We start from the raw sequence: 144,179 nt of genomic DNA, 5'->3' as shown, positions 1-144,179 counted from the left end.
CTGCCATGTTTCCATGCATAACTTCAAAAGGACCTTGGCTGTGAAGCACTTTAGGACGTTTTGAGGAAATGAAAGACTCTATAACAATGCACATTCTTTCTTTCTTATAAGTTTCTGTGATTTGATGGTACAAAAATTACAAGAAAATAATAAGAAAAATAACTGAGCTGACATCATTATTGCTAGAAAGTATTTTGCTTCCAAAGTTTTCGTAACTCTCTGGTGCAACAATGTATCGATATACAAAAGGAATGCCCTTGCTAATGAAAAGGGTCATTTTTCATAATCATACACCTAAGGTGTACTTATTAATGATTACATTTTAATGACTGATAAAGTATCCATAAATGTACTTACGAATTGATTAACATGTTTTTGATTAGGCATTAGTGGGTTGAATGTCCTTGAAACTTTTATACCACAGTTTAAAAAATTTGATTTTTCAGCTTATTGAGGATTTAACCTGGATTTCCAGAGAGCTTCATAGAATCATAAAATCATGGAAATTTACGACATAGAAGGAGGTCATTTGGTCCATTGTGTCTGTGCCGACCAAAAAACAGCTATCTAGCCTTATCCCATTTCCCCACATTGTTCACATGCCAGACACACGACTCCCAAAGCAAGCGCTCCTACACGGCAAGCGAGTCCCAGGTGAGCAGAGGAAACGTTTCAAGGACACCCTCAAAGCCTCCTTGATAAAGTGCAACATCCCCACCGGCACCTGGGAATCCCTGACCAAAGACCGCCCTAAGTGGAGGAAGAGCATCCGGGAGGGCACTGAGCACCTCAAGTCTCGTCGCCGAGAGCGTGCAGAAAACAAGCGCAGGCAGCGGAAGGAGCATGCGGCAAACCAGTCCTACCCGCTCTTTCCTTCAACCATTGTCTGTCCCACCTGTGACAGAGACTGTAATCCCTGTATTGGAATGTACAGTCACCTGAGACTCACTTTTGGAGTGGAAGCAAGTCTTCCTCGATTTCGAGGGATTGCCTATGATGATGATGACTTTCCAGTTCTTGGTCCATAGCCTTGTCGGTTACACCACTTCAGTGCATATCCAAGTACTTTTTAAATGTGGTGAGGGTTTCTAAGGCAGTGAGTTCCAGATTCCCAACCCCCTCTGGGAGAAAAAGTTCTCCTCAACTCCCCTCTCATCCTTCTACCAATTGCTTTAAATCTATGCCCCCTGGTTATTGACCTCTGTGCTTTGGGAAATAGGTCCTTCCTATCCACTTTGTCTAGACCCCTCATAATTTTATATACCTCAATCAGGTCTCCCCTCAGTCTCCTCTGTTCCAAAGAAAACAACCCAAGCTTATCCAATCTTGGCTCATAGCTAAAATTCTCCAGTCCTGGCAACATCCTCGTGAATCTCCTCTGTACCCTCTTGAGGGTAGGCTGCGGACTAACCAGTATTTTATACAGTTCAAGCATAATCTCCCTGCTCTTATATGCTATGCCTTGGCTAATAAAGGCAAGTATTCCATATGCCTTCTTAACCACCTTGACTACCTAACTTGCTACCTTCATGGATTGATTAATTTAATTGAAATCTTTGAGGGAATTACCAAACATGTGGTCTACTTTGACTGAATTGGCATAGAAGGGGCATCAATATTTGCTGATGACACTAAACTAGGGGGCAGGGTAAACTGTGAGAAATAATACAGGAGAATGGAGGAGGACAAAACACTTTATTAGGCATTCTGAGTTAGAAGTCACGTAAGTGACAACGGCAGGACAATCTAGATAAATGTAAAGTATTATGTTTAGAGGAAAGGAACAGATAATAGAAATATTCTATTAATGGTAAAATTCTCAATGGAATAGAGGAACAGAAGGGTTTTGGATACACAGGTATTTAAAACTAAGGTTATAGGCGGAAAAAGCCAAACTGAGAGGAAATATGATTCTGAATTTTATATATATTGAGGCATTGAACACAAATAAAGGAAGTGATACATCTATCCAAAACAGTAGCTAGGTCACAGTTGGAATAACATGTTGAGCACTCCATTATAGAAAAGGAATTGGAGCCATAGCTAAGATACAATTTAGATCTAGTCGGCTAGCACCAGAGATGAGACGATACAATTATGATAAGAGACATCAACAAACTTCAGCTGTATCCATAAGGTTCAACATTTTGCAAAGGGCTTGAGAAGATGCATCGAGAAAGATTATTTCCGCTGGTTAGTGACCCTTTAAGAATGAAGAATTAATTGAGTACTACAAGTAAAAAAGAGGCAGGTTGGAAGTATTTCTATCACAGAAAGGGTGACTGTTGCCATGAATATTGATGCCACGGGGTAATTTTAAACAACTTCAGTGCAGTACTGAGGGAGTGCTGCACTGTCGGAGGTGCCCTCTTTCAGATGAGACGTTAAACCGAAGTCCCGCCTGCAAGTGGACGTAAAAGATCCCATGGCACTATTTCGAAGAAGAGTAGGGAAGTTATCTCCGGTGTCCTGGCCAATATTTACCCCTCAATCAACATAACAACAGATCATCTGGTCATTATCACATTGCTGCTTGTGGGAGCTTGCTGTGCGCAAATTGGCTGCTGCGTTTCTTACATTACAACAGTGACTACACTCCAAAAGTACTTAATTGGCTGTAAAGCGCTTTGAGACGTCCGGTAGTTGTGAAAGGCGCTATATAAATGTAAGTCCTTCTTTTTTCTTTCCAACAGAAGGAGATATGTTACCAGCCTCCAAGGCTAAAGCGCACAGATGTTTCATGCAGATAAAACATGCACTGTTGGTCCAAGCAGCAATTTCCTTACTTTTACTATGGATAGTACATACATGTTACATATAGTGAGCATCACATAGTATTTAGAGCACAGGAACAACAGGTCCATTGCTTGGGCACCAAGGCTGTCTGTTGCAGACCTAGCCCATGACCTTCTGGTACAACCAGGGACTAGACCTGAACAGAAACACAGTAAGGTGAACACAGCTACCATAGTCTTGGTCTAGTGATAACAGGAGCATTTCAGGGATAGTACACCACATGATGATAGCACAGGAGATTGCGTGCAGGACCTAAAGAAGTTATCTCAACCTTGAAGAACTGAAGGTTTTTGTCACCAGTGGAGTAGACTAAATCTGATTCACTGGTTCACTCACCTGAATATTGATGCCACAGGGTAATTTTAAGCAACTCCAATGCAGTACTGAGAGAGTGCTGCACTGTCAGAGGTGCCCTCTTTCGGATGAGATGTTAAACCTGTAGTGTATGAAATGATACAATGAACTCTGTACTGTGAGCCAGTGACTAGGTGTAACCTGGTCAGTCTTTAATGGCTTCCAGAAGTGAAGGTACAAAGGTGAAGTTCAGGTTATATACCGGGCCCAGCACGAGTGTACCTATGACCCAAGGACCTCCGACGGTGGTACCCCCCTGGTGGTGGGCAGACCTTATGTACATACATTACATCATCCCCCCCCCACCCCAAGTTCTTGGCACAAGTCCATATTACAAGTTCAGACAGTCCGGAGCCATTCGCTCCCTGGTTGACCATCTCAGTACAATCCCAGTGCTTTCTGAGTCTCTCACGACTTGGTGCTGGGCGTTGACCACAGTGGGTTTTTCTGATGGCTGGACGTGAGTTGGTTGGTCGTCTAAGCTCACGGTGTCTTCTTCCAACTGTTCCGGTTCGTCAGTGTGTCTTAGCTTGATTTGATCAATGTGTTTCCTGCACATCTACCCATTCTTGAGCTTAACCATATACACCCGGTTACCCTCCTTATCCGTAACATTGCCCGGGAGCCACTTGGGCCCTTGACCATAGTTAAGTACATACACTGGGTCATTTAGAGATATGTCGCGTGACACTGCGGCGCTGTCGTGATACCACTGCTGGCGTTGACGTCGGGTTTCGACATGATCGTTAAGGTCAGGATGGACTAGAGAGCGCCTGGTTTTGAGGCCTCTCTTCATCAATAGTTCCGCAGGTGGGACGCCGGTGAGCGTGTGTGGCCTTGTCCTGTAACTGAGCAGTATGCGTGTCTGTAAGGAACCGTGAATTATGCGTTTCAGGCTCTGCTTGATGGTTTGAACTGCCCGCTCCGCTTGACCATTGGACGCGGGTTTGAACGGGGCTGACCTCACGTGTTTTATGCCGTTGCATTTCATGAACTCTTGAAACTCCAGGCTCGTGAAACACGGACTGTTGCCGCTGACAACGGTGTCTGGCAGACCATGTGTGGCAAACATGGCTCTCAGGTTCTCAATGCTGGCAGTGGAAGTGCTGGATGACATGATCACACATTCTATCCATTTGGAGTATGCATCCACCACCACAAAAAACATTTTACTGAGGAAGGGGCCCGCAAAGTCGATGTGGATTCTAGACCACGGTTTGGATGGCCATGACCACAGACTGAGCGGAGCTTCCTTTGGTGCATTGCTTAACTGCATGCAAGTGCTGCACTGATGCACGCATGACTCTAAGTCTGAGTCAATGCCAGGCCACCAAACATGGGACCTGGCGATGGCCTTCATCATGACAATACCGGGATGCGTACTATGTAACTCCCATACAAATCTCCCCCTGCGTTTCTTGGGCATTACAACACGATTACCCCACAGTAAACAGTCAGACTAGATGGAAAGCTCATCTTTGCGATGGCTGTATGGTTTGGTTTCATCACCCATTTCCTTGGGGATGGTCGACCAATCCCCGTTAAGAACACAACGTTTTACAACCGACAGGGTCAGATCTTGGTTGGTCCAGGTCTTAACTTGTTGAGCAGTGACAGGCAACCCTTCACTCTCAAAGGCATCCATGACCATAAGTAGCTCTGCGGGCATTGGCGTTTCCACCTCCGATATCTGTGCTGATGCATTGAGCCGGTTACCGTGGGCAACGGTAACCGGCTCAATGCATCAGCGCAGATATCGGTGCCTGGTCTATGGCGCATGACATAATCATAGGCAGATAATGTCAGCGCCCACCTCTGGATGCGGGACGACACGTTGGTATTGATACCCTTATGTTCCGAGAACAACGATATAAACGGCTTGTGATCAGTTTCCAGCTCAAAGCGAAGCCCAAACAGCTAAAGTGTCGTTCTCAACCATGCCGTAGGCTCTTTCTGCCTTAGACAGGCTTCGAGACATGTATGCAACTGGTTGTAGTTTGCCTGACTTATTGGCTTGCTGGAGTACGCAGCCGACCCCATAGGACGACGCATCACAGGTCAAAACTAGACGCTTGCATGGGTCATACAGTACCAGTAGCTTGTGGGAACACAACAGATTTCTAGCCGTCTCAAAGGCTCTGTCTTGAAGTTCACCCCACACCCAGTCGTCTCCTTTCCTGAGCAGCTTGTGCAAAAGCTTTAATACTGTGCTCAATTTGGGTAAGAAGTTATTGAAGTAATTGAGAAGACCCAGGAATGAACGCAGCTCCGTCACATTCTGGGGCCTGAGCGCATTTTTGATGGCCTCTGTTTTCCTGTATGTAGGCCTGATTCCGTCTGCAGCAATCTTTCGTCCAAGGAATTCGACCTCTGGTGACATGAAAACGCACTTCGAATGTTTCAGCCTGAGCCCCACTTTGTCCAGACAACGCAGAACCTCTTCCAGATTGTGCAGGTGCTCGGCGGTGTCATGACCTGTAACTAGGATGTCGTCATGGAATACCACGGTCCTGGGGACGGATTTCAAAAGGCTCTCCATGTTTCTCTGACATATGGCTGCCGCCAAACAAATGCCAAAAGGGCACCAGTTGTAAATAAACAGTCCTTTGTGTGTGCTGATGCACTTAAGTTTCTTTGATGATTAAACCAGTTCCTGTGTCATGTAGGCCAACGTTAGATCTAATTGGGTGAATGATTTTTCCCCGGCTAGCATTGCAAACAGATCATCAGCTTTTGGTAGCGGGTACTGATCTTGTTTCGAGACTCGGTTGATCGTGACCTTGTAGTCTCCACAAATTCTGACCGTGCCATCGCTCTTTAACACCGGAACAATGGGACTGGCCCATTCATTAAATTCGACTAGTGCGATGACCCCCTCGCGTTGTAGCCTGTCCAATTTGAGCTCGACCTTTTCTCTCATCATGTGCGGGACCACCCTGGCTTTGCGTCTGGGCCTAGGTGAATCTGCACCTTGTCTCCCTTGAAGCTGTCAATTCCTGGTTCAAACAATGAGGGAAATTTCCTCAGCATTTGAACACACAAATCATCATCCACTGATGACAAAGCTTTGATATCGTACCTATTGTGTATGTAGGAACCCTTGTTAATGATTCCACGAGGCAGGGTATGGCACTTAAACTGTGAAGACTGTAGTCCTTTATTTGCAGCTCCTCAAGTGAGGACACCAAGCTGTGAGCTCCCTTTTATACTGGGTTACCTGCAGTGTGCAAGTAACCCTTAAGTCTCCAGCAGCAGCACCCTCTGGTGTACAGGTAAGGTGTGTACAGGGTGAAGGTACATTCAGTGTTACAGACATCATACAACAATACAAGCATGCAACCATAACAACACTCCCCTACTAAGCATTTTTCAAGTCCTTATTGCCATGACCTGGGGAGGTGATCAGTAGTGGGCTGTGGGAGGTGTGGTGAGGGTTGTGTGGGTGCCAGGTGTGATCCCTGTACTTGAGGCTGGCCTCATACATTTCCCCCCCCCCCCCTCACACACAGACCATGTGGGTGTCACTGTTGTGGGATCCTTCAGTGGGGTAGCCAGAGCAGGGTACATACTCTGTGGTGTGGGTAAAGTGTGTGGTGGTGGGCAGAGCCACAGGACTGTGTAGGCACCTTGTCCTCCATTTGGGATGAGAGTCTGGTCATCCCAGGGTTTGCCAGGAAAGCTGGAGGGTACTGGCCTCTCACCCCTGGTGTTGGCCCTGGTGGCCAGGGGATGTAGGGCTGGTCTGGGGTAGGTTGCCAGTGTTGGTGGCTGTGCTGCCCATTGACCGCTGTCCCTGTAGTGGGTCTGCTCCCACTGGGTGTGTGTGAGCCCTTCCTGGGGCATCACATTTGTTCCAGAAGTCTAGGCTACGTATTTAGGTAGCCTGCTGGACCTGGGGGTCTCCCACAGGGGGATTTCTCTAGCATTTACATTGTCCCTGTAGAACTCAGTGTCCTTTAACAATCTCCTACCTGTTTACATGACACATTGGCTCCGATCATACATAGTTGAGTCTACATTATTAACTACCTTCACATTGTTAATTACAGCATTTACATCACGACCTTGTATCATAGTCTATCCATACATGGTTACATTAGTCATTTTGAACTTTCTATCATAATCATCAGACATTACAAACTTGTTCTTACACTTACTTACACAAGTATTCATTTCATTTTTCTCATCAATTACTCCGGCATCACAACTCCACATTACATTACCATACTTGCATTTGCTAACTGCATCTTTAACTTTAAAATCCTTGTCATCTTTAAGTTGAAACTGTCCCTTTAAATCCTTTAAGGGGGCCGTCCAATTCGGTTCGCCGCTCGGTGCCACGTGTCGCTCCTACAACGCTGCCCCTTGTGGCCTGGTCGCGGCCATTTTGTTTGCAGGTTCTTCTTCTCGTGGTGCGGTCACCATCTTCGCGCTCTCCTCCAGGTAGGCTGTGGTGGTCTTTTCCTCCTCAGGTTCGGCCATGGACGTCGGGGATCCACTTTTCTCGACGGTCTTCGCCTCTTGGAGTCCTGCCCCGGCCTGGAAAGTGGAGTTTGGATTTTCGCTCCTGGAGATCTCGACACGGTGTAGTGAAGTCAAATCGCCGCGCAGTCGCGCTGGACGGTGGAATCTCTAGGTGCAGCGATGGATCCATGTTCGGGGCTGCATTTGATATTGATTTCTGGAGCCCGGAGGCCGTCGTCTCTTCAATCGACTTGGACCGGCTTCATCCAATTTCTTCCCAGCAACGTTGGACTATCGTCGGCAACGATCCACAGGAGGAGTTTGTTCATCACGCCACCCTGGGAGACCTGCACGTCCACGCTGCCAATGACTGGGAGTTTACTTTTGGTTTGGTGAGCAGCTTTGCTTGGACAGGAGACAGTTTTGGTCAGTTGGCGGGATTTATCCAAAGTTTTTCAAAGGTCATCTGGCTCATCAAAGACTGGCTCGCCCCTGTGTCGATCTCCATCCAAACTGGAACTCCGTCGATGTCTACTTCCACCTTCCCACAGAGAACTTTCGGTGGAGCAGGTATAAATTCCGTACTCTTCTTCCAGGGTTTGAGCAGCTTCATCTTCATCTGTGTCAGAGCCCCGGTGATCAGCCAACTCTTCAGAGACGGTGAGTAAAGCTTTTTCTGCACATTCTCTGAAGGTGCCCTTTCTCTTTGCAGCCTTTGCAGGTATAGTCTTTGTAGCAGCACTGGTGGGCCTTGTGGTTTCCTCCACAGCTCCAGCATGGGGCCAGCCGGTTTGCCCCATGTGGCAGACTCAGGGTTGCGGGACTCAGGGCAGCATTTCTGCCTTTAGAAGTAGCCATTCGGTGCACTGCGTTCGGTTTAGAGTCCTGGGTCAATAGTCGCTTGGAAGTTGCCGACCAAAATCATGTCGGCCTGGCTCACTTTAATTGCCTTCTGCAGGGTGACTGTGATGTCTGCAGAGAGCAATTTGTGGAGGAGGCTCTCGTGGCCGATTCCGATAACAAATATGTCCCTTAGTGTTTCGTTAAGGTGGTCGCCAAAAATCACATGGTGCAGCCAATCTTCTTAAATGTGCAGCATACTTGGCCTTCAGGTCGCCGGTGAGTGTAAAACCGGTGCCTGGCTGTGAGGATGCTTTCTTTTGGTTTTAGTTGTTCCTATATTAGTGTTATGAGTTCCTCATAGCTTTTGGTTATTGTCTTCTCCGGGGCTAGCACAAAAGCATCCCAATCTTCCCCATCGGTGAATTGCTGAAAGTTGCTGAGATTCGACATGTTGTGCATGTAGTTCGTGACCTTGTCGCCAGTTATTGTGTATGTAGGCACCTTGTTAATGACTCCACAAGGCAGGGTATGGTACTTAAACTGTGAAGACTGTGGTCCTTTATTTGCAGCTCCTTGAGTGAGGACTCCAAGCTGTGAGCTTCCTTTTATACTGGGTTACCTGCAGTGTGCAGGTAATCCTTAGGTCTCCAGCAGCAGCACCCTCTGGTGTTCAGGTAAGTTGTGTACAGGGTGAAGATACATTCAAATGTTACAGACATAATACAACAATACAAGCATGCATACATAACAGTACTATTTCCATTTTATTTTCTCGAGCCAACTCCTGCCAAATAATGATGGGCCGTTGCCCGGGATAATCCATAACGGAGATCATGAACCGCTCACTCGTATGACACTCTTACTGCTGCACTACCGATCACTGGCAACTTCGCATTTATCGGACTCAGCTTGGGTCTCTCTGCCTTGGTCTCCCACAGCTTTTCAAAAGGCCTCTAGCTCATTATCGATTGACTCACACCCATGTCTAATTCCATGGATACTGGCACGCTGTTTAATTTTACCTTCATCATTATCGGTTGGCTGTTAGGAACGCACATACGCCATACACGTGTACCTCGGAGCTCTCAAATGTCTCGGGCTGCATCGCCAGATCCACGCTGAATTGATCATCATCCACGTGGTGTGTCGCAGCTCGCTCGCTCCACTGCGAACGCATCCACTGAAGATGCCCCGTCTTTGCACATCCTCTGCATACATACTGCCTGAAGCGGCACTGATGGGGTCGGTGATTGCCCTCGCAACGCCAACATGTTGAGCTCGGATTTGCACCCGATGGCGGGCTTTGAGCGGCTCCCGTTCTCGCATACGCAGTCAAGTAGGCCCTCGATGGCGAACTTTGAGCGCCTCCCGTTCTCGCATACGCAGTCGAGTAGGCTCTGCCATGTGCAGCTCTGCCAGCTGTCGATACAATTTTGTACACAGTACTTGCCATGGAGTTCCTGTTTTGTCAGCAGCTTACTTAAGATCGCCTCATGGTTGACCCCGATCATGAAAAAGTCACGCAGCATATCTTCCAACGCGGGCCCAAATTTGCAAGCCCCAGCAAGATCTCTCAGGTCGGCAACAAATGCCGGTACGTCCTGACCTACTGGACGAACGTGCGTATAGAAGCGATATCTGGATATGAGGATTCCTTCCGTGAGTTTAAGGTGTTCCCGAACTGGAGTACACAGTTCTTTGTAATCCTTTTCTGTAGGAAGAGTGGGTGAGAGCAGATTCTTGATGAGTGCATAGATCGTGCGGACACAGAGGGTGAGAAGAACTGCCCTGCGCTTCTCTGCATCATTGTCTTTGTTTAGGTCGTTTGCCACGAAATACTGGTCAAGACGATCCGTGAAATCTCCCCAATCCTCTCCCTCATTGAATCTCTCGAGAATTCCAACAGTACTCGACGGTGCTGTGCTCGCCATACTTTTGCGTGGGTTCGTATTTGCCTCGTCGCCAATTGTAGTGTATGAAATGATACAATGAACTCCGTACTGTGAGCCAGTGGCTAGGTGTAACCTGGTCAGTCTTTAATGGCTTCCAGAAGTGAAGATACAAAGGTGAAGTTCAGGTTATATACCGGGCCCAGCACGAGTGTACCTATGACCCAAGGACCTCCGACGGTAGTGCCCCCTGGTGGTGGACAGACTTTATGTACATACATTACAAAACCGAGGTCCCGCCTACGCTCTGAAGGGGACATAAAAGATCCTATGGCACTATTTCGAAGAAGAGCAGGGGAGTTTTTCCCGGTGTCCTGGCCAATATTTACCCCTCAATCAACATAACGAAAACATATTACGTGGTCATTATCAATACATCTTACATCCCCATCTCACAGAATGTCCAATAATCTAACTTGGGGAAAACAAAGTTGGTAACATGCAGGACATCTAAATTACTCACCGAATAAAGAAACAGCTTTAGTAATAATAGCTTCTGCTGCCCTGAGCTGAACTGAACCACTCTGGCCTTGTTGGGTCAGCTAAATGACCATATCTGCTTTGGAGCAAGAAATTGTCAGTTCAATAATGCACATTGCAGAACGGGAAAAAGGTTATTAAGCAAAGAAACAGTTGATAGTCATGTGTAAGGTCAGTCGTTCCTCCTTAATGGAAAAAACATGTTAGAGCTTCTTGGGCAAAAGAATAATGCAAGGTAACTAGTTGGAACTGAAGTGGATGGCATATATGACATGAATCAGCAGGAAAACGGGAGACATAGGTATCTGTCACACCTGTTCATTTGCCTCAGCAGAGCACGATGGGACTTACCCAGAAGTTTCCAGCAAGGCTTTATGTCCAATATGCACATTTCTCCATTTCTCTGCGAAAGAATGTCAACAGATGTTGGGTTTCTCTTCTATTGGCAACTGCTGCTTTCACCCAAGTGGCCATTCTTGACGAGCTTTTACCGCGAATGCAAGTGGGCTGTTGAACACAGCGGCGATCACAGCACAGACTCATCCTGTCCTTATCCAATATCCACCTATACAGACTTCCATCAGAGTCCATTGGATAATGGACGGGAGAGGGAACCTTGGCTTTGTTCCTTTCTTAGGCTGGTAAATGTTGGAATTATTTGCATTACCGTGGATGAAATCAGCTGACACACAAATGTAGACACAATTATTTTACAGACATACACAGCAACCGTTTTGTGAGCAGCAAAGTCCCACAAACAACAATGAGATGAATGAGAGTTAATCTCTTCTGGTGCTGGCTCTTGAGAGATGAATGTTGGGTAGAACATGAGGAGAATCCCTATTCCTCTTTGATAAAGTTTCCCTGAACATTCTAACCTCGGCAGTGGCTGAACAGTTAAATGTTATGTCCAGCAGTGAAATAGTTAAGTTATCTTCTAATGCACATGTGACGATCCTATTTTGTGGTTTTGATAAGACTGTTTTTAGCCTGATTTGCGAATATATTTATGATCGCGTTATCAGTCATAAGACTAAACTTTAATGCTACAAAACTTAGTTTTATGATAATCCAAATTAGCTACCACTTAAGTTGAAGAGTTTCCTTAATAAAAGTGATTGTGTTTGTGATAAACTAATCCTGAGTACATTAATATTTACTTCTCATATTGAATGATCATATCTGAGGCCTCGTGACAATGGAACGGTTTGGTCTCCGCGAGTATAAATGTTGCTGCGCAGACCGCAAACTTTAGGTTCCGAAGAGGTCTGAACCCATTCAACTGACAAGATGAAGTGGCTCCTCATCACACTCGCTTGCATTCAGCTCTCTGATTGTTTAGTCAGGTAGGAAATCATTACCTGAGGGTCAGAGATGCAAAGAACAATTTGTCACCAAGGAACTGTAAATGTTCATAATATTTCGAACTTCTTGTCTTTACAGAGTGCCCTTGATTAAGGGTAAATCTGCCCGTGATGTTCTTCAGGAGAAGGGCTTGCTGGAGGACTTCCTGAAGAATCATCCATATGATCCCTGTTCAAAATTTGAAGGATCCCTGGGGTCAACAGAACCAATGATTAACTACCTGGATGTAAGTAATCTGTGAGTTCTATACACTAAAGAGGGAAATACAAACACATTTATATCTCATTTGCGATTATTGCAGCGTTTGTCTCTAATTTATATTCTTCTCAGAGTTAGTTGTTCCTCAAAGGTAATAATTCAATAGCAGACAGAATGTGGTAGTAGACCATGTGCTGTAGATCTTAGACCTGCTCTAACTTACACAGCAAGGGTTAATGGCTGCGACTCAGCTGTGCTAGCTTGTGCTGTTGACAGGTGCGAAAGGCCTGGTGCCCACAGCATTGAATCCTTTTGCTCCGGAGGTGGGACTCCTGGGTCAATGTGAGAAGTTACTGGTGATTTCTGGTCGACCCACTGACCAGCAGCCCCTGGCCGAACCATTGCTGATGGTTACTGGGTCACTGTTTCTAGGGACCATTAACTAGTATGACTTGTGCTGTTGGGTGGGCTTGCTGCCAGTATTGTCGAGATGACATCTGAAATCAAACAAGCTAATGGTCAAAAGGCTAAACATCATCCCAACCATGAAAGATATTATTCTGTATAATACATCGAAACAGAGTGATCTCTTATTCTTACTCATGATCGCACTTGCATTTAAATGGACTGCAGACTTCTGCATCTGGATTTGAAAAGGTGTTTTGGGGAGTTTTACATTTTCTGATGGTATAGAGGAATTTGAATCTAAGAAAACATGTTGCACTGGTATTTGTCCACTTGATACATTGTGGTCTCTCTGTTTTTGCTGACAGTTGTCATACTATGGAGCAATCAGCATCGGGAATCCACCACAGAGCTTCACCGTCATCTTTGACACTGGCTCCTCCAATCTTTGGGTTCCATCGATTTACTGTTCCCAACAACCATGCAGTGAGTGAATATTACCCTGCTCTTAAACACGCTTCCGCTCTTGACCTTTCTCATTGAGGGCCAGCTCTGCAACTGGGATTGGAAGAGAATAATATTTCTACCATAGTCACAGCGAGACAGTGTGCGTAGATTGGATGATACTCTGCACTTTCACTTGGTTATCTCTGGGCTCGGAGAGAAATTTAACAGAGCTTTGATTTCCTGGCGGTTTTAGCTGTGGTTCGTTGTCTCCCTCTGGAGGTGGGCGAATCCTCGGGTGGGTTTACAGTGCAAATGTAGCATTGGTGTAGAACAATTTCCACTTCACACCAATGCTAAACATGCAGTGTCGATCTGTAGGTACGGCCCAATCTAACTCTGGAGTGACATACCCTGGAGTTGGGAGCCTCACATCGCTTTGATTGACATCACATGGTGTGTAGGTACAGTGCAGTGTCAAACCTCAGTATGATGTTGGAGCTCCTTTTCAACCTCTATGACTCCAATTTAAATACCTAATGAGCAGGGATTCTGCCCTGTCCATTCTCTAATTTAAATGTCTAACTGGATAAAAGAATGCTGTGCAGTTGTATATTGAGAAATGCACAGACTTCACTCCTGGATAGGATTGGCACATTCCTAAATAAGAAGAATTAGATTATTTTTGGGCACAAATGTTTGATCCAGCAATGGACTAATTTCTGATTTTAAAAATTTATTTGATGAACTAAATGGATGTTTCTTTGCAGTGGCCGAATATTGACACACACGCACACACACGTACACCTCCACACAGAGCCCTGCGCACCTACATACACACATATACACACACACCATAATCTGCCGCACACTCGCACATATATACAGCTCTACGCACACTAGCCTCACCTAAACATTTTCCAACCATGAAAGTTCCTGACCCTCCTTATGTTCCCACGAACTCCCTCCAAGCAAAAGCCAACCAGTAATACACAAATGAGGCTGAAGAAAATCGAGTGGGATGCTTGGTAACAAAAGTAAACTTTTTCTTAAATGTGAAGAATGAGATTATTTTTTGGCCGAATTGTTTGACCCAGCCCTGGACTAAATGCTGACACATTCCAATGAATTTGATGAAATCGATGTTTCTTTGCAGTGACTCATCACAGATTCAACCCAAGCACATCCTCAACATATCATTCAAATGGCCAGTCCGTATCCATCCAGTATGGCACAGGCAGCATGACTGGGCGACTGGGATATGACACTGTCAGAGTAAGTAGACTGTAACCTTAATCAAATATATCAAATCCCAAAGTAGTGATAATTGTGTTCCAAAAGTTATAGGTTCAAATCATAGTTACATTGGCCTCAATTTTGGCCGAGCCCATTTTTCGGCGCACTTACTAAAGTTGCGCCGTTTATCTCTGTTCCGAACTGCGCTGAAAAATTTTGTTGCCACTTTGGCCGTTGTCCGGCCTCTTCACTGCAGTCGCACAGCGTGGCCATTCGAGTCGGGGGTGGAGCCAGCGTTCTGCGCCGAAAACTGTGCTGGGACGTCTGCATGAGCAGTAGCGCTGCGAGACTGCAACAACAGTAGGTCTCTCTCACTTTCAGAGCATGGCGATGGGCTCCTTCAGGTAAAGTTCTCGGCATTTATTCTGCCTCCTTTGTTGGGCTGGGGGAGGGCAAGAGAACTGATAGAAATCACCGGCAGGCAGAAGCACTATCAGTTCTCCTGCCCACCCCTAGCCCTGGCCGAGTGGCCGCCAGGCTTTACTCAAAAAAAACCAAAGAAAACACTTTGAGCATGACTCCTCACTGAGCGTGTGGGACTGCTGAGTTTACCCTATAGTTTTATGACAGAGTATCTTGGTGAATTTGTTTGTGCATTAAGATAAAGGCTGAGGATTGGAATATCTTTTTCCTTTATGGAACTGGTTGCATTTACTACAGTCAGGTTGAGCAAATGTTTTTTGCAGTGTTGAGTTTCTATTTTTACGTAGCCTATCATTCGAAGTTTTGTTTGCAAGGTTTGGTGGTTTATAAGGATTGATGGTTCAGGTGTGGGTCCTCTCCGCTTCCCTCCCCTATCCCGGGCCGAATGGCCTCCGATGTATCTACCTGCCCTGACTTCTTTAACTCTCCGCAAGGGTTTTCTGAAGTGGCCGCGTACGCTGGCTTAAGTAGAAATGGAGTAACTATTAGTTGGCCAAAGTTGCCTAAATGGGCAGAACTGGCATAGGTGGCGGTAACATCCCCTTTTGAGAAAAAAAACGAACCTAAAAAAATCGTAACTAACTCAGTTACACTGGTGCAAATTGATTAGGGAAAATGGGGATTTTTAAGTTATGCCGGAAAAACCAAGTAACTCCAAAAAAAACGGAGCAATTCCTGGCCAAAATTGAGCCCATTGTCCTTGAAATCAAATTTAATAAGTACTGTCAGACAGTTGAGTGGATGTGTAATGATGACATAGCACAGGGTGTCTTCAACTTGAAGCTGATGTTTTGAAATTTATGAAGAGGCAATCATAATATTTGTACCTCGAGTCTGAGCGCCTGTCGGTTAAACAGTTTGTCTACAGTAACATGTCATGGGGACAGTCAACTTGGTTTCAAAAGGAATAAGCAAATCCCCACAAACCCATTAAAAGTTTTGCAGAGGGAACCAAATCAGTCGTTAACTATCCAGTGGATATCATTCACAGGATACCATTCTGCTCCCGTACCCCTGATTCGTCACTTGCTCTTGTTTTTCTAGCTTCGAACATAGCTGTCAACAAACAAGAATTTGGTTTAAGCGAGACTGAAACTGGCGGTTTCTTTTCCTACTGTAAATTCGATGGAATTCTCGGCTTGGGTTATCCATCTCTTGCAGCATCAGGTGCCACCACTGTGTTCGATAACATGATGTCTCAGCACCTGGTGCAGGAGCCTCTCTTTTCCGTCTACCTGACAAGGTAAACATTTCTCACCCATTTGTTGCTGCCTTTTACTTCCAAGAATGAAGCAGAACCTAGACTAAATCCTGTACAATTCATCTAAAGGGCATATGTGCTTGATAGTGTCCTATTGGATGGTATGTGTTTCCTGGAATACTTATGGCAAGGATACTGACATATTGCAATCAATGGCTTTTAGAAACTGGTTTGGAGAAATTATGATTTAGATGCAATAGAGGCACGATACGATAGTGGTTGTGTTACTGGATTAATATTCCATAGACGTGAGTTCAAATCCCACCAATGCAGTTAATTAAATCAATCTGGGATTAAAAAGCTGGTATCAGTAATGGTGACCATGAAACTACCAGATTGTTGTAAACACCCAACTGGTTCACTAATGCCCTTTGGGGAAGGAAACCTGCCGTCCTTACCTGTATGTGACTCCAGACCCACAGCAATGTGGTTGACTCTTAACTGCTCTCTGAAATGGCCAAGCGAGCCATTCAGTTTTACCAAACTGTTGTACCAAACTGTGGGAGTACCTTTACCACAAGGACTGCAGGTTGAAGAGAGCAGCTCACCACCACCTTCTCAATGGCAATTAGGGATGGGCAATAAATGTCAGCTTCACCAGCAACGCCCACATCCCGTGAACAAATTTAAAAATATCCAATCGGCAATGAGACCACCAGCTGCTAAATCTCTAAACCAGAAATATTTCAATGTTACTGAAATTGTTTCTTTGCCTCTGAGCTTTATTTATTCACCTTTGCTTTACAGAGAGACTGGTCAGTCCGGAAGTGAAGTTGTGTTTGGTGGAATTGATTACAACCACTTCACAGGGCAAATTAACTGGGTTCCCGTCACTCGTGACGCGTACTGGCAAATCCTCATTGACAGGTGAGTGATTACCCATCGACAACTGGAATAGTTCTGAAAGTGGCACTCGACAAATCAACCTTGGAATAAGATCAACGTTTATCGAGACAATGTGCTAATTATAAAGCTATTTATAATTTTCAGGAGAAAACATTTGTGGCAGCAAAAAATCTTATTCACTGTCTTTCAAGTCTTGCAATCAATGTTTAGCTCCAATCATATCAACATAAGTAGATATATATTACTGAACGTACTTTGAGTTAATAGTGACCACATGAAAATACTGTTGGTAGTCAAAGGCCAAAGCCCATTTTAATTACATTTAACTCCCGTTCACACAATGAAGGCAAGTGACGTCTGGGGGGCAACCGTAACCTTATACAGTATTGGCATTTTTGTTACCTTGTTGGTTTGGCAGGGACAACTGGGCCTGACATATGTGTCTGAGGTTGCCCTGCGATGTTATGTACAAAGGCATGCAAGTGCACCATCAATTGGAGGAATTATTGGAATCACTACAACCCATGTTTGGTTGGTTCACCGCTGTGCCCGTGAATGAGGTTTCTCATCACACTGCAGGACCTGGGAATTGGGGAACCTGTTCTTGTCATCCTTGGACCAACAGATATTGATGCCAGTGTAATGTGGAACTCAATATTGTCTGCTTCTCGACTGAATCCCAGAAGACGACTTTACCAAACTACGGCGAAAGATAGGAGCTAAAAGAAAATAAAGAAATTACTGAGTCTTTGAACATCTCAGTAGTGTCAGCATTTACTGAAGATATAAGCTGATTAGGAGACCCAATTTGATATTACTTGTTCAATTGGTCTAATACGTCATCGCGCCAACCCTCTTCTCAATCTTCCTCACTGCAATGCTCCACCTCACACTCAATCATATGATGGATACAGAATAGAAGGCGGCCTTTTGGCCCGTCGAGGTCATTCTGGATCTCTGCAAGCGCACTTCAGCTAGTCCCCCCGCCCCCTGCAGCCTCCGTCCCACTGCACTCACTCCCTACCCCCCGCCCTTTACCCGTAGCTCTCAAATATTTTTTTGAGGTACTTATCAAATTCCCTTTTGAAAACCACGATTGTGTCTGCCTCCACCACCATTTCAGGCAGTGCATTCCATATACTCAGCACCCGCTGTGTACAAAGGTTTGTAACGAAGTCTGGCAGTTTTAGATCTTTGACTAACTTTAGCTGCATTTTTGTCCCTCAGAGTGACAATCTATGGTCAGGTTGTGGACTGTGAATATGGTTGTCCTGCCATTGTCAATACCGGCACTTCAAAAGAACATAAGAACATAAGAATTAGGAACAGGAGTAGACCATCTAGCCCCTCGAGCCTGCTCCGCCATTCAATAAGATCATGGCTGATCTTGCCATGGACTCAGCTCCACTTACCCGCCCGCTCCCCGTAACCCTTAATTCCCTTATTGGTTAAAAATCTATCTATCTGTGACTTGAATACATTCAATGAGCTAGCCTCAACTGCTTCTTTGGGCAGAGAATTCCACAGATTCACAACCCTCTGGGAGAAGAAATTCCTTCTCAACTCGGTTTTAAATTGGCTTCCGCGTATTTTGAGGCTGTGCCCCCTAGTTCTAGTCTCCCCGACCATTGGAAACAACCTCTCTGCCTCTATCTTGTCTATCCCTTTCATGATTTTAAATGTTTCTATAAGATCACCCCTCATCCTTCTGAACTCCAACGAGTAAAGACCCAGTCTACTCAATCTATCATCATAAGGTAACCCCCTCATCTCCGGAATCAGCCTAGTGAATCGTCTCTGTACCCCCTCCAAAGCTAGTATATCCTTCCTTAAGTAAGGTGACCAAAACGGCATGCAGTACTCCAGGTGCGGCCTTACCAATACCCTGTACAGTTGCAGCAGGACCTCCCTGCTTTTGTACTCCATCCCTCTCGCAATGAAGGCCAACATTCCATTCGCCTTCCTGATTACCTGCTGCACCTGCAAACTAACTTTTTGGGATTCAGGCACAAGGACCCCCAGGTCCCTTTGCACCGCAGCATTTTGTAATTTCTCCCTATTCAAATAATATTCCCTTTTACTGTTTTTTTTCCCAAGGTGGATGACCTCACACTTTCCGACATTGTATTCCATCTGCCAAACCTTAGCCCATTCGCTTAACCTATCCAAATCTCTTTGCAGCCTCTCTGTGTCCTCTACACAACCCACTTTCCCACTAATCTTTGTGTCATCTGCAAATTTTGTTACACTACAATCTGTCCCCTCTTCCAGGTCATCTATGTATATTGTAAACAGTTGCGGTCCCAGCACCGATCCCTGTGGCACACCACTAACCACCGATTTCCAACCCGAAAAGGACCCATTTATCCCGACACTCTGCTTTCTGTTAGCCAGCCAATTTTTTATCCGTGCTAATACATTTCCTCTGACTCCGCGTACCTCTATCTTCTGCAGTAACCTTTTGTGTGGCACCTTATCGAATGCCTTTTGGAAATCTAAATACACCACATCCATCGGTACACCTCTATCCACCATGCTCGTTATATCCTCAAAGAATTCCAGTAAATTAGTTAAACATGATTTCCCCTTCATGAATCCATGCTGCGTCTGCTTGATTGCACTATTCCTATCTAGATGTCCCGCTATTTCTTCCTCAATGAAAGTTTCAAGCATTTTCCCCACTACAGATGTTAAACTAACCGGCCTATAGTTACCTGCCTTTTGTCTGCCCCCTTTTTTAAACAGAGGTGTTACATTATTCCCTTCTTGTTGGTCCCAGCTCATACATCAGCAACATTCAGCAGGGCATTGGAGCAACTCCAGGTTCCTATGGCCAGGTAGAGATGGCATGTTACATTATCTGGTGTGGTATAGGAGTGCCTAACTCTGCAACAACGATTGTTTCATACTACATCCTGTAGCAGATCTTTTCAGTTATTACCAATAGTTATACTTGTGATAATTTTGCAATTTCTCATATATAATTGGCATTGGGGGTGTTAAATTAAATACCATAGCCATGAGGCAACAATCGCTGTAGTATGGATGTATTGCCCCAGAAATATTTGGAAATGCATCACCATTTGTGCAAGTCCAAGGTAAAGAATCTTTACATTTTTGAATCCACTCATTCAAGGACAAAAAGTAATGCTGAAATAGGCCACAGTATCAGAAGAAGAAATGCACAATCCCAATCTTATTGTTGCTTTAATGTTTCGATAGCACTAATATTTCAAAATATTTTAACATAATATTGCTAAATTGATCTTAAATATATCCTGGGAACAGTCAATGTTTTTTCTATAACCATTTCCTTTTAGCCTGTTTGATAATTCCAATGTCACCACATATTAATCCTTGTAGTGATTCCCAAATAATACCAGTGCACTGTAAATCCCTACACTGACGCAGTCACTGAACACTGTTGCTATTTTCTTGCAGTATACCATAAACTGTAACGATATGAGCAGCATGCCCGATGTGGTCTTCACAATCAATGGAGTTGACTATCCTCTTCCTGCCAGCGCCTACACATTGAAGGTATGTTAGTGGACAGCAATAGGCTGCTAGAGTAAGCTTAACATTTCAAGAGGTGTAATGAAATAATTTGTCAGGGATTAATCAAACAGTTCATAGGATTACATCGGATAAAAGGCTCAGAAACAGGCCATTCGGCCCAACCAGTCCATGTTGGCGTTTATGCTCCACTTGAGCCTCCTCCCGTCTTTCATCATCTAACTCTATCAGCATAACCCTCTATTCCCTTCTCCCTCATATGCTTGTCCAGCCTCCCCTTAAATGCATCGATACCATTTGCTTTAATCACTTCCTGTGGCAGCGAGTTCCACATTCTCAGTACTCTCTGGGTAAAGAATTTTCTGCTGAATTCCTGATTGGATTTCTTGGTGACTATCTTATATTGATGGCCTCTAGTTATGCTCTCCCCCACAAGTGGAAACACTCTCTCTGTATCCACTCCATCAAAACCTTTCATAATTTTAAAGAGCTCTATTCGGTCGCCACGCAGCCATCTTTTTTCAAGAGTAAAGAGACCCAGCCTGTTCATCCTGTTCCGATATGTATACCCTCGCGTTTCTGGTATCATCCTTGTAAATCTTCTCTGCACTCTCTCCTTTGCTTCTATATCCTTTTTATAATATGGCGACCAGAACTATACGCAGTACTCTAAGTGTGGTCCAACCAAGGTTCGATACAGGTTTAGCTTAACTTCCCTACTTTCAATTCTATACCTTTAGATATAAACCCTGGTGCTTGGTTTGCTTTTTTAATGGCCTTGCTAACCTGTGTTGCAACTTTCAGCGATTTGTGTATTTGTACTCCAAGATCCCTTTGTTCCTCTACCCCACCTAGACTCGTGCCCGCCAAGTAATAAGTGACCTCCCTATTCTTCCTACCAAAATGTAATACCTCACATTTATCTATGTTGAACTTCTTGTGCCAATTATATGCCCATGCTGCAAGTTTATTAATGTCCTCCTATAATTTGTTGCAGTCCTCCTCAGTATTGACTATAGCCCCTAATTTGGTATCATCCGCAAACTTAGAAATTGTGTTTTTGATTCCAAAGTCTAAATTGTTAATATCAATTGTGAACAACATCAGTCCCAGCACTAATCCTTGTGAAACACCACCACCCACCTTCTGCCACTGTGAAGAGCCACCTTTTACTCCTACTCTCTGATTTCTGTCTTGAAGCCAGCTAGCTATCCATTCTGCTACTTGTCCCCTGATTCCACATTCTCTGACCTTGTTCATCAATTTATTATGAGGTATCTTATCGAAGGCCTTTTGAAAATCTAGATAAATTACATCTACTGCATTACCATTGTCTACTCTCTCTGGTATCTCTTCAAAAAATTAAATGAGGATGGTCAAGCAAGACTTTCCCTTTTGAAATCCATGCTGACTATTTGTTATTATATTTTTGCTGTCTAGATGTTCTTTTATTTTCTCCTTTAGTAGGGATTCCATTATTTTTCCTACCACCAATGTTAAGCTGACTGGTCTATAATTCCCTGGACATCTTTTAATATAGATATTATGTTAGCTATCTGCAAGTCCTCTGGCACTACATCTTTTTCTAACAAATGATTAAATATATATAGTAAGGCCTCTGCTATCTCTTCCCTAGCTTTTTTAAAAATGCATGGATACAATCCATCCAGACCAGGGGTTTTATCATCTTTGAGTTTGATCAGTTTATCCCCTCTTTTTATTTTAAGTGTACTTAATCTCATCATCCAATATCACGTCCACCTATTCTATCTCTCTGGTAAATACTGAAGCAAAATAATATATAATATTTCTGCCATCTCTTTATCGTTACCTGTGGTATTATTCTGTCTATCCCTTATTGGCCCTATGCACATACGATCATTCCTCTTTTTATTGATGTGCCTGTAATTTAATTTACTATTTTGTTTTATGTTCCTTGATAATTTAACTTCTTAGTTCCTCTTTGACTTCTCTCCTAATCTTTTCATATTCTCCCTTATCATACTGTCCCCTGCTGACTATGTACATAATGTGTGCCTCTTTCCTTACCCTTAATTGTTCCCTTTTGGCTTTATTCATCCATGGAGTCTCATTAGTGTTCTTTCCTTTTTGCGGAAATATATTTTTCCTGCACTCTGTTGAACACCATTCTAAATGTTCTTCATTGCTGCTCTACATCGTTTTTTGCCATTTTGTTTTTCTAAGTTCTATTCCCAGCCCTTCAAGATCAGCTTTTCTCCAATCTATGCTGCAGCAATCACTAAAGGAGACGGACATATGACGCAGTGTTAATTGTCTTTCTTTTTCTTATAGAGCTCTTACTACAACCAAGTTAGCTGCTCCAGTGGATTCGGCAACACTGGTGGAAACCTCTGGATTCTGGGAGATGTGTTCATTGGAGAATATTACTCCATTTTCGACAGAGGGAACAACCGTGTGGGTTTGGCTCGTGCTGCCTAATTTAGTCAGCTATGTTCTCATTGAAAGCACACCCTGATTCACATTTTGAGGTGGATTTAAGCCATCCCATGATCCCCCAGTGCAGCATTTGTCTCCTGGCTGCAGAGTGTAAGAGATCAAGTCATCATATCTTGGATGACTATAATCAGAGATACACCATTGACAGCTTGGCTGTGGCTTTGTGCTTTGCACTAAGTTACAACTGAAAGAAAATGAAAATCGAAATACAACTTAAATAAATGCCTTGTCAGGGTGGGCTTTTAAAGGAATAGTCTTAGAACACTGGTACGGCATTGGAAATGAGAATGTTGAAATAGTCTCATTATATCTCTTCTCTGATTGTGTAGCACTTTCTCTCAGTACTTTCTTGGCTCTGACATTCAGCTGTGATATATTATTGGTGCAGTGATTCGCTCCAGAGCCATTCACATTTCTGCTGAAGGTGGATGACTGTGCAGGGAAACCTCATTCGATGTAAATGTGACCCGAACATCACACAGCAGCTTTTTCTATCCTTTGGAATCTCTTCATCGCAACTGTTCCTAAAATTGTTCAATAAAATATAACCATGAAACGCATACTCCCAGCTCTCCCGTCTCTTGTTCCTTTTATGTCTGTGTGGGCCGGGGACTCAATTCAGTCACATTTACACTGAATTATGGTGTGGTTCACTCATTGAAACAGTTACAAAGGACAGGCAGGCATTTGCAGATCACATGAGAAGTGATTGTTCAATGATGTTCTCAGATATTTGGACAGGAGCGGGGGGACGGATGGAGTCTGGTTTTGACTATAATTGAGATATCAGAATAATTCAAATACAAGCACCCATTGATTCAAGATGGTGGATCTCATTTCCATTTTGGACTGAACTTTTGTGGGCCCTGGCCTAGAACTTCTAAATGGCCAGCGATGTTTCCAAGTTTCTGAGAGACAAAGTGTGATTACATTAAACGCATTATAAAGTATTTGAAATATACAGTAGGCCAGCATATGAAGGATAAGTTAATGTTTCAGATTACTTCTTTGAAGTGTAGAATCATAAAGTAATTGTAGCACAGTAGGCCAGGCAATGAGCATTTCCAACAAGCGAGAGTCTAACCACCTCCCCTTGATATTCAATGGCATTAACACTGCTGAATCCCCCCACCATCAACATATTGATCAGAAACTTAACTGGACCAGCCACATAAATACTGTGGCAACAAGAGCAGGTCAGAGGCTGGGTATTCTGCAGCGAGTGTCTCACCTCCTGACTTCCCAAAGCCTTTCCACCATCTACAAGGTACAAGTCAGGAGAGTGATGGAATACTCTACCCCTGTCTAGATGAGTGCAGCTCCAACAACACTCAAGAAGCTTGACACCATCTAGGTGCAAAGTAGCCCGCTTGATTAGCACCCCATCCACCACCTTCAACATTCACTCCCTCCACCACCAGCGCACCGTGGCTGCAGTGTGTACCATCTACAAGTCTTCATTGGCAGCACCTCCCAAACCCGCGGCCTCTACCACCCAGAAGGACAGGGGCAGCAGGCGCATGGGAACACCATCACCTGCAAGTTCCTCTCCGAGTCACACACCATCCTGACTTGGAAATATAGCACCGTTCCTTTATCGTCGCTGGGTCAAAATCCTGGAACTCCCTCCCTAACAGCACTGTGGGAGCACCTTCACCACACGGACTACAGTGGTTCAGGAAGGCAGCTCACCACCATCTTCTCACAGGCATTAAGGGATGGGCAATAAATGCAGGCTTTGCCAATGATACCCACATCTCGGAATGAAAAGAAAAGGAGGCCATTTGGCCCATCGAACCCGTGCCAGCTCTCTACAAGAGCACTTCAGCTAGTTCCAAACTCCCACCATTTCTCCATTGCCCTGCAACTTTTTCTTTCAGGTACTTATCAAATTCCCTTTTGAAAGCCATGATTGAATCTGCTTCCACCACCCTTTCAGCCATTCCAAATCAGAACCACTCGCTGTGTAAAAAAGTTTTTTCTCATGTCATCTTTGAGGAGAAGTGAATCTTAATGGTTGAACAATCTTCCACCAATGTTGAAAGACTCTTCAATAGCTGAACCTTTCCCAGTCCATCATATTCGACCTCAGTTGATGTTGCCCTGCTTAGTATGTCAACTTTCTTCCACCAAAACCTAGTACAGCGATTGGGCCTTTTAACAAAATCTTTAAGATTCAGATTTCAATGCAATAAAATCACATGACTGTATTTTTAAAATTGCTTTACTCTGTCACAGCGTACTGTCAGAATTGTAGTTTGGGGAATTGTGCTCTACTTAAACAACTGCAGGTCTCCTGATGCACAGTTCCACACATCCACAAGGGACGGTGAACACAACGGGGTGGATTTGGACTTTTTGCCAGCTGACGGAATGCCTGAAGAGGGGTCCTCGATTTTTGAATTTGACAGGCAAGTCGCGGACACCAAATTGTCAACCCAAAGCAGTTCGCCACTCTTCGGCCTCAGAGATGTCAGCCAGCTGGGATGCCAAGAGGCCCTGCCGGTATCTCCAGTATTCACTGGAGTTGTCTACGGTACAATATCCCCCAACTCAATAATCAAATGATACTGATGGACTCCAACATTAGTGAGATGGAAGCACTAGACAGGCTTAAATTGCTCATAACACCAACTCCCACGATACGAAGGGGACCAAGCGATGAGGTTTATGAAGTGCTGACTGTCATCATGAAAGAGTTATAGGCAGATCCCATTGTGCTGGAAACCAGGCAGAATAGTACCCATATTCAGTAACAGTGAAAGTTTAACTTGGGAACCTTCAGAATGTTTGAATCAATAACATTTAAAACAACACAATCAGATATGAGGAACAAACTTGAGAATGACCTGTAGGACAACCTAGTAAATAATAGTCAGCACAATGTCTGTGAGGGACAATGCTGTCAGAGCAACCTCACTCTCCTTTCTTATGATGTGACCAATCTGGACTCCCAGAAAACTTTTGACTGGTCTCTCATGATAGGCTGCTATGTGCCTGAGGAAGTCTGAGTGGAGGGTCCCAGAGATTGGTGCTGGGTCTCCGACTGTCACTAATTTACATCAACCTGGAGCTGCTCAGTGTAAGTCAATTGACCAACTTTACAGACGATAGCGAGCTAGCGGAGGCAGCTGAGATGTCTATTTACATTTTAAATCTCTGTGAAGAAGCCCTACATCCCATGAGTCATTTTGATCCATTTTTCAACCTCGGAGTCAGCTTTTAATAACTTCTGACTAACTTACGAATAAGTATCTGGACCCCTACACCTATTTGTTCTTTAACACTTCCCCAGTACTTTCTCATTTAGATTACATTCCCATCAAATATTCTTTGTGTCCAAATCCTTCCACTTTGATACGTTAAACGGCATCTGCCTACACACTCAATTCAACTAGCTGGGTTCTTTTACAATGTTTTGCTCTCCTCATAATGTAATAGACCTCTCCATCTGTAAACTTGGATACACTCTCTTCCATCACCAAAAACAAGTCATTTATATACCGTGTCAAAAGCTGGGGGAACAGCAATGACTGCTGAGCCTGCCCCTTGTCAATGGCCATTTGAGAAATAAATCTTCGCATTTGAAATTTCACATTGTTTTATTTTGTTGCACTGTTTCTGGAGTGATGGGGGCAGTTAAATCTCTTTCATTCATGCCATTCATTCATTCACTCATTTCATTCATTCAAGCGCAAGTTGGCTGCCGCGTTTCCCACATTACAACAGTGACTACACTCCAAAGGTACTTCATTGGCTGTAAAGGGCTTGGAGACGTCCGGTAGTCATGAAAGGCACTATATAAATGCAAGTCTTTCTTTCTTTTTATGTCTACCTGCCGGAAAACACTAAAAGCATGAACAACAACAGGGAATGGGCTTTCTTCGGCAGCACCCTCCGAAACCTGCCACCTCCAGAACCCAGAAGGAGAAGGGCAGCAAGTGCCTGTGAACACCATCACCTCTCAGTGCCCCTCCAGGCCGCTCACCGCCTTGACTGAAAAGGAAACGTCGGCCATTTTCTGAGCGGCCTCCAACGTTTCCTTTCAGGCTGCTCAAAGCCGGCGAGTGGACGGGGTGTGCACGGTGCCAACTCCACCCATTTCTACCTCAAAATAACCTCGCCTTTCCTGGCCCAAAGCTTAAAATGTGAAGCAAATTTATTAAAGGAGCAGGCACATAGTCTAAATGTGATATAATATAATTCTATATTCACAGTGGGAAGTCTGACTTCTCCAGTGAACAAAATGTAAAACGTTTGCCAGTCTGAGAAATAAGTTAACCCCTTTGAATAAAACATTTCCAGATATACGCTGGTTTTTTTCCTTTGGAGTGTTTCTGACCAATTCCTCTCTTGGAGATTTTCAAACTGACCCTCCTCGATTCAAACTGAATCATCCCTTTTATATCCAATTAAAGGTACTGCTTGGATTTTTATTATCAGACTGCTCAAACATAAATGGAAATTATTAATCATATGCAAAATGAGCCATTGCTATGAATTCTTAAGCAAAGAACCCATGAAGCAAATACATTACAGTAATGAAGTGGAACATTAAATTACAGACATTGTATTTTCACTTCATAAGGATAATTGAAACAAGTGGAGAACAGGTTGTGAGTTCTGAGGTGAAACAGACAGACAAATGTTGCATTAATTTCAGGGTTTTTGAGGAAATATGTAATACAACATCTTTATGAATGAAACTGTTTCTTAGTTTTATAACTTGGTACTGAATAATATTCATCTGACGTTAAAGAATGTGACTTATGTTCGACCAATTAACTTTCAAGGATATGAATGGTAAGGATTTGAGAATCTTAAACAAGTTAATTTGCTAAATTATTCACAATAATATTTCATATAAGTGACATATATTGGATGATGTTAAATTATATCTTCAACAAAATATTTTAGAGGGATTTAAACATATACAAACCTAATGAGACATGTCTAAGGGTACTGGATGTACATCGCTAATGTTTAGATTCAGTACATGAATAATGGTCTCACCATCTAGTGGAGAAGATAGAACAATATTTCGATGAAATTTCTATCTGTTTAAAAGACCTTTCAATTTCATAGAACATCGTTCCATCTTCAACTGTTGCCTTAATGTGTAAAATACTTTAATCCCATCAAAGCTGTAACATTCCGGTGTGTAGAAAGGGTCTCTGAAAATTTGAACTGCATGATCCTGCACTAGATATCCTTTCAAGTGGAATTATTACACAATCTGTATCAGACAGCAGTCACAGGGGCCAATGAGGACTTGGAAGTGATGAGAGGGAGAATGTCTTTCTCCACAGAGAGTGGCGACTGGTCCAGACCTGCTACTTCAAGATATCAATGCAGTGTTTGCTAATCATCCTAATCATCCTAATCATCATGCTAATCATAATTTTCCAACATTCTATAGACTCTGGATCAGTTCCTATGGACTGGAGGGTAGCTAATGTAAACCCACTTTTAAGAAAGGAGGGAAAGAGAAAACAGGGAATTATAGACCGGTCAGCCTGACATCGGTGGTGGGGAAAATGGTGGAATCAATTATTAAAGATGTAATAGCAGCGCATTTGGAAAGCAGTGACAGGATCGGTCCAAGTCAGCATGGATTTATGAAATGGAAATCATGCTTGACGAATCTTTCAGAATTTTGTAAGGATGTAACTAGTAGAGTGGACAAGGGAGAACCAGTGGATGTGGTGTATTTGGACTTTCAAAAGGTCCAACACAAGAGATTAGTGTGCAAAATTAAAGCACATGGTATTGGGGGTAATGTACTGACGTGGATAGAGAACTGGTTGGCAGACAGGAAGCAGAGAGCAGGAATAAATGGGTCCTTTACAGAATGGCAGGCAGTGACTAGTAGGACCCCAGCTATTTACAATATACATTAATGATTAAGACGAAGGAATTTAATGTAATATCTCCAAGTTTGCAGATGACACTAAGCTGGGTGGCAGTGTGAGCTTTGAGGAGGACGCTAAGAGGCTGCAGGGTGACTTGGACAGGTTAGGTGAGTGGGCAAATACATGGCAGATGTGGTATAATGTGGATAAATGTGAGGTTATCCACTTTGGTCGTAAAAACGGGAGGGCTGATTATTACCTGAATGGTGACAGATTAGTAAAGGGGGAGGTGTAACGAAACCTGGGTGTCATGGGACATCAGTCATTGAAAGTTGGCATACAGGTGCAGCAGGCGGTGAAGAAGTCAAATGGCATGTTGACCTTCATAGTGAGAGGATTTGAGTATAGGAGCAGGGAGGTCTTACTATAGTTGTACAGGGCCTTGGTAAGGCCACATCTGGAATATCGTGTTTAGTTTTGGTCTCTTAACCTGAGGAAGGACATTTTTGCTATTGAGGGAGTGCAGCGAAGGTTCACCAGACTGATTCCTGGGATGGCAGGACTGACATATGAAGAAAGACTGGATCGACAAGGCTTGTATTCACTGGAATTTAGAAGAATGAGAGGGGATCTCATAGAAATATATAAAATTCTGATGGGATTGGACAGGTTAGATGCAGGAAGAATGTTCCCGATGTTGGGGAGGTCCAGAACACGGGTCACAGTCTAAGGATAAGGAGTAAGCCATTTAGGACTGAGATGAGGAGAAACTTCTTCACTCAGAGAGTTGTGGGCATGTGGAATTTTCTATCACAGAAAGTTGTTGGGCCAGTTTGTAGGATATATTCAAAAGGGAGTTACATGTGGCCCTCATGGCTAAAGGGATCCGTAGGTATGGAGAGAAAGCAGGAATGGTTTTTGAAATTCATGATCAGCCATGAACATATTGAATGGTGATGCAGGCTCGATGGGCCGAATGGCCTACTCCTGCACCTATTTTCTATGTTTCTATGATTCTATACCCACTGTAGCAAGAGTTTCACTGTACCTGTACAACGCTTCTGTCCACAGTAGGCACATGGGGGGATTTGGGAGCAGAGTGTGGCAATGGTCTCCCTGGAAACACTAATCTACACTTCATCGCACTTCAAATAAAAGTGTCACTGACGCCTGCATTAAAAGGCATGAGATATGAATGCACAGGTGGCTCTGGCAGCTAGTGCAGTACCACATGCAATGCGAGAGCTTTCGGGCAAGCCTTCATCTGCATATTGTGTTCTGGTGATCACATGCTATCTAGACATTGAGAGAATAGAATGTTGTTTGGTACATGTAGTGACAGAGCTGTGTCACCTCCTTAAGAGGCACAAATGGTGACACGGGTGCATTCAATAGCCTCCTCAACTCTAGGAACACCAGCAGACCAGTAGAATTCTCTTTCCCTTTCATGTTGCTCTGGTGGGTCAATGGAGAAATTGATGAAATCATTGACTCTGCTGAATAATGTATCAAGGAGGTCACAGATCCAACTGTGGACAGCAAACTGGTAAACACTATCGGTGTCTGCAGTGCTAGCCTGGAACGAAGCCAATGCTTAAAAACATTCACAGTCACTTGCAGTGCCACGCTGATATGCCGTGCTGCCTGGTGGTGATGCTGAAATAGATGGCACAGCTCCATCGTTGCTTCCTTGCTCATCACGGGGCTTTCAATGTCCTCATTGAATTGTTTTCATTTTGTGTTTTCAGTGGTTCATCCTTTGCACCTGAATATCTTACAATGTCCAAAATGAAGCGATGGCTAAATAAATAAAGCAGAGTAAAATGCACTCGCCAGTTATTGCAATCAAAAATTGTCCAATAACAACATTTTCCAGAATTCAAAAATCTCCAGAGGAAATGGTAATAATTGCATTGTTAAATCCATTGGGATAACTTAGTTAAGTGTTACAACTCTTCTGTGAGAGATAAGAAAGGAAAAGAATTTATACAATTTTCCACATTTATTTTCTTTTGTGAACCCTTCACCATGTTCAGTTAATCAACGAAAAATGAGCGGTGATCCCAGGTGTCAGTGGGGAGTGTGCTATATAAGTGACCCCTATCAAATGATGTCATAAACTGCTAGAGACGTTGAAGAGCTTTCGAACATAATTCTCCAATATCCTGACTGGTCTAGAGTAGGTGTGTCCAAGCTTTGTGGACCATGTATGTGCCTGCCATGGGGCTTTGGGAGCGACATGTAAACAGGATACACAGCCAGGTCAGTGGAGTAGATACCCGCTCTTCAGATTCCAGCAAAATGGGGATTGTGTTCACTCATAGCCTGCTCCTTCATTGGAATACACTCTCCATGCCTGGAAAATGTGCATAGGGAGTCAGGCCTAGAAGTAGTTTGGCTGCAAGTCATAAAATTGCGTGGCCCAGGAGCTCGTAAAGGGCTGCTGCTACGCCCTTAAAGGGGAGTTTTCTGAAATTGTTCAGCTGCCGAGAGCAACCAATTTGAAAGCATCATGTGTGCAATCAAAGAGGACTGCCTTCAATAACAAATCCTTGGAAATGAAAATTGACAGCAAATGGAATGTGATAGCTTGAGAAATTCTGCTAGCAATTTTACCATGCATATGCACAATTTGATCCAGTTAAAATCTCTTTTCACAAAGGTCCATGATCTTTTGACATAGCCAGGGACTAGACCCGAACAGAAATACAATGAAGTGCACACAACTACCAAAATCTTGGTCTACAGATAACAGGAGCTTTTCAGGGATAATACACCACATGGTAATTGCACAGGAGATTGCGTGCAGGACTTAAAGAAGTTATCGCAACCTTGAAGAACTGAAGGTTTTTGTGTCACTGGTGGAGTAGACGGAATCTGATCCACTGGTTCGCTCACCTGTTGTCTGACTACATCTTACATCACCATATCACGTAATCTAACTTGGGGAAAACAATCTCATCGGGTCTCCTGGCATGCGCTGATCTGAACCACTTCTCTGCCATTGTTTGGTCAGTGTACGTACCAGATACGCACTGGAGCAAGAACTAGTAAGTTAAATAATACAGATTGAAGAACGGACAATGCGTTTTCAAGCAAAGCAACGTTGCAAAGAAAGGCAGGGAGGCTACACACAGTCGGTGGTCCGGGGCTCCATACCATGGCCCAGGATCCATGGGGACCACAAGGCCTTCCACGACTACTGAAAGTCTTAAGGCCATATCGGCCATCCTTGGCTTGCCAGACCTTGGGGTCAGCGACAATAGTCCGGAGCGGGCAGCCCAAATCATAAAGCCAAGCACCACACATGTCACGGTAAACTCCCTACAGATCCGGCTATCCCGGGTGCTATGCAGTCACCAGACAGAATCACTCAGAACCGAGCTTTCCGGATGCTGTCAGCAGAGAATGTACCATAATCGCATGGCTCCTCCACGCGACATCAGAATAAACGATGTAGACCATGTTCATGGCCCCAGATGGGCCACTAGCACTGTATCAGCCAAAGAGGGGAATGGACCGTTTGTGATGAAAATGGAGTGTTTGATTGTGAAACAATGTAATGGGAAAATGCACGGAGCATTTGGACCAGATCAAACTACGAACTACAGATAACCAGGAACCACTGTGAAAGGACCTGGCCCCCAGTGACCCACTAACACAATCGACCTCACCGTCAACCACAAGGATGAAACCACCACGTCAGGACTTCAACTCAGGCGATCGACCCGGGGACACAGGGCCCTGATCGCCTCAACTTGCAAATAACTTGTACACAAGACTTTGTGGGGGAGTGATGTTATGTATGTATGTAAACCTCACCAATATGTAAGACTTGTCACTCGGGGGCACACCTGTGGGAGACCTAAGGGTCACCTGTGCACCCTGGGGCAAGCAGGTATAAAACGTGATTCACCATGCTGCTACCGCACTCTGGAGTCTGAATAAAGAGACCAAGGTCACAACAGTTTAAGCTTAAAGTACAGTCTTGAGGATTCATTCTGAACACTATATTGTCCTTATCCAACCTCCATAGGGCCAACATTCCAACAAAGGCCATTGGATAATCAACAGGAGAGGGAACCCTGGCCTTTTCCAGTACTTGGGCTGGAAAATGTTGGAATCAATTACATTACCGTGGTTGAAATGAGCTAACACACAAGTGTAGACACAATTGTTTTGCACGCATATGTATCAGTCAGTTTGCACAAAGTAAAGTCCCACAAACAACAATGAGATGAAGGAGAGTTAATCTGTTCTGGTGGTGGCGCTTCAGGGATGAATGTTGGGTGCAACATGAGGAGAATCTCCACTCTTCTTTGATAAAGTTTCCCTGAGCAGGCAGAAGGTCACACAGTTAAATATGGCATCTAAAAGACAACACCTCTAAGGATGCAGCATTCCCTCAATGCTGCACTGAACTGTGAGCTGAGATTATGTGCTCAGGTCCTGGACTGGGGCTTAAAGTCACAACACTGAGGCTCAAAGGTGAAATTTCTAACATTAAGCCCTGCTCTACACTTGACATAAGAGCACATTTCAAATGCACAGATCACCCCCTTGTTGGTAAATGATTTTTCTAAATGAGCAGATCATTGCTCTTGCAACTGATGTTGTCAATTGAAGCCCCTCAATTAAAGTATAATCAGGTCGCACACTCCTGGGAATTCAGCATTGGATTTATTCTAACCTCGGCAGTGGCTGAACAGCTAAATGTTATATCCAGCAGTGAAAGAGTTAAGTCATCTTCTAATGCACATGTGACGATCCTATTTTGTGGTTTTGATAAGACTGTTTTTAGCCTGATTTGCAAATATATTTATGGTTGCGTTATCAGTCATAAGGTGAAACTTTAATAGTACAACACTTAGTTTTATGATAACCCAAATTAGTTAGCACTTAAGTTCGCCCAAACATCCAGCAAAATCGCAAGGTCCCGCAAGGTGTTTTAGGTCGGCGACATAACTCGCCACGTCCTGGCGATGGTGCATATAGAAACGATACCTGGCCATTAACTTACTCTCCTTCGGCTTGAGGTATTCCCGAACCAACGTACACAACTCTGCATATGTCTTTCCATTAGTTTCGTTGGTGCTAACAGATGCATTGATGAGGCCGTATGTTGTAGACCCACAAACAGTGAGGAGAATAGCCCTGCGTTTGATCGCTTTATCGTCCGCATCCAGCAACGAAGTATTGATTGAGACGTTCAACGAAAGTTTCCCAATCATCACCCTCTACAAATCGCTCGAGAATACCAACGGCAGTCATAACCGCGTGAAAGTTCGTGATCTCTTACCCGCCGCCAATTGTTATGTTCAGAATAACTCTACAAGACTGAGTACTGTGAGCTTAAACTGATGTGACCTTAGTCTCTTTAATAAAACTCCAGAGTGCCAAAGCAGCATGGCAGACAAGCTTTTATACTCGCTTGCACGAGGTGTGCAGGTGACCCTTGGGTCTCCAACAGGTGCAAACTCTGGTGGCAAGTCTGACACAGTTACAATGCTTACATACATAACATTTATGATGCAGCATTCCCTCAATGCTGCTCTGAACTGTGAGCTGAGATTATAGAAACATAGAAACATAGAAAATAGGTGCAGGAGCAGGCAATTCAGCCCTTCTAGCCTGCACCGCCATTCAATGAGTTCATGGCTGAACATGAAACTTCAGTACCCCCTTTCTGCTTTCTCGCCATAACCCTTGATCCCCCGAGTAGTAAGGACTTCATCTAACTCCCTTTTGAATATATTTAGTGAATTGGCCTCAACTACTTTCTGTGGTAGAGAATTCCACAGGTTCACCACTCTCTGGGTGAAGAAGTTTCTCCTCATCTCGGTCCTAAATGGCTTACCCCTTATCCTCAGACTGTGACCCCTGGTTCTGGACTTCCCCAACATTGGGAACATTCTTTCTGCATCTAACCTGTCTAAACCCGTCAGAATTTTAAACGTTTCTATGAGGTCCCCTCTCATTCTTCTGAACTCCAGTGAATACAAGCCCAGTTGATCCAATCTTTCTTGATAGGTCAGTCCCGCCATCCCGGGAATCAGTCTGGTGAACCTTCGCTGCACTCCCTCAATAGCAAGAATGTCCTTCCTCAAGTTAGGAGACCAAAACTGTACACAATACTCCAGGTGTGGCCTCACCAAGGCCCTGTACAACTGTAGCAACACCTCCCTGCCCCTGTATTCAAATCCCCTCGCTATGAAGGCCAACATGCCATTTGCTTTCTTAACCGCCTGCTGTACCTGCATGCCAACCTTCAATGACTGATGTACCATGACACCCAGGTCTCGTTGCATCTTCCCTTTTCCTAATCTGTCACCATTCAGATAATAGTCTGTCTCTCTGTTTTTACCACCAAAGTGGATAACCTCACATTTATCCACATTATACTTCATCTGCCATGCATTTGCCCACTCACCTAACCTATCCAAGTCACTCTGCAGCCTAATAGCATCCTCCTCGCAGCTCACACTGCCACCCAACTTAGTGTCATCCGCAAATTTGGAGATACTGCATTTAATCCCCTCGTCTAAATCATTAATGTACAATGTAAACAGCTGGGGCCCCAGCACAGAACCTTGCGGCACTCCACTAGTCACTGCCTGCCATTCTGAAAAGTACCCGTTTACTCCTACTCTTTGCTTCCTGTCTGACAACCAGTTCTCAATCCACGTCAGCACACTACCCCCAATCCCATGTGCTTTAACTTTGCACATTAATCTCTTGTGTGGGACCTTGTCGAAAGCCTTCTGAAAGTCCAAATATACCACATCAACTGGTTCTCCTTTGTCCACTTTACTGGAAACATCCTCAACAAATTCCAGAAGATTTGTCAAGCATGATTTCCCTTTCACAAATCCATGCTGACTTGGACCTATCATGTCACCATTTTCCAGATGCACTGCTATGACATCCTTAATAATTGATTCCATCATTTTACCCACTACTGAGGTCAGGCTGACCGGTCTATAATTCCCTGTTTTCTCTCTCCCTCCTTTTTTAAAAAGTGGGGTTACATTGGCTACCCTCCACTCCATAGGAACTGATCCAGAGTCAATGGAATGTTGGAAAATGACTGTCAATGCATCCGCTATTTCCAAGGCCACCTCCTTAAGTACTCTAGGATGCAGTCCATCAGGCCCTGGGGATTTATCGGCCTTCAATCCCATCAATTTCCCCAACACAATTTCCCGACTAATAAAGATTTCCCTCAGTTCCCCCTCCTTACTAGACCCTCTGACCCCTTTTATATCCGGAAGGTTGTTTGTATCCTCCTTAGTGAATACCGAACCAAAGTACTTGTTCAATTGGTCCGCCATTTCTTTGTTCCCCGTTATGACTTCCCCTGATTCTGACTGCAGGGGACCTACGTTTGTCTTCACCAACCTTTTTCTCTTTACATACCTATAGAAACTTTTGCAATCCGCCTTAATGTTCCCTGCAAGCTTCTTCTCGTACTCCATTTTCCCTGTCCTAATCAAACCCTTTGTCCTCCTCTGCTGAGTTCTAAATTTCTCCCAGTCCCCAGGTTCGCTGCTATTTCTGGCCAATTTGTATGCCACTTCCTTGGCTTTAATACTATCCCTGATTTCCCTAGATAGCCACGGTTGAGCCACCTTCCCCTTTTTATTTTTACGCCAGACAGGAATGTACAATTGTTGTACTTCATCCATGCGGTCTCTAAATGTCTGCCATTGCCCATCCACAGTCAACCCCCTAAGTATCATTCGCCAATCTATCCTAGCCAATTCACGCCTCATACCTTCAAAGTTACCCTTCTTTAAGTTCTGGACCATGGTCTCTGAAATTACTGTTTCATTCTCCATCCTAATGCAGAATTCCACCATATTATGGTCACTCTTCCCCAAGGGGCCTCGCACAATGAGATTGCTAATTAATCCTCTCTCATTACACAACACCCAGTCTAAGATGGCCTCCCCCCTAGTTGGTTCCTCAACATATTGGTCTAGAAAACCATCCCTTATGCACTCCAGGAAATCCTCCTCCACCGTATTGCTTCCAGTTTGGCTAGCCCAATCTATGTGCATATTAAAGTCACCCATTATAACTGCTACACCTTTATTGCATGCACCCCTAATTTCCTGTTTGATGCCCTCCCCAACATCCCTATTACTGTTTGGAGGTCTGTACACAACTCCTACTAACGTTTTTTGCCCTTTGGTGTTCTGCAGCTCTACCCATATAGATTCCACATCATCCAAGCTAATGTCTTTCCTAACTATTGCATTAATCTCCTCTTTAACCAGCAATGCTACCCCACCTCCTTTTCCTTTTATTCTATCCTTCCTGAATGTTGAATACCCCTGAATGTTGAGTTCCCAGCCCTGATCATCCTGGAGCCACGTCTCCGTAATCCCAATCACATCATATTTGTTAACATCTATTTGCACAATTAATTCATCCACCTTATTGCGGATACTCCTTGCATTAAGACACAAAGCCTTCAGGCTTGTTTTATTAACACCCTTTGTCCTTTTAGAATTTTGCTGTACAGTGGCCCTTTTTGTTTTTTGCCTTGGGTTTCTCTGCCCTCCACTTTTCCTCATCTCCTTTCTGTCTTTTGCTATGTGCTCAGGTCCTGGACTGGGGCTTAAAGTCACAACACTAAGACTCAAAGGTGAAATTTTTACCACCATGACGCGCTCGACACTTGACATAAGAGCACATTTCAAATGCACAGATCATCCCCTTGTTGGTAAATGACTTTTCTAAATGAGCCGATCATTGCTCTTGCAACTGATGTTGTCAATTGAAGCCCCTCAATTAAAGTATAATCAGGTAGCACACTCCTGGGAATTCAGCATTGGATTTATTCTAACCTCGGCAGTGGCTGAAACTCTTTTAGGAGTAAACAAAAAACATTAAACCGATCTGGGGGAAACACCAACATTTACAATGCCCTTTTTCTTTTTGTTTTTTTTTTGGGCACAGAATCGAATTTTTTCTCCAAGTGCCCCCTATAGAAGGGGAGGGGGACACTAAAAGCACCGGCAATTAAAACAAATTAACTTAAAAACATAAAATCAACTTAAAATTTGGTTGCCGGGCGTGATGATGCACTCCAGTCCCTCCGGTGCCCACCTCTCGCGGAAGGCCGCGAGCGTACCGGTGGACACCGCGTGCTCCATCTCCAAGGACACCCTGGACCGGATGTATGCGCGGAAGAGAGGCAGGCAGTCTGGCTGAACTACCCCCTCGACCGCCCGCTGCCTGGACCGCCTGATGGCACCCTTGGCTGTGCCCAGGAGCAGTCCCACGAGGAAGCCCTCGGACCTACCCGCTCCCCTCCGCACAGGGTGCCCGAAGATCAGGAGTGTGGGACTAAAGTGCAGCCAGAATTTCAGGAGCAGCCCCTTTAGATAACAAAACAGGGGCTGCAACCGCGTGCACTCAATAAAAACATGGAACACGGACTCTTCCAGACCGCAGAAATTGCAGGCGGCCTGGGAGCCCGTGAACCGGCTTAAAAATTTATTGCTCGGCACTGCTCCATGCACCACCATCCAGGCCAAGTCCCCGACAAATAGTGGGAGGACCCCTGCGTAGAGTGCCCTCCATCGGGGACCCCCGCCTCCTCAGGACGGCAAGATGGTACGCCATGGCGTGTCCGGACGGCAGGCGAGGATGGCAAAGCTGAGAGTGTGCAGGAGCAGCCCATACAGGAAAACCCTCCGCGCGGAACTGAAAGGCACGGAGGGGATTTCCCCAAGGCGGCTCAAGTTGTGAGGCGCCGGCCCCCGAGGGAGGTTCCGGGTTTTGGCGCCGATGAGGAATTCCGTCCGGACGGGGGTCAGTTCGGACGGGATCTCCCCACGTGCTTGAGCCTCCTCGATGCACCTAACGGAGTCGGGGTCCAGAGCTCTTTTTAGCAACTCGATGGCATCGGCCTCGTGGCGGACGTTGGCAGAATTTAGGTGCCGCGCCAGCGTGTCTGGCGCCATCCAGCCCACTCCTCCGCCATTGAGCAGGTCCCTGACCCTGGTCACCTCACCAGCCACAGCCCTCTCGTCCGACCGCCACAAAAAACCTCGGTCGTGGAGGTACGGATTCCTGAGCAGCGGCTCCTGCAGGACGGCCCCCACTCCAGCCGGCGGAGAGCTGCGCTTGGTGGAGACTTTGTTCAAGACCCCGATGAGTTCCTTGTAAATGACAGGCAGCTCCCGGAGGGCGGTCCTGACACCCCCCAAGTTCACAAACAGGAGCTGCGTGTCGTAGTTGAGGCCGTGCTGCTGGCAGAAGAAATACATCGCCAGAGCACGCCACCTAGGAGGGGGCTCGACGTAAAGGTATCTCTGCAGGGCGGCAGTGGCTGAACAGCTAAATGTTATATCCAGCAGTGAAATAGTTAAGTCATCTTCTAATGCACATGTGACGATCCTATTTTGTGGTTTTGATAAGACTGTTTTTAGCCTGATTTGCAAATATATTTATGGTTGCGTTATCAGTCATAAGACTAAATTTTAATGCCACAAAACTTAGTTTTATGATAACCCAAATTAGTTAGCACTTAAGTTGAAGAGTTTCCTTAATAAAAGTGATTGTGTTTGTGATAAACTAATCCTGAGTACATTAATATTTACTTCCCATATTGAATGATCATATCTGAGGCCTCGTGACAATGGAACGGTTTGGTCTCCGCGAGTATAAATGTTGCTGCGCAGACCGCAAACTTTAGGTTCCAAAGAGGTCTGAACCCATTCAACTGACAAGATGAAGTGGCTCCTCATCACACTCGCTTGCATTCAGCTCTCTGATTGTTTAATCAGGTGGGAAATCATTACCTGAGGGTCAGAGATGCAAAGAATACTTTGTCACCAACGAACCGTAAACATTGATGATATTTCAAACTTCTTGTCTTTACAGAGTGCCTTTGATTAAGGGTAAATCTGCCCGTGATGTTCTTCAGGAGAAGGGCTTGCTGGAGGACTTCCTGAAGAATCATCCATATGATCCATGTTCAAAATTTGAAGGATCCCTGGCGTCAACAGAACCAATGATTAACTACCTGGATGTAAGTAATCTGTGAGTTCTGTACACTAAAGAGGGAAATACAAACACATTTATATCACATTTGCGATTATTGCAGCTTTTGTCTCTAATTTATATTCTTCTCAGAGTTAGTTGTTCCTCAAAGGTAATAATTCAATAGCAGACAGAATGTGATAGTAGACCATGTGCTGTAGATCTTAGACCTGCTCTAACTTATACAGCAAGGGTTAATGGCTGCGACTCAGCTGTGCTAGCTTGTGCTGTTGACAGGTGCGAAAGGCCTGGTGCCCACAGCATTGAATCCTTTTGCTCTGGAGGTGGGACTCCTGGGTCAATGTGAGAAGTTACTGGTGATTTCTGGTCGACCCACTGACCAGCAGCCCCTGGCCGAACCATTGCTGATGGTTACTGGGTCACTGTTTCTGGGGACCATTAACTAGTATGACTTGTGCCGTTGGGTGGGCTTAGGGCAATGCTGGCATTCATCATCATAAGAACATAAGAACATAAGAATTAGGAACAGGAGCAGGCCATCTAGCCCCTCGAGCCGGCTCCGCCATTCAAAAAGATCATGGCTGATCTGGCCGTGGACTCAGCTCCACTTACCCACCCGCTCCCCATAACCCTTAATTCCCTTATTGGTTAAAAATCTATCTATCTGTGATTTGAATACATTCAATGAGCTAGCCTCAACTGCTTCCTTGGGCAGAGAATTCCACAGATTCACAACCCTCTGGGAGAAGAAATTCCTTCTCAACTCGGTTTTAAATTGGCTCCCCAGTATTTTGAAGCTGTGCCCCCTAGTTCTAGTCTCCCTGACCGGTGGAAACAACCTCTCTGCCTCTATCTTGTCTATCCCTTTCATTATTTTAAATGTTTCTATAAGATCACCCCTCATCCTTCTGAACTCCAACGAGTAAAGACCCAGTCCACTCAATCTATCATCATAAGGTAACCCCCTCATCTCCGGAATCAGCCTAGTGAATCATCTCTGTACCCTCTCCAAAGCTAGTATATCCTTCCTTAAGTAAGGTGACCAAAACGGCACGCAGTACTCCAGGTGCAGCCTCACCAATACCCTGTACAGTTGCAGCAGGACCTCCCTGCTTTTGTACTCCATCCCTCTCGCAATGAAGGCCAACATTCCATTCACCTTCCAGATTACCTGCTGCACCTGCAAACTAACTTTTTGGGATTCAGGCACAAGGACCCCCAGGTCCCTCTGCACCGCAGCATGTTGTAATTTCTCCCCATTCAAATAATATTCCCTTTCACTGTTTTTTTTCCCGAGGAGGATGACCTCACATTTTCCAACATTGTATTCCGTCTGCCAAACCTTAGCCCATTCATTTAACCTATCTAAATCTCTTTGCAGCCTCTCTGTGTCCTCTACACAACCCTCTTTCCCACTAATCTTTAAGTCATCTGCAAATTTTGTTGCACTACATTCTGTCCACTCTTCCAGGGGTCATCTATGTATATTGTAAACAGTTGTGGTCCCAGCACCGATCCCTGTGGCACACCACTAACCACCGATTTCCAACCCGAAAAGGACCCATTTATCCCGACTCTCTGCTTTCAGTTAGCCAGCCAATTCTCTATCCATGCTAATACATTTCCTCTGACTCCGCGTACCTTTATCTTCTGCAGTAACCTTTTGTGTGGCACCTTATCGAATGCCTTTTGGAAATCTAAATACACCACATCCATCGGTACACCTCTATCCACCATGCTCGTTATATCCTCAAAGAATTCCAGTAAATTAGTTCAACATGATTTCCCCTTCATGAATCTATGCTGCGTCTGCTTGATTGCACTATTCCTATCTAGATGTCCTGCTATTTCTTCCTTAATGATAGCTTCAAGCATTTTCCCCACTGCAGATGTTAAACTAACCGGCCTATAGTTACCTGCCTTTTGTCTGCCCCCTTTTTTAAACAGAGGCGTTACATTAGCTGCTTTCCAATCCACTGGTACCTCCATAGAGTCCAGAGAATTTTGGTAGATTATAACGAAAGCATCTGCTATAACTTCCGCCATCTCTTTTAATACCCTGGGATGCATTTCATCAGGACCAGGGGACTTATCGACCTTGAGTCCCATTAGCCTGTCCAGCACTACCTCCCTAGTGATAGTGATTGTCTCAAGGTCCTCCCTTCCCACATTCCCGTGACCAGCAATTTTTGGCATGGTTTTTGTTTCTTCCACTGTGAAGACCGAAGTAAAATAATTGGTTAAGGTCTCAGCCATTTCCACATTTCCCATTATTAAATCCCCCTTCTCATCTTCTAAGGGACCAACATTTACTTTAGTCACTTTCTTCCGTTTTATATATCGGTAAAAGCTTTTACTATCTATTTTTATGTTTTGCACAAGTTTACTTTCGTAATCTATCTTTCCTTTCTTTATTGCTTTCTTAGTCATTCTTTGTTGTCGTTTAAATTTTCCCAATCTTCTAGTTTCCCACTAACCTTGGCCACCTTATACGCATTGGTTTTTAATTTGATACTCTCCTTTATTTTCTTGATTATCCACGGCTGGTTATCCCTTCTCTTACCGCCCTTCTTTTTCAATGGAATATATTTTTGTTGAGCACTATGAAAGAGCTCCTTAAAAGTCCTCCACTGTTCTTCAATTGTGCCACCAATTGAAGAACAGTGTTCCCAGTCTACTTTAGTCAACTCTGCCCTCATCCCACTGTAGTCCCCTTTGTTTAAGCATAGTACGCTCGTTTGAGACACTACTTCCTCACCCTCAATCTGTATTACAAATTCAACCATACTGTGATCACTCATTCCGAGAGGATCTTTTACTACGAGATCGTTTATTATTCATGACTCATTACACAGGACCAGATCTAAGATAGCTTGCTCCCTTGTAGGTTCTGTAACATACTGTTCTAAGAAAGAATTCATATGCATTCTATGAATTCCTCCTCCAGGCTACCCCGTGCGATTTGATTTGACCAATCGATAGGTAGGTTAAAATCCCCCATGATTACTGCCGTTCCTTTTTCACATGCCTCCATTGTTCCCTTGCTTATTGTCCGCCCCACCGTGAAGTTATTATTTGGGGGCCTATAAACTACGACCACCAGTGACTTTTTCCCCTTACTATCTCTAATCTCCACCCACAATGATTCAACATTTTGTTCGTTAGAGCCAATATCATCTCTCACAACTGCCCTGATATCATCCTTTATTAACAGAGCTACCCCATCTCCTTTCCCTTCTTGTCTATCCTTCCGAATTGTCAGATACCCCTGTATGTTTAATTCCCAGTCTTGGCCACCCTGCAACCACGTTTCTGTAATGGCCACCAAATCATACCCATTTGTAATGATTTGTGATGTCAACTCATTTACTTTATTTCGAATGCTGCGTGCGTTTAGGTAGAGTGTTTTAATACTAGTTTTTAGACCATGATTTTTAGTTTTCACCCCTCCTGCAGCTCCCTTATATTCATACATATTGTCCCTTCCTATCACCTTGTGGTTTACACTTACCCCAGTGCTACTCTGCTCTGTTGCCTCCTGCCTTTTGCATTCTTTCTTGGGGTCCTGTTCATCTGAGATCTCACCCACTCTAACTAGCTCAGAGCCCTCTCCTGGGTTCCGAATACTCCTCGCATTGAGGCACAGAGCTTTCAGGCTTGCTTTTTTATTACACTTTGACCCTTTAGAATTTTGCTGTACAGTGGCCCTTTTTGTTTTTTGCCTTGGGTTTCTCTGCCCTCCACTTTTACTCATCTCCTTTCTATCTTTTGCTTACGTCTCCATTTTGTTTCCCTCTGTCTCCCTGCATTGGTTCCCATCCCCCTGCCACATTAGTTTAACTCCTCCCCAACAGCATGAGCAAACACCCCTCTCGGAATAGAGGAAGTCTTGCTTCCAACCTTAGAATGAGTCCTTAGGTGGCTGAACAGTCCAATACGAGAGCCGCAGTCCCTGTCACAGGTGGGACAGATAGTCGTTGAGGGTAAGGGAGGGTGGGACAGGTTTGCCGCGCGTTCCTTCCGCTGGCAGTATTGTCGAGATGACATTTGAAATCAAAAGGGCTAATGGTCGAAAGACTCAACATCATCCCAACCATGAAAGATATTATCCTGTATAATACATCGAAACAGAGTAAGCACACTTGCATTTAAATGGACTGCAGACTTCTGCACCTGGATTTGAAAAGGTGTGTTGGGGAGTTTTACATTTTCTGATGGTATAGAGGAATTTGAATCTAAGAAAACATGTTGCACTGGTATTTGTCCACTTGATACATTGTGGTCTCTCTGTTTTTGCTGACAGTTGTCATACTATGGAGCAATCAGCATCGGGAATCCACCACAGAGCTTCACCGTCATCTTTGACACTGGCTCCTCCAATCTTTGGGTTCCATCGATTTACTGTTCCCAACAACCATGCAGTGAGTGAATATTACCCTGCTCTTAAACACGCTTCCGCTCTTGACCTTTCTCATTGAGGGCCAGCTCTGCAACTGGGATTGGAAGAGAATAATATTTCTACCATAGTCACAGCGAGACAGTGTGCGTAGATTGGATGATACTCTGCAGTTTCACTTGGTTATCTCTGGGCTCGGAGAGAAATTTAACAGAGTTTTGATTTCCTGGCGGGTTTAGCTGTGGTTCGTTGTCTCCCTCTGGAGTTGGACGAATCCTCGGGTGGGTTTACACTGCAAATGTAGCATTGGTGTAGAACAATTTCCACTTCACACCAATGCTAAACATGCAGTGTCGATCTGTAGGTACGGCCCAATCTAACTCTGGAGTGACATACCCTGGAGCTGGGAGCCTCACATCGCTTTGATTGACATCACATGGTGTGTAGGTACAGTGCAGTGTCAAACCTCAGTATGATGTTGGAGCTCCTTTTCAACCTATATGGCTCCAATTTAAATACCTAATGAGCAGGGATTCTGCCCCGTCCATTCTCTAATTTAAATGTCTAACTGAAGGGAAAGAATGCGAGAAATGCACAGACTTCACTCCTGGATAGGATTGGCACATTCTGAAATAAGAAGAATTAGATTATTTTTGGGCACAAAAGGGAAGAGTTCACAGGTGTTTCAATGTTCCAGATCCCGAACTTATATTCCAGATCCCGGAAGCGTGGAAGATGCCTGTGCGTGGATTTTATTAACGCACGGTGGCCATTGCACAGAGCTTGACAGAGCTAGGGTCTTGGTCCAGTGGCAAGGATTAACCAAGACGACTGGAGACCTGCTCTGCTGCACGGACCTAGCACGCACACATATTGCAGTGTGGGCTGGCCCGTGATGCCCCAGGGCCCTCGCATACACACTAACTTCGGGTGGCACAAGCACAAATGCTGCAAATGTACTGCAAGCGTTGAAGAGATGTGCAAGTGCAGCAGCCAAGATATTGGCAACCTACATACACACACACACAGATCATAATCTAACACACACACACATAGATACACCTCTACACAGAGCTCCCCGCACCTACATACACACACATACACACACACACAGACCATAATCTGACACACACGCACACATAGATACACCTCACACAGAGCTCCCCCGCACCTACATACACACACATATACACACACACACACCATAATCTGATACACACGCACACATCGATACACCTCCACACAGAGCTCCCCGCACCTACATACACACACATATACACACACACACACCATAATCTGATACACATGCACACATAGATACACCTGCACACAGAGCCCTATGCACCTACATACACACACACATATACACACACACACACCATAATCTGACACACACGCACACATATATACACCTCCACACGGAGCCCCCCGCACCTCCATACACACACGAGCCTCACCTAAACATTTTCCAACCATGAAAGTTCCTGACCCTCCCCATGTTCCCAGGTTCCTGCTCCAAGGAAAATCCAACCAGTTGTACACAAATGAGGCAGAAAAAAATTGAGTAACAAAAGTAAATTATTTCTTAAATGTGAAGAATGAGATTATTTTTCGGCCCATTTGTTTGACCCAGCCCTGGACTAAATGCTGACACATTCCGATGAATTTGATGAAATCGATGTTTCTTTGCAGTGACTCATCACAGATTCAACCCAAGAACATCCTCAACATATTATTCAAATGGCCAGTCCGTATCCATCCAGTATGGCACAGGCAGCATGACTGGGCGACTGGGATATGACACTGTCAGAGTAAGTAGACTGTAACCTTCATCAAATATATCAAATTCCAAAGCAGTGATAATTGTGTTCCAAAAGTTATAGGTTCAAATCAAATTTACAAAGACCTTGGAATCCAACATAATAAGTTCTGTCAGTTCAGAAGCCAGACAGTTGAGTGGATGTGTAATGATGATGTAGCACAGGGTGTCTTCAGCTTGAAGCTGATGTTTTGAAATTTATGAAGAGGCAATCATAATATTTGTATCTCGCGTCTAAGCGCCGATCGGTTAAACAGTTTGCCTACAGTAACATGTCATGGGGACAGTCAACTTGATTTCAAAAGGAATAAGCAAATCCCCACAAACCCATTAAAAGCTTTGCAGAGGGAACCAAATCAGTCGTTAACTATCCAGTGGATATCATTCACAGGATACCATTCTGCTCCAGTACCCCTGATTCGTCACTTGCTCTTGTTTTTCTAGCTTTCGAACATAGCTGTCAACAAACAAGAATTTGGTTTAAGTGAGACTGAACCTGGCGGTTTCTTTTCCTACTGTAAATTCGATGGAATTCTCGGCTTGGGTTATCCATCTCTTGCAGCATCAGGTGCCACCACTGTGTTCGATAACATGATGTCTCAGCACCTGGTGCAGGAGCCTCTCTTTTCCGTCTACCTGACAAGGTAAACATTTCTCACCCATTTGTTGCTGCCTTTTACTTCCCTGAATGCAGCAGAACCCAGACTAAATCCTGTACAATGAATTTAAAGGGCATATATGCTTGATAGTGTCCTATTGGATGGTATGTGTTTCCTGCAATACTTATGGCAAGGATACTGACATATTGCAATCAATGGCTTTTAGAAACTGATTTGGAGAAATGATGATTGAGATACAATGGGGGTACAGTTACAAAGTGGTTATGTTACTGGAGTAGTAATTCAGAGACATTGAGTTCAAGTCCCACCACGACATCTGTGGGATTTCATTGCACTTAATTAAATCAATCTGGGATTAAAAAGCAGGTATCAGTAATGGTGACCATGAAAGTACCAGATTGTTGTAAACACCCAACTGGTTCACTCCTGCCCTTTGGGGAAGGAGACCTGCCATCCTTACCTGTATGTGACTCCAGACCCACAGCAATGTGGTTGACTCTTAACTGCCCTCTGAAATGGCCGAGCGGGACTCTCAGTTTTACCAAACTGTTGCATCAAACTGTGGGTGTACCTTCACCACAAGGACTGCAGGTTGAAGAGGGCAGCTCACCACCACCTTCTCAATGGCAATTAGGGATGGGCAATAAATGCCAGCTTCACCAGCGATGCCCACATCCCATGAACGAATTAAAAAATATCCAATCGGCAATGTGACCTCCAGGTGCTAAATCTCTAAACCAGAAATATTTCAATGTTACTGAAATTGTTTCTTTGCCTCTGAGCTTTATTTATTCACCTTTGCTTTACAGGGAGACTGGTCAGTCCGGGAGTGAAGTTGTGTTTGGTGGAATTGATTACAACCACTTCACAGGGCAAATTAACTGGGTTCCCGTCACTCGTGACGCGTACTGGCAAATCCTCATTGACAGGTGAGTGATTACCCATCGGCAACTGGAATAGTTCTGAAAGTGGCACTCGACAAATCAACCTTGGAATAAGATCAACGTTTATCGAGACAATGTGCTAATTATAAAGCTATTTATAATTTTCAGGAGAAAACATTTGTGGCAGCAAAAAATCTAATTCGCTTCTTTCAGTCTTGCAATCAATGTTTAGCTCCAATCATATCAACATAAGTAGATATATATTACTGAACGTACTTTGAGTTAATAGTGACCACATGAAAATTCTGTTGGTAGTCAAAGGCTAAAGCCCATTTTAATTACACTGAACACCCCTTCACACAATGAAGGCAAGTGGCGTCTGGGGCAACCATAACCTTATACTGTATTGGCGTTTTTGTTGCCTTGTTGGTTTGGCAGGGACAACTGGGCCTGACATATGTGTCTGAGGTTGCCCTGCAATGTTATGTACAAAGGCATGCAAGTGCACCATCAATTGGAGGAATTATTGGAATCACTACAACCCATGTATGGTTGGTTCACCGCTGTGTCCGTGAATGAGTTTCTCATCACACTGCAGGACCTGGGAATTGGGGAACCTGTTCTTGGCATCCTTGCACCAACAGATATTGGTGCCAGTGGAATGTGGAACTCAATATTGTCTGCTTCTCTACTGAATCCTAGAAGTTGGCTTTACCAAACTACGGAGAAAGATATGATTTAAAAGAAAATAAATACATTACTGAGCCAGTGTTGAACTTCTCAGTAGTGTCAGCATTTACTGAAAATATAACAAATGTCTCAGCTGATTAGGCGACCCAGCTTGGCATTACTTGTTCAATTGATCTAATAAGTCATAGAATCATATGATGGATACAGAACAGAAGGCAGCCATTCGGCCCGTTGAGCCCATTTCGGCTCTCTGCCAGAGCACTTCAGCTAGTCCACCCCGTCCCTCGCCCACCCCCCTGCCTCCCCTCCCCCTTCCCCCTGCCCTTTACCCGTAGCTCTGCAAATTTTTTCCTTCAGGTACTTCTCTCTTTCCCTTTTGAAAGCCACAATTGAATCGGCCTCCACCTGCTAGGCAGTGCATTCCAGATCCTAAGCACCCGCTGCATACAAAGGTGTGTCACAAAGTCTGGCAGTTTTAGATCTTTGACTAACCCTTGCTGCATTTTTCTCCCTCAGAGTGACAATCAATGGTCAGGTTGTGGCCTGTGAATATGGTTGTCCTGCTATTGTCGATACCGGCACTTCTCTTCTTGTTGGTCCCAGCTCATACATCAGCAACATTCAGCAGGGCATTGGAGCAACTCGCGGTTCCTATGGCCAGGTAGAGATGGCATCTTATGTTATCTGGTGTGGTATAGGAGTGTCTAAGTCTGCAACAACGATTGTTTCACACTACATCCTGTAGCAGATCATTTCAGTTATTACAAAGTGAAAACTGATTTATTTGTAATAATATTGCAAGTTCTCATATATAATGTGCATTGTAAAAAGTTCTCTCAGCCACTTGGGGTTGTCAAATTAAATTCCATTGACTTGAGGCAATAATCACTGTAGCATGGATGTTCTGCCCCAGAAATATTTGGAAATGCATCACCATTTGTAGCAAGTTCAAGGCAAAGTGCTAAAATTTCACCAACCTAGCAACCAGGTTTTCACCGCGATTTGACCCACCGTGGTGAAAACACGGTGGGCGGGGTCTTCCGGCACTTTCTTACGGCAGTCCTTCCACGTACCGCCGGGTTTTGTGAATGTTTTTTGAATGTTTTTTGCAATTCCCCCCCTGCCTCCCAAGGTCTCTCTTGCAGTGCTGCCGGCCATGGACTAAAGTTGCTGAAACTCGCGGTTTGCGCCGCGAATCCTCATGCAACGCTGACTTTACCGAGATGTAAAGGCCGAAACTTAGGCCTAAAAACGGTAATACAATGAAAACGTTAATTTTGGCGTAAAACTGCCGTTATCGCTGAAAACCGATGATTTAGCCCAAAGAATCTTTACATTTTTGAATCTACGCATTCAGGGACAAAAAGTAATGCTGAAATAGGCCACAGCATCAGTGTTGACGAAATGCACAAACCCCAATCTTAATATTGCTTTAAAGTTTCGATGAGCATTAATATTTCAAAATGTTTTAGCATGATGTTGCTGAATTGATGTCAAATATATCCTGGGAACAGCCGATGTTTTTTCTCTAACCATTTCCTTTTAGCCTGTTTGTTTATTCCAATGTCACCTCCGATTAATCCCTGTTCTGATTCCCGAGAATACCATTGCACTGTAAGTGATGTATTGTAAATCCCTACACTGAAGCAGTCACTGAACACTGTTGCTATTTTCTTGCAGTATACCATAAACTGTAACAAGATGAGCAGCATGCCCGATGTGGTCTTCACAATCAATGGAGTTGACTATCCTCTTCCTGCCAGCGCCTACACATTGAAGGTATGTTAGTGGACAGCAATAGGCTGCTAGAGTAAGCTTAACATTTCAAGAAATGTAATGGAATAATTTTTCAGGAATTTATCAAACAGTTCATAAGATTACATTAGGATATACAGCTCAGAAACAGGCCATTCGGCCCAATCAGTCCCTGGTCCATTCACACCTCCTCCCGTCTTTCCTCATCTAAATCTATCTGCATACCCCTCTATTCCCTTCTCCTTCATATGCTTGTCTAGCCTCCCCTTAAATGCATCTATACTATTCGCTTCAACCACTCTCTGTGGTAGCGAGATCCACATTCTCACCACTCTTTAGGTAAAAATCTTCTTCTGAATTCCTGATTCGATTCCTTGGTGACTATCTTAGATTGATGGCCTCTAGTTATGCTCTTCCCCCATACGAAAGTATGGGCCTTACGCTAAACATCCGTAAGACAAAGGTCCTCCACCAGCCTGTCCTCACCACACAGCACTGCCTCCCAGTCATCAAGATCCACGGTGCAGCCCTCGACAATGTGCACCATTTCCCATACCTCGGGAGCCTCTTATCAACAAAAGCAGACATTGGTGTGGAGATTCAACACTGCCTCCAGTGTGCCAGTGCAGCCTTCGGCTGCCTGAGGAAAAGAATGCTCGAAAATAAGGCCCTCAAATCTACCACCAAGCCCATGATCCACAGGGCTGTAGTAATACCCACCTTCCTGTATAGCTCAGAGGCATGGACAATGTACAGAAGACACCTCAAGTCGCTGGAGATATATCACCAACGATGTCTCCGCAGGAACCTACAAATCCCCTGGGAGGACAGGCGCACCAACATCAGTGTCCTCATCCAGGCTAACATCCCCAGCATTGAAGTACTGACCATACTCGATCAGCTTCGCTGGGCAGGCCACATAGTTTGCATGCCAGACACGAGACTCCAAAAGCAAGTGCTCTATGCGGAGCTCCTTCACGGCAAATGAGTCAAAGGTGGGCAGCGGAAATGTTACAAGGACACCCTCAAAGCCTCCCTGATAAAGTGCGACATCACCACTGAGAGTCCCTGGGCAAAGACTGCGTTAAGTGGAGAAAGTGCATCCGGGAGCACTTCGAGTCTCAACGCTGAGAGCATGCAGAAATCAAGCGCAGGCAGAGGAAAGAACATGCAGCAAACCAGTCCCACCCACCCCTTCCCTCAATGACTATCTGTCCCACCTGTGACAGAGTTTGTGGCTCTCGTATTGGACTGTTCAGCCACCAAAGAATTCACTTCAGGAGTGGAAGCAAGTCTTCTTCGATTCCGAGGGACTACCTATGATGATGGTGGTGATGCTCTCCCCCAAAAATGGAAATATTCTCTCTGTATCCACTCTATCAACAGCTTTCATAATTTTAAAGAACTCTATTAGGTCACCCCTCAGTCTTCTTTTTTCAAAAGAAAAGATACCCAGCCTGTTCATCCTTTCCTGATATGTATACTCTGGCATTTCTCATATCATCCTTGTAAATCTTCTCTGCACTCTCTCCTTTGCTTCTATATCCTTTTTATAATATGGCGACCTGAACTGCACACATTGTTCTGTGGTCCAACCAAGGTTCGATACAGGTTTAGCTTAACTTCCCTCTTTTCAATTCTATACCTTTAGATATAAACCCTAGTGCTTGGTTTGCTTTTTTAATGGCCTTGCTAAGCTGCATCGCAACTTTTAGCGATGTGTGTATTTGTCCTCCGAGATCCCTTTGTTCCTCTACCCCACCTCGACTCTCACTCTCCAAGTAATAAGTGACCTCCCTATTCTTCTTACCAAAATGTAATATCTCACATTTATCTGTGGTGAACTTATTTTGCCAATTATATTCCCATGCTGCAAGTTTATTAATGTCCTCCTGTAATTTGTTCAGTCCTCCTCAGAATTGAATATCCCCCAATTTGGTATCATTCGCAAATTTAGAAATTGTGTTTTGGATTCCAAAGTCTAAATGGTTAATATAAATTGTGAGCAACAGCAGTCCCAGCACTGATCCTAGTGAAACACCACTGCCCACCTTCTGCCTCTGTGAAGAGCCACCTTTTACTTCTACTCTCTGCTTTCTGTCTTGAAGCCAGCGAGCTATCCATTCTGCTACTTGTCCCCTGACTCCGCATTCTCTGACCTTGTTCATCACTCTATTATGGGGAACCTTATCAAAGGCATTTTGGAGATCTAAATGAATTACATCTACTGCATTACCATCACTCTATATCGGTTTTTGCCAATATTGTTGCCCATTTTATTTTCCCAAGATCTGTTCCCAGCCCTTCAAAATCAGCTTTTCTCCAATCTATGCTGCAGCAATCACTAAAGGAGACGGACATATGACACAGTGTTAATTGTCTTTCTTTTTCTTATAGAGCTCTTACTACGACCAAGTTAGCTGCTCCAGTGGATTCGGCAACACTGGTGGAAACCTCTGGATTCTGGGAGATGTGTTCATTGGAGAATATTACTCCATTTTCGACAGAGGGAACAACCGTGTGGGTTTGGCTCGTGCTGCCTAATTTATTCAGCTCTGTTCTCATTGAAAGCACACCCTGATTCACATTTTGAGGTGGATTTAAGCCATCCCATGATCCCCCAGTGCAGCATTTGTCTCCTGGCTGCAGAGTGTAAGAGATCAAGTCATCATATCTTGGATGACTATAATCAGAGATACACCATTGACAGCTTGGCTGTGGCTTTGTGCTTTGCACTAAGTTACAACTGAAAGAAAATGAAAATCGAAATACAACTTAAATAAATGCCTTGTCAGGGTGGGCTTTTAAAGGAATAGTCTTAGAACACTGGTACGGCATTGGAAATGAGAATGTTGAAATAGTCTCATTATATCTCTTCTCTGATTGTGTAGCACTTTCTCTCAGTACTTTCTTGGCTCTGACATTCAGCTGTGATATATTATTGGTGCAGTGATTCGCTCCAGAGCCATTCACATTTCTGCTGAAGGTGGATGACTGTGCAGGGAAACCTCATTCGATGTAAATGTGACCCGAACATCACACAGCAGCTTTTTCTATCCTTTGGAATCTCTTCATCGCAACTGTTCCTAAAATTGTTCAATAAAATATAACCATGAAACGCATACTCCCAGCTCTCCCGTCTCTTGTTCCTTTTATGTCTGTGTGGGCCGGGGACTCAATTCAGTCACATTTACATTGATTTATGATGTGGTTCACTCATTGAAACAGTTACAAAGGACAGGCAGGCATTTGCAGATCACATGAGAAGTGGTTGTTCAATGATGTTCTCAGATATTTGGACAGGAGCGGGGGCAGGGGATGGAGTCTGGTTTTGACTATAATTGAGATATCAGAATAATTCAAAGACAAGCACCCATTGATTCAAGATGGTGGATCTCATTTCCATTTGGGACTGAATTTTAGTGAAGCTCGGCCTAGAACTTCTAAAATGGCCAGCGATGTTTCTGAGAGACAATATTTGATTAACTTAAAAGTATTATAAAGTATTTGAAATATACCGTAGGTCAGCATCTGAAGAATCAGTTAATGTTTCAGATTACTTTGTTGAAGTATAGAATCATAGAATGGTTACAGCACATTAGGAGGCCATTCAGCCCATCGAGCCCGTATTGGCTCTCTGCAAGAGCACTTCAACTAGTCCCCCTCCCCCGCCCTTTCTCCATTGCCCTGCAATTTATTTTGAAGGAGAAGGGCAGCAGGTGCCTGTGAACACCAACGCCTCTCAGTGCCCCTCCAGGCCGCTCACCACCTTGACTGAAAAGGAAACGTCGGCCATTTTCTGAGCGGCCTCCAATGTTTCCTTTCAGGCTGCTCAAAACCGGCGAGTGGACGGGGTGTGCACGGTGCCAACTCCACCCATTTCTACCTCAAAATAACCTCGTCTTTCCTGGCCCAAAGCTTAAAATGTGAAGCAAATTTATTAAAGGAGCAGGCACATAGTCTAAATGTGATATAATATAATTCTATATTCACAGTGGGAAGTCTGACTTCTCCAGTGAACAAAATGTAAAACGTTTGCCAGTCTGAGAAATAAGTTAACACCTTTGAATAAAACATTTCCAGATATATGGTGATTCTTTTTCCTTTGGAGTGTTTCTGACCAATTTCTTCTCTTGGAGATTTTCAAACTGACCCTCCTCGATTCGAACTGAATCATCCCTTTTATATCCAATTAAAGGTACTGCTTGGATTTTCAATATCGGACTGCTCAAACATTAATGGAAATTATTAATCATATACACATTGAGCCAATCACACCACGTTGGTTAAGGTAGAATAATTGCTCTCTCCAGCCTGTAAGTGAAAATAAAACTTTGCAGCCCTGTGTCGAAATGAGCTTGTTGTAAGAATTTGAGCTGCATTTGATGTGGTGTTTAGACTGCTTAAATACAATGACTGGATTTAAAAGACCAGGCACATCTAAATCTGAGCAAAACAACTCCTTTTGCTGCAACCTCCACTCCACTCCCAACATGTAATCAAGTAAAACTAGCCGAATATCTATATAACTGCAGTACGTCATCATTCAACTATAACCAGGTCCCTTCACCAGATGCAGCAAGGTATGGCTGGTAAAGGAAGCAAATAGGAAAGCAAATTGCATGTTGGCCTTTAATAAAAGAGGATTTGAGTATAAGAATAACATCATCTTACTGCAATTACATAGGGCCCTGGTGAGACCACACCTGAAGTATTGTGTACAGTTCTGGTCTCCTTACCTAAAGAAGGATATATTTCCCATAGGAGGATTGCAACAAAGGTTCACTGGACTGGTTCCTGGGATGGGGGGATTGTCCTATGAGGAGAGATTGAGTAGACTTGGTCTATATTCTCTGGAGATAATCTAATTGTAGCTTACAGAGCTCGACAGGGTAGATGCAGGGAGGATATTTCCCCTATCTGGGGAGTCTAGAACCAGGGGTCACAGTCTCAGAATAAGAGGTTGTCCATTTAGGATGAGCTGACGAGAACTTTCTTCACTCAGAGGGTGACGAATGTTTGAAATTCTCTACCCCAGAAGGCTGTGGAGGCTCAGACGTTGAGTATATTCAAGACAGTGATCGATAGATTTTTGATATTAAGGGAATCAAATGATATGGCGACAGTGCAGGCAAGTGGAGTTGAGTTAGAAGATCAGCCATGATCTTATTGAATGTCAGAGCAAGCTCGAGGGGCTGAATGACCGACTCCTGCTCCTCGTTCTTATATTCTTATCTTCTAGATGCCAATGCACAGTTCCAGCAGCACAGATCCTAAGGTAATGAAGTGGAAAATTAAATTACAGACATTGTATTTTCAATTCATAAGGCTAATTGAAACAAGGGGAGAACGGGTTGTGAGTTCTGAGGTGAAATAGACAGACAAGTGTTGCATTCATTTCAGGGTTTTTGAGGAAATAAGTAACACAACATCTTTATGAATGAAACTGTTTCTTAGTTCTATAACTTGGTACTGAATAATATTCATCTACCGTTAAAGAATGTGAAGTATGTTCGACCAATTAACTATGAATGGCAAGGATTTGAGAATCTTAAACAAGTTAATTTAATAATTTTTTCACAATAATATTTCAAATGCGTGACATTTATTGGATGATGTTAAATTATATCTTCAATGAAATATTTGGAGCGATTTACAAACCTAATGAGACACGTCTAAGAGTACTGGATGTATATCACTAATGTTCAATGCATAGTGTTAGAGTAAACTCGTATCTTGTACAATGTGCATCAGCGCAGATTTCATAGATTCAGTAGATGAATAATGGTCTCATCATTTGGTGGAGAAGATAGGTAATAACAATATTTTGATAAAATTCTATCAGTTTAAAAGACCTCTGAATTTTACAGAACATCCTTCCATCTTCAACCCATTGCCTTAATGAGTAAAATACTTTTCCCCATCAAAGTTGTAACATTCACGGTGTGCAGAAAGGGTCTCTGAAAATTTGAATTGCATGATCTCTCACTAGATATCTTTTCAAGTGGAATGGATCAAGTGCCTTATTACAGAATCTGTATCAGACAGCAGTCACAGGGGTCAATGAGGACTTGGAAGTGATGAGAGGGAGAATGTCTTTCTCCACAGAGAGTGGCGACTGGTCCAGGCATGCTACTTCGAGATACCAATGCAGTGTTTGCTAATCATCCCCATTGTAGCAAGAGTTTCACTGTACCTGTACAAGGCTTCTGTCCACAGTAGGCACATGGGGAGCTTTGGGAGCAGAGTGTGGCCATGGTCTCCCTCGAGACACTCATCATCATAGGCAGTCCCTCGGAGTCGAGGAAGACTTGCTTCCACTCTTAACATGAGTTCTTAGGGTGGCTGTACAGTCCAATACGAGAACCACAGTCTCTGTCACAGGTGGGACAAATCATCATTGAGGGAAGGGGTGGATGGGACTGGTTTGCTCCTTCCGCTGCCTGCGCTTGATTTCTGCATGTTGTCGGCGACGAGACTCGAGGAGCTCAGCGCCCTCCCGGATGCTCTTCCTCCACTTAGGGCACTACTCTACGCTTCATCATACTTCAAATAGAAGTGTCACTGACGCCTGCATTAAAAGGCATGAGATATGAATGCACAGGTGGCTCTGGCAGCCAGTGCAGTACCACATGCATTGCGAGAGCTTTCGGGCAAGCCTTCATCTGCATATTGTGTTCTGGTGATCACATGCTAGCTAGACATTGAGAGAATAGAATGTTGTTTGCTACATGTAGTGACAGAGCTGTGTCACCTCCTTAAGAGGCACAAATGGTGACACGGGTGCATTCAATAGCCTCCTCAACTCTAGGAACACCAGCAGACCAGTAGAATTCTCTTTCCCTTTCATGTTGCTCTGGTGGGTCAATGGAGAAATTGATGAAATCATTGATCCTGCTGAATATTGTACCAAGGAGGTCACAGATCCAACTGTGGACGGCAAACTGGTAAACACTATCGGTATCTGCTGTGCTAGCCTGGAACGAAGCCAATGCATAAAAACATTCAGTCACTCTCAGTGCCACGCTGATATGCCGTGCTGCTTGGTGGTGATGCTGAAGTAGATGGCACAGCTCTATCGTAGCTTCATTGTTCAACTGCAGTCACTTTAGACACGTGTCTTCTCTCATTCCCAAATAGCTGTGCCTAATATGCTCGACCTGCTGTGTTACCTTGATGGAACATGATGGGACATCTTACATTCCACCTGACAAAAATGTAACCTTACGTATGCCTCAGAATGAACAATTTACGCCAGTGTTGCTGAGGTGGACAGTGGAAATTGTACAGGTTGCCCCATATACCCCTGACTTGTCTGATCGGTAAAAAAAACACAGTTTTACCAAATTATATATTTCAGGTTAAATCATGAATTGTAATTGAGCTAAGTTATCAATTGGTACAGAATTAAAGAAATATTTAATTCATCACGGGGCTTTCAATGTCATTACTGAATTTCGTTTTCATTTTGTGTTTTCGGTGGTTCATCCTTTGCACCTGAATATCTTGCAATGTCCAAAATGAAGTGATGGCTAAAAAAATAAAGCAGAGTTAAATGCACTCGCCAGTTATTGCAATCAAAAATTGTCCAATAACAACATCTTCCAGAATTTAAAAACCTCCAGAGGAAATGGTGACAGTTGCATTATTAAAACCATTGGGATAACTTACGTAAACGTGAAATAAGAAAGGAAAACATTTCATACAATTTTCCACATTTATTTTCTTTTGTGAACCCTTCACCGTGTTCAGTTAATCAACGAAAATTGAGTGGTGTTCCTTTCTTCCCTTGTCCTATGCCTTGAAGATGTCGCATTAGGAGCAGGCGGCAGCAAGATATCCAACAACTCGTGTGTCAAACTTAACTCAGTAGTAGCACTCTTTCCTCTGAGTCAGAGGGTTGTGGGTTCAAGCCCCACTCCAGAGACTTGAGCATATAATCTCGAACCATGCTCCAGTGCAGTGCTGAGGGAGTGCTGCACTGCTGGAGATACTGGACCTGAAATTGCGGTCGGAGGCCTCCCGCGGGCGACTGCCTCAGAACCGCAAGTATAATCCGTACCTATGATGCCCCCGGACCTGCCAAGACTTGCGCTCCTGCGCCTGCAGGTATAGGCCTGCGTAAAGGCCCATGTATCCCAGGAGTGCAGGTGGTTCTCAAGCGTCTCTGGGATCACATGGGCTGGTCCCAACCAATCAAAAAGGAGATTCCCAGTATGCTTATGGAGATTCCATTTACGTATAGAATTCCCATGAGCATAATAGGAATCATATAATAAATCCATTTTCACACAACCTTACTCAAAATAAATCATCAAATGTTTAAAATTAATTAAAGTACAATATAATTAAACATTTCAAACAGAAATTAAAATTTTTGAAAAATAAATAAACATTTTTAAAGGGGACAAAAATAATCTAACCTAATTTTAAAGCTTTTTGAATGTTCAAATCATTTTTTTTTAAATTATGTTAATATTTATTTAAAACCTTACACTGGTAAAAGAAGACCTTGTGCCTGCTTTAACCAGGTGTAAGAGTTCCGTGCGCTTTCGCTGGGTAGTAGTCGGGCAAATATTCCAACCCTGCGCCAGTGAATGTCCGTTTCCTTTGGACTCGTACGATCTGTGAAGCTGAAAGTTGACAGATCGCAAGTTCTGGGTTTTCATGCACGCACATTGCACGGGAAAACCCGGAACATGCGCGGCATTTACGCTGTGTGTACGCTGTCATAGATCCCGGAAAATCCGGTCCATTGTCTGTTAGGTGAGATGTTAAACAGAGACCTCGCTCTTTGCCTTCTCATATGGATGTAAAAGATCCCATGGCACTAACTGAAGAGCAAAGGAATTCTCCTGGTATCCTGGCCTACATTTATCTATAAACACACAGCACTAAAACAGGTTATTGGGTCAGTTATCTCATAGCTGTTTGTCGGACCTTGCTGCTATGTGTCCCTACTTTAGAACAGTGAGTACACTTTAAAAGTACTTCAGATGCTATGAAGCATTTGCGGGATATCCCGAGGACGTGAAAGCAGCAATATAAATGCAAGCTATTTCTTTCTTTACTCGTACGCAAATCAACAAAACTTTTCACCAGAATTTAGTGCAGGAATATAATTTTTTTTTCAAAATATACTTTATTCATATAAAAATTTGCACAATACATTCGAAAGCAGTTCAGTACATTTGGATGCGGTCAGCAATTCCATACATCACATTTAGATGCTGACCGCAGTTCCATTCAATATATTTCTTTACTTTACATTTCAAGGTACGATTCATACAATCCAGGATACATTGTGGTACGTTCATCAAGTTACATTACATGTGTCACCATACGGTGACTTGCTTAACAAGAAGTGTAACTGTTAAACCAAACGCTCTCACTGATTAAAAGGGGGAGAAAACTTCTGACCATTAATAGTATTTCTAAACGCCATGGGAAAATAAATACTGAGGAGTGTGCTGTGTGAGTGCCACACAATCAAATGATGTCATAAACTGCTAGAGACGTTGAAGAGCTTTCGAACATAATTCTCCAATATCCTGACTGGTCTAGAGTAGGTGTGTCCAAGCTTTGTGGACCATGTATGTGCCTGCCATGGGGCTTTGGGAGCGACATGTAAACAGGACACACAGCCAGGTCAGTGGAGTAGATACCCGCTCTTCAGATTCCAGCAAAATGGGGATTGTCTTCACTCATAGCCTGCTCCTTCATTGGAATACACTCTCCATGCCTGGAAAATGTGCACAGGGAGTCAGGCCTAGAAGTAGTTTGGCTGCAAGTCATAAAATTGCGTGGCCCAGGAGCTCTTAAAGGGCTGCTGCTACGCCCTTAAAGAGGAGTTTTCTGAAATTGTTCAGCTGCCGAGAGCAACCAATTTGAAAGCATCATGTGTGCAATAAGGACTGCATCAAAGAGGTATGCCTTCAATAACAAATCCTTGGAAATGAAAATTGACAGCAAATGGAATGTGATAGCTTGAGAAATTCTGCTAGCAATTTTACCATGCATATGCACAATTTGACCCAGTTAAAATTTCTTTTCACAAAGGTCCATGATCTTTTGACATAGCCAGGGACTAGACCCAAACAGAAATACAATGAAGTGCACACAACTACCAAAATCTTGGTCTACAGATAACAAGAGCTTTTCAGGGATAATACACCACATGGTAATTGCACAGGAGATTGCGTGCAGGACTTAAAGAAGTTATCGCAACCTTGAAAAACTGAAGGTTTTTGTGTCACTGGTGGAGTAGACGGAATCTGATCCACTGGTTCGCTCACCTGTTGTCTGTCTACATCTTACATTGCCAAATCACGTAATCTAACATGGGGAAAACAATCTTATCGGATCTCCTGCCATGTGCTGATCTGAACCACTTCTCTGCCATTGTTAGGTCCAGATACGCACTGGAGCAAGAACTAGTAAGTTAAATAATACAGATTGTAGAACGGGCAATGGGTGTTCAAGCAAAGCAACAGTTGATAGTCATGTGTGAGGGCAGTCATTCCTCCTTAATGGAAAAAACATTCCAGAGTTTCTTGAGCAAAAGATTAATACAAGGAAACTAATTGGAACTAAAGTGGGTAGGATATATGACACAAATCAGCAGAAAACAGAGATTTAAGGCTGTGTCACGTCTGTTAATTTGCCTCAGCAGAGCATGATGGGAGTTACCCAGAGCTCTCCAGTGTGGTTCCCTGTGAATTGAACACAGTTCCTGTCTCCTCTGTTAAAGAATGTCAACAGATTTTGGGTTTGTCTTTTATTGCTGGTTTCACCCAAGTGGCCATTCTTGACTTGAGTTTTTACCGTGAATGCAAGTGGTCTGTTGGACTCAACGGCGATCACAGCAGAGCCTCATCCTGTCTGTTATGTATGTATTTAAACCTCACCAATACGTAAGACTTGCCACTAGGGGGCACACCTGTGGGAGACCTAAGGTTCACCTGTGGACCCTGGGGCAAGCAGGTATAAAAGGTTACCCACCATGCTGCTACCACACTCTGGAGTCTGAATAAAGAGACCAAGGTCACAACAGTTTGAGCTTACAATACAGTCTTGAGGATTTAGTCTGAACACTACAAATTGGCGACGAGAAACGGATCATGAACTTTCATGCGGTAATGGCTGCCGTTGGTATTCTCGAGAGTTTTGTTGAGGGTGATGATTGGGAGGCCTTCATTGAGCAGTACTTCATGGCCAATGAACTGGACAAGACTGAGACAGTGACCAAGCGCAGGGCGATTCTCCTCACCGTTCGTGAGTCTTCAATATATGGCCTCCTCAAAAATCTGCTGGCACCGGTCAAACCAACGGACAAGTCTAACACAGAGTTGTGTACGCTGGTTTAGGAACATCTCAAGCCGAAGGAGAGCATCTTAATGGCCAGGTATTGCTTTTATAGGCACCATCGCTCCGAGGGCCAGAACTTGGCGAGTTTTGTCGTCGACCTAAGACGCCTTACGGGACAGAGTGAATTTGCAGGATCCTTGGGGGAAATATTGCGGGATTTTTTTCGTGCTTGGAATAGGTCATGAGTTCATTGTTCGCAAACCACTGTCTGCCGAATCCCTAGATTTGAGCAAGGCCATCACGATAGCCCAAGCTTTCACATCCACGAGCGATAACACAAAACAGATATCCTCACAGCATCAAAGTTCACTGGCAAGTACTGTGCATAAAATAATGTTTTCAGCAGGCAGAACTGTACAGGGCAAGGCCCACACAACCGCAGAGGCCAGACCTAGGCCTAGAGTGACTCAGAGACTGCCGTGGGGCGTGAATACGTATCAGTTAGCACCATGTTGGAACTGCAGGGGCAGTCATAGAGCTCATCAATGTCGATTCAAGTCCTATGTGTGCAAGAGCTGTGGAACAATGGGGCACCTCCAGCGAATATGCAAACGACCTGTGATTCACCACGTGGCAGAGTCAGGAGAAGATGACCGATCCAGCGAGGATCACGCTGAACGAGCAGGAGAGGCAACTCGACCTGAGGGTGAAGAGGAAGTATATGGGATACACATCTTCACCATCAAAAGCCCTCCGATAATGTTAAATGTTGAACTCAACAGCACGCCAATCTCCGTGGGGGCGAGTCAATCAGTTATGAGCCAGAAGGCATTTGAGAGGCTGTGGGGCGACAGAGCACAACGACCCAAGCTGATCCCAATTCAGGCAAATCTGCGCACCTACACCAAGGAACTGATACCAGTTATTGGTAGTGTTGACATCAGAGTATCCCATGAGGGAGCGGTGCACGATTTACCCCTGTGGATTATTTCACGTGATGGGCCAACGCTGCTTGGCAGGAGGTGGTTGGGGAAGATTTGATGGAACTGGGAAGACCTCTGCCTACCTTCTCCGGCGAACGATGTCTCTCTTGCTCAAAGGCTGAGGAAAGCCCCACCTTCAGCTGAACCAGGCATCGAAGTGCAGATCCATTTGCAGATCCCCGAGGTACAGGCCGCTCATCACATCCACGAGGAGGTGAAGATCAACCGAGCAGTGGTACAAGCGCGGTACCCACCACCCAAAGCTGATGACCCTTTCACAACGATGGAAGAGTCTCCAGGTCGACCATGCGGAGTGGGACTCCGACCGAAATGATCCAACTGCATCTTGCCGATCGCGGCAGTCGGCATCACAGACATGGACGAGAGTGCTTCCAGACCACGGGACGAAAGTGCATTCAGACCACGGGACGAGAGAGCGTCCAGACCACGGGATGTCGCCGCAACGGAATAAAGGCAGGTGTTGCCCAGCAAGGAAGACAACTGGGTTTGGGGAAAAGGTAAAGGAGCGGTCGCTGAGAATGCCAGGAACCCACCACGTTCCAGTAAGTTGTTTGCACTATGTAACCCATGTGACCGTTCTTTTGTGGCCAATGATGTACTATCGTATGGGATCGGGGGTACCTTCAACAAGCCAAAGTAGCGGGCGGACACCGGTCATATATGTATCTGACAAAGTACTTGTAACAAGTGATGTGTTATCACACGGGGTCAGGCATGTTGTGCAGCAAGATAAAGTAGCGGGCGAGCCCCAACCGCTTCTACTTGTATCCAATAAGTTAACCAAGGCAGGAGCCTGGGTTCATGGGACAAAAGAGACGTACCAAAGAGTGTCCCAATATTTGCTCGAATCAGACAAGCTGCCCATCCCACAGTTTTGGGAGAGCAGAAGCACCATTATTGAAGCGTTGTTTCGAGAATGTCTAACACTGTCTGTGCACTGTAACATGATCCGCCACGGGCCAAGCACTGAGAACAGCACTCATGCCTTCAGTAGGCTACCGTTGCCCACCACCGGGGTGGAAATGGCGCAGCCTGCAGACCTACTCGTTGTCATGGAAGTGCTAGAAAGTGAGGGGTCAACCGTAACGGTCCCCCAGTTTAGGACCTGGACCAGCCAGGATCCCACGTTACCGTCTGCCAACGGTGAACTGCTGGACGGGATATTGCAGCTTATCCGTCGCAAAGACGAAAGGCTCATCCCATCAGGTTGCCCCCATGGGACAACCCTGCAACATTGCAAAGAAAGGCAGGGAGGCTACACACAGTCGGTGGCCCGGGACCTCCATACCATGGCCCAGGATCCACGGGGACCACGAGGCTTTCCACCACTACTGAAAGTCTTGAGGCCATATCGGCCATCCTTGGCTTGCCAGACCTTGGGGTCAGCGACAATAGTCCGGAGCGGGCAGCCCAAATCATAAAGCCAAGCACCACACATGTCACGGTAAACTCCCTACAGACCCGGCTATCCCGGGTGCTACGCAGTCACCAGACAGAATCACTCAGAACCGAGCTTTCCGTATGCTGTCAGCAGAGAATGTACCATGATCGCACGGCTCCTCTCGCGATATCAGAATAAACGATGTAGACCATGTTCAGGGCCCCAGATGGGCCACTAGCACTGTATCAGCCAAAGTAGGGAATGGAGCGTTTGTGATGAAAATGGAATGTTTGATTGTGAAACCATGTAATGGGCAAACGCACAGAGTATTTGGACCAGATCAAACTGCGAACTACAGATAACCAGGAACCACTGTGAAAGGACCTGGCCCCCAGCGACCCACTAACACAATCGACCTCGCCGTCAACCACAAGGATGAAACCACCACGTCAGGACTTCAACTCAGGCGATCGACCCGGGGACACAGGGCGCCTGATCGACTCAACTTGCAAATAACTTGTACACAAGACTTTGTGGGGGAGTGATGTTATGTATGTATGTAAACCTCACCAATATGTAAGACTTGCCATTCGGGGGCACACCTGTGGGAGACCTAAGGGTCACCTGTGCACCCTGGGGCAAGCAGGTATAAAAGGTGATTCACCATGCTGCTACCGCACTCTGGAGTCTGAATAAAGAGACCAAGGTCACAACAGTTTAAGCTTACAATACAGTCTTGAGGATTCATTCTGAACACTATATTGTCCTTATCCAACCTCCATAGGGACAACATTCCAACAAAGGCCATTGGATAATCAACAGGAGAGGGAACCCTGGCCTTTTGCAGTATTTGGGCTGGAAAATGTTGGAATCAATTGCATTACCGTGGTTGAAATGAGCTAACACACAAGTGTAGACACAATTGTTTTGCACGCATATATATCAGTCAGTTTGCACAAAGTAAAGTCCCACAAACAACAATGAGATGAAGGAGAGTTAATCTGTTCTGGTGGTGGTGCTTGAGGGATGAATGTTGGGTGAAACATGAGGAGAATCTCCACTCTTCTTTGATAAAGTTTCCCTGAGCAGGCAGAAGGTCACACAGTTAAATATGGCATCTAAAAGACAACACCTCTAACGATGCAGCATTCCCTCAATGCTGCACTGATGTTGTCAATTGAAGCCCCTCAATTAAAGTATAATCAGGTAGCACACTCCTGGGAATTCAGCATTGGATTTTATTCTAACCTCGGCAGTGGTTGAAGAGCAAAATGTTATATCCAGCAGTGAAAGAGTTAAGTCATCTTCTAATGCACATGTGACGATCCTATTTTGTGGTTTTGATAAGACTGTTTTTAGCCTGATTTGCAAATATATTTATGGTTGCGTTATCAGTCATAAGGCGAAAGTTTAATAGTACAACACTTAGTTTTATGATAACCCAAATTAGTTAGCACTTAAGTTCCCCCAAATATCCAGCAAAATCGCAAGGTCCCGCAAGGTGTCTTAGGACGGCGACATAACTCGCCACGTCCTGGCCCTCGGAGCGATGGTGCATATAGAAACGATACCTGGCCATTAAGATGCTTTCCTTCGGCTTGAGGTATTCCCGAACCAACGTACACAACTCTGCATATGTCTTTCCATTAGTTTCGTTGGTGCTAGCAGATGCATTGATGAGGCCGTATGTTGTAGACCCACAAACAGTGAGGAGAATAGCCCTGCGTTTGATCGCTTTATCGTCCGCATCCAGCAACGAAGTATTGATCGAGACGTTCACCGAAAGTTTCCCAATCATCACCCTCTACAAATCGCTCGAGAATACCAACGGCAGTCATAACCGCGTGAAAGTTCGTGATCTCTTACCCGCCGCCAATTGTTATGTTCAGAATAACTCCACAAGACTGAGTACTGTGAGCTTAAACTGATGTGACCTTAGTCTCTTTAATAAAACTCCAGAGTGCCAAAGCAGCATGGCAGACAACCTTTTATACTCGCTTGCATGAGGTGTGCAGGTGACCCTTGGGTCTCCAACAGGTGCAAACTCTGGTGGCAAGTCTTACACAGTTACAATGCTTACATACATAACATTTATGATGCAGCATTCCCTCAATGCTGCTCTGAACTGTGAGCTGAGATTATGTGCTCAGGTCCTGGACTGGGGCTTAAAGTCACAACACTCAGACTCAAAGGTGAAATTTTTACCACTAAGCCGCGCTCGACACTTGACATAAGAGCACATTTCAAATGCACAGATCATCCCCTTGTTGGGAAATGACTTTTCTAAATGAGCAGATCATTGCTCTTGCAACTGATGTTGTCAATTGAAGCCCCTCAATTAAAGTATAATCAGGTAGCACACTCCTGGAAATTCAGCATTGGATTTATTCTAACCTCGGCAGTGGCTGAACAGCTAAATGTTATATCCAGCAGTGAAAGAGTTAAGTCATCTTCTAATGCACATGTGACGATCCTATTTTGTGGTTTTGATAAGACTGTTTTTAGCCTGATTTGCAAATATATTTATAGTTGCGTTATCAATCATAAGACTAAACTTTAATGCTACAAAACTTAGTTTTATGATAACCCAAATTAGTTAGCACTTAAGTTGAAGAGTTTCCTTAATAAAAGTGATTGTGTTTGTGATAAACTAATCCTGAGTACATTAATATTTACTTCCCATATTGAATGATCATATCTGAGGCCTCGTGACAATGGAACGGTTTGGTCTCCGCGAGTATAAATGTTGCTGCGCAGACCGCAAAGTTTAGGTTCCGAAGAGGTCTGAACCCATTCAACTGACAAGATGAAGTGGCTCCTCATCACACTCGCTTGCATTCAGCTCTCTGATTGTTTAATCAGGTGGGAAATCATTACCTGAGGGTCAGAGATGCAAAGAATAATTTGTCACCAACGAACTGTAAATGTTGATAATATTTCGAACTTCTTGTCATTACAGAGTGCCCTTGATTAAGGGTAAATCTGCCCGTGATGTTCTTCAGGAGAAGGGCTTGCTGGAGGACTTCCTGAAGAATCATCCATATGATCCCTGTTCAAAATTTGAAGGATCCCTGGCGTCAACAGAACCAATGATTAACTACCTGGATGTAAGTAATCTGTGAGTTCTGTACACTAAAGAGGGAAATACAAACACATTTATATCTCATTTGCGATTATTGCAGCTTTTGTCTCTAATTTATATTCTTCTCAGAGTTAGTTGTTCGTCAAAGGTAACAATTCAATAGCAGACAGAATGTGGTAATAGACCATGTGCTGTAGATCTTAGACCTGCTCTAACTTACACAGCAAGGGTTAATGGATGCGACTCAGCTGTGCTAGCTTGTGCTGTTGACAGGTGCGAAAGGCCTGGTGACCACAGCATTGAATCCTTTTGCTCCGGAGATGGGACTCCTGGGTCAATGTGAGAAGTTACTGGTGATTTCTGGTCGACCCACTGACCAGCAGCCCCTGGCCGAACCATTGCTGATGGTTACTGGGTCACTGTTTCTAGGGACCATTAACTAGTATGACTTGTGCCGTTGGGTGGGCTTCCGGCAATGCTGGCATTCATCATCATAAGAACATAAGAACATAAGAATTAGGAACAGGTGTAGGCCATCTAGCTACTCGAGCCGGCTCCGCCATTCAAAAAGATCATGGCTGATCTGGCCGTGGACTCAGCTCCACTTACCCACCCGCTCCCCATAACCCTTAATTCCCTTATTGGTTAAAAATCTATCTATCTGTGATTTGAATACATTCAATGAGCTAGCCTCAACTGCTTCCTTGGGCAGAGAATTCCACAGATTCACAACCCTCTGGGAGAAGAAATTCCTTCTCAACTTGGTTTTAAATTGGCTCCCCAGTATTTTGAAGCTGTGCCCCTTAGTTCTAGTCTCCCTGACCGGTGGAAACAATCTCTCTGCCTCTATCTTGTCGATCCCTTTCATTATTTTAAATGTTTCTATAAGATCACCCCTCATCCTTCTGAACTCCAACGAGTAAAGACCCAGTCTACTCAATCTATCATCATAAGGTAGCCCCCTCATCTCCGGAATCAGCCTGTGAATCGTCTCCGTACCCCCTCCAAAGCTAGTATATCCTTCCTTAAGTAAGGTGACCAAAACTGCACGCAGTACTCCAGGTGCGGCCTCACCAATACCCTGTACAGTTGCAGCAGGATTTCCCTGCTTTTGTACTCCATCCCTCTCGCAATGAAGGCCAACATTCCATTCACCTTCCAGATTACCTGCTGCACCTGCAAACTAACTTTTTGGGATTCAGGCACAAGGACCCCCAGGTCCCTCTGCACCGCAGCATGTTGTAATTTCTCCCCATTCAAATAATATTCCCTTTCACTGTTTTTTTTTCCAAGGTGGATGACCTCACATTTTCCGACATTGTATTCCGTCTGCCAAACCTTAGCCCATTCGCTTAACCTATCTAAATCCCTTTGCAGCCTCTCTGTGTCCTTCACACAATCCTCTTTCCCACTAATCTTTGAGTCATCTGCAAATTTTGTTGCACTACACTCTGTCCACTCTTCCAGGGGTCATCTATGTATATTGTAAACAGTTGTGGTCCCAGCACCGATCCCTGTGGCACACCACTAACCACCGATTTCCAACCCGAAAAGGACCCATTTATCCCGACTCTCTGCTTTCAGTTAGCCAGCCAATTCTCGATCCGTGCTAATACATTTCCTCTGACTCTGCGTACCTTTATCTTCTGCAGTAATCTTTTGTGTGGCACCTTATCGAATGCCTTTTGGAAATCTAAATACACCACATCCATCGGTACACCTCTATCCACCATGCTCGTTATATCCTCAAAGAATTCCAGTAAATTAGTTCAACATGATTTCCCCTTCATGAATCTATGCTGCGTCTGCTTGATTGCACTATTCCTATCTAGATGTCATGCTATTTCTTCTTTAATGATAGCTTCAAGCATTTTCCCCACTACAGATGTTAAACTAACTGGCCTATAGTTACCTGCCTTTTGTCTGCCCCCTTTTTTAAACAGAGGCGTTACATTAGCTGCTTTCCAATCCGCTGGTACCTCCACAGAGAATTTTGGTAGATTATAACGAATGCATCTGCTATAACTTCCGCCATCTCTTTTAATACCCTGGGATGCATTTCATCAGGACCAGGGGACTTATCTACCTTGAGTCCCATTAGCCTGTCCAGCACTACCTCCCTAGTGATAGTGATTGTCTCAAGGTCCTCCCTTCCCACATTCCCGTGACCAGAAATTCTTGGCATGGTTTTTGTGTCTTCCACTGTGAAGACCGAAGCAAAATAATTGTTTAAGGTCTCAGCCATTTCCACATTTCCCATTATTAAATCCCCCTTCTCATCTTCTAAGGAACCAACATTTACTTTAGTCACTCTCTTCCGTTTTATATATCGGTAAAAGCTTTTACTATCTGTTTTTATGCTTTGCGCAAGTTTACTTTCGTAATCTATCTTTCCTTTCTTTAGTGCTTTCTTAGTCATTCTTTGCTGTCGTTTAAAATTTTCCCAATCTTCTAGTTTCCCACTAACCTTGGTCACCTTATACGCATTGGTTTTTAATTTGATACTCTCCTTTATTTTCTTCATTATCCACGGCTGGTTATCCCTTCTCTTAGCGCCCTTCTTTTTCACTGGAATATATTTTTGTTGAGCACTATGAAAGAGCTCCTTAAAAGTCCTCCACTGTTCCTCAATTGTGCCACCATTTAGTCTGTGTTCCCAGTCTACTTTAGCCAACTCTGCCCTCATCCCACTGTAGTCCCCTTTGTTTAAGCATAGTACGCTCGTTTGAGACACTACTTCCTCACCCTCAATCTGTATTACAAATTCAACCACACTGTGATCACTCATTCCGAGAGGATCTTTTACTCGGAGATCGCTTATTATTCCTGACTCATTACACAGGACCAGATCTAAGATAGCTTGCTCCCTTGTAGGTTCTGTAGCATACTGTTCTAAGAAACAATCCCGTATGCATTCTATGAATTCCTCCTCCAGGCTACCCCGTGCGATTTGATTTGACCAATCGATATGTAGGTTAAAATCCCCCATGATTACTGCCGTTCCTTTTTCACATGCCTCCATTATTCCCTTGATTATTGTCCGCCCCACCGTGAAGTTATTATTTGGGGGCCTATAAACTACACCCACCAGTGACTTTTTCCCCTTACTATCTCTAATCTCCACCCACACTGATTCAACATTTTGTTCATTAGAGCCAATATCATCTCTCACAACTGCCCTGATATCATCCTTTATTAACAGAGTTACCCCACCTCCTTTACCTTCTTGTCTATCCTTCCGAATTGTCAGATACCCCTATATGTTTAATTCCCAGTCTTGGCCACCCTGCAACCACGTTTCTGTAATGGCCACCAAATCATACCCATTTTAATGATTTGTGCCGTCAACTCATTTACTTTATTTTGAATGCTGCGTGCGTTTAGGTAGGGTGTTTTAATACTAGTTTTTAGACCATGATTTTTAGTTTTGACCCCTCCTGCAGCCCCCTTATATTCATACATATTGTCCCTTCCTATCACCTTATGATTTACCCTTACCCCAGTGCTACTCTGCTCTGTTGCCTCCTGAGTTTTGCATTCTTTCTTGGGGTCCTGTTCATCTGAGATCTCACCCATTCTAACTAGCTCAGAGCCCTCTCCTGGATTTTATTACACTTTGACCCTTTAGAATTTTGCTGTACAGTGGCCCTTTTTGTTTTTTGCCTTGGGTTTCTCTGCCCTCCACTTTTACTCATCTCCTTTCTATCTTTTACTTATGTCTCCATTTTGTTCCCCTCTGTCTCCCTGCATTGGTTCCCATCCCCCTGCCATATTAGTTTAACTCCTCCCCAACAGCACTAGCAAACACCCCCCTCGGAATCGAGGAAGTCTTGCTTCCAACTTTAGAATGAGTCCTTAGGTGGCTGAACAGTCCAATACGAGAGCTGCAGTCCCTGTCACAGGTGGGACAGATATTCGTTGAGGGTAAGGGAGGGTGGGACAGGTTTGCCGCGCGTTCCTTCCGCTGGCAGTATTGTCGAGATGACATTTGAAATCAAGAGGGCTAATGGTCGAAAGACTCAACATCATCCCAACCATGAAAGATATTATCCTGTATAATACATCGAAACAGAGTAAGCACACTTGCATTTAAATGGACTGCAGACTTCTGCACCTGGATTTGAAAAGGTGTTTTGGGGAGTTTTACATTTTCTGATGGTATAGAGGAATTTGAATCTAAGAAAACATGTTGCACTGGTATTTGTCCACTTGATACATTGTGGTCTCTCTGTTTTTGCTGACAGTTGTCATACTATGGAGCAATCAGCATCGGGAATCCACCACAGAGCTTCACCGTCATCTTTGACACTGGCTCCTCCAATCTTTGGGTTCCATCGATTTACTGTTCCCAACAACCATGCAGTGAGTGAATATTACCCTGCTCTTAAACACGCTTCCGCTCTTGACCTTTCTCATTGAGGGCCAGCTCTGCAACTGGGATTGGAAGAGAATAATATTTCTACCATAGTCACAGCGAGACAGTGTGCGTAGATTGGATGATACTCTGCACTTTCACTTGGTTATCTCTGGGCTCGGAGAGAAATTTAACAGAGCTTTGATTTCCTGGCGGTTTTAGCTGTGGTTCGTTGTCTCCCTCTGGAGTTGGACGAATCCTCGGGTGGGTTTACACTGCAAATGTAGCATTGGTGTAGAACAATTTCCACTTCACACCAATGCTAAACATGCAGTGTCGATCTGTAGGTACGGCCCAATCTAACTCTGGAGTGACATACCCTGGAGCTGGGAGCCTCACATCGCTTTGATTGACATCACATGGTGTGTAGGTACAGTGCAGTGTCAAACCTCAATATGATGTTGGAGCTCCTTTTCAACCTCTATGACTCCAATTTAAATACCTAATGAGCAGGGATTCTGCCCCGTCCATTCTCTAATTTAAATGTCTAACTAAAGGGAAAGAATGCGAGAAATACACAGACTTCACTCCTGGATAGGATTGGCACATTCTGAAATAAGAAGAATTAGATTATTTTTGGGCACAAATGTTTGATCCAGCATTGAACTAAAGGTTGACATTTTTTTTAATTTATTGGATGAACTAAATGGATGTTTTTTTGCAATGATCCATCACAGATTCAACCCAATATTCACACACACACACACACACACACACACTATCATTCAGAGCCCTCCGCACCGACATACCATCATCATAGGCAATCTCTTGAAGCGAGTATGACAAGCTTTCAAGCCAAAAAGGGATGAGTTCACAGATGTTTCAATGTTCCAGATCCCGAACTTATATTCCAGATCCCGGAAGCGTGGAAGATGCCTGTGCGTGGATTTTATTAACGCATGGTAGCCATTGCACAGAGCTTGACAGAGCTAGGGTCTTGGTCCAGTGGCAAGGATTAATCAAGACGACTGGAGACCTGCTCTGCTGCACGGACCTAGCATGCACACATATTGCAGTGTGGGCTGGCCCGTGATGCCCCAGGGCCCTCGCATACACACTAACTTCTGGTGGCACAAGCACAAATGCTGCAAATGTACTGCAAGCATTGAAGAGATGTGCAAGTGCAGCAGCCAAGATATTGGCAACCTACATACACACACACACAGACCATAATCTGACACACACACACATAGATACACCTCTACACAGAGCTCCCCGCACCTACATACACACACATATACACACACACAGACCATAATCTGACACACACGCACACATAGATACACCTCCACACAGAGCTCCCCCGTACCTACATACACACACATATACACACACACAGACCATAATCTGACACACATGCACACATAGATACACCTCCACACAGAGCTCCCCCGTACCTACATACACACACATATACACACACACACAGACCATAATCTGATACACACGCACACATAGATACACCTCCACACAGAACCCCCCCGCACCTACATACACACATATACACACACACACACCATAATCTGATACACACGCACACATATATACACCTCCACACAGAGCCCCCCACACATCCATACACACACTAGCCTCACCTAAACATTTTCCAACCATTAAAGTTCCTGACCCTCCCCATGTTCCCAGGTTCCTGCTCCAAGGAAAATCCAGCCAGTTATACACAAATGAGGCAGAAAAAAATTGAGTAACAAAAGTAAATTATTTCTTAAATGTGAAGAATGAGATTATTTTTCGGCCCATTTGTTTGACCCAGCCCTGGACTAAATGCTGACACATTCCGATGAATTTGATGAAATCGATGTTTCTTTGCAGTGACTCATCACAGATTCAACCCAAGAACATCCTCAACATATTATTCAAATGGCCAGTCCGTATCCATCCAGTATGGCACAGGCAGCATGACTGGGCGACTGGGATATGACACTGTCAGAGTAAGTAGACTGTAACCTTCATCAAATATATCAAATTCCAAAGCAGTGATAATTGTGTTCCAAAAGTTATAGGTTCAAATCAAAGATACAAAGACCTTGGAATCCAACATAATAAGTTCTGTCAGTTCAGAAGCCAGACAGTTGAGTGGATGTGTAATGATGATGTAGCACAGGGTGTCTTCAGCTTGAAGCTGATGTTTTGAAATTTATGAAGAGGCAATCATAATATTTGTACCTCGAGTCTGAGCGCCTGTCGGTTAAACAGTTTGCCTACAGTAACATGTCATGGGGACAGTCAACTTGGTTTCAAAAGGAATAAGCAAATCCCCACAAACCCATTAAAAGTTTTGCAGAGGGAACCAAATCAGTCGTTAACTATCCAGTGGATATCATTCACAGGATACCATTCTGCTCCAGTACCCCTGATTCGTCACTTGCTCTTGTTTTTCTAGCTTTCGAACATAGCTGTCAACAAACAAGAATTTGGTTTAAGTGAGACTGAACCTGGCGGTTTCTTTTCCTACTGTAAATTCGATGGAATTCTCGGCTTGGGTTATCCATCTCTTGCAGCATCAGGTGCCACCACTGTGTTCGATAACATGATGTCTCAGCACCTGGTGCAGGAGCCTCTTTTTTCCGTCTACCTGACAAGGTAAACATTTCTCACCCATTTGTTGCTGCCTTTTACTTCCCTGAATGCAGCAGAACCCAGACTAAATCCTGTACAATGAATTTAAAGGGCATATATGCTTGATAGTGTCCTATTGGATGGTATGTGTTTCCTGCAATACTTATGGCAAGGATACTGACATATTGCAATCAATGGCTTTTAGAAACTGATTTGGAGAAATGATGATTGAGATACAATGGGGGTACAGTTACAAAGTGGTTATGTTACTGGAGTAGTAATTCAGAGACATTGAGCTCAAGTCCCACCACGACATCTGTGGGATTTCATTGCACTTAATTAAATCAATCTGGGATTAAAAAGCAGGTATCAGTAATGGTGACCATGAAACTACCAGATTGTCGTAAACACCCAACTGGTTCACTCCTGCCCTTTGGGGAAGGAGACCTGCCATCCTTACCTGTATGTGACTCCAGACCCACAGCAATGTGGTTGACTCTTAACTGCCCTCTGAAATGGCCGAGCGAGACTCTCAGTTTTACCAAACTGTTGCATCAAACTGTGGGTGTACCTTCACCACAAGGACTGCAGGTTGAAGAGGGCAGCTCACCACCACCTTCTCAATGGCAATTAGGGATGGGCAATAAATGCCAGCTTCACCAGCGACGCCCACATCCCGTGTACGAATTAAAAAATATCCAATCGGCAATGAGACCACCAGGTGCTAAATCTCTAAACCAGAAATATTTCAATGTTACTGAAATTGTTTCTTTGCCTCTGAGCTTTATTTATTCACCTTTGCTTTACAGGGAGACTGGTCAGTCCGGAAGTGAAGTTGTGTTTGGTGGAATTGATTACAACCACTTCACAGGGCAAATTAACTGGGTTCCCGTCACTCGTGACGCATACTGGCAAATCCTCATTGACAGGTGAGTGATTACCCATCGACAACGGGAATAGTTCTGAAAGTGGCACTCGACAAATCAACCTTGGAATAAGATCAACGTTTATCGAGACAATGTGCTAATTATAAAGCTATTTATAATTTTCAGGAGAAAACTTTTGTGGCAGCAAAAAATCTCATTCGCTTCTTTCAGTCTTGCAATCAATGTTTAGCTCCAATCATATCAACATAAGTAGATATATATTACTGAACGTACTTTGAGTTAATAGTGACCACATGAAAATTCTGTTGGTAGTCAAACGCCAAAGCCCATTTTAATTACACTGAACACCCCTTCACACAATGAAGGCAAGTGGCGCCTGGGGCAACCATAACCTTATACTGTATTGGCGTTTTTGTTGCCTTGTTGGTTTGGCAGGGACAACTGGGCCTGACATATGTGTCTGAGGTTGCCCTGCGATGTTATGTACAAAGGCATGCAAGTGCACCATCAATTGGAGGAATTATTGGAATCACTACAACCCATGTTTGGTTGGTTCACCACTGTGTCCGTGAATGAGGTTTCTCATCACACTGCAGGACCTGGGAATTGGGGAACCTGTTCTTGGTATCCTTGGACCAACAGATATTGGTGCCAGTGGAATGTGGAACTCAATATTGTCTGCTTCTCTACTGAATCCTAGAAGTTGGCTTTACCAAACTACGGAGAAAGATATGATTTAAAAGAAAATAAATACATTACTGAGCCAGTGTTGAACTTCTCAGTAGTGTCAGCATTTACTGAAAATATAACAAATGTCTCAGCTGATTAGTCGACACAGCTTGGCATTACTTGTTCAATTAATCTAATAAGTCATAGAATCATATGATGGATACAGAGCAGAAGGCAGCCATTCGGCCCGTTGAGCCCATTTCGGCTCTCTGCCAGAGCACTTCAGCTAGTCCACCCCGTCCCTCGCCCACCCCCCTGCCTCCCCTCCCCCTTCCCCCTGCCCTTTACCCGTAGCTCTGCAAATTTTTTCCTTCAGGTACTTCTCTCTTTCCCTTTTGAAAGCCACAATTGAATCGGCCTCCACCTGCTAGGCAGTGCATTCCAGATCCTAAGCACCCGCTGCATACAAAGGTTTGTAACAAAGTCTGGCAGTTTTAGATCTTTGACTAACCCTTGCTGCATTTTTCTCCCTCAGAGTGACAATCAATGGTCAGGTTGTGGCCTGTGAATATGGTTGTCCTGCTATTGTCGATACCGGCACTTCTCTTCTTGTTGGTCCCAGCTCATACATCAGCAACATTCAGCAGGGCATTGGAGCAACTCCCGGTTCCTATGGCCAGGTAGAGATGGCATCTTATATTATCTGGTGTGGTATAGGAGTGTCTAAGTCTGCAACAACGATTGTTTCACACTACATCCTGTAGCAGATCATTTCAGTTATTACAAAGTGAAAACTGATTTATTTGTAATAATATTGCAATTTCTCATATATAATGTGCATTGTAAAAAGTTCTCTCAGCCACTTGGGGTTGTCAAATTAAATTCCATTGACTTGAGGCAATAATCACTGTAGCATGGATGTTCTGCCCCAGAAATATTTGGAAATGCATCACCATTTGTAGCAAGTTCAAGGCAAAGTGCTAAAATTTCACCGACCTAGCAACCAGGTTTTCACCACGATTTGACCCACCGTGGTGAAAACACGGTGGGCGGGGTCTTCCAGCAACTTCTACGGCAGTCCTTCCACGTACCGCCGGGTTTTGTGAATGTTTTTTGAATATTTTTTGCAATTCCCCACCTGCCTCCCAAGGTCTCTCTTGCAGTGCTACCGGCCCTGGACTAAAGTTGCTGAAACTCGCGGTTTGCGCCGCGAATCCTCATGTAACGCTGACTTTACCGAGATGTAAAGGCCGAAACTTAGGCCTAAAAACGGTAACGCAATGAAAATGTTAATTTTGGCGTAAAACTGCCGTTATCGCCGAAAACCGATGATTTAGCCCAAAGAATCTTTACATTTTTGAATCTACGCATTCAGGGACAAAAAGTAATGCTGAAATAGGCCACAGCATCAGTATTGACGAAATGCACAAACCCCAATCTTAATATTGCTTTAAAGTTTCGATGAGCATTAATATTTAAAAATGTTTTAGCATGATGTTGCTGAATTGATGTCAAATATATCCTGGGAACAGCCGATGTTTTTTCTGTAACCATTTCCTTTTAGCCTGTTTGTTTATTCCAATGTCACCTCCTATTAATCCCTGTTCTGATTCCCGAGAATACCATTGTACTGTAAACGATGTATTGTAAATCCCTACACTGACGCAGTCACTGAACACTGTTGCTATTTTCTTGCAGTATACCATAAACTGTAACAAGATGAGCAGCATGCCCGATGTGGTCTTCACAATCAATGGAGTTGACTATCCTCTTCCTGCCAGCGCCTACACATTGAAGGTATGTTAGTGGACAGCAATAGGCTGCTAGAGTAAGCTTAACATTTCAAGAAATGTAATGGAATAATTTTTCAGGGATTTATTAAACAGTTCATAAGATTACATTAGGATATACAGCTCAGAAACAGGTCATTCGGCCCAATCAGTCCATGGTCCACTCGCGCCTCCTCCCGTCTTTCCTCATCTAAATCTACCCGCATACCCCTCCATTCCCTTCTCCTTCATATGCTTGTCTAGCCTCCCCTTAAATGCATCGATACTATTCGTTTCAACCACGCTCTGTGGTAGCGAGATCCACATTCTCACCACTCTTTAGGTAAAAATTTTCTTCTGAATTCCTGATTCGATTCCTTGGTGACTATCTTAGATTGATGGCCTCTAGTTATGCTCTTCCCCCATACGAAAGTATGGGCCTTACGCTAAACATCCGTAAGACAAAGGTCCTCCACCAGCCTGTCCTCACCGCAGAGCACTGCCCCCCCAGTCATCAAGATCCACTGCGCGGCCCTGGACAACGTGGACCATTTCCCATACCTCGGGAGCCTCTTATCAACAAAAGCAGACATTGGAGTGGAGATTCAACACTGCCTCCAGTGTGCCAGTGCAGCCTTCGGCTGCCTGAGGAAAAGAATGCTCGAAAATAAGGCCCTCAAATCTACCACCAAGCCCATGGTCCACAGGGCTGTAGTAATACCCAACTTCCTGTATAGCTCAGAGGCATGGACAATGTACAGAAGACACCTCAAGTCGCTGGAGATAAATCACTAACGATGTCTCCGCAGGAACCTACAAATCCCCTGGGAGGACAGGCGCACCAACATCAGTGTCCTCATCCAGGCTAACATCCCCAGCATTGAAGTACTGACCATACTCGATCAGCTTCGCTGGGCAGGCCACATAGTTTGCATGCCAGACACGAGACTCCCAAAGCAAGTGCTCTATGCGGAGCTCCTTCACGGCAAATGAGTCAAAGGTGGGCAGTGGAAATGTTACAAGGACACCCTCAAAGCCTCCCTGATAAAGTGCGACATCACCACTGAGAGTCCCTGGGCAAAGACTGCACTAAGTGGAGAAAGTGCATCCGGGAGCACTTCGAGTCTCAACGCTGAGAACATGCAGAAATCAAGCGCAGGCAGAGGAAAGAACATGCAGCCAGCCAGTCCCACCCACCCCTTCCCTCAATGGCTATCTGTCCCACCTGTGACAGAGTCTGTGGCTCTCGTATTGGACTGTTCAGCCACCAAAGAATTCACTTCAGGAGTGGAAGCAAGTCTTCTTCGATTCCGAGGGACTACCTATGATGATGATGGTGATGCTCTCCCCCAAAAATGGAAATATTCTCTCTGTATCCACTCTATCAACAGCTTTCATAATTTTAAAGAACTCTATTAGGTCAGCCCTCAGTCTTCTTTTTTCAAGAGAAAAGATACCCAGCCTGTTCATCCTTTCCTGATATGTATACTCTGGCATTTCTCATATCATCCTTGTAAATCTTCTCTGCACTCTCTCCTTTGCTTCTATATCCTTTTTATAATATGGCGACCTGAACTGCACACATTATTCTGTGGTCCAACCAAGGTTCGATACAGGTTTAGCTTAACTTCCCTCTTTTCAATTCTATACCTTTAGATATAAACCCTAGTGCTTGGTTTGCTTTTTTAATGGCCTTGCTAAGCTGCATCGCAACTTTTAGCGATGTGTGTATTTGTCCTCCGAGATCCCTTTGTTCCTCTACCCCACCTCGACTCTCACTCTCCAAGTAATAAGTGACCTCCCTATTCTTCCTACCAAAATGTAATATCTCACATTTATCTGTGGTGAATTTCTTTTGCCAATTATATGCCCATGCTGCAAGTTTATTAATGTCCTCCTGTAATTTGTTCAGTCCTCCTCAGAATTGAATATCCCCCAATTTGGTATCATTCGCAAATTTAGAAATTGTGTTTTGGATTCCAAAGTCTAAATGGTTAATAGAAATTGTGAGCAACAGCAGTCCAAGCACTGATCCTAGTGAAACACCACTGCCCACCTTCTGCCTCTGTGAAGAGCCACCTTTTACTTCTACTCTCTGCTTTCTGTCTTGAAGCCAGCGAGCTATCCATTCTGCTACTTGACCCCTGACTCCGCATTCTCTGACCTTGTTCATCACTCTATTATGGGGAACCTTATCAAAGGCATTTTGGAGATCTAAATGAATTACATCTACTGCATTACCATCGCTCTATATCGGTTTTTGCCAATATTATTGCCCATTTTATTTTCCCAAGATCTGTTCCCAGCCCTTCAAAATCAGCTTTTCTCCAATCTATGCTGCAGCAATCACTAAAGGAGACGGACATATGACACAGTGTTAATTGTCTTTCTTTTTCTTATAGAGCTCTTACTACGACCAAGTTAGCTGCTCCAGTGGATTCGGCAACACTGGTGGAAACCTCTGGATTCTGGGAGATGTGTTCATTGGAGAATATTACTCCATTTTCGACAGAGGGAACAACCGTGTGGGTTTGGCTCGTGCTGCCTAATTTATTCAGCTCTGTTCTCATTGAAAGCACACCCTGATTCACATTTTGAGGTGGATTTAAGCCATTCCATGATCCCCCAGTGCAGCAATTGTCTCCTGGCTGCAGAGTGTAAGAGATCAAGTCATCATATCTTGGATGACTATAATCAGACCATTGACAGCTTGGCTGTGGCTTTGTGCTTTGCACTAAGTTACAACTGAAAGAAAATGAAAACTGAAATACAACTTCAATAAATGCCTTGTCAGGGTGGGCTTTTAAAGGAATAGTCTTAGAACACTGATACGGCATTGGAAATGAGAATGTTGAAATAGTCTCATTATATCTCCTCTCTGATTGTGTAGCACTTTCTCTCAGTACTTTCTTGGCTCTGACATTCAGCTGTGATATATTATTGGTGCAGTGATTCGCTCCAGAGACATTCACATTTCTGCTGAAGGTGGATGACTGTGCAGGGAAACCTCATTCGATGTAAATGTGACCCGAACATCACACAGCAGCTTTTTCTATCCTTTGGAATCTCTTCATCGCAACTGTTCCTAAAATTGTTCAATAAAATATAACCATGAAAGGCATACTCCCAGCTCTCCCGTCTCTTGTTCCTTTTATGTCTGTGTGGGCCGGGGACTCAATTCAGTCACATTTACACTGATTTATGATGTGGTTCACTCATTGAAACAGTTACAAAGGACAGGCAGGCATTTGCAGATCACATGAGAAGTGGTTGTTCAATGATGTTCTCAGATATTTGGACAGGAGCAGGGGCGGGGGATGGAGTTTGGTTTTGACTATAATTGAGATATCAGAATAATTCAAATACAAGCACCCATTGATTCAAGATGGTGGATCTCATTTCCATTTGGGACTAAATTTTAGTGAAGCTCGGCCCAGATCTTCTAAAATGGCCTGCGATGTTTCTGAGAGACAATGTTTGATTAACTTAAAAGTGTTATTAAGTATTTGAAATATATAGTAGGTCAGCATCTGAAGAATCAGTTAATGTTTCAGATTACTTTGTTGAAGTATAGAATCATAGAATGGTTGCAGCACATTAGGAGGCCATTCAGCCTATTGAGCCCGTATTGGCTCTCTGCAAGAGCACTTCAACTAGTCCTCCTCCCCCGCCCTTTCTCCATTGCCCTGCAATTTATTTTGAAGGAGAAGGGCAGCAGGTGCCTGTGAACACCATCGCCTCTCAGTGCCCCTCCAGGCCGCTCACCACCTTGACTGAAAAAGAAACGTCAGCCATTTTCTGAGCGGCCTCCAATGTTTCCTTTCAGGCTGCTCAAAGCCGGTGAGTGGACGGGGTGTGCACGATGCCAACTCCACCCATTTCTACCTCAAAATAACCTCGTCTTTCCTGGCCCAAAGCTTAAAATGTGAAGCAAATTTATTAAAGGAGCAGGCACATAGTCTAAGTGTGATATAATATAATTCTATATTCACAGTGGGAAGTCTGACTTCTCCAGTGAACAAAATGTAAAACGTTTGCCAGTCTGAGAAATAAGTTAACCCCTTTGAATACAACATTTCCAGATATATGGTGATTCTTTTTCCTTTGGAGTGTTTCTGACCAATTCCTTCTCTTGGAGATTTTCAAACTGACCCTCCTCGATTCAAACTGAATCATCCCTTTTATATCCAATTAAAGGTACTGCTTGGGATTTTCAATATCAGACTGCTCAAACACAAATGGAAATTATTAATCATATACAAATTGAGCCAATCACACCACATTGGTTAAGGTAGATTTATTGCTCTCTCCAGCCTGGAAGTGAAAATAAAACCTTGCAGCCCTGTGTCGAACTGAGCTTATTGTAAGAATTTGAGCTGCATCTAGATAGGAATAGTGCAATCAAGCAGACGCAGCATGGATTCATGAAGGGGAAATCATGTTTAACTAATTTACTGGAATTCTTTGAGGATATAACGGGCATGGTGGATAGAGGTATACTGATGGATGTGGAGTATTTAGATTTCCAAAAGGCATTCGATAAGTTGCCACACAAAAGGTTACTGCAGAAGATAAAAGGTACACAGAGTCAGAGGAAATGTATTAGCATGGATCGAGAATTGGCTGGCTAACTGAAAGCAGAGAGTTGGGATAAATGGGTCCTTTTCGGGTTGGAAATCGGTGGTTAGTGGTTTGCCACAGGGATCGGTGCTGGGATCACAACTGTTTACAATATACATAGATGACCTGGAAGATGGGACAGAGTGTAGTGTAACAAAATTTGCAGATGACACAAAGATTAGTGGGAAAGCGGGTTGTGTAGAGGACACATAGAGAGGCTGCAAAGAGATTTAGATAGGTTAAGCGAATGGGCTAAGGTTTGGCAGATGGAATACAATGTCGGAAAGTGTGAGGTCATCCACCTTGGGAAAAAAAAACGTAAAAGGGAATATTATTTGAATGGGGAGAACTTACAACATGCTGTGGTGCAGACGGACCTGGGGGTCATTGGGCATGAATCCCAAAAAGTTACTTTGCAGGTGCAGCAGGTAATCAGGAAGGCAAATGGAATGTTGGCCTTCATTGCGAGTGCGATGGAGTACAAAAGCAGGGAGGTCCTGCTGCAACTGTACAGGGTATTGGTGTGGCCGCACCTGGAGTACTGCGTGCAGTTTTGGTCACCTTACTTAAGGAAGGATATACTAGCTTTGGAGGGGGTACAGAGACGATTCACTAGGCTGATTCCAGAGATGAGGGGGTTACCTTATAATGATAGATTGAGTAGACTGGGTCTTTACTCGCTGGAGTTCAGAAGGATGAGGGGTGATCTTATAGAAACATTTAAAATAATGAAAGGGATAGACAAGATAGAGGCAGAGAGGTTGTTTCCACTGGTCGGGGAGACTAGAACTAGGGGGCACAGCCTCAAAATACGGGGGAGCCAATTTCAAACCGAGTTGAGAAGGAATTTCTTCTCCCAGAGGGTTGTGAATCTGTGGAATTCTCTGCCCAAGGAAGCAGTTGAGGCTAGCTCATTGAATGTATTCAAGTCACAGATAGATAGATTTTTAACCAATAAGGGAATTAAGGGTTACGGGGAGCGGGTGGGTAAGTGGAGCTGAGTCCACGGCCAGATCAGCCATGATCTTGTTGAATGGCGGAGCAGGCTCGAGGGGCTAGATGGCCTACTCCTGTTCCTAATTCTTATGTTCTTATGTTCTTGATGTGATGTTTAGACTGCTTAAATACAATGACTGGATTTAAAAGACCAGGCACAGCTAAATCTGAGCAAAACAACTCCTTTTGCTGCAACCTCCACCCCCTCCCAACATGTAATCAAGTAAAACTAGCCAAATATCTATATAACTGCAGTACGTCATCATTCAACTATAACCAGGTCCCTCCACCAGATGCAGCACGGTATGGCTGGTAAAGGAAGCAAATAGGAAAGCAAATTGCATGTTGGTCTTTATTAAAAGAAGATTTGAGTATAAGAGTAAAATCATCTTACTGCAATTACATAGGGACCTGGTGAGACCACACCTGGAGTATTGTGTGCAGTTTTGGTCTCCTTACCTAAGGAAGGATATACTTGGCATAGAGGGATCGCAACAAAGGTTCACTGGACTGATTCCTGGGATGGGGGGATTGTGCTATGAGGAGAGATTGAGTAGACTTGTTCTATATTCCCTAGTGTTTATCTCATTGAAACTTACAGGACTTGACAAGGTAGATGCAGGGAGGATGTTTCTCCTATCTGGTGAGTCTAGAATCAGGGCTCACAGTCTCAGAATAAGAGGTTGTCCAATTAGGATGAGCTGACGAGAACTTTCTTCACGCAGAGGGTGACGAATGTTTGAAATTCTCTACCCCAGAAGGCTGTGGAGGCTCAGACGTTGAGTATATTCAAGACAGAGATCGATAGATTTTTGGATATTAAGGGAATCAAATGATATGGCGACAGTGCAGGCAAGTGGAGTTGAGTTAGAAGATCAGCCATGATCTTATTGAATGGTAAAGCAAGCTCGAGGGGCTGAATGGCTAACTCCTGCTCCTAATTCTTATATTCTTATCTTCTAGATGCCAATGCACAGTTCCAGCAGCACAGGTCCTAAGGTAATGAAGTGGAAAATTAAATTACAGACATTGTATTTTCACTTCATAAGGCTGATTGAAACAAGGGGAGAACGGGTTGTGAGTTCGAAGGTGAAATAGACAGACAAGTGTTGCATTAATTTCAGGGATTTTGAGGAAATAAGTAACACAACATCTTTATGAATGAAACTGTTTCTTAGTTCTATAACTTGGTACTGAATAATATTCATCTAACGTTAAAGAATGTGAAGTATGTTCGACCAATTAACTTTCAAGGATATGAATGGCAAGCATTTGAGAATCTTAAACAATTTAATTTGCTGAATTATTCACAATAATATTTCATATAAGTGACATATATTGGATGATCTTAAATGATATCTTCAATGAAATATTTGGAGTGATTTAAACATATACAAACCTAATGAGACATGTCTAAGAGTACTGGATGTACATCGCTAATGTTCAATGCACAGGGTTAGAGTAAACACGCATCTTGTATAATGTGCGTCAGTGCAGATTTCATAGATTCAGTCGATGAATAATGGTCTCAACATCTGGTGGAGAAGATAGGTAATAACAATATTTTGATAAAATTCTATCAGTTTAAAAGACCTCTGAATTTCACAGAACATCCTTCCATCTTCAACCCGTTGCCTTAATGTAAAATACTTTTCCCCATCAAAGCTGTAACATTCACGGTTTGCAGGAAGGGTCTCTGAAAATTTGAACTCTTTGATCGCTCACTAGATATTCTTTCAAGTGGAATGGATCAGGTGCCTTATTGCAGAATCTGTATCAGACAGTAGTCACAGGGGTCAATGAGGACTTGGAAGTGATGAGAGGGAGAATGTCTTTCTCCACAGAGAGTGGCAACTGATCCAGACCTGCTACTTCGAGATACCAATGCAGTGTTTGCTAATCATCCCCATTGTAGCAAGAGTTTCACTGTACCTGTACAAGGCTTCTGTCCACAGTAGGCACATGGGGAGCTTTGGGAGCAGAGTGTGGCCATGTTCTCCCTGGAGACACTCATCATCATCGGCAGTCCCTCGGAATAGAGGAAGACTTGCTTCAACTCTTAACATGAGTTCTTAGGGTGACTGTACAGTCCAATACGAGAACCACAGTCTCTGTCACAGGTGGGACAAATCATCGTTGAGGGAAGGGGTGGGTGGGACTGGTTTGCTCTTTCCGCTGCCTGCGCTTGATTTCTGCATGCTCTCGGCGACGAGACTCGAGGAGCTCAGCGCCCTCCCGGATGCTCTTCCTCCACTTAGGGCACTACTCTACGCTTCATCGTACTTCAAATAAAAGTGTCACTGATGCCTGTATTAAAAGGCATGAGATATGAATGCACAGGTGGCTCTGGCAGCCAGTGCAGTACCACATGCATTGCGAGAGCTTTCGGGCAAGCCTTCATCTGCATATTGTGTTCTGGTGATCACATGCTAGCTAGACATTGAGAGAATAGAATGTTGTTTGCTACATGTAGTGACAGAGCTGTGTCACCTCCTTAAGAGGCACAAATGGTGACACGGGTGCATTCAATAGCCTCCTCAACTCTAGGAACACTAGCAGACCAGTAGAATTCTCTTTCCCTTTCATGTTGCTCTGGTGGGTCAATGGAGAAATTGATGAAATCATTGATCCTGCTGAATATTGTACCAAGGAGGTCACAGATCTAACTGTGGACGGCAAACTGGTAAACACTATCGGTATCCACAGTGTTAGCTTGGAACGAAGCCAATGCATAAAAACATTCAGTCACTCTCAGTGCCACGCTGATATGCCGTGCTACTTGGTGGTGATGCTGAAGTAGATGGCACAGCTCTATCGTAGCTTCATTGCTCAACTGCAGTCACTTTAGACACATGTCTTCTCTCATTCCCAAATAGCTGTGCCTAATATGCTCGACCTGCTGTGTTACCTTGATGGAACATGATGGGACATCTTACTTTCCACCTGACAAAAATGTAACCTTACGTATGCCTCAGAATGAACAATTTACGCCAGTGTTGCTGAGGTGGACAGTGGAAATTGTACAGGTTGCCCCATATACCCCTGACCTGTCGATCGGTAAAAAAACACAGTTTTACCAAATTATATATTTCAGGTTAAATCATGAATTGTAATTGTGCTAAGTTATCAATTGGTACAGAATTAAAGAAATATTTCGTTCATCACGGGGCTTTCAATGTCATTACTGAATTTCGTTTTCATTTTATGTTTTCGGTGGTTCATCCTTTGCACCTGAATATCTTGCAATGTCCAAAATGAAGTGATGGCTAAAAAAATAAAGCAGAGTAAAATGCACTCGCCAGTTATTGCAATCAAAAATTGTCCAATAAAACATCTTCCAGAATTCAAAAATCTCCAGAGGAAATGGTAATAGTTGCATTGTTAAAACATTGGGATAACTTAGATAAGCGTGAAATAAGAAAGGAAAACATTTCATACAATTTTCCACATTTATTTTCTTTAGTGAACCCTTCACCGTGTTCAGTTAATCAATGAAAAATGAGTGGAGTTCCTTTCTTCCCTTGTCCTATGCCTTGAAGATGTCGCATTAGGAGCAGGCGGCAGCAAGATATCCAACAACTCGTGTGTCAAACTTGACACAGTAGTAGCACTCTTTCCTCTGAGTCAGAGGGTTGTGGGTTCAAGCCCCACTCCAGAGACTTGAGCATATAATCTAGAACCATGCTCCAGTGTAGTGCTGAGGGAGTGCTGCACTGCTGGAGATACTGGACCTGAAATTGCGGACGAATGCCTCAGAACCGCAAGTATAATCCGTGCCTATGATGCCCCCGGACCTGCCAAGACTTGCACTCCTGCGCCTACAGGTGTAGGCCTGCGTAAAGGCCCATGTATCCCAGGAGTGCAGGCGGTTCTCAAGCGTCCCTGGGATCACATGGGCTGGGCCCAACCAATCAAAAAGGAGATTCGCAGTATGCTTATGGAGATTCCATTTACGTATAGAATTCCCATGAGCATAATAGGAAACACATAATAAATCCATTTTCACACAACCTTACTCAAAATAAATCATCAAATGTTTAAAATTAATTAAAGTACAATATAATTAAACATTTCAAACAGAAATTAAAATTTTTGAAAAATAAATAAACATTTTTAAAGGGGACAAAAATAATCTAACCTAATTTTAAAGTTTTTTGAATGTTCAAATCATTTTTTTTTAATTATATTAATATTTATTTAAAACCTTACACTGGTAAAAAAAGACCTTGTGCCTGCTTTAACCAGGTGTAAGAGTTCCGTGCGCTTTCGCTGGGTAGTAGTCGGGCAAATATTCCAACCCTGCGCCAGTGAATGTCCGTTTCCTTTGGACTCGTACGATCTGTGAAGCTGAAAGTTGACAGATCGCAAGTTCTGGGTTTTCATGCACGCACATTGCACGGGAAAACCCGGAACATGCGGGGCATTTACGCTGTGTGTACGCTGTCATAGATCCCGGAAAATCCGGTCCATTGTCTGTTAGGTGAGAAGTTAAACAGAGACCTCGCTCTTTGCCTTCTCACATGGATGTAAAAGATCCCATGGCACTAACTGAAGAGCAAAGGAATTCTCCTGGTATCCTGGCCTACATTTATCTATAAACACACAGCACTAAAACAGGTTATTGCGTCTGTTATCTCATAGCTGTTTGTCGGACCTTGCTGCTATGTGTCCTTACTTTAGAACAGTGAGTACACTTTAAAAGTACTTCAGATGCTGTGAAGCATTTGCGGGATATCCCGAGGACGTGAAAGCAGCAATATAAATGCAAGCTATTTCTTTCTTTACTCGTACGCAAATCAACAAAACTTTTCACCAGAATTTAGTGCAGGAATATAATTTTTTTTTCAAAATATACTTTATTCATATAAAAATTTGCACAATACATTCGAAAGCAGTTCAGTACATTTGGATGCGGTCAGCAATTCCATACATTACATTTAGATGCTGACCGCAGTTCCGTTCAATACATTTCTTTACTTTACATTTCAAGGTACGATTCATACAATCCAGGATACATTGTGGTACGTTCATCAAGTTACATTACATGTGTCACCATACGGTGACTTGCTTAACAAGAAGTGTAACTGTTAAACCAAACGCTCTCACTGATTAAAAGGGGGAGAAAACTTCTGACCATTAATCGTATTTCTAAACGCCATGGGAAAATAAATACTGAGGAGTGTGCTGTGTGAGTGCCACACAATCAAATGATGTCATAAACTGCTAGAGACGTTGAAGAGCTTTCGAACATAATTCTCCAATATCCTGACTGGTCTAGAGTAGGTGTGTCCAAGCTTTGTGGACCATGTATGTGCCTGCCATGGGGCTTTGGGAGCGACATGTAAACAGGATACACAGCCAGGTCAGTGGAGTAGATACCCGCTCTTCAGATTCCAGCAAAATGGGGATTGTGTTCACTCATAGCCTGCTCCTTCATTGGAATACACTCTCCATGCCTGGAAAATGTGCATAGGGAGTCAGGCCTAGAAGTAGTTTGGCTGCAAGTCATAAAATTGCGTGGCCCAGGAGCTCTTAAAGGGTTGCTGCTACGCCCTTAAAGGGGAGTTTTCTGAAATTGTTCAGCTGCCGAGAGCAACCAATTTGAAAGCATCATGTGTGCAATAAGGACTGTACCAAAGAGGTATGCCTTCAATAACAAATCCTTGGAAATGAAAATTGACAGCAAATGGAATGTGATAGCTTGAGAAATTCTGCTAGCAATTTTACCATGCATATGCACAATTTGACCCAGTTAAAATTTCTTTTCACAAAGGTCCATGATCTTTTGACATAGCCAGGGACTAGACCCAAACAGAAATACAATGAAGTGCACACAACTACCAAAATCTTGGTCTACAGATAACAAGAGCTTTTCAGGGATAATACACCACATGGTAATTGCACAGGAGATTGCGTGCAGGACTTAAAGAAGTTATCGCAACCTTGAAAAACTGAAGGTTTTTGTGTCACTGGTGGAGTAGACAGAATCTGATCCACTGGTTCGCTCACCTGTTGTCTGTCTACATCTTACATTGCCAAATCACGTAATCTAACATGGGGAAAACAATCTTATCGGATCTCCTGCCATGTGCTGATCTGAACCACTTCTCTGCCATTGTTAGGTCCAGATACGCACTGGAGCAAGAACTAGTAAGTTAAATAATACAGATTGTAGAACGGGCAATGGGTGTTCAAGCAAAGCAACAGTTGATAGTCATGTGTGAGGGCAGTCATTCCTCCTTAATGGAAAAAACATTCCAGAGTTTCTTGAGCAAAAGATTAATACAAGGAAACTAATTGGAACTAAAGTGGGTAGGATATATGACACAAATCAGCAGAAAACAGAGATTTAAGGCTGTGTCACGTCTGTTAATTTGCCTCAGCAGAGCATGATGGGAGTTACCCAGAGCTCTCCAGTGTGGTTCCCTGTGAATTGAGCACAGTTCCTGTCTCCTCTCTTAAAGAATGTCAACAGATTTTGGGTTTGTCTTTTATTGCTGGTTTCACCCAAGTGGCCATTCTTGACTTGAGTTTTTACCGTGAATGCAAGTGGTCTGTTGGACTCAACGGCGATCACAGCAGAGCCTCATCCTGTCTGTTATGTATGTATTTAAACCTCACCAATACGTAAGACTTGCCACTAGGGGGCACACCTGTGGGAGACCTAAGGTTCACCTGTGGACCCTGGGGCAAGCAGGTATAAAAGGTTACCCACCATGCTGCTACCACACTCTGGAGTCTGAATAAAGAGACCAAGGTCACAACAGTTTGAGCTTACAATACAGTCTTGAGGATTTAGTCTGAACACTACAAATTGGCGACGAGAAACGGATCATGAACTTTCATGCGGTAATGGCTGCCGTTGGTATTCTCGAGAGTTTTGTTGAGGGTGATGATTGGGAGGCCTTCATTGAGCAGTACTTCATGACCAATGAACTGGACAAGACTGAGACGGTGACCAAGCGCAGGGCGATTCTCCTCACCGTTCGTGAGTCTTCAATATATGGCCTCCTCAAAAATCTGCTGGCACCGGTCAAACCAACGGACAAGTCTAACACAGAGTTGTGTACGCTGGTTTGGGAACATCTCAAGCCGAAGGAGAGCATCATAATGGCCAGGTATTGCTTTTATAGGCACCATCGCTCCGAGGGCCAGAACTTGGCGAGTTTTGTCGTCGACCTAAGACGCCTTACGGGACAGAGCGAATTTGCAGGATCCTTGAGGGAAATATTGCGGGATTTTTTTCGTGCTTGGAATAGGTCATGAGTTCATTGTTTGCAAACCACTGTCTGCCGAATCCCTAGATTTGAGCAAGGCCATCACGATAGCCCAAGCTTTCACATCCACGAGCGATAACACAAAACAGATATCCTCACAGCATCAAAGTTCACTGGCAAGTACTGTGCATAAAATAATGTTTTCAGCAGGCAGAACTGTACAGGGCAAGGCCCACACAACCGCAGAGGCCAGACCTAGGCCTAGAGTGACTCAGAGACTGCCGTGGGGCGTGAATACGTTTCAGTTAGCACCATGTTGGAACTGCAGGGGCAGTCATAGAGCTCATCAATGTCGATTCAAGTCCTATGTGTGCAAGAGCTGTGGAACAATGGGGCACCTCCAGCGAATATGCAAACGACCTGTGATTCACCACGTGGCAGAGTCAGGAGAAGATGACCGATCCAGCGAGGATCACGCTGAACGAGCAGGAGAGGCAACTCGACCTGAGGGTGAAGAGGAAGTATATGGGATACACATCTTCACCATCAAAAGCCCTCCGATAATGTTAAATGTTGAACTCAACAGCACGCCAATCTCCGTGGGGGCGAGTCAATCAGTTATGAGCCAGAAGGCATTTGAGAGGCTGTGGGGCGACAGAGCACAACGACCCAAGCTGATCCCAATTCAGGCAAATCTGCGCACCTACACCAAGGAACTGATACCAGTTATTGGTAGTGTTGACATCAGAGTATCCCATGAGGGAGCGGTGCACGATTTACCCCTGTGGATTATTTCACGTGATGGGCCAACGCTGCTTGGCAGGAGGTGGTTGGGGAAGATTTGATGGAACTGGGAAGACCTCTGCCTACCTTCTCCGGCGAACGATGTCTCTCTTGCTCAAAGGCTGAGGAAAGCCCCACCTTCAGCTGAACCAGGCATCGAAGTGCAGATCCATTTGCAGATCCCCGAGGTACAGGCCGCTCATCACATCCACGAGGAGGTGAAGATCAACCGAGCAGTGGTACAAGCGCGGTACCCACCACCCAAAGCTGATGACCCTTTCACAACGATGGAAGAGTCTCCAGGTCGACCATGCGGAGTGGGACTCCGACCGAAATGATCCAACTGCATCTTGCCGATCGCAGTCGGCATCACAGACATGGACGAGAGTGCTTCCAGACCACGGGACGAAAGTGCATCCAGACCACGGGACGAGAGAGCGTCCAGACCACGGGATGTCGCCGCAACGGAATAAAGGCAGGTGTTGCCCAGCAAGGAAGACAACTGGGTTTGGGGAAAAGGTAAAGGAGCGGCCGCTGAGAATGCCAGGAACCCACCACGTTCCAGTAAGTTGTTTGCACTATGTAACCCATGTGACCGTTCTTTTGTGGCCAATGATGTACTATCGTATGGGATCGGGGGTACCTTCAACAAGCCAAAGTAGCGGGCGGACACCGGTCATATATGTATCTGACAAAGTACTTGTAACAAGTGATGTGTTATCACACGGGGTCAGGCGTGTTGTACAGCAAGATAAAGTAGCGGGCGAGCCCCAACCGCTTCTACTTGTATCCAATAAGTTAACCAAGGCAGGAGCCTGGGTTCATGGGACAAAAGAGACGTACCAAAGAGTGTCCCAATATTTGCTCGAATCAGACAAGCTGCCCATCCCACAGTTTTGGGAGAGCAGAGGCACCATTATTGATGCGTTGTTTCGAGAATGTCTAACACTGTCTGTGCACTGTAACATGATCCGCCACGGGCCAAGCACTGAGAACAGCGCTAATGCCTTCAGTAGGCTACCGTTGCCCACCACCGGGGTGGAAATGGCGCAGCCTGCAGACCTACTCGTTGTCATGGAAGTGCTAGAAAGTGAGGGGTCAACCGTAACGGTCCCCCAGTTTAGGACCTGGACCAGCCAGGATCCCACGTTACCGTCTGCCAACGGTGAACTGCTGGACGGGATATTGCAGCTTATCCGTCGCAAAGACGAAAGGCTCATCCCATCAGGTTGCCCCCATGGGACAACCCTGCAACATTGCAAAGAAACGTAGGGAGGCTACAAACAGTCGGTGGCCCGGGACCTCCATACCATGGCCCAGGATCCACGGGGACCACGAGGCTTTCCACCACTACTGAAAGTCTTGAGGCCATATCGGCCATCCTTGGCTTGCCAGACCTTGGGGTCAGCGACAATAGTCCGGAGCGGGCAGCCCAAATCATAAAGCCAAGCACCACACATGTCACGGTAAACTCCCTACAGACCCGGCTATCCCGGGTGCTACGCAGTCACCAGACAGAATCACTCAGAACCGAGCTTTCCGGATGCTGTCAGCAGAGAATGTACCATGATCGCACGGCTCCTCCACGCGACATCAGAATAAACGATGCAGACCATGTTCAGGGCCCCAGATGGGCCACTAGCACTGTATCAGCCAAAGTAGGGAATGGAGCGTTTGTGATGAAAATGGAATGTTTGATTGTGAAACCATGTAATGGGCAAACGCACAGAGCATTTGGACCAGATCAAACTGCGAACTACAGATAACCAGGAACCACTGTGAAAGGACCTGGCCCCCAGCGACCCACTAACACAATCGACCTCGCCGTCAACCACAAGGATGAAACCACCACGTCAGGACTTCAACTCAGGCGATCGACCCGGGGACACAGGGCGCCTGATCGACTCAACTTGCAAATAACTTGTACACAAGACTTTGTGGGGGAGTGATGTTATGTATGTATGTAAACCTCACCAATATGTAAGACTTGCCATTCGGGGGCACACCTGTGGGAGACCTAAGGGTCACCTGTGCACCCTGGGGCAAGCAGGTATAAAAGGTGATTCACCATGCTGCTACCGCACTCTGGAGTCTGAATAAAGAGACCAAGGTCACAACAGTTTTGAGGATTCATTCTGAACACTATATTGTCCTTATCCAACCTCCATAGGGACAACATTCCAACAAAGGCCATTGGATAATCAACAGGAGAGGGAACCCTGGCCTTTTGCAGTATTTGGGCTGGAAAATGTTGGAATCAATTGCATTACCGTGGTTGAAATGAGCTAACACACAAGTGTAGACACAATTGTTTTGCACGCATATATATCAGTCAGTTTGCACAAAGTAAAGTCCCACAAACAACAATGAGATGAAGGAGAGTTAATCTGTTCTGGTGGTGGTGCTTGAGGGATGAATGTTGGGTGAAACATGAGGAGAATCTCCACTCTTCTTTGATAAAGTTTCCCTGAGCAGGCAGAAGGTCACACAGTTAAATATGGCATCTAAAAGACAACACCTCTAAAGATGCAGCATTCCCTCAATGCTGCACTGATGTTGTCAATTGAAGCCCCTCAATTAAAGTATAATCAGGTAGCACACTCCTGGGAATTCAGCATTGGATTTTATTCTAACCTCGGCAGTGGTTGAAGAGCTAAATGTTATATCCAGCAGTGAAAGAGTTAAGTCATCTTCTAATGCACATGTGACGATCCTATTTTGTGGTTTTGATAAGACTGTTTTTAGCCTGATTTGCAAATATATTTATGGTTGCGTTATCAGTCATAAGGCGAAAGTTTAATAGTACAACACTTAGTTTTATGATAACCCAAATTAGTTAGCACTTAAGTTCCCCCAAATATCCAGCAAAATCGCAAGGTCCCGCAAGGTGTCTTAGGACGGCGACATAACTCGCCACGTCCTGGCCCTCGGAGCGATGGTGCATATAGAAACGATACCTGGCCATTAAGATGCTTTCCTTCGGCTTGAGGTATTCCCGAACCAACGTACACAACTCTGCATATGTCTTTCCATTAGTTTCGTTGGTGCTAGCAGATGCATTGATGAGGCCGTATGGTGTAGACCCACAAACAGTGAGGAGAATAGCCCTGTGTTTGATCGCTTTATCGTCCGCATCCAGCAACGAAGTATTGATCGAGACGTTCAACGAAAGTTTCCCAATCATCACCCTCTACAAATCGCTCGAGAATACCAACGGCAGTCATAACCGTGTGAAAGTTCGTGATCTCTTACCCGCCGCCAATTGTTATGTTCAGAATAACTCCACAAGACTGAGTACTGTGAGCTTAAACTGATGTGACCTTAGTCTCTTTAATAAAACTCCAGAGTGCCAAAGCAGCATGGCAGACAAGCTTTTATACTCGCTTGCATGAGGTGTGCAGGTGACCCTTGGGTCTCCAACAGGTGCAAACTCTGGTGGCAAGTCTTACACAGTTACAATGCTTACATACATAACATTTATGATGCAGCATTCCCTCAATGCTGCTCTGAACTGTGAGCTGAGATTATGTGCTCAGGTCCTGGACTGGGGCTTAAAGTCACAACACTCAGACTCAAAGGTGAAATTTTTACCACTAAGCCGCGCTCGACACTTGACATAAGAGCACATTTCAAATGCACAGATCATCCCCTTGTTGGGAAATGACTTTTCTAAATGAGCAGATCATTGCTCTTGCAACTGATGTTGTCAATTGAAGCCCCTCAATTAAAGTATAATCAGGTAGCACACTCCTGGAAATTCAGCATTGGATTTATTCTAACCTCGGCAGTGGCTGAACAGCTAAATGTTATATCCAGCAGTGAAAGAGTTAAGTCATCTTCTAATGCACATGTGACGATCCTATTTTGTGGTTTTGATAAGACTGTTTTTAGCCTGATTTGCAAATATATTTATAGTTGCGTTATCAATCATAAGACTAAACTTTAATGCTACAAAACTTAGTTTTATGATAACCCAAATTAGTTAGCACTTAAGTTGAAGAGTTTCCTTAATAAAAGTGATTGTGTTTGTGATAAACTAATCCTGAGTACATTAATATTTACTTCCCATATTGAATGATCATATCTGAGGCCTCGTGACAATGGAACGGTTTGGTCTCCGCGAGTATAAATGTTGCTGCGCAGACCGCAAAGTTTAGGTTCCGAAGAGGTCTGAACCCATTCAACTGACAAGATGAAGTGGCTCCTCATCACACTCGCTTGCATTCAGCTCTCTGATTGTTTAATCAGGTGGGAAATCATTACCTGAGGGTCAGAGATGCAAAGAATAATTTGTCACCAACGAACCGTAAATGTTGATAATATTTCGAACTTCTTGTCATTACAGAGTGCCCTTGATTAAGGGTAAATCTGCCCGTGATGTTCTTCAGGAGAAGGGCTTGCTGGAGGACTTCCTGAAGAATCATCCATATGATCCCTGTTCAAAATTTGAAGGATCCCTGGCATCAACAGAACCAATGATTAACTACCTGGATGTAAGTAATCTGTGAGTTCTGTACACTAAAGAGGGAAATACAAACACATTTATATCTCATTTGCGATTATTGCAGCTTTTGTCTCTAATTTATATTCTTCTCAGAGTTAGTTGTTCGTCAAAGGTAACAATTCAATAGCAGACAGAATGTGGTAATAGACCATGTGCTGTAGATCTTAGACCTGCTCTAACTTACACAGCAAGGGTTAATGGATGCGACTCAGCTGTGCTAGCTTGTGCTGTTGACAGGTGCGAAAGGCCTGGTGACCACAGCATTGAATCCTTTTGCTCCGGAGATGGGACTCCTGGGTCAATGTGAGAAGTTACTGGTGATTTCTGGTCGACCCACTGACCAGCAGCCCCTGGCTGAACCATTGCTGATGGTTACTGGGTCACTGTTTCTAGGGACCATTAACTAGTATGACTTGTGCCGTTGGGTGGGCTTCCGGCAATGCTGGCATTCATCATCATAAGAACATAAGAACATAAGAATTAGGAACAGGTGTAGGCCATCTAGCTACTCGAGCCGGCTCCGCCATTCAAAAAGATCATGGCTGATCTGGCCGTGGACTCAGCTCCACTTACCCACCCGCTCCCCATAACCCTTAATTCCCTTATTGGTTAAAAATCTATCTATCTGTGATTTGAATACATTCAATGAGCTAGCCTCAACTGCTTCCTTGGGCAGAGAATTCCACAGATTCACAACCCTCTGGGAGAAGAAATTCCTTCTCAACTCGGTTTTAAATTGGCTCCCCAGTATTTTGAAGCTGTGCCCCTTAGTTCTAGTCTCCCTGACCGGTGGAAACAATCTCTCTGCCTCTATCTTGTCGATCCCTTTCATTATTTTAAATGTTTCTATAAGATCACCCCTCATCCTTCTGAACTCCAACGAGTAAAGACCCAATCTACTCAATCTATCATCATAAGGTAGCCCCCTCATCTCCGGAATCAGCCTGTGAATCGTCTCCGTACTCCCTCCAAAGCTAGTATATCCTTCCTTAAGTAAGGTGACCAAAACTGCACGCAGTACTCCAGGTGCGGCCTCACCAATACCCTGTACTGTTGCAGCAGGATTTCCCTGCTTTTGTACTCCATCCCTCTCGCAATGAAGGCCAACATTCCATTCACCTTCCAGATTACCTGCTGCACCTGCAAACTAACTTTTTGGGATTCAGGCACAAGGACCCCCAGGTCCCTTTGCACCGCAGCATGTTGTAATTTCTCCCCATTCAAATAATATTCCCTTTCACTGTTTTCTTTTCCAAGGTGGATGACCTCACATTTTCCGACATTGTATTCCGTCTGCCAAACCTTAGCCCATTCGCTTAACCTATCTAAATCCCTTTGCAGCCTCTCTGTGTCCTCCACACAACCCTCTTTCCCACTAATCTTTGAGTCATCTGCAAATTTTGTTGCACTACACTCTGTCCACTCTTCCAGGGGTCATCTATGTATATTGTAAACAGTTGTGGTCCCAGCACCGATCCCTGTGGCACACCACTAACCACCGATTTCCAACCCGAAAAGGACCCATTTATCACAACTCTCTGCTTTCAGTTAGCCAGCCAATTCTCGATCCGTGCTAATACATTTCCTCTGACTCTGCGTACCTTTATCTTCTGCAGTAATCTTTTGTGTGGCACCTTATCGAATGCCTTTTGGAAATCTAAATACACCACATCCATCGGTACACCTCTATCCACCATGCTCGTTATATCCTCAAAGAATTCCAGTAAATTAGTTCAACATGATTTCCCCTTCATGAATCTATGCTGCGTCTGCTTGATTGCACTATTCCTATCTAGATGTCATGCTATTTCTTCCTTAATGATAGCTTCAAGCATTTTCCCCACTACAGATGTTAAACTAACTGGCCTATAGTTACCTGCCTTTTGTCTGCCCCCTTTTTTAAACAGAGGCGTTACATTAGCTGCTTTCCAATCCGCTGGTACCTCCACAGAGAATTTTGGTAGATTATAACGAATGCATCTGCTATAACTTCCGCCATCTCTTTTAATACCCTGGGATGCATTTCATCAGGACCAGGGGACTTATCTACCTTGAGTCCCATTAGCCTGTCCAGCACTACCTCCCTAGTGATAGTGATTGTCTCAAGGTCCTCCCTTCCCACATTCCCGTGACCAGCAATTCTTGGCATGGTTTTTATGTCTTCCACTGTGAAGACCGAAGCAAAATAATTGTTTAAGGTCTCAGCCATTTCCACATTTCCCATTATTAAATCCCCCTTCTCATCTTCTAAGGAACCAACATTTACTTTAGTCACTCTCTTCCGTTTTATATATCGGTAAAAGCTTTTACTATCTGTTTTTATGTTTTGCGCAAGTTTACTTTCGTAATCTATCTTTCCTTTCTTTAGTGCTTTCTTAGTCATTCTTTGCTGTCGTTTAAAATTTTCCCAATCTTCTAGTTTCCCACTAACCTTGGTCACCTTATACGCATTGGTTTTTAATTTGATACTCTCCTTTATTTTCTTCATTATCCACGGCTGGTTATCCCTTCTCTTAGCGCCCTTCTTTTTCACTGGAATATATTTTTGTTGAGCACTATGAAAGAGCTCCTTAAAAGTCCTCCACTGTTCCTCAATTGTGCCACCGTTTAGTCTGTGTTCCCAGTCTACTTTAGCCAACTCTGCCCTCATCCCACTGTAGTCCCCTTTGTTTAAGCATAGTACGCTCGTTTGAGACACTACTTCCTCACCCTCAATCTGTATTACAAATTCAACCACACTGTGATCACTCATTCCGAGAGGATCTTTTACTCGGAGATCGCTTATTATTCCTGACTCATTACACAGGACCAGATCTAAGATAGCTTGCTCCCTTGTAGGTTCTGTAGCATACTGTTCTAAGAAACAATCCCGTATGCATTCTATGAATTCCTCCTCCAGGCTACCCCGTGCGATTTGATTTGACCAATCGATATGTAGGTTAAAATCCCCCATGATTACTGCCGTTCCTTTTTCACATGCCTCCATTATTCCCTTGATTATTGTCCGCCCCACCGTGAAGTTATTATTTGGGGGCCTATAAACTACACCCACCAGTGACTTTTTCCCCTTACTATCTCTAATCTCCACCCACACTGATTCAACATTTTGTTCATTAGAGCCAATATCATCTCTCACAACTGCCCTGATATCATCCTTTATTAACAGAGTTACCCCACCTCCTTTACCTTCTTGTCTATCCTTCCGAATTGTCAGATACCCCTATATGTTTAATTCCCAGTCTTGGCCACCCTGCAACCACGTTTCTGTAATGGTCACCAAATCATACCCATTTTAATGATTTGTGCCGTCAACTCATTTACTTTATTTTGAATGCTGCGTGCGTTTAGGTAGGGTGTTTTAATACTAGTTTTTAGACCATGATTTTTAGTTTTGACCCCTTCTGCAGCCCCCTTATATTCATACATATTGTCCCTTCCTATCACCTTATGATTTACCCTTACCCCAGTGCTACTCTGCTCTGTTGCCTCCTGAGTTTTGCATTCTTTCTTGGGGTCCTGTTCATCTGAGATCTCACCCATTCTAACTAGCTCAGAGCCCTCTCCTGGATTTTATTACACTTTGACCCTTTAGAATTTTGCTGTACAGTGGCCCTTTTTGTTTTTTGCCTTGGGTTTCTCTGCCCTCCACTTTTACTCATCTCCTTTCTATCTTTTACTTATGTCTCCATTTTGTTCCCCTCTGTCTCCCTGCATTGGTTCCCATCCCCCTGCCATATTAGTTTAACTCCTCCCCAACAGCACTAGCAAACACCCCCCTCGGAATCGAGGAAGTCTTGCTTCCAACTTTAGAATGAGTCCTTAGGTGGCTGAACAGTCCAATACGAGAGCTGCAGTCCCTGTCACAGGTGGGACAGATATTCGTTGAGGGTAAGGGAGGGTGGGACAGGTTTGCCGCGCGTTCCTTCCGCTGGCAGTATTGTCGAGATGACATTTGAAATCAAGAGGGCTAATGGTCGAAAGACTCAACATCATCCCAACCATGAAAGATATTATCCTGTATAATACATCGAAACAGAGTAAGCACACTTGCATTTAAATGGACTGCAGACTTCTGCACCTGGATTTGAAAAGGTGTTTTGGGGAGTTTTACATTTTCTGATGGTATAGAGGAATTTGAATCTAAGAAAACATGTTGCACTGGTATTTGTCCACTTGATACATTGTGGTCTCTCTGTTTTTGCTGACAGTTGTCATACTATGGAGCAATCAGCATCGGGAATCCACCACAGAGCTTCACCGTCCTCTTTGACACTGGCTCCTCCAATCTTTGGGTTCCATCGATTTACTGTTCCCAACAACCATGCAGTGAGTGAATATTACCCTGCTCTTAAACACGCTTCCGCTCTTGACCTTTCTCATTGAGGGCCAGCTCTGCAACTGGGATTGGAAGAGAATAATATTTCTACCATAGTCACAGCGAGACAGTGTGCGTAGATTGGATGATACTCTGCACTTTCACTTGGTTATCTCTGGGCTCGGAGAGAAATTTAACAGAGCTTTGATTTCCTGGCGGTTTTAGCTGTGGTTCGTTGTCTCCCTCTGGAGTTGGACGAATCCTCGGGTGGGTTTACACGGCAAATGTAGCATTGGTGTAGAACAATTTCCACTTCACACCAATGCTAAACATGCAGTGTCGATCTGTAGGTACGGCCCAATCTAACTCTGGAGTGACATACCCTGGAGCTGGGAGCCTCACATCGCTTTGATTGACATCACATGGTGTGTAGGTACAGTGCAGTGTCAAACCTCAGTATGATGTTGGAACTCCTTTTCAACCTATATGACTCCAATTTAAATACCTAATGAGCAGGGATTCTGCCCCGTCCATTCTCTAATTTAAATGTCTAACTAAAGGGAAAGAATGCGAGAAATACACAGACTTCACTCCTGGATAGGATTGGCACATTCTGAAATAAGAAGAATTAGATTATTTTTGGGCACAAATGTTTGATCCAGCATTGAACTAAAGGTTGACATTTTTTTTAATTTATTGGATGAACTAAATGGATGTTTTTTTGCAATGATCCATCACAGATTCAACCCAATATTCACACACACACACACACACACACACACACACACACACACACACACTATAATTCAGAGCCCTCCGCACCGACATACCATCATCATAGGCAATCTCTTGAAGCGAGTATGACAAGCTTTCAAGCCAAAAAGGGATGAGTTCACAGATGTTTCAATGTTCCAGATCCCGAACTTATATTCCAGATCCCGGAAGCGTGGAAGATGCCTGTGCGTGGATTTTATTAACGCATGGTAGCCATTGCACAGAGCTTGACAGAGCGAGGGTCTTGGTCCAGTGGCAAGGATTAATCAAGACGACTGGAGACCTGCTCTGCTGCACGGACCTAGCATGCACACATATTGCAGTGTGGGCTGGCCCGTGATGCCCCAGGGCCCTCGCATACACACTAACTTCTGGTGGCACAAGCACAAATGCTGCAAATGTACTGCAAGCATTGAAGAGATGTGCAAGTGCAGCAGCCAAGATATTGGCAACCTACATACACACACACACAGATCATAATCTGACACACACACACATAGATACACCTCTACACAGAGCTCCCCGCACCTACATACACACACATATACACACACACAGACCATAATCTGACACACACGCACACATAGATACACCTCCACACAGAGCTCCCCCGTACCTACATACACACACATATACACACACACAGACCATAATCTGATACACACGCACACATAGATACACCTCCACACAGAACCCCCCGCACCTACATACACACATATACACACACACACACCATAATCTGATACACGCGCACACATATATACACCTCCACACAGAGCCCCCCACACATCCATACACACACTAGCCTCACCTAAACATTTTCCAACCATGAAAGTTCCTGACCCTCCCCATGTTCCCAGGTTCCTGCTCCAAGGAAAATCCAGCCAGTTATACACAAATGAGGCAGAAAAAAATTGAGTAACAAAAGTAAATTATTTCTTAAATGTGAAGAATGAGATTATTTTTCGGCCCATTTGTTTGACCCAGCCCTGGACTAAATGCTGACACATTCCGATGAATTTGATGAAATCGATGTTTCTTTGCAGTGACTCATCACAGATTCAACCCAAGAACATCCTCAACATATTATTCAAATGGCCAGTCCGTATCCATCCAGTATGGCACAGGCAGCATGACTGGGCGACTGGGATATGACACTGTCAGAGTAAGTAGACTGTAACCTTCATCAAATATATCAAATTCCAAAGCAGTGATAATTGTGTTCCAAAAGTTATAGGTTCAAATCAAAGATACAAAGACCTTGGAATCCAACATAATAAGTTCTGTCAGTTCAGAAGCCAGACAGTTGAGTGGATGTGTAATGGTGATGTAGCACAGGGTGTCTTCAGCTTGAAGCTGATGTTTTGAAATTTATGAAGAGGCAATCATAATATTTGTACCTCGAGTCTGAGCGCCTGTCGGTTAAACAGTTTGCCTACAGTAACATGTCATGGGGACAGTCAACTTGGTTTCAAAAGGAATAAGCAAATCCCCACAAACCCATTAAAAGTTTTGCAGAGGGAACCAAATCAGTCGTTAACTATCCAGTGGATATCATTCACAGGATACCATTCTGCTCCAGTACCCCTGATTCGTCACTTGCTCTTGTTTTTCTAGCTTTCGAACATAGCTGTCAACAAACAAGAATTTGGTTTAAGTGAGACTGAACCTGGCGGTTTCTTTTCCTACTGTAAATTCGATGGAATTCTCGGCTTGGGTTATCCATCTCTTGCAGCATCAGGTGCCACCACTGTGTTCGATAACATGATGTCTCAGCACCTGGTGCAGGAGCCTCTCTTTTCCGTCTACCTGACAAGGTAAACATTTCTCACCCATTTGTTGCTGCCTTTTACTTCCCTGAATGCAGCAGAACCCAGACTAAATCCTGTACAATTCATTTAAAGGGCATATATGCTTGATAGTGTCCTATTGGATGGTATGTGTTTCCTGGAATACTTATGGCAAGGATACTGACATATTGCAATCAATGGCTTTCAGAAACTGATTTGGAGAAATGATGATTGAGATACAATGGGGGTACAGTTACAAAGTGGTTATGTTACTGGAGTAGTAATTCAGAGACATTGAGCTCAAGTCCCACCACGACATCTGTGGGATTTCATTGCACTTAATTAAATCAATCTGGGATTAAAAAGCAGGTATCAGTAATGGTGACCATGAAACTACCAGATTGTCGTAAACACCCAACTGGTTCACTCCTGCCCTTTGGGGAAGGAGACCTGCCATCCTTACCTGTATGTGACTCCAGACCCACAGCAATGTGGTTGACTCTTAACTGCCCTCTGAAATGGCCGAGCGGGACACTCAGTTTTACCAAACTGTTGCATCAAACTGTGGGTGTACCTTCACCACAAGGACTGCAGGTTGAAGAGGGCAGCTCACCACCACCTTCTCAATGGCAATTAGGGATGGGCAATAAATGCCAGCTTCACCAGCGATGCCCACATCCCGTGTACGAATTAAAAAATATCCAATCGGCAATGAGACCACCAGGTGCTAAATCTCTAAACCAGAAATATTTCAATGTTACTGAAATTGTTTCTTTGCCTCTGAGCTTTATTTATTCACCTTTGCTTCACAGAGAGACTGGTCAGTCCGGGAGTGAAGTTGTGTTTGGTGGAATTGATTACAACCACTTCACAGGGCAAATTAACTGGGTTCCCGTCACTCGTGACGCGTACTGGCAAATCCTCATTGACAGGTGAGTGATTACCCATCGACAACGGGAATAGTTCTGAAAGTGGCACTCGACAAATCAACCTTGGAATAAGATCAACGTTTATCGAGACAATGTGCTAATTATAAAGCTATTTATAATTTTCAGGAGAAAACTTTTGTGGCAGCAAAAAATCTCATTCGCTTCTTTCAGTCTTGCAATCAATGTTTAGCTCCAATCATATCAACATAAGTAGATATATATTACTGAACGTACTTTGAGTTAATAGTGACCACATGAAAATTCTGTTGGTAGTCAAACGCCAAAGCCCATTTTAATTACACTGAACACCCCTTCACACAATGAAGGCAAGTGGCGTCTGGGGCAACCATAACCTTATACTGTATTGGCGTTTTTGTTGCCTTGTTGGTTTGGCAGGGACAACTGGGCCTGACATATGTGTCTGAGGTTGCCCTGCAATGTTATGTACAAAGGCATGCAAGTGCACCATCAATTGGAGGAATTATTGGAATCACTACAACCCATGTTTGGTTGGTTCACCACTGTGTCCGTGAATGAGTTTCTCATCACACTGCAGGACCTGGGAATTGGGGAACCTGTTCTTGGCATCCTTGAACCAACAGATATTGGTGCCAGTGAAATGTGGAACTCAATATTGTCTGCTTCTCTACTGAATCCTAGAAGTTGGCTTTACAAAACTACGGAGAAAGATATGATTTAAAAGAAAATAAATACATTACTGAGCCTGTGTTGAACTTCTCAGTAGTGTCAGCATTTACTGAAAATATAACAAATGTCTCAGCTGATTAGTCGACACAGCTTGGCATTACTTGTTCAATTAATCTAATAAGTGATAGAATCATATGAGGGATACAGAACAGAAGGCAGCCATTCGGCCCGTTGAGCCCATTTCGGCTCACTGCCAGAGCACTTCAGCTAGTCCACCCCGTCCCTCGCCCACCCCCCTGCCTCCCCTCCCCCTTCCCCCTGCCCTTTACCCGTAGCTCTGCAAATTTTTTCCTTCAGGTACTTCTCTCTTTCCCTTTTGAAAGCCACAATTGAATCGGCCTCCACCTGCTAGGCAGTGCATTCCAGATCCTAAGCACCCGCTGCATACAAAGGTTTGTAACAAAGTCTGGCAGTTTTAGATCTTTGACTAACCCTTGCTGCATTTTTCTCCCTCAGAGTGACAATCAATGGTCAGGTTGTGGCCTGTGAATATGGTTGTCCTGCTATTGTCGATACCGGCACTTCTCTTCTTGTTGGTCCCAGCTCATACATCAGCAACATTCAGCAGGGCATTGGAGCAACTCCAGGTTCCTATGGCCAGGTAGAGATGGCATCTTATATTATCTGGTGTGGTATAGGAGTGTCTAAGTCTGCAACAACGATTGTTTCACACTACATCCTGTAGCAGATCATTTCAGTTATTACAAAGTGAAAACTGATTTATTTGTAATAATATTGCAACTTCTCATATATAATGTGCATTGTAAAAAGTTCTCTCAGCCACTTGGGGTTGTCAAATTAAATTCCATTGACTTGAGGCAATAATCACTGTAGCATGGATGTTCTGCCCCAGAAATATTTGGAAATGCATCACCATTTGTAGCAAGTTCAAGGCAAAGTGCTAAATTTTCACCGACCTAGCAACCAGGTTTTCACCACGATTTGACCCACCGTGGTGAAAACACGGTGGGCGGGGTCTTCCAGCAACTTCTACGGCAGTCCTTCCACGTACCGCCGGGTTTTTTGAATGTTTTTTGAATGTTTTTTGCAATTCCCCCCCCGCCTCCCAAGGCCTCTCTCGCAGTGCTACCGGCCCTGGACTAAAGTTGCTGAAACTCGCGGTTTGCGCCGCGAATCCTCATGTAACGCTGACTTTACCGAGATGTAAAGGCCGAAACTTAGGCTTAAAAACGGTAATACAATGAAAACATTAATTTTGGCGTAAAACTGCCGTTATCGCTGAAAACCGATGATTTAGCCCAAAGAATCTTTACATTTTTGAATCTACGCATTCAGGGACAAAAAGTAATGCTGAAATAGGCCACAGCATCAGTGTTGACGAAATGCACAAACCCCAATCTTAATATTGCTTTAAAGTTTCGATGAGCATTAATATTTCAAAATGTTTTAGCATGATGCTGCTGAATTGATGTCAAATATATCCTGGGAACAGCCGATGTTTTTTCTCTAACCATTTCCTTTTTGCCTGTTTGTTTCTTCCAATGTCACCTCCTATTAATCCCTGTTCTGATTCCCGAGAATACCATTGCACTGTAAGTGATGTATTGTAAATCCCTACACTGAAGCAGTCACTGAACACTGTTGCTATTTTCTTGCAGTATAACATAAACTGTAACAAGATGAGCAGCATGCCTGATGTGGTCTTCACAATCAATGGAGTTGACTATCCTCTTCCTGCCAGCGCCTACACATTGAAGGTATGTTAGTGGACAGCAATAGGCTGCTAGAGTAAGCTTAACATTTCAAGAAATGTAATGGAATAATTTTTCAGGAATTTATCAAACAGTTCATAAGATTACATTAGGATATACAGCTCAGAAACAGGTCATTCGGCCCAATCAGTCCATGGTCCATTCACACCTCCTCCCGTCTTTCCTCATCTAAATTTATCCGCATACCCCTCTATTCCCTTCTCCTTCATATGCTTGTCTAGCCTCCCCTTAAATGCATCTATACTATTCGCTTCAACCACTCTCTGTGGTAGCGAGATCCACATTCTCACCACTCTTTAGGTAAAAATCTTCTTCTGAATTCCTGATTCGATTCCTTGGTGACTATCTTAGATTGATGGCCTCTAGTTATGCTCTTCCCCCATACGAAAGTATGGGCCTTACGCTAAACATCCGTAAGACAAAGGTCCTCCACCAGCCTGTCCTCACCACACAGCACTGCCTCCCAGTCATCAAGATCCACGGTGCAGCCCTCGACAATGTGCACCATTTCCCATACCTCGGGAGCCTCTTATCAACAAAAGCAGACATTGGTGTGGAGATTCAACACTGCCTCCAGTATGCCAGTGCAGCCTTCGGCTGCCTGAGGAAAAGAATGTTCGAAAATAAAGCCCTCAAATCTACCACCAAGCCCATGGTCCACAGGGCTGTAGTAATACCCAACTTTCTGTATAGCTCAGAGGCAAGGACAATGTACAGAAGACATCTCAAGTCGCTGGAGATATATCACCAACGATGTCTCCGCGGGAACCTACAAACCCCCTGGGAGGACAGGTGCACCAACATCAGTGTCCTCATCCAGGCTAACATCCCCAGCATTGAAGTACTGACCATACTCGATCAGCTTCGCTGGGCAGGCCACATAGTTTGCATGCCAGACACGAGACTCCCAAAGCAAGTGCTCTATGCGGAGCTCCTTCACGGCAAATGAGTCAAATGTGGGCAGCGGAAATGTTACAAGGACACCCTCAAAGCCTCCCTGATAAAGTGCAAAATCACCACTGAGAGTCCCTGGCAAAGACTGCGTTAAGTGGAGAAAGTGCATCCGGGAGCACTTCGAGTCTCAACGCTAAAAGCATGCAGAAATCAAGCGCAGGCAGAGGAAAGAACATGCAGCAAACCAGTCCTACCCACCCCTTCCCTCAATGACTATCTGTCCCACCTGTGACAGAGTTTGTGGCTCTCGTATTGGACTGTTCAGCCACCAAAGAATTCACTTCAGGAGTGGAAGCAAGTCTTCTTCGATTCCGAGGGACTACCTATGATGATGATGGTGATGCTCTCCCCCAAAAATGGAAATATTCTCTCTGTATCCACTCTATCAACAGCTTTCATAATTTTAAAGAACTCTATTAGGTCAGCCCTCAGTCTTCTTTTTTCAAGAGAAAAGATACCCAGCCTGTTCATCCTTTCCTGATATGTATACTCTGGCATTTCTCATATCATCCTTGTAAATCTTCTCTGCACTCTCTCCTTTGCTTCTATATCCTTTTTATAATATGGCGACCTGAACTGCACACATTATTCTGTGGTCCAACCAAGGTTCGATACAGGTTTAGCTTAACTTCCCTCTTTTCAATTCTATACCTTTAGATATAAACCCTAGTGCTTGGTTTGCTTTTTTAATGGCCTTGCTAAGCTGCATCGCAACTTTTAGCGACGTGTGTATTTGTCCTCCGAGATCCCTTTGTTCCTCTACCCCACCTCGACTCTCACCGTCCAAGTAATAAGTGACCTCCCGATTCTTCTTACCAAAATGTAATATCTCACATTTATCTGTGGTGAACTTATTTTGCCAATTATATGCCCATGCTGCAAGTTTATTAATGTCCTCCTGTAATTTGTTCAGTCCTCCTCAGAATTGAATATCCCCCAATTTGGTATCATTCGTAAATTTAGAAATTGTGTTTTGGATTCCAAAGTCTAAATGGTTAATATAAATTGTGAGCAACAGCAGTCCCAGCACTGATCCTTGTGAAACACCACTGCCCACCTTCTGCCTCTGTGAAGAGCCACCTTTTACTTCTACTCTCTGCTTTCTGTCTTGAAGCCAGCGAGCTATCCATTCTGCTACTTGACCCCTGACTCCGCATTCTCTGACCTTGTTCATCACTCTATTATAGGGAACCTTATCAAAGGCATTTTGGAGATCTAAATGAATTACATCTACTGCATTACCATCGCTCTATATCGGTTTTTGCCAATATTGTTGCCCATTTTATTTTCCCATGATCTGTTCCCAGCCCTTCAAAATCAGCTTTTCTCCAATCTATGCTGCAGCAATCACTAAAGGAGACGGACATATGACGCAGTGTTAATTGTCTTTCTTTTTCTTATAGAGCTCTTACTACAACCAAGTTAGCTGCTCCAGTGGATTCGGCAACACTGGTGGAAACCTCTGGATTCTGGGAGATGTGTTCATTGGAGAATATTACTCCATTTTCGACAGAGGGAACAACCGTGTGGGTTTGGCTCGTGCTGCCTAATTTATTCAGCTCTGTTCTCATTGAAAGCACACCCTGATTCACATTTTGAGGTGGATTTAAGCCATCCCATGATCCCCCAGTGCAGCATTTGTCTCCCGGCTGCAGAGTGTAAGAGATCAAGTCATCATATCTTGGATGACTATAATCAGAGATACACCATTGACAGCTTGGCTGTGGCTTTGTGCTTTGCACTAAGTTACAACTGAAAGAAAATGAAAATCGAAATACAACTTAAATAAATGCCTTGTCAGGGTGAGCTTTTAAAGGAATAGTCTTAGAACACTGATACGGCATTGGAAATGAGAATGTTGAAATAGTCTCATTATATCTCCTCTCTGATTGTGTAGCACTTTCTCTCAGTACTTTCTTGGCTCTGACATTCAGCTGTGATATATTATTGGTGCAGTGATTCGCTCCAGAGCCATTCACATTTCTGCTGAAGGTGGATGACTGTGCAGGGAAACCTCATTCGATGTAAATGTGACCCGAACATCACACAGCAGCTTTTTCTATCCATTGGAATCTCTTCATCGCAACTGTTCCTAAAATTGTTCAATAAAATATAACCATGAAACGCATACTCCCAGCTCTCCCATCTCTTGTTCCTTTTATGTCTGTGTGGGCCTGGGACTCAATTCAGTTCACATTTACTTTGATTTATGGTGTGGTTCACTCATTGAAACAGTTACAAAGGACAGGCAGGCATTTGCAGATCACATGAGAAGTGGTTGTTCAATGATGTTCTCAGATATTTGGACAGGAGCAGGGGCGGGGGATGGAGTCTGGTTTTGACTATAATTGAGATATCAGAATAATTCAAATACAAGCACCCATTGATTCAAGATGGTGGATCTCATTTCCATTTGGGACTAAATTTTAGTGAAGCTCGGCCTAGAACTTCTAAAATGGCCAGCGATGTTTCTGAGAGACAATGTTTGATTAACTTAAAAGTATTTTTAAGTATTTGAAATATACAGTAGGTCAGCATCTGAAGAATCAGTTAATGTTTCAGATTACTTTGTTGAAGTATAGAATCATAGAATGGTTACAGCACATTAGGAGGCCATTCAGCCCATCGAGCCCGTATTGGCTCTCTGCAAGAGCACTTCAACTAGTCCCCCTCCCCCGCCCTTTCTCCATTGCCCTGCAATTTATTTTGAAGGAGAAGGGCAGCAGGTGCCTGTGAACACCATCGCCTCTCAGTGCCCCTCCAGGCCGCTCACCACCTTGACTGAAAAAGAAACGTCGGCCATTTTCTGAGCGGCCTCCAATGTTTCCTTTCAGGCTGCTCAAAGCCGGCGAGTGGACGGGGTGTGCACGATGCCAACTCCACCCATTTCTACCTCAAAATAACCTCGCCTTTCCTGGCCCAAAGCTTAAAATGTGAAGCAAATTTATTAAAGGAGCAGGCACATAGTCTAAGTGTGATATAATATAATTCTATATTCACAGTGGGAAGTCTGACTTCTCCAGTGAACAAAATGTAAAACGTTTGCCAGTCTGAGAAATAAGTTAACCCCTTTGAATACAACATTTCCAGATATATGGTGATTCTTTTTCCTTTGGAGTGTTTCTGACCAATTCCTTCTCTTGGAGATTTTCAAACTGACCCTCCTCGATTCAAACTGAATCATCCCTTTTATATCCAATTAAAGGTACTGCTTGGATTTTCAATATCAGACTGCTCAAACACAAATGGAAATTATTAATCATATACAAATTGAGCCAATCACACCACGTTGGTTAAGGTAGATTTATTGCTCTCTCCAGCCTGGAAGTGAAAATAAAACCTTGCAGCCCTGTGTCGAACTGAGCTTATTGTAAGAATTTGAGCTGCATCTAGATAGGAATAGTGCAATCAAGCAGACGCAGCATGGATTCATGAAGGGGAAATCATGTTTAACTAATTTACTGGAATTCTTTGAGGATATGACGGGCATGGTGGATAGAGGTATACTGATGGATGTGGAGTATTTAGATTTCCAAAAGGCATTCGATAAGTTGCCACACAAAAGGTTACTGCAGAAGATAAAAGGTACACCGAGTCAGAGGAAATGTATTAGCATGGATCGAGAATTGGCTGGCTAACAGAAAGCAGAGAGTTGGGATAAATGGGTCCTTTTCGGGTTGGAAATCGGTGGTTAGTGGTGTGCCACAGGGATCGGTGCTGGGATCACAACTGTTTACAATATACATAGATGACCTGGAAGATGGGACAGAGTGTAGTGTAACAAAATTTGCAGATGACACAAAGATTAGTGGGAAAGCGGGTTGTGTAGAGGACACATAGAGAGGCTGCAAAGAGATTTAGATAGGTTAAGCGAATGGGCTAAGGTTTGGCAGATGGAATACAATGTCGGAAAGTGTGAGGTCATCCACCTTGGGAAAAAAAAACGTAAAAGGGAATATTATTTGAATGGGGAGAACTTACAACATGCTGTGGTGCAGAAGGACCTGGGGGTCATTGGGCATGAATCCCAAAAAGTTAGTTTGCAGGTGCAGCAGGTAATCAGGAAGGCGAATGGAATGTTGGCCTTCATTGCGAGAGGGATGGAGTACAAAAGCAGGGAGGTCCTGCTGCAACTGTACAGGGTATTGGTGAGGCCGCACCTGGAGTACTGCGTGCAGTTTTGGTCACCTTACTTAAGGAAGGATATACTAGCTTTGGAGGGGGTACAGAGACGATTCACTAGGCTGATTCCAGAGATGAGGGGGTTACCTTATAATGATAGATTGAGTAGACTGGGTCTTTACTCGCTGGAGTTCAGAAGGATGAGGGGTGATCTTATAGAAACATTTAAAATAATGAAAGGGATAGACAAGATAGAGGCAGAGAGGTTGTTTCCACTGGTCGGGGAGACTAGAACTAGGGGGCACAGCCTCAAAATACGGGGGAGCCAATTTAAAACCGAGTTGAGAAGGAATTTCTTCTCCCAGAGGGTTGTGAATCTCTGGAATTCTCTGCCCAAGGAAGCAGTTGAGGCTAGCTCATTGAATGTATTCAAGTCACAGATAGATAGATTTTTAACCAATAAGGGAATTAAGGGTTACGGGGAGCGGGTGGGTAAGTGGAGCTGAGTCCATGGCCAGATCAGCCAGGATCTTGTTGAATGGCGGAGCAGGCTCGAGGGGCTAGATGGCCTACTCCTGTTCCTAATTCTTATGTTCTTATGTTCTTGATGTGATGTTTAGACTGCTTAAATACAATGACTGGATTTAAAAGACCAGGCACAGCTAAATCTGAGCAAAACAACTCCTTTTGCTGCAACCTCCACCCCCCTCCCAACATGTAATCAAGTAAAACTTGCCGAATATCTATATAACTGCAGTACATCATCATTCAACTATAACCAGGTCCCTTCACCAGATGCAGCACGGTATGGCTGGTAGGAAAGCAAATTGCATGTTGGTCTTTATTAAAAGAGGATTTGAGTATAAGAGTAAAATCATCTTACTGCAATTACATAGGAACCTGGTGAGACCACACCTGGAGTATTGTGTGCAGTTTTGGTCTCCTTACCTAAGGAAGGATATACTTGGCATAGAGGGATCGCAACAAAGGTTCACTGGACTGATTCCTGGGATGGGGGGATTGTGCTATGAGGAGAGATTGAGTAGACTTGTTCTATATTCCCTAGTGTTTATCTCATTGAAACTTACAGGACTTGACAAGGTAGATGCAGGGAGGATGTTTCCCCTATCTGGGGAGTCTAGAACCAGGGCTCACAGTCTCAGAATAAGAGGTTGTCCATTTAGGATGAGCTGACGAGAACTTTCTTCACGCAGAGGGTGACGAATGTTTGGAATTCTCTACCCCAGAAGGCTGTGGAGGCTCAGACGTTGAGTGTATTCAAGACAGAGATCGATAGATTTTTGGATATTAAGGGAATCAAATGATATGGCGACTGTGCAGGCAAGTGGAGTTGAGTTAGAAGATCAGCCATGATCTTATTGAATGGTAAAGCAAGCTTGAGGGGCTGAATGGCTAACTCCTGCTCCTAATTCTTATATTCTTATCTTCTAGATGCCAATGCACAGTTCCAGCAGCACAGGTCCTAAGGTAATGAAGTGGAAAATTAAATTACAGACATTGTATTTTCACTTCATAAGGCTGATTGAAACAAGGGGAGAACGGGTTGTGAGTTCGAAGGTGAAATAGACAGACAAGTGTTGCATTAATTTCAGGGATTTTGAGGAAATAAGTAACACAACATCTTTATGAATGAAACTGTTTCTTAGTTCTATAACTTGGTACTGAATAATATTCATCTAACGTTAAAGAATGTGAAGTATGTTCGACCAATTAACTTTCAAGGATATGAATGGCAAGCATTTGAGAATCTTAAACAATTTAATTTGCTAAATTATTCACAATAATATTTCATATAAGTGACATATATTGGATGATCTTAAATGATATCTGGAGTGATTTAAACATATACAAACCTAATGAGACATGTCTAAGAGTACTGGATGTACATCGCTAATGTTCAATGCACAGGGTTAGAGTAAACACGCATCTTGTATAATGTGCGTCAGTGCAGATTTCATAGATTCAGTCGATGAATAATGGTCTCAACATCTGGTGGAGAAGATAGGTAATAACAATATTTTGATAAAATTCTATCAGTTTAAAAGACCTCTGAATTTCACAGAACATCCTTCCATCTTCAACCCGTTGCCTTAATGTAAAATAATTTTCCCCATCAAAGCTGAAACATTCACGGTTTGCAGGAAGGGTCTCTGAAAATTTGAACTCTTTGATCGCTCACTAGATATTCTTTCAAGTGGAATGGATCAGGTGCCTTATTGCAGAATCTGTATCAGACAGCAGTCACAGGGGTCAATGAGGACTTGGAAGTGATGAGAGGGAGAATGTCTTTCTCCACAGAGAGTGGCAACTGATCCAGACCTGCTACTTCGAGATACCAATGCAGTGTTTGCTAATCATCCCCATTGTAGCAAGAGTTTCACTGTACCTGTACAAGGCTTCTGTCCACAGTAGGCACATGGGGAGCTTTGGGAGCAGAGTGTGGCCATGTTCTCCCTGGAGACACTCATCATCATAGGCAGTCCCTCGGAATAGAGGAAGACTTGCTTCCACTCTTAACATGAGTTCTTAGGGTGACTGTACAGTCCAATACGAGAACCACAGTCTCTGTCACAGGTGGGACAAATCATCGTTGAGGGAAGGGGTGGGTGGGACTGGTTTGCTCTTTCCGCTGCCTGCGCTTGATTTCTGCATGCTCTCGGCGACGAGACTCGAGGAGCTCAGCGCCCTCCCGGATGCTCTTCCTCCACTTAGGGCACTACTCTACGCTTCATCGTACTTCAAATAAAAGTGTCACTGATGCCTGTATTAAAAGGCATGAGATATGAATGCACAGGTGGCTCTGGCAGCCAGTGCAGTACCACATGCATTGCGAGAGCTTTCGGGCAAGCCTTTATCTGCATATTGTGTTCTGGTGATCACATGCTAGCTAGACATTGAGAGAATAGAATGTTGTTTGCTACATGTAGTGACAGAGCTGTGTCACCTCCTTAAGAGGCACAAATGGTGACACGGGTGCATTCAATAGCCTCCTCAACTCTAGGAACACCAGCAGACCAGTAGAATTCTCTTTCCCTTTCATGTTGCTCTGGTGGGTCAATGGAAAAATTGATGAAATCATTGATCCTGCTGAATATTGTACCAAGGAGGTCACAGATCTAACTGTGGACGGCAAACTGGTAAACACTATCGGTATCCACAGTGCTAGCCTGGAACGAAGCCAATGCATAAAAACATTCAGTCACTCTCAGTGCCACACTGATATGCCGTGCTGCTTGGTGGTGATGCTGAAGTAGATGGCACAGCTCTATCGTAGCTTCATTGTTCAACTGCAATCACTTTAGACAAGTGTCTTCTCTCATTCCCAAATAGCTGTGCCTAATATGCTCGACCTGCTGTGTTACCTTGATGGAACATGATGGGACATCTTACTTTCCACCTGACAAAAATGTAACCTTACGTATGCCTCAGAATGAACAATTTACCCCAGTGTTGCTGAGGTGGACAGTGGAAATTGTACAGGTTGCCCCATATACCCCTGGCCTGTCGATCGGTAAAAAAACACAGTTTTACCCAATTATATATTTCAGGTTAAATCATGAATTGTAATTGTGCTAAGTTATCAATTGGTACAGAATTAAAGAAATATTTCGTTCATCACGGGGCTTTCAATGTCATTACTGAATTTCGTTTTCATTTTGTGTTTTCGGTGGTTCATCCTTTGCACCTGAATATCTTGCAATGTCCAAAATGAAGTGATGGCTAAAAAAATAAAGCAGAGTAAAATGCACTCGCCAGTTATTGCAATCAAAAATTGTCCAATAAAACATCTTCCAGAATTCAAAAATCTCCAGAGGAAATGGTAATAGTTGCATTGTTAAAACATTGGGATAACTTAGATAAGCGTGAAATAAGAAAGGAAAACATTTTATACAATTTTCCACATTTAATTTCTTTTGTGAACCCTTCACCGTGTTCAGTTAATCAACGAAAAATGAGCGGAGTTCCTTTCTTCCCTTGTCCTATGCCTTGAAGATGTCGCATTAGGAGCAGGCGGCAGTAAGATATCCAACAACTCGTGTGTCAAACTTAACTCAGTAGTAGCACTCTTTCCTCTGAGTCAGAGGGTTTTGGGTTCAAGCCCCACTCCAGAGACTTGAGCATATAATCTAGAACCATGCTCCAGTGCAGTGCTGAGGGAGTGCTGCACTGCTGGAGATACTGGACCTGAAATTGCGGTCGGAGGCCTCAGAACCGCAAGTATAATCCGTGCCTATGATGCCCCCGGACCTGCCAAGACTTGCGCTCCTGCGCCTACAGGTATAGGCCTGCGTAAAGGCCCATGTATCCCAGGAGTGCAGGCGGTTCTCAAGCGTCTCTGGGATCACATGGGCTGGGCCCAACCAATCAAAAAGGAGATTCGCAGTATGCTTATGGAGATTCCATTTACGTATAGAATTCCCATGAGCATAATAGGAATCACATAATAAATCCATTTTCACACAACCTTACTCAAAATAAATCATCAAATGTTTAAAATTAATTAAAGTACAATATAATTAAACATTTCAAACAGAAATTAAAATTTTTGAAAAATAAATAAACATTTTTAAAGGGGACAAAAATAATCTAACCTAATTTTAAAGTTTTTTGAATGTTCAAATCATTTTTTTTTAAATTATATTAATATTTATTTAAAACCTTACACTGGTAAAAAAAGACCTTGTGCCTGCTTTAACCAGGTGTAAGAGTTCCGTGGGCTTTCGCTGGGTAGTAGTCGGGCAAATATTCCAACCCTGCGCCAGTGAATGTCCGTTTCCTTTGGACTCGTACGATCTGTGAAGCTGAAAGTTGACAGATCGCAAGTTCTGGGTTTTCGTGCACGCACATTGCACGGGAAAGCCCGGAACATGCGGGGCACTTACGCTGTGTGTACGCTGTCATAGATCCCGGAAAATCCGGTCCATTGTCTGTTAGGTGAGAAGTTAAACAGAGACCTCGCTCTTTGCCTTCTCACATGGATGTAAAAGATCCCATGGCACTAACTGAAGAGCAAAGGAATTCTCCTGGTATCCTGGCCTACATTTATCTCTAAACACACAGCACTAAAACAGGTTATTGGGTCAGTTATCTCATAGCTGTTTGTCGGACCTTGCTGCTATGTGTCCCTACTTTAGAACAGTGAGTACACTTTAAAAGTACTTCAGATGCTGTGAAGCATTTGCCGGTTATCCCGAGGATGTGAAAGCAGCAATATAAATGCAAGCTATTTCTTTCTTTACTCGTACGCAAATCAACAAAACCTTTCACCAGAATTTAGTGCAGGAATATAATTTTTTTTTCAAAATATACTTTATTCATATAAAAATTTGCACAATACATTCGAAAGCAGTTCAGTACATTTGGATCCGGTCAGCAATTCCATACATTACATTTAGATGCTGACCGCATTTCCATTCAATATATTTCTTTACTTTACATTTCAAGGTACGATTCATACAATCCAGGATACATTGTGGTACGTTCATCAAGTTACATTACATGTGTCACCATACGGTGACTTGCTTAACAAGAAGTGTAACTGTTAAACCAAACGCTCTCACTGATTAAAAGGGGGAGAAAACTTCTGACCATTAATAGTATTTCTAAACGCCATGGGAAAATAAATACTGAGGAGTGTGCTGTGTGAGTGCCACACAATAAAATGATGTCATAAACTGCTAGAGACGTTGAAGAGCTTTCGTACATAATTCTCCAATATCCTGACTGGTCTAGAGTAGGTGTGTCCAAGCTTTGTGGACCATGTATGTGCCTGCCATGGGGCTTTGGGAGCGACATGTAAACAGGATACACAGCCAGGTCAGTGGAGTAGATACCCGCTCTTCAGATTCCAGCAAAATGGGGATTGTGTTCACTCATAGCCTGCTCCTTCATTGGAATACACTCTCCATGCCTGGAAAATGTGCACAGGGAGTCAGGCCTAGAAGTAGTTTGGCTGCAAGTCACAAAATTGCGTGGCCCAGGAGCTCTTAAAGGGCTGCTGCTACGCCCTTAAAGGGTAGTTTTCTGAAATTGTTCAGCTGCCGAGAGCAACCAATTTGAAAGCATCATGTGTGCAATAAGGACTGTACCAAAGAGGACTGCCTTCAATAACAAATCCTTGGAAATGAAAATTGACAGCAAATGGAGCGTGATAGCTTGAGAAATTCTGTTAGCAATTTTACCATGCATATGCACAATTTGATCCAGTTAAAATCTCTTTTCACAAAGGTCCATGATCTTTTGACATAGCCAGGGACTAGACCTGAACAGAAATACAATGAAGTGCACACAACTACCAAAATCTTGGTCTACAGATAACAAGAGCTTTTCAGGGATAATACACCACATGGTAATTGCACAGGAGATTGCGTGCAGGACTTAAAGAAGTTATTGCAACCTTGAAGAACTGAAGGTTTTTGTGTCACTGGTGGAGTAGACGGAATCTGATCCACTGGTTCGCTCACCTGTTGTCTGACTACATCTTATATCGCCATATCACGTAAGCTAACATGGGGAAAACAATCTCATCGGGTCTCCTGGCATGCGCTGATCTGAACCACTTCTCTGCCATTGTTTGGTCAGTCTACGTACCAGATACGCACTGGAGCAAGAACTAGTAAGTTAAATAATACAGATTGTAGAACGGGCAATGGGTTTTCAAGCAAAGCAACAGTTGATAGTCATGTGTGAGGGCAGTTATTCCTCCTTAATGGCAAAAACGTTAGAGTTTCTTGGTCAAAAGAATAATACAAGGAAACTAATTGGAACTAAAGTGGGTAGGACATATGTCACAAATCAGCAGAAAAACAGAGATTTAAGGCTGTGTCACGTCTGTTAATTTGCCTCAGCAGAGCATGATGGGAGTTACCCAGAGCTCTCCAGTGTGGTTCCCTGTGAATTGAGCACATTTCCTCTCTTAAAGAATGTCAACAGATTTTGGGTTTGTCTTTTATTGCTGGTTTCACCCAAGTGGCCATTCTTGACTTGAGTTTTTACCGTGAATGCAAGTGGGCTGTTGGACTCAGCGGCGATCACAGACATCCTGTCTGTTATGTATGTATTTAAACCTCACCAATAGGTAAGACTTGCCACTAGGGGGCACACCTGTGGAAGGCCTAAGGTTCACCTGTGGACCCTGGGGCAAGCAGGCATAAAAGGTTACCCACCATGCTGCTACCACACTCTGGAGTCTGAATAAAGAGACCAAGGTCACAACAGTTTGAGCTTACAATACAGTCTTGAGGATTTAGTCTGAACACTACAAATTGGCGACGAGAAACGGATCATGAACCTTCATGCGGTAATGGCTGCCATTGGTATTCTCGAGAGTTTTGTTGAGGGTGATGATTGGGAGGCCTTCATTGAGCAGTACTTCATGGCCAATGAACTGGACAAGGCTGAGACGGTGACCAAGCGCAGGGCGATTCTCCTCACCGTATGTGAGTCTTCGATATATGGCCTCCTCAAAAATCTGCTGGCACCAGTCAAACCAACGGACAAGTCTAACACAGAGATGTGTACGCTGGTTCGGGAACATCTCAAGCCGAAGGAGAGCATCTTAATGGCCAGGTATTGCTTTTACAGGCACCATCGCTCCGAGGGCCAGAACTTGGCGAGTTTTGTCGTCGACCTAAGACGCCTTGCGGGACAGAGCGAATTTGCAGGATCCTTGGGGGAAATGTTGCGGGATTTTTTTCCTGCTTGGAATAGGTCACGAGGTCATTGTTCGCAAACTACTGTCTGCCGAATCCCTAGATTTGAGCAAGGCCATCACGATAGCCCAAGCTTTCACATCCATGAGCGATAACACAAAACAGATGTCCTCACAGCATCAAAGTTCACTGGCAAGTACTGTGCATAAAATAATGTTTTCAGCAGGCAGAACTGTACAGGGCAGGGCCCACACAACCGCAGAGGCCAGACCTAGGCCTAGAGTGACTCAGAGACTGCCGTGGGGCATTAATGCGTGTCAATTAGCATCATGCTGGCGCTGTGGGAGCAGTCATAGAGCTCATCAATGTCGATTCAAGTCCTATGTGTGCAAGAGCTATGGAACAATGGGGCATCTCCAGCGAATGTGCAAATGATCTGTGATTCACCATGTGGCAGAGTCAGGAGAAGACGACCGATTCAACGAGGATCACGCTGAACGAGCAGGAGAGGCAACTCAACCTGAGGATAAAGAGGAAGTATATGGGATACACACCTTCACCACCAAAAGCCCTCCGATAATGTTAAAAGATGAACTCAACGGCACGCCAGTCTCCATGGGGGCGATTCAATCAGTTATGAGCCAGAAGGCATTTGAGAGGCTGTGGGGCGACCATGCACAACAATCCAAGCTGATCCCAATTCAGGCAAATCTGCGCACCTACACCAAGGAACTGATACCAGTTATTGGTAGTGTTGACATAAGAGTATCCCATGAGGGAGCGGTGCACGATTTACCACTGTGGATTATTTCACGTGATGGGCCAACGCTGCTTGGCAGGAGGTGGTTGGGGAAGATTCGATGGAACTGGGACGACCTCTGCCTACCTTCTCCGGCGAACGATGTCTCTCTTGCTCAAAGGCTGAGCAAAGCCCCACCTTCAGCTGAACCAGGCATCGAAATGCAGATCCATTTGCAGATCCCCGAGGTACAGGCCGCTCATCACATCCACGAGGAGGTGAAGATCAACCGAGCAGTGGTACAAGCGCGGTACCCACCACCCAAAGCTGATGACCCTTTCACAACGATGGAAGAGTCTCCAGGTCGACCATGCAGACTGGGACTCAGGCCGAAATGATCCAAATGCATCTTCCTGACGCCAGAGGCAAAATCCCTGGGGAGGAAGATCGCGGCAGTCGGCATCACAGACACGGACGAGAGTGCTTCTAGACCACGGGACGAGAGTGCATCCAGACCACAAGATGAAAGTATGTCCAGACCACGGGACGAGAGTGCGTCCAGACCACAAGATGAAAGTATGTCCAGACCACGGGACGAGAGTGCGTCCAGACCACAAGATGAAAGTATGTCCAGACCACGGGACGAGAGAGCGTCCAGACCACAGGACGAGAGAACGTCCAGACCACGGGATGTCGCCGCAACGGAACAGAGGCAGGTGTTGCCCAGCAAGGAAGACAACTGGGTTTGGGGCAAAGGTAAAGGAGCGGCTGCTGAGAATGCCAGCAACCTGCTACGTTCTATTAAGTTGTTGGCACTATGTAACCCATGTGACCGTTCTTTTGCGGCCAATGATGTACTATCGTATGGGATCGGGGGTACCTTCAACAAGCCAAAGTAGCGGGCGGACACCGGTGATATATGTATCTGACAAAGTACTTGTAACAAGTGATGTGTTATCACACAGGGTCAGGCGTGTTGTTCAGCAAGTTAAAGTAGCGGGCGAGCCCCAACCGCTTGTACCTGTATCCAATAAGTTAACCAAGGCAATAGCTTGGGTTCATGGGACAAAAGAGACGTACCAAAGAGTGTCCCAATATTTGCTCGAATCAGACAAGCTGCCCATCCCACAGTTTTGGGAGAGCAGAGGCACCATTATTGATGCGTTGTTTCGAGAATGTCTAACACTGTCTGTGCACTGTAACATAATCCGCCACGGGCCAAGCACTGAGAACAGCGCTCATGCCTTCAGTAGGCTACCGTTGCCCACCACCGGGGTGGAAATGGCACAGCCTGCAGACCTACTCGTTGTCATGGAAGTGCTATAAAGTGAGGGGTCAACCGTAACGGCCCCCCAGTTTAGGACCTGGACCAGCCAGGATCCCACGTTACCGTCTGCCAACGGTGAACTGCTGGATGGGATATTGCAGCTTATCCGTCGCAAAGACGAAAGGCTCATCCCATCAGATTGACCCCCATGGGACAACCCTGCAACATTGCAAAGAAAGGCAGGGAGGCTACACACAGTCGGTGGCCCGGGACCTCCATACCATGGCCCAGGATCCATGGGGACCACAAGGCCTTCCACGACTCCTGAAAGTCTTAAGGCCATATCGGCCATCCTTGGCTTGCCAGACCTTGGGGTCAGCGACAATAGTCCGGAGCGGGCAGCCCAAATCATAAAGCCAAGCACCACACATGTCACGGTAAACTCCCTACAGACCCGGCTATCCCGGGTGCTATGCAGTCACCAGACAGAATCACTCAGAACTGAGCTTTCCGTATGCTGTCAGCAGAGAATGTACCATGATCGCACGGCTCCTCCACGCGACATCAGAATAAACGATGCAGCCCATGTTCAGGGCCCCAGATGGGCCACTAGCACTGTATCAGCCAAAGTAGGGAATGGAGCGTTTGTGATGAAAATGGAATATTTGATTGTGAAACCATGTAATGGGAAAACGCACGGAGCATTTGGACCAGATCAAACTGCGAACTACAGATAACCAGGAACCACTGTGAAAGGACCTGGCCCCCAGCGACCCACTAACACAATCGACCTCGCCGTCAACCACAAGGATGAAACCACCACGTCAGGACTTCAACTCAGGCGATCGACCCGGGGACACAGGGCGCCTAATCGCCTCAACTTGCAAATAACTTGTACACAAGACTTTGTGGGGGAGTGATGTTATGTATGTATGTAAACCTCACCAATATGTAAGACTTGCCACTCGGGGGCACACCTGTGGGAGACCTAAGGGTCACCTGTGCACCCTGGGGCACGCAGGTATAAAAGGTGATTCACCATGCTGCTACCGCACTCTGGAGTCTGAATAAATAGACCAAGGTCACAACAGTTTAAGCTTACAATACAGTCTTGAGGATTCATTCTGAACACTATATTGTCCTTATCCAACCTCCATAGGGACAACATTCCAACAAAGGCCATTGGATAATCAACAGGAGAGGGAACCCTGGCCTTTTCCAGTACTTGGGCTGGAAAATGTTGGAATCAATTGCATTACCGTGGTTGAAATGAGCTAACACACAAGTGTAGACACAATTGTTTTGCACGCATATGTATCAGTCAGTTTGCACAAAGTAAAGTCCCACAAACAACTTTGAGATGAAGGAGAGTTAATCTGTTCTGGTGGTGGTGCTTCAGGGATGAATGTTGGGTGAAACATGAGAATCTCCACTCTTCTTTGATAAAGTTTCCCTGAGCAGGCAGAAGGTCACACAGTTAAATATGGCATCTAAAAGACAACACCTCTAACGATGCAGCATTCCCTCAATGCTGCTCTGAACTGTGAGCTGAGATTATGTGCTCAGGTCCTGGACTGGGGCTTAAAGTCACAACACTGAGACTCAAAGGTGAAATTTTTACCACTAAGCCGCGCTCGACACTTGACATAAGAGCACATTTCAAATGCACCGATCATCCCTTTGTTGGTAAATGACTTTTCTAAATGAGCAGATCATTGCTCTTGCAACTGATGTTGTCAATTGAAGCCCCTCAATTAAAGTATAATCAGGTAGCACACTCCTGGGAATTCAGCATTGGATTTATTCTAACCTCGGCAGTGGCTGAACAGCTAAATGTTATATCCAGCAGTAAAATAGTTAAGTCATCTTCTAATGCACATGCGACGATCCTAGTTTGTGGTTTTGATAAGACTGTTTTTAGCCTGATTTGCAAATATATTTATGGTTGCGTTATCAGTCATAAGACTAAACTTTAATAGTACAACACTTAGTTTTATGATAACCCAAATTAGTTAGCACTTAAGTTGAAGAGTTTCCTTAATAAAAGTGATTGTGTTTGTGATAAACTAATCCTGAGTACATTAATATTTACTTCTCATATTGAATGATCATATCTGAGGCCTCGTGACAATGGAACGGTTTGGTCTCCGCGAGTATAAATGTTGCTGCGCAGACCACAAACTTTAGGTTCCGAAGAGGTCTGAACCCATTCAACTGACAAAATGAAGTGGCTCCTCATCACACTCGCTTGCATTCAGCTCTCTGATTGTTTAATCAGGTGGGAAATCATTACCTGAGGGTCAGAGATGCAAAGAATAATTTGTCACCAACGAACCGTAAATGTTGATAATATTTCGAACTTCTTGTCTTTACAGAGTGCCCTTGATTAAGGGTAAATCTGCCCGTGATGTTCTTCAGGAGAAGGGCTTGCTGGAGGACTTCCTGAAGAATCATCCATATGATCCATGTTCAAAATTTGAAGGATCCCTGGCATCAACAGAACCAATGATTAACTACCTGGATGTAAGTAATCTGTGAGTTCTGTACACTAAAGAGGGAAATACAAACACATTTATATCTCATTTGCGATTATTGCAGCTTTTGTCTCTAATTTATATTCTTCTCAGAGCTAGTTGTTCCTCAAAGGTAATCATTCAGTAGCAGACAGAATGTGGTAGTAGACCATGTGCTGTAGATCTTAGACCTGCTCTAACTTACACAGCAAGGGTTAATGGCTGCGACTCAGCTGTGCTAGCTTGTGCTGTTGACAGGTGCGAAAGGCCTGGTGCCCACAGCATTGAATCCTTTTGCTCCGGAGATGGGACTCCTGGGTCAATGTGAGAAGTTACTGGTGATTTCTGGTCGACCCACTGACCAGCAGCCCCTGGCAGAACCATTGCTGATGGTTACTGGGTCACTGTTTCTAGGGACCATTAACTAGTATGACTTGTGCTGTTGGTTGGGCTTGCTGCCAGTATTGTCGAGATGACATCTGAAATCAAAAGAGCTAATGGTTAAAAGGCTAAACATCATCCCAACCATGAAAGATATTATTCTGTATAATACATCGAAACAGAGCGATCTCTTATTCTTACTCATGATCGCACTTGCATTTAAATGGACTGCAGACTTCTGCATCTGGATTTGAAAAGGTGTGTTGGGGAGTTTTACATTTTCTGATGGTACAGAGGAATTTGAATCTAAGAAAACATGTTGCACTGGTATTTGTCCACTTGATACATTGTGGTCTCTCTGTTTTTGCTGACAGATGTCATACTATGGAGCAATCAGCATCGGGAATCCACCACAGAGCTTCACCGTCATCTTTGACACTGGCTCCTCCAATCTTTGGGTTCCATCGATTTACTGTTCCCAACAACCATGCAGTGAGTGAATATTACCCTGCTCTTAAACACGCTTCCGCTCTTGACCTTTCTCATTGAGGGCCAGCTCTGCAACTGGGATTGGAAGAGAATAATATTTCTACCATAGTCACAGATGGACAGTGTGTGTAGATTGGATGATACTCTGCACTTTCACTTGGTTATCTCTGGGCTCGGAGAGAAATTTAACAGAGCTTTGATTCCCTGGCGGTTTTAGCTGTGGTTCGTTGTCTCCCTCTGGAGTTGGACGAATCCTCGGGTGGGTTTACACTGCAAATGTAGCATTGGTGTAGAACAATTTCCACTTCACACCAATGCTAAACATGCAGTGTCGATCTGTAGGTACGGCCCAATCTAACTCTGGAGTGACATACCCTGGAGCTGGGAGCCTCACATCGCTTTGATTGACATCACATGGTGTGTAGGTACAGTGCAGTGTCAAACCTCAGTATGATGTTGGAGCTCCTTTTCAACCTATATGATTCCAATTTAAATACCTAATGAGCAGGGATTCTGCCCTGTCCATTCTCTAATTTAAGTGTCTAACTGGTTGGAAAGAATGCTGTGCAGTTTTGTATTGAGAAATGCACAGACTTCACTCCTGGATAGGACTGTTACAGATGAAGATAATGGGGAGTGCAGACTTTGAAACAGCAAAGCAGATTGAAAACCAGAAAGATGTTAGAAGGGTGTTGCTAATCCTTATTGTTAATTAAGCTTCATAAGTAAACTAGTCTTTAGCTACAATAAAGCCATATTCTCCACAATACTGTGTCTAGTTGAAGTTTACTAGGCTTAAGCTTACATTTACTGAGTCGACTAACAAGTGGACAGCTGACCTATTCATATTGATTGGACAAATCAAATTGGCAAAGTGAGCCTTGAGGAAGAGTTCATAGAGTGTATTCAGGATGGTTTCTTTGAACAATACTTTGAGGAACCAACCAGGGAGGAGCGTATTTTAGATCTGGTAACGTGTAATGAGACTGGATTAATTAATGATCTCATTGTAAAGGATCCTGTTGGGAAGAGTGATCATAGAAACATAGAAACGTAGAAAATAGGTGCAGGCCCTTCAAGCCTGCACCACCATTCAATAAGATCATGGCTGAGCATAGCATGGTTGAATTTCAAATTCAGTTTGAGGGTGATAAAGTTGGTCTCAAAGTACTATCCTGAACTTAAATAAAGGCAATTACAAAGGGATGAAGGCAGGGTTGGCTAAATTGGGCTGGGAAAATAGATTAAAGGGTAAGACAATAGATGAGCAGTGGCAAACATTTAAGGAGATATGTTATAACTCTCAGCAAAGATATATTCTAGTGAGAAAGACAGGCTCTAAGAGAAGGTTGAACCATCCATGGCTAACTAAGGAAGTAAAGGATGGTATCAAATTGGAAACAAAGGCATACAATGTTGTGAAGAACAGTAGAAGGCCAGAGGATTGGGAAATTTTTAGAAACCAGCAAAGGACGACTAAAAGAATAATAAAACGAAAGAAGATAGTATATGAGAACAAACTAGCAGGAAATATAAAATCAGAGAGTAAGAGCTTCTACAGTTATATAAAAAGGAAGAGAGTAGCTGAAATGAACGTTGGTCCCATAGAGGATGAGACTGGGGAATTAATAATGGGAAACGGCGAAATGGCAGAGACTTTGAACAAATATTTTGTATCGGTCTTCATAGTAGAAGACAATAAAAGCATCCCAATAATTGATAATCAAGGGGCTTTTTGGAGTAGGAATTTAAAACAACCACTATCACCAGTGAAATAGTACAAGGCTAACTAATGGGACTTAAGGTGGACAAGTCTCCTGGACCTGATAGTCTGCATCCTAGGGTCTTAAAAGAAGGGACTGCAGAGATAGTGAATACTAACATTTCCTGGATTCTGAAGAGGTCCCAGTGGATTGGAAAACCACAAATGTAACGCCCCTATTTAAGAAAGGAGCCAGACAAAAAGCAGGAAACTATAGACCAGTTAGCCTAACGTTTGTCATTGGGAAATACTGGAGTCCATTATTAAGAAATTACCAGCAGGACAGTTAGAAAATCATAATAGAGTCAAGCAGTGTCAGCATGGCTTTATGAAAGGTAAATCATGTTTGACAAATTTGCTGGAGTTCTTTGAGGATGTAACGAGCAGGGTGACTAAAGGGGAACCAGTAGATGTGGTGTATTTGGATTTCTACAAGGCATTCGATAAGGTGCCACATAGAAGGTTACTGCACAAGATAAGAGCTCACGGGGTTGGGGGTAATATATTAGCATGGTTAGAGGATTGGCTAACTAGCAGAAAACAGAGAGTCGGGATAAATGGGTAATTTTCAGGTTGGCAAACTGTAATGAGTGGTGTGCCACAGGGATCAGCGCTGGGGCCTCAACTATTTACAATCTATAATAATGACTTGGATGAAGTGTCCTAATGTAACCAAATTTGCTGATGATACGAAGATAGGTGGGAAAGCAAGTTGTGAGGTGGATGCAAAGAATCTGCGAAGGAATTATAGATAGACTAAGTGAGTGGGAAAATATTTGGCAGATGGAATATAATATGGGATTATCCACTTTGGTAGGAAAATTAAAAAGTAAATTATTTAAATGGGGAGAGATTACAAAATGCTGCGGTAAACAGGGAGCTGGGGATCCTTGTGCATGAAACACAAAAGGTTAGTATGCAGGTACAGCAAGTAATTAGGAAGGCAAATGAATTGTTGGCCTTTATTGCAAGAGGGTTAGAGTATAAAAGCAGAGAAGTCCTGCTCCAACTGTTATAGGTGAGAATACATTTGGAGTACTGCATGCAGTTTTGGTCTCCGTATTTAAGGAGGGATATACTTGCATTGGAAGCAGTTCAGAGAAAGTTCATGAGGTTGATTCCTGAGATGAAGGGATTGTCTTATAAAGAAAGGTTGAGCAGGTTGGGCCTATACTCATTAGAGTTTAGAAGAATGAGAGGTAATCTTATTGAAATGTATAAGATTCTGAGAGGGCTTGACAGGGTAGATGCAGAGAGGATGTTTCCCCTCATGGGAGAATCTAGAACTAGGGGGCATAGTTTCAGAATAAGGGGTCGCCCATTTAAAACTGAAATAAGGAGGAAGTTTTTCTCTCAGAGGCTCATGCATCTTTGAAATTCTCTACCTGAGAGAGCTGTGGATGCTGGGTCAATGAATATATTTAAGGTGGAGATGGACACATTTTTGAATGATAAGGGAGCCAAGGGTTATGGGGAGCGGGCAGGGAAGTGGAGTTGAGGCCAAGATCAGATCAGCCTTGATGGGAACAAATGGCCGACTCATGCTCCTATTTCTTATGATCTTATGTTCTTATGACATTACCGAGTTTAGCAGATAGTATCTTCCTTTACATATGTGTATACACACATATACACACACACACACACACACACACACACACACCATAATCTGACACACACTCACACATATATACACCTCCACACAGAGCCCCCCACACCTACATACACACACTAGCCTCACACAAACATTTTCCAACCATGAAAGTTCCTGATCCGCCTCATGTTCCCACGATCTCCCTCCAAGCAAAAGCCAACCAGTAATACATAAATGAGGCTGAAAAAAAACTGGGTGGGATGCTTTGTAACAAAAGTAAACTTTTTCTTAAATGTGAAGAATTAGATTATTTTGTGGCACAATGGTTTGACCCAGCCCTGGCATATGCTGACATATTTTTATGAATTTGATGAAATGTATGTTTCTTTGCAGTGACCCATCACAGATTCAAACCAAGCGCATCCTCAACATATTATTCAAATAGCCAGTCCGTATCCATCCAGTATGGCACAGGCAGCATGACTGGGATACTGGGATATGACACTGTCAGAGTAAGTAGACTGTAATCTTCATCAAACATATCAAATCCCAAAGTAGTGATAACTGCGTTCCAAAAGTTATAGGTTCGTATCAAAGATACAAAGCCCTTTGAATCAAATGTGGGAGTGTCACGTGGTACAGTGTCACTGGGAGGGTCACATGCTACTGTGTCACTGAGCGTGTCACATGGTATGGTGTCACATCATACTGTGTCACTGGGAGTGTCACATGATACAGTGTCACTGGGAGTGTCACATGATACAGTGTCACTGGGAGGGTCACACGATACAGTGTCACTGGGAGGGTCACATGCTACAATGTCACTTGGGTGTCACATGGTACAGTGTCACTGGGGGTGTCACATGGTACAGTGTCACTGGGGGTGTCACATGGTACAGTGTCACTGGGAGTGTCACATGGTGGCTGGATTTTCGGCTTCCTTCCGCCCCTGTTAGCGCCCCGGAGGGACAGCAATGGCAGCGGTGAGCACTTCCAGGCGGGCGGGCAGCTTCCAGCACCCCGTAAGGATTTTTGGTGCCAGTTTCGGCGGGCCACGGAGCAGTACCGCCCAGAAGAAGCGAATCGGTGTGCAACGCCAGTGGTTGCAACACAGCTTGATTTTCTGCTATGGCTCAATCCGTAGCGCTCCGTAGAGCGCCGTGCTGGGACCGCCTGTGAAAGCGGGCGGTCTAACCTGTAGCGGCTGCAATGACGTAAGTAATGTCAACCTCAGGTAAGTGTGATTGATTTTTATTTTATTTAGTTTGCGATTTATGTTGTAGTGGCATAAGTTATTTATTGGGACTATTTTTGGTAGATTTTTTTCAGGGTTTTTTTCCTCCCAGGCCTCTCTTACAGTGCTGAGGCCAGCTGTTTAGCTCGTAATTTTCGCTTGCTCAGCCAGCCTAGCGCCCTAAGAGAGATGTGCAACGCCTCCCTTAGTGCTCCGCCCCACACTCAGGGCCCAGCTGATGAATTTTGCTGACTGAGGCGCAAACTGTTCACCGGTGCAAACTTTACCGCCCCGCCGCCATTACCGCCCCGAAATGAACAGAACCGAAAATCCCGCCCAATATCAGTTCAGAAGCCAGACAGTTGAGTGGATGTGTGAAGATGATATAGCGCAGGGTGTCTTGAGCTTGAAGCTGATGTTTTGACATTTATGAGGAGGCTATCACCACGTCAGAATAGTTATACCTCAAGTCTAAACCTCTGTAATCTAAACAGTTTGTCTACAGTAACATGTCATGGGGACAGTCAACTTGGTTTCAAAAGGAATAAACAAAACCCACAAACCCATTAAAAGTTTTGCAGAGGGAACCAAATCAATAGTTAACTATCCAGTGATATAATTCAGAAGATAACATCCTGCTTCAGTACCCCTGATTCATCACTTGCTCTTGTTTTTCTAGGTTGCGAACATAGCTGTCAACAAACAAGAATTTGGTTTAAGTGAGACTGAACCTGGCGGTTTCTTTTCCTACTGTAAATTCGATGGAATTCTCGGCTTGGGTTATCCATCTCTTGCAGCATCAGGTGCCACCACTGTGTTCGATAACATGATGTCTCAGCACCTGGTGCAGGAGCCTCTCTTTTCCGTCTACCTGACAAGGTAAACATTTCTCACCCATTTGTTGCTGCCTCTTATTTTCCTGAATGAAACAGAACCCAAATTAAATCCTGTACAATTCATTACTTGATAGGGTCCTATTGGATGGTATGTGTTTCCTGGAGTACTTATGGCAAGGATACTGACATATTGCAATCAATGGCTTTTAGAAACTGATTTGGAGAAATGATGATTTAGATAGGATTTGGATACGGTAGCATAATGGTTGTGTTACTGAAGTAGTAATTCAGAAGTTTGGACTAATAATCCAGAGACATTGAGTTCAAATCCCACCACGCCATCTGTGGGATTTAAATGGGGGAAATCAATCTGGAATTAAAAAGCTAGTATCAGTATGGTGACCATGAAACTACAGGATTGTCCTAGAAACCCATCTGGCTCACTAATGCCCTTTAGGGAAGGAAATCTGCTGTCCTAAGCCGGTCTGGCCTATATGTGACTCCAGATCCACAGTAATGCGGTTGATTCTTAACTGCCCTCTGAACTGGTCTAGTAAGCCACTCAGTTGTACCAAACTGTGGGGGTATCTTCACCACCAGGGCTGCACGTTCAAGAGGGCAGCTCACCACCACCTTCTCAATGGCAATTAGGGATGGGCAATAAATACCAACCTCACCAGCAACGCCCACACCCCGTGAACGAATTAACAAAAATATCCAATCGGCAATGAGACCACCAGGTGCTAAAACTCTAAACCAGAAATATTTCAATGTTACTGAAATTGTTTCTTTGCCTCTGAGCTTTATTTATTCACCTTTGCTTTACAGGGAGACTGGTCAGTCCGGGAGTGAAGTTGTGTTTGGTGGAATTGATTACAACCACTTCACAGGGCAAATTAACTGGGTTCCCGTCACTCGTGACGCGTACTGGCAAATCCTCATTGACAGGTGAGTGATTACCCATCGACAACTGGAATAGTTCTGAAAGTGGCACTCGACAAATCAACCTTGGAATAAGATCAACGTTTATCGAGACAATGTGCTGTTGATAAAGCTATTTATAATTTTCAGGAGAAAACATTTGTGACAGCAAAAATCTCATTCGCTTCTTTCAGTCTTGCAATCAATGTTTAGCTCCAATCATATCAACATAAGTAGATATATATTACTGAACGTACTTTGAGTTAATAGTGACCACATGAAAAATTCTGTTGGTAGTCAAAGGCAAAAGCCCATTTTAATTACATTGAACTCCCGTTCACACAATGAAGGCAAGTAGCTGTCTGGGGGCAACCGTAACCTTGTACTGTATTGGCATTTTTGTTACCTTGTTGGTTTAGCATGGACAACTGGGCCTGACATGTGTCTGAGGTTGCCCTGCAATGTTATGTACAAAGGCATGCAAGTGCACCATCAATTGGAGGCATTATTGGAATCACTACAGCCCACTTTTGGTCGGTTCACCGCTGTGCCCGTGAATGAGGTTTCTCATCACACTGCCAGGACCTGGGAATTGGGGAACCTGTTCTTGACATCCTTGGACCAACAGATATTAGTGTAAGGGTTTCTGATACTAGTCCCCCGTTACACACAGTTCTTTGACTTCAGAATTTACAAGAACAAAATACGCATGGCACAGGTTTTTGGCCAGCCTTCGATTTGTTCGTTTATTGAACATGCATAAAATTACGTCCCCAGTATAAATCCCTATGAGTTATATCGGAATAACAAAACCCAAAATACAAACCCCTACACAAGGATAATTTGCATCAACACAATATGACACCGTCTGCGATTCGACTGTTACATATAAAATTACTCAGACAAAATCACAAAAACCCTTCTATGATTTGACTGAAACATATAATCACCCCCTCATCGGTTATGTCCAGATGTAGGCCCGGACCATAGTTGCCAGCTTGAGTCCTTCTTGTCGACTGTCCCAACACACACTGCCCCTCTCTCTTCGAAGAAGTTCTTCTTTATACAAAATCCAATTTGCATTATCTTGAAAACAGATTTCCTGTTGACCTCATGTGAACGGTGGCAGTTTATTCCTCTGCTGTAATTAAATGTGTGACTGTCTCTAGCAGAAAACACTCTTGATGCTAATTGTCGATCATTTAGGGTCATTGTCTATGATTACCTTGACCACAGCCTGTTTGTATAATAAGGTCTTTCTGACAATGCAACCTTCCCAAGGTAACTGCATATTTAGATGTTGGTTTCTCGTAGCATTCGTATTTAAATGGTTCATGGATCCGGCCCATTGTCTGGGCCTACACTGATACCAGCCTGTCTGGGGTCATGGTCTAAAGTATGGTTTTTTAACAATGCAACCCCTTAAGGTAAACGAATGTGTGAATGTTCTTGTATCTTTTCCAGACAGAAAGCATTCATATAGCAATCAGTGTCATTGTGGATTGTCCAGTCTCTTGAGAGTTTATGGTTTTTGGCTGCAATGTCTGAATTAACCCCTTACTGCCCAGCTCCTTTTGCAGGCAGTTCTGAATTTTTATATTTCATAGTCCAATTTTTACCGTTGGGGGGGGAAGGAAGAGCACTGCAGCGAGTCCCACCCTCCCGCCATTCGCTGTAGCTCTGCAATTTTTTTCTTTCAGGTACTTATCTAATTCCCTATTGAAAACCACGATTGAGTCTGCCTGTTAGGCAGTGCATTCCAGATCCTAAGCACTCGCTGCATAAAAACATTTCTAAAAAAGTCTGGCAGTTTTAGATCTTTGACTAACTCTTGCTGCATTTTTCTCCCTCAGAGTGACAATCAATGGTCAGGTTGTGGCCTGTGAATATGGTTGTCCTGCTATTGTCGATACCGGCACTTCTCTTCTTGTTGGTCCCAGCTCATACATCAGCAACATTCAGCAGGGCATTGGAGCAACTCCCGGTTCCTATGGCCAGGTAGAGATGGCATGTTACATTTTCTGGTGTGGTGTAGGAGTGTCTAAGTCTGCAACTATGATTGTTTCACACTGCAGCCTGTAACAGGTCAATAGATATATAATATTGCAATCTCCCATATAATTGGGACTGTAAAACATTCCTTCAGCCTCTTGGAGGTGTTAAATTAAATTCCATAGCAATGAGGCAACAATTGCTATTGCATGGATATATTGCCCCAGAAATATTTGAAAATGCATCATCATTTGTAGCAAGTTCAAGGTAAAGAATCTTTACATTTTTGAATCTACTCATTCAAGGACAAAAAGTAATGCTGAAATAGGCCACAACATTAGAAGAAGAAATGCACAACCCCAATCTTTAGTGCTTTAAAGTTTCAATGAGCTTTAATATTTCAAAATGTTTTAGCGTGATGTTGCTAAATTGATCACAAATATATCCTGGAAATAGCCAATGTTTTTTCTATGACCATTTCCTTTTAGCCTGTTTGTTTATTCCAATGTCACCACATATTAATCCCTGTTCTGATTCCCGAGAATACCATTGCACTGTAAACGATGTATTGTAAATCCCTACACTGAAGCAGTCACTGAACACTGTTGCTATTTTCTTGCAGTATACCATAAACTGTAACGATATGAGCAGCATGCCCGATGTGGTCTTCACAATCAATGGAGTTGACTATCCTCTTCCTGCCAGCGCCTACACATTGAAGGTATGTTAGTGGACAGCAATAGGCTGCTAGAGTAAGCTTAACATTTCAAAAGGTGTAATGGAATAATTTTTCGGGGAATAACCAAACACGCTGCAGTAATCACTAAAGGAGAGACAGACATATGATACAGTGCTAATTGTTTCTCTTTTTCTTACAGAGCTCTTACTACAATCAAGTAACCTGCTCCAGTGGATTCGGCAACACTGGTGGAAACCTCTGGATTCTGGGAGATGTGTTCATTGGAGAATATTACTCCATTTTCGACAGAGGGAACAACCGTGTGGGTTTGGCTCGAGCTGTCTAATTTAATCAGCTATGTTCTCATTGAAAGCACATCCTGATTTGCATTTTGAGGTGGACTTAAGCCATCCCATGATCACCCAGTGCAACAATTGTTTTTAAAGGAATAGTCTCAGAACACTGGTACGGCATTGGAAATGAGAATGTTGAAATAGTCTAATTATATCTCCTCTCTGATTGTGTAGCACTTTCTCCCAGTACTTTCTTGGCTCTGACATTCAGCTGTGATATATTATTGGTGCAGTGATTCACTCCAGAGCCATTCACATTTCTGCCGAATTTGGATGACTCTGCAGGGAAACCTCATTCGATGTAAATGTGACCCGAACATCACACAGCAGCTTTTTCTATCCTTTGGAATCTCTTCATTGCAAATGTTCATTAAAATATAACCAGGAACGCATACTCCCAGTTCGCCCGTCTCTTGTTCATTTTATGTCTGTGTGGGCCGGGGACTCAATTCAGTTCAATTTGCATTGATTTATGGTGTGGTTCACTCATTGAAACAGTTACAAAGGACAGGCAGGCATTTGCAGATCACATGAGAAATGGTTGTTCAATGATGTTCTTCAATATTTGGACGGGGGTGGGGGATGGAGTCTGGTTTTGATTATAATTGAGATATCAGAATAATTCAAATATAAGCACCGATTGATTCAAGATGATGGAACTCATTTCCATTTTGGACTGAACTTTAGTGGACCCTGGCCCAGAACTTCTAAAATGGCCAGCGATGTTTCCCACGTTTCTAAGAGACAATGGCCCGTTTTTTGCAGTCAGTGGTGAAGGGACGGCACTTAGCGCTGACCTCAAAGAAAGCTGCTCACATTAATTCAATGGGCTCTGGATCGTAGATTTCCTATTTTCCATAGTCCGTTTCAATTTGACTCCTTCTACAGGGAATCTGTGGCATAGGGCAGGCAGTAGGCTGGCTGACCCACCAATCAGATTGAAGAATTCTCGCAGGCAGCAAAGCAGGAAGTAAAAAGCAGAGAATATAAATCACATTTAAATCATTGTACAGGAAATGAATAAAGATTGGGACTTACCAGGGATTAATGAAGAATCATAAATATCAGAATAAAAACTTAATATAAATAAGTAAGTTTTATTTTATTAAAAATCTGCAAGTTTTAAATGTTCTTCTGAGGGAATGAGATTCAACATTTGTAAAATTATTTTTTCTGGGCCAGAGAGGTCGTTCAGCACTAATTATGATCAGTACGCCATTAAAAACTCAATTACTCCTGATTGAACAAAACTAAACATTTTCATTGGTTTTTACAGCAAGACTAGTGTGTAAATAGTTGAAGTTCACAACAAGTTAGTGATTTCTAATGACTACAACAGCATACCATATGGTGGAGCAGGTTATCACTGAAAGCAACTTCCAAATTTCCGCGTTTAACTGCGCAGGTGCCAATGCCAGAAGTTGCCGTCAGTTTTACACAGTAATAAAAGCCTCGCCACTATTACTACCCCAAATTCAGAGCCAATGTCTGATGAAGTTAAATGTATAAAGTGTTAGGAGCACACAGGAGGTATGCATCTTTGAAAAACAAGCTAATGTTTAAGAGTAGTTGAAAGTAGTATCCACTGGAGATGCCTATAGGACGACATCCTCCAACTCAATAATTCAATTATACTGATGGACTTCAACACTAACGATATGGAAGGTCTACACTGGCTTAAAGGGCTCAAAACAAACACATCACAGAGTACTAAGAGAACCAAGGGATGAGATTTGTGAAATGACGACTGTCAACATGAGTTACCGGCAAGTTCCACTGGATTGGAAACAAGCCAGAATAGTGCCCATATTCAGTAAAGGTGAAGAAGCTAATTTGGGGAAATTACAGATGGTCTTACATCAATGACAGGCAAAATAATGCAATCAATTATCAGGAACAAACTTGAGAATTATCTGTATGATAACCGAGTAAAATGTTGCCTACACATTTTCAGTGATGGATGGTCCTGTCTACCTGCTACAGGTACTATCAACGTACGCTTGTATTTTATTTTCTATACGAAAACAAAAATGACGGTCAGGAATAGCTCAACTGGTCCATTTAGTCTGCCCTGTGCAGTTGTGATGCCTTATGCATCACGATACAGACACTCCCTACCCACCCAGAGCCCTGTAATCTCTTGGGAGAGGGGAAAACCCAGATATAATCCCAGGCCAATTAGGGAAATAAAAACTGGAAATTTTTCTCCGATCCTTTTGGGTGATCAAAACGAATCCAGTAGCACACATTGATGCTGACTTGTATTACAGGGGTTCTTACTTTTTGTACAAGGTGATCGCCACTCCAGCTACAAACAGGTCCAGCTGTCTTGAAGGACTACAATGAATCAGCGTTCACTGCATGAGACGAAAGCCTGCTCCCCTAGTCTCTGGGAAAAGAAAAACCGTCTGACACCCGACCTAGTTTGCCCTTGTATAACTTGTAAGCTTGACACGTGGTCCTCCCTGAACTATCCAGTTGAAATAATTGGTCCACATAAACGCAATCTCATCCCTTCTTTATTTTATAAACTTCGATCGAGTCGCCCCAAATCTACATTTTATACAGAGTCAGCTCTTTGATCCTATCTGGGTATCTAGAGTGTTTCAAACTAAGAATTAATCTAATGGCCCTCCTCTGCACTCTTTCCAAAGCTTAAATATCCCCCACCATGTGTGGCAAGCAACACTATACAATGTTCTAACTGAGGTCTAACCAAGATCATGTATAAAGACAAAGTGGTATGCTTTATCTTCACACGTTTTTTATATAGTGTAATGTCCTGCGAACATAACCTTGTTTGCTCTAGTTATAGCTTCAAACATTGGTCATGAACCTTTAGAAAGTGATGCACTATAACTCCCAAATCTAATTCATTCACTACTAGCTTTAATTCTGTTCCCTATAGGGTATATGTATCTTTAGCAGTAGATCTGTCCACGTGTACTACACTTTTCAAAGTTAACCATCATTTGCTGAACATGGGCCGATGTTCCCAGCACATTGAGATCTGTTTATGGAAGTTGAGCATCCTCTACAGTCCCAGCACTCGATATCATTCGCAGACTTACAAGTTATTCTCCCAACACCTACATCTCGGTCATTAATGAGATTAGTAAACAGTAAAGGCCCTACCATCTATTCCTGAGGGACACCACTGGTAATTGATTACCAAGTAGATCCGAATTAACCGACTGACCCCTTTGCGCCCTGCGGGGGAAATTGCCCCACGGGCCGCGAGGCTAGTGCAGGCGGATGTCAATGACACCTTCAAGGGTTGCGAAACTGGCAGACATCTGCTGCCAAGGCGCCCCTGAAAGGGGAGGCCTTTAGTGCCTTGGGCCGCCATTTTATTTTGTGGGCTGACTCTTACGTCAGCCCGACAATGGCGGCCCTGGCGTCACCAGGGCTACCATAGTGCAGACCAGCACTCCATTTTGGGTGCCGGGTCACAGGTCCGGTTGATTGCAACCTTGGTAGCCCATTGGTTGGCCAGTAAATGGCCTGCAGAGTGTGCAGCGGCCCTCCCCTTTAATTGAAGGGGAGGGGCATTGTAGCACGTCATCGCGACGTGGAGCTTCTGCGTAGCGCTGACCTCCTCAGTGCGGCGCAGGCCTCGCTGCCACCCCTGGAGTGCCTCGCTGAGGAAGCGGAGCACCGGAGACAATGCCGGAGACAGCGCTCCACTTCAGTGGAGGGGCACATGGCCCAATTCCATATTGGGGGCAGGACTTTCTGGCCAGGCGATAAAAGTCCCTGGAAGGTTACCACCCACAATCGGGGTGAGGGGTAATTTCGTCCCCTGTATTTATTATAAAATTATACAACTCTTCGCTTATAAATATTCAAGAGAAAGAAAGACTGGCATTTATATAGCGCCTTTCACGACCACCGGACGTCTCAAAGCGCTTTACAGTGTAGTCACTGTTGTAATGTATGAAACGTGGCAGCCAATTTGTGCACAGCAAGCTCTCACAAACAGCAATGTGATAATGACCAGATAATCTGTTTTAGTGATGTTGATTGAGGAATAAATATTGCCCAGGACACTGGAGATAACTCCCCTACTCTTCTTCAAAATAATGCCATGGGATCTTTTACATCCACCCGAGAGGGCAGACGGGGCCTCGGTTTAACGTCTCATCTGAAAGACGGCACTTCCGACAGTGCAGCACTCCCTCAGCACTGCACTGGAGTGTCAGCCTAGATTTTACGTGCTCAAGTCCCTGCAGTGTGGGACTTGAACCCACACCTTCTGACTCAGAGCGAGAGTGCTACCCACTGAGACACAGCTGACATATTGTGAATGAGATTCTTATGAAACTAGAATAGGCTAGACATAGAATAATGAAGATCTACCTGAAACAAAAGGTAGAATTTTCTGTAAAAAACACTCCTCCGCAAAGCTCTCAACTCCTGGTGTTGTTCACTTTTCAAACCAGTAGATGATGCTCATGGGCAGGTCAATGATTACAGGCAAACTGTGGGTGAAGTTAGTTGTACAAGGTCTTACTTCTTCACCCCTCCCCTCTCTGAATAAACCATTATAGTTAGTGGCCCAACCAAGGGTCAGTTGAGTGTCCGGATACGTGGGGGTTGGCAGAGGAGTGAGTGAGCTAATGTAGTCTTTATACCACTAATTGGCTAACTAGAAATTTTTTTTTTTTATTAATATATAAAAGGGGCCCAAGGGCCTGTTTTGTGCAAAAACTGAGGTTTGTTTCTTCAACTCCTTTGCCTTATGTCAATATCATTCTGTGACTGCAGATAAACTGGAAGGCAGAACTGGTCCTGTAAGATTGTCTTGCTCTTTGTCCCCACTGAGTACACCGTTATATTTAGTGGCCCAAATAATTTTTTATCAGCAACAAAGAGCATGGCAAAAAAGAAAACAAATGAAAAGACTTGCATTTCTATAGCGCCTTTCACAACCGCAAAATGTCCCAAAACATTTAATGGTCAATGAAGTACTTTCTGATGTGTCATCACTGTTGCAATAAAAGAAACGTGGCAGCCACAAACAGGAATGGATTAAATGTCCAAATCATCTGCTTTAGGTGTTGGTTGGGAAATAAATGTTGGCCAGGACACCTGGAGAACACGTGGGATACCTTTCATCCACCTCGCTTAAACAGTTCAAGGAATGACGGCACCTCCGACAACGCAGCACTCCCTTGGTACTGCAGTGAAATGCCAGCCTGGATTTTTGTGCTCAAGCCTCAAACTCAAAGCATGGTCCTTATTTTAGACAAAACTTTTGAACTTTCGCAGTTGCGGGTGATTTTGTTTCTTTAATGGCTTGATTGAATAAAATCTTTAACTGCCGCTTCCTGCAACATGCCTTCCTCCAGAGTGTGACTTTACACACCATTCACTGTCATTGTCCACCTGGGCATAAAAAGGAAAAAGAATGATTCCAACTGGAAACCTATAAGTAAAAGGTTAAAACAGGCCAACATACAGCCAAGAGAGAAGACAGTTAAGGGACACCTTGTTGAAGTGTACAAAATATTAAACAGTTTAGATAAGGTACAAACAAGGTAAGATAATGGGTTTATAAGATCAGTTTTCTGAGTCTGTGTTGCTGGCAGGAAGTCTTGCCTGCTGGCTGTGCGTATCTACCAAGTACTTTTTAAAATTCATTCCTTGGATGTGGGCATCGCCGGCAAGGCCAGCATTTATTGCCCACTCCTATTTGCCCGTGAGAAGGTGGTGGTGAGCTGCCTTCTCGAATCGCTGCAGTCCGTGTGGTGAAAGTGCTCCCATATGCTGCTAGGGAGGGAGTTGCAGGATTTTGACCCAGCGACGATGAAGGAACGGCGATACATTTCCAAGTTGGAATGGTGTGCGGATTGGAGGGGAACTTGGAGGTGGTGGTGTTCCCATGCGCCTGCTGCCCTTGTCTCTCTGGGTGGTGGAGTGCATGGGTTTGGGAGGCGGTGGCTATGTGATCACAAATTCCAGCTACGTGCAGCCAGAAGCTGTGATTCATTGGATACTTGCTGACCGACTGTATATTTCCTGTTTTTATTTCAGAATCCAGGCAATCACAGATGTGTTTTTCTTTTTGTGCGTGTCCCTCTCTATGGCCTTCGGCTGGAATGCCCAAAGATTATGGATACTCAGGGTTTCAGGGAGTGCAAGATGACCAGCAAGTAGGTCCCGAGCCCCATTATCGGTCCTATTGTCAGACTTGAGCTGGTTGAACAACAAATATTTATTTTGCGATCTGTACCCTCACACTAGCAATTAGAATCTAAGTCCTGCCACAGTCCACATTATGTATCCAATACATAACGTGGATTATTTCAGCTGGCAGTTCAACTACTTCTGTTAAATCTTTCATCTGTTTGGTTCCACTTATCACAAGCCATTGATTATTTTACTGGGTGTAACTATTATACCTTTGTATCACAGATATCGCGTCTCGCAGTGATTAATGCTAAAGCAACGCATTTTCCTATTGGTTCTGAAGAAACCACATCATGTGCCTAAAAATGTTCAAGCTGCCCATTTGATCAAAGCGGTGCTGATAATTCACACAGAGCATAAATCTTACCTGCTTCCCTTGTGACTTTGCACTTGGGGTTGGTCATTGTATCATTTTCTGGCAATCCAGAGGCAGAAACAACAGGAGAGTTCCATCAAAAGGTTACGATTGCCTGCTCCAGGGACTGTTCTGAAAAACAGAATGAAGTGGATAATCCTTGCCCTTTGCTGTTTCCATCTTTCAGAATGTCTTACAAGGTAATGAAACAAATACATCCTATTAAGGAATTATACTGTTGATATAACTGGTACTAAATACTATAAATCAGTTTAGAACAACTAGTCCCGACTAGGGAATGTAAGGGTTAACTTGGCTGCTTCACCGCCTCATAATTTCAGCTTGGTTTTGTGGCCTTAGAGCCAGCCTGACTCTCGTGGTGAGTTTGGTTAGCCCTTCACCACGTCATTTGGAATCACACCTCCCTGGAGAGTCTAGAACTAGAGAGTAAGGTGTCGGCCATTTAGGACTGAGATGGGGAGAAATTTCTTCAGTCAGAGAGTTGTGAATCTTTGGAATTCTCTACCCCCAGGGGACTGTGGATGCTCGGTCATTGAGTATATTTAAGACAGAGATTGATAGATTTATAGACACTAAGGCGATTAAGGGATACGGGGATAGGGTGGGAAAGTCGATTTAAGGCAGAAGATCAGCCATGATCTCATTGAATGGTGGAGCAGGCTTGAAGGGCCGTATGACCTACTCCTGCTCCTATTTTTTATGTTCTTATGATCATCTCAGTGAACTGTTTGTTCTTTAGGGCTGGAAAGTTGATCTAGCTGTGTAACAGTAGATCTGTTTGTCGTCTCACTTTATCAAGGAGGCTTTGCGGGTGTCCTTGAAACGTTTCCTCTGCCCACCTGGGACTTGCTTGCCGTGTAGGAGTTCCGAGTAGAGCGCTTGCTTTGGGAGTCTTGTGTCGGGTATGCGGACGAGGTGGCCCGCGGACGAGTGTGGTCAGTGTTTCGATGCTGGGGATGTTGGCCTGATCAAGAACACTGATGTTGGTGCGTCTATCCTCCCAGGGGATTTGATGGATCTTGCAGAGACACCGACACCTGGGAGTCCCTGGCCCAAGACCGCCCTAAGTGGAGGAAGAGCATCCGGGAGGGTGTTGAGCACCTCGAGTCTCGTCGCCGAGAGCATGCAAAAAACAAGCGCAGGCAGCGGAAGGAACGTCCGGCAAATCAGACTCCCACCCACCCTTTCCTTCAACAACTGTCTGTCCCACCTGTGACAGAGACTGTAATTCCCGTATTGGACTGTACAGTCACCTGATAACTCACTGAGAGTGGAAGCAAGTCTGCCTCGATTTCAAGGGACTGCCTATGATGATTGTCATCTCAATTTCCTAAACTGATGTCCCACAGCACCGAACTGCTCCATATTCAGCAACTAAATCATACTTAGAGAAGCCATAGAATGGTCTGTGTAGGTAATGGAAGAAGCCACACCAGTACAATGAAGGTGCTTCTTGCAGTTGGGGTTAAGGTGTATGATTGGGCAGTGTAGAGAACGCTATGGTCTACATGTAACTACGCTGTATATGACCTGGGAGTGCTTGATCCTGATTCTGAGTGCCCAAAATTGAACATGTTCCCTTCCCCAGCACTAACACCCGCACCTTGATGAGGAAAAGAATTTAAGAAAAAGTAAAAGCAAAACTAGGCAATAGTCTGAAAAAAGTCACAAGTTTAGATGACAGGAGAAGCACCAGACTTTTAAATAGATAAATGGTCGGCATCCCTCATTCTACCCTCCGTAAACTTGAGGCCAACCAAAACTCTGCTGCCCCTGTCCTAACTCGCACCAAGTCCCATTCACCATTGGCCCCTGTGCTCGCTGATCTGCATTGGCTCTCGACTAAGCAATGCCTTGATTTCAAAATTATCATGCTTGTTTTCGAATGCCTCCATGGCCTCGCTCCTCCCTATCTCTGTAATTGCCTCCAGCACACCGAGATATCTGCGCTCCTCTAATTCTGGCCTCTTGAACATCCCCGATTTTAATCGCTCCACCATTGGTGGCCATGCAGTCAGCTGCCAAGGCCCTAAGATTTGGAATTCTCTCCCTTAACCTCTCTGCCTCTCTACCTCTCTTTCCTCCTTTAAGACGCTCTGTAAATCCTACCTCTTTGTCCAAGCTTTTGGTCGTCTGCCCTACTATCTCCTTATGTGGTTCGGTGTCAAGTTTTGTTTGATACCGAACCACATGTATCCTGTGAAGCGCCTTGGGCGATGTTAAAGGCGCTATATAAATACAAGTTGTAAATGTAGCATGAGGAATACATGGGCAGATTTGCGTGTTACATAAAAACATAAGAAATAGGAGCAGGAGTAGGCTATTTAGCCCCGCGAGTCTGCTCCTTCATTCAATAGGATCATGGCTGATCTGATATTAGCCTCAACTCCACTTCCCTGCCCGTTCCCCATAACACTTTATTCCCTTATCGCTCAAAAATCTGTCCATTTCTGCCTTAAATATATTCAATGACCCAGCCTCCACAGCTCTCTAGGACAGAGAATTCCACAGATCTCAGAAGAAATTCCTCCTCATCTCAGTTTTAAACAGGCGGCCCCTTATTCTGAGACTAGGCCCCCTAATTTTAGTTTCCCTAATGAGTGGAATTATCCTATCTGCATCCACCTTGTCAAGCCCCCTCATTATCTTATATGTTTCGATAAGATCACCTCTCATTCTTCTGAACTCCAATGAGTATAGGCCAAACCTACTCAACCTTTCTTCATAAGTCAACTCCCTCATCTCCGGAATCAACCTAGTGAACCTTCTCTGAACAGCCTCCAATGCAAGTATATCCTGCCTTGTGTTCAAGGCTGTTGAGCACGAGAAGGCCCTTAAGATTATGGTACGTTAGTCATTGAAGTGCCCTTATAGTCCATGAGCTAGTGTAATAGTGAATAGCATGTTAAGATTGTCAGGCCAATTTACTACAAAATAATAATTACTGGGGTAGATGCTCTTGGCCCCATGAAACTAATTTTAGATTTATCTTTTCTGGGGCCTCTTCCTCTAGGCCCTGGCACACACTCCACTCACTAGGCTCTCTAAATTGCATCGTGGTCCTGGGTACATCATAGGCACCCGATTTGCATAGATTAATTAAACTCCTGCCAGATTCAGGAAGGGATCTGGGCCGCCTAGTAGAAGGCTTGAGTGCAGATGGTAATGGAGCAGGAACCGGCCGGTTAAGTTGACTTTAACTCCACCCATTCTGCAGCACAAAGGGACTTAAAATCTTCCCTATTATCTTTTTTCTGGATAAGGCATCGGTCAGGCCACTCCGAGAATTATTCAGTGCATGGCCAGCCATTTTGTGTCTGAAAAATAGGTGGCCTGCAGTTGAAAATCTTGGGGGGGTGGAGGATGGGGAGGGGGCGAGGGATGAGGGGGCGAGGGGTGGGGGGCGAGGGGGGTGGGGGCGGGAGGGCGAGGGGCTGAGGGGGCGAGGGCTGGGGGTCGGTGAGTGGTGGGGGTTGGAGGGTGGGGGGGGCGAGGGCTGGGGGGTGGAGGGTGGGAAGCGAGAGGTGGGGGCTGGGGGGGCGAGGGCTGGGGACTGGGGGGGGTGGAGGGTGGGGGGGGCGAGGGGTGGGGAGCGAGGGGTGGGGGCGATGGATGGGGGTGAGGGACGGGGGGTGGGGGCGAGAGGTGGGGGTGGGGGGGGGTGAGTGGTGGGGGGCGAGGGGTGGGGGTGAGGAGCAGGGGGGCGAGATGTGGGGGTGGGGGGGCAAGGGGTGGGAGGGGCACACCTTGGCCGCCCCGTTGACGCCCAAAGCCTGCTTCATGCCATATTCAGGCGGGCCTATAAATAGGGGATCAGTACACCTGCCAGAGGGGTTGGTCTCCTGGAGACCTTCCCGAGTCAGAAAGGAATTTGTTAAGATTGGGTTATGGCCTTTTCTTTTTATTGTTCTCTCCCAGGAGATAAGAACATAGAACATAAGAAACAGGAGCAAAAGTGGGCCATTTGGCCCCTCGAGTCTGCTCCGTCATTCAATAAGCTCACAGCTGATCTGATCTTGGCCTCAATTCCAATTTCCTGCCCGCTCCCCATAACCCTCGACTCCCTTATCGTTCAGAATGGCTGTGTGTGGCAGGGGAAGGGGTGATGGTGTGCAGATGTTGCACCGCGCTAGGATGCAACAAACTTAGCTGGACTAGTTGAGCTTTAACTATCCTTCCCTTTGTGTATGTTTATATATCTAAACGATGCTTCAAGAATAAAAGAAGTTGAGATACGTGCCTTGCAGAAGTATGGAAGTTAGATCATTTGGAAGCTAATGTTTAGGAAGGAGATCATGAATTAATGACGAAGCAATGATTATTCAGCAGTTTTACGAATATATCTTTACAGAATTCCACTGAAGAGGCACAAGTCTATCAGGCAAACAATGAAAGAGAAAGGGATCCTTTCTGATTTCTGGGAGCACCACAAGATTGACATGTTACAATGGGGTCAAACCCAGGAGTGTTCGGCCATACAAAAGTCAGCTGAA

General features: G+C 44.1%; 6 protein-coding genes across 6 annotated transcripts in view; all 6 read left to right on the top strand.

Moving 5' to 3' along the window:
* The first annotated feature begins 12,170 nt into the window (after nucleotides 1–12,170).
* On the top strand, nucleotides 12,171–23,123 carry LOC139228274 (pepsin A-like). Its single transcript, XM_070859456.1, has 10 exons — nucleotides 12,171–12,232; nucleotides 12,330–12,477; nucleotides 13,223–13,340; nucleotides 14,455–14,577; nucleotides 16,062–16,260; nucleotides 17,026–17,145; nucleotides 18,352–18,417; nucleotides 19,883–19,961; nucleotides 20,566–20,664; nucleotides 22,954–23,123. The coding sequence occupies exons 1-10, from the start codon at nucleotides 12,177–12,179 to the stop codon at nucleotides 23,098–23,100; spliced, it is 1,155 nt and encodes a 384-aa protein (XP_070715557.1). The 5' UTR covers nucleotides 12,171–12,176; the 3' UTR covers nucleotides 23,101–23,123.
* A 16,590-nt stretch (nucleotides 23,124–39,713) lies between these two features.
* Nucleotides 39,714–52,941, top strand: LOC139228273 (pepsin A-like). Its single transcript, XM_070859455.1, has 9 exons — nucleotides 39,714–39,764; nucleotides 39,859–40,014; nucleotides 44,290–44,407; nucleotides 46,075–46,193; nucleotides 46,646–46,845; nucleotides 47,631–47,750; nucleotides 48,912–49,056; nucleotides 50,076–50,174; nucleotides 52,548–52,941. The coding sequence occupies exons 1-9, from the start codon at nucleotides 39,714–39,716 to the stop codon at nucleotides 52,692–52,694; spliced, it is 1,155 nt and encodes a 384-aa protein (XP_070715556.1). The 3' UTR covers nucleotides 52,695–52,941.
* Nucleotides 52,942–66,642: 13,701 nt separating this feature from the next.
* Nucleotides 66,643–79,870, top strand: LOC139228272 (pepsin A-like). The gene is made up of 9 exons (XM_070859454.1): nucleotides 66,643–66,704; nucleotides 66,802–66,949; nucleotides 71,169–71,286; nucleotides 73,169–73,287; nucleotides 73,740–73,939; nucleotides 74,725–74,844; nucleotides 76,007–76,151; nucleotides 77,170–77,268; nucleotides 79,643–79,870. The coding sequence occupies exons 1-9, from the start codon at nucleotides 66,649–66,651 to the stop codon at nucleotides 79,787–79,789; spliced, it is 1,152 nt and encodes a 383-aa protein (XP_070715555.1). The 5' UTR covers nucleotides 66,643–66,648; the 3' UTR covers nucleotides 79,790–79,870.
* A 15,178-nt stretch (nucleotides 79,871–95,048) lies between these two features.
* On the top strand, nucleotides 95,049–108,637 carry LOC139227935 (pepsin A-like). Its single transcript, XM_070859091.1, has 9 exons — nucleotides 95,049–95,104; nucleotides 95,202–95,349; nucleotides 99,569–99,686; nucleotides 101,496–101,614; nucleotides 102,067–102,266; nucleotides 103,052–103,171; nucleotides 104,333–104,477; nucleotides 105,496–105,594; nucleotides 107,967–108,637. Exons 1-9 carry the CDS (start codon nucleotides 95,049–95,051, stop codon nucleotides 108,111–108,113), a joined length of 1,152 nt encoding a protein of 383 aa, XP_070715192.1. The 3' UTR covers nucleotides 108,114–108,637.
* Nucleotides 108,638–122,586: 13,949 nt separating this feature from the next.
* Nucleotides 122,587–133,111, top strand: LOC139227937 (pepsin A-like). The gene is made up of 9 exons (XM_070859092.1): nucleotides 122,587–122,637; nucleotides 122,732–122,887; nucleotides 123,633–123,750; nucleotides 127,497–127,615; nucleotides 129,017–129,216; nucleotides 130,002–130,121; nucleotides 131,948–132,092; nucleotides 132,709–132,807; nucleotides 132,965–133,111. The coding sequence occupies exons 1-9, from the start codon at nucleotides 122,587–122,589 to the stop codon at nucleotides 133,109–133,111; spliced, it is 1,155 nt and encodes a 384-aa protein (XP_070715193.1).
* A 6,698-nt stretch (nucleotides 133,112–139,809) lies between these two features.
* Nucleotides 139,810–144,179, top strand: part of LOC139227938 (cathepsin E-A-like) — a 25,132-nt gene continuing 20,762 nt past the window's right edge. The window contains exons 1-2 of the mRNA XM_070859093.1: nucleotides 139,810–139,865; nucleotides 144,038–144,179. The exon at nucleotides 144,038–144,179 is cut by the window's right edge and continues 21 nt beyond it. Coding sequence (XP_070715194.1) covers nucleotides 139,810–139,865; nucleotides 144,038–144,179 — 198 coding nt within the window. The remainder of the gene's footprint in view (nucleotides 139,866–144,037) is intronic.

This window comes from Pristiophorus japonicus, chromosome 17, assembly GCF_044704955.1.
Source record: "Pristiophorus japonicus isolate sPriJap1 chromosome 17, sPriJap1.hap1, whole genome shotgun sequence".
NCBI lineage: Eukaryota > Metazoa > Chordata > Chondrichthyes > Pristiophoridae > Pristiophorus > Pristiophorus japonicus.
This window is presented reverse-complemented; position numbering and strand designations above follow the sequence as displayed.

Coding starts and splice junctions, on each gene's coding strand:
- LOC139228274 (XM_070859456.1), top strand. CDS start 12,177: ATGAAGTGGCTCCTCATCACACTCGCTTGCATTCAGCTCTCTGATTGT. Junction 18,418..19,882: donor GCCATTGTCAATACCGGCAC/TTCAAAAGAACA, acceptor GGTGTTACATTA/TTCCCTTCTTGTTGGTCCCA. Junction 20,665..22,953: donor CCAGCGCCTACACATTGAAG/GTATGTTAGTGG, acceptor TTTTTCTTATAG/AGCTCTTACTACAACCAAGT.
- LOC139228273 (XM_070859455.1), top strand. CDS start 39,714: ATGAAGTGGCTCCTCATCACACTCGCTTGCATTCAGCTCTCTGATTGT. Junction 44,408..46,074: donor CTGTTCCCAACAACCATGCA/GTGAGTGAATAT, acceptor GTTTCTTTGCAG/TGACTCATCACAGATTCAAC. Junction 47,751..48,911: donor TGGCAAATCCTCATTGACAG/GTGAGTGATTAC, acceptor TTTCTCCCTCAG/AGTGACAATCAATGGTCAGG.
- LOC139228272 (XM_070859454.1), top strand. CDS start 66,649: ATGAAGTGGCTCCTCATCACACTCGCTTGCATTCAGCTCTCTGATTGT. Junction 73,940..74,724: donor TTTTCCGTCTACCTGACAAG/GTAAACATTTCT, acceptor TTTGCTTTACAG/GGAGACTGGTCAGTCCGGAA. Junction 76,152..77,169: donor CTCCCGGTTCCTATGGCCAG/GTAGAGATGGCA, acceptor ATTTTCTTGCAG/TATACCATAAACTGTAACAA.
- LOC139227935 (XM_070859091.1), top strand. CDS start 95,049: ATGAAGTGGCTCCTCATCACACTCGCTTGCATTCAGCTCTCTGATTGT. Junction 104,478..105,495: donor CTCCAGGTTCCTATGGCCAG/GTAGAGATGGCA, acceptor ATTTTCTTGCAG/TATAACATAAACTGTAACAA. Junction 105,595..107,966: donor CCAGCGCCTACACATTGAAG/GTATGTTAGTGG, acceptor TTTTTCTTATAG/AGCTCTTACTACAACCAAGT.
- LOC139227937 (XM_070859092.1), top strand. CDS start 122,587: ATGAAGTGGCTCCTCATCACACTCGCTTGCATTCAGCTCTCTGATTGT. Junction 122,638..122,731: donor TTCAGCTCTCTGATTGTTTA/ATCAGGTGGGAA, acceptor CGAACTTCTTGT/CTTTACAGAGTGCCCTTGAT. Junction 132,808..132,964: donor CCAGCGCCTACACATTGAAG/GTATGTTAGTGG, acceptor TTTTTCTTACAG/AGCTCTTACTACAATCAAGT.